The sequence below is a fragment of the Pan paniscus genome, chromosome 2 (assembly GCF_029289425.2).
Source record: "Pan paniscus chromosome 2, NHGRI_mPanPan1-v2.0_pri, whole genome shotgun sequence".
Classification (NCBI taxonomy): domain Eukaryota; kingdom Metazoa; phylum Chordata; class Mammalia; order Primates; family Hominidae; genus Pan; species Pan paniscus.
Window position 1 is genome coordinate 143,381,143 of NC_085926.1, and position 144,179 is coordinate 143,525,321.

Sequence of the window (144,179 nt, forward strand, 5' to 3'; positions counted from 1 at the left end):
ATGGCCTCATAAAATGAGTTAGGGAGGATTCCCTCTTGTTCTATCGTTTGAAATAGTTCAGAAGGGATGGTACCAGCTCCTCTTTGTACCTCTGGTAGAATTTGCTGTGAATTCATATGATCCTGGACTGTTTTTGGTTGGTAGGCTATTAATTACTGCCTCAATTTCAGACCTTGTTATTGGTCTACTCAGGGATTCTACTTCTTCCTGGTTTAGACTTAGGAGGGTGTATATGTCCAGGAATTTGTCCATTTCTTCTAGATTTTCTAGTTTATTTGTGTAGAGGTGTTTATAGTATTCTCTGATGGTAGTTTGTATTTCTGTGGGATCAGGGGTGATAGCCCCTTTATCATTTTTTATTGTGTCTTTTTGATTCTTATCTCTTTTCTTCTTTGTTATTCTGGCTAGTGGTCTATCTTTTGTGTTAGTCTTTTCAAAAAACTATCTCCTGGATTCATTGATTTTTTTGAAGGTTTTTTTCGTGTCTCTACCAAAAAAGAGCCTGCATAGCCAAAACAGTCCTAAGCAAAAAGAACAAAGCTGGAGGCATCACACTAACTGACTTCAAGCTATACTACAAGGCTACAGTAACCAAAATAGCATGGTACTGGTACCAAAACAGATATATAGATCAATGGAAGAGAACAGAGGCCTCAGAAATAACACCACACATCTACAACCATCTGATCTTTCACAATCCTGACAAAAACAAGCAATGGGGAAAGGATTCCCTATTTAATAAATGGTGTTGAGAAAACTGGCTAGCCATATGCAGAAAACTGAAACTGGACCCCTTCCTTACACCTTAAACAAAAATTAACTCAAGATGTATTGAAGACTTAAATGTAAGACCTAAAACTATAAAAACCCTGGAAGAAATCCAGGGCAATATCATTCAGGACACAGGCATGGGCAAATACTTCATGACTAAAACACCAAAAGCAATGGCAACAAAAGCCAAAATTGACAAGTGGGATCTAATTAAACTAAAGAGCTTCTGCACAGCAAAAGAAACTATCAGAGAGTGAACAGGCAACCTACAGAGTGGGAGAAAATTTTTGCCATCTGACAAAGGGCTAACATCCAGAATCTAAACAAATTTACAAGAAAAAATTTAGAACTTAAACAAATTTACAAGACATAACAAACAATCCCATCAAAAAGTGGGTGAAGGATATGAACCGACACTTCTCAAAACAAGACATTTACACAGCCAACAAACATACAGAAAAAAGCTCATCATCACTGGTCATTAGAGAAAGGAAAATCAAAACCACAATGAGATACCATCTCCCACCAGTTAGAATGGCAATCATTAAAAAGTCAGGAAACAACAGATGGAGAGGATGTGGAAAAATAGGAATGCTTTTACACTTTTGGTGGGAGTGTGAATTAGTTCAAGCATTGTGGAAGACAGTGTGGCAATTTCTCAAGGATCTAGAACCAGAAATATCATTTGACCCAGCAATCCCATTACTGGGTATATACCCAAAGGATTATAATTCATTCTACTATAAAGACCCATGCACACATATGTTTAATGTGGCACTGTTCACAATAGCACAGACTTGGAGCCAACCCAAATGCCCATCAATGATAAACTGGATTAAGAAAATGTGGCACATATACACCATGGAATACTATGCAGCCATAAAAAAGTATGAGTTCATGTCCTTTGCAGGGACATGGATAAAGCTGGAAACCATCATTCTCAGCAAATTAACACAAGAACAGAAAATCAAACACTGCACGTTCTCACTCATAAGTGGGAGTTGAACAATGAGAACACATGGACACACGGCAGGAAACATCACACACCAGGGCCTGTCAGGGAGTTGGGGGCTAGGGGAGGGATAGCATTAGAAGAAATACCTATGGTAGATGACTGGCTGATGGGTGCAGCAAACCACCATGGCACGTGTATACCTATATAACAAACTTCCACGTTTTGCACATATACCCCAGAACTTAAAACACAATAAAAAAAGAAGCCAGATGCAAAAGAATACATGCTCTGTAATTTCACTTATATGAAGTTCAAGAACAGACCGAACTAATCTACAAAGACAGATATTCATAACAGTGACTGCCTCAGGTTGGGAGTGGGATTTGGGGATTAACGTGATTGGCAGACAGGGGAACTTTCAGGGGTCCTGGGAATATTCTATATCTTAATTGGGATAGTGATTATGTGTTTATGTATTTACCAAAACACATTGAATTATGCAAATAAAATCTATGTATTTTAATGAAAAAAATAATTTTTCATAGCATAGGTCTTAAATTATTCTTATCTTACTAAGACCATAATATTCTGGTTGTTTGTGGTTGATTTTGTGGGAATTCCCTCCTGTCTCATTTTACTGGCCAAGAATAATGATGACATATTATATAAGTTTATATTTTAGAAAAATATAAACTAAACCTACTGGAAGCTTACTAATTATTAGTAATTCAAAATGAATTAGTGATTCAATAATAAATATGATGGGATGGTGAAATTCTTAGTTGGCTCTAATTTAATCCTCAACTTTCTCATTTTATAGAATGCTGTAAAATTTGAACCTTTAGGCATTTATTGATTAGTTTCTGCCTAATTCAGAATGACGTGGATGTAACTTTAAGCACCTTATTTGTGCCATGTGGCACACTAGAAAGAAGTGTTGGTGTGAAGTCATGGAATGGCCATTACTACTATCAGAAAAGAGGAGTTGATACATTCCTGGCTCTGAAGTCAAGAGAAAAATCAGTAAATTAACAAGGTATAATAAGAAACACAGGCATCATGATTGTTGGTGATACATAAATAGTGAATAGAGATGGTCATACATTTTCTCCAGCCTTAGCTATGTATAACTAAAATCTTTATGTATCTTACTATGAAATACCCCAGTTTTCATATTTTTGGAGTGCTTTCTTTGTAAAGCAATCATGAAAGATTAGACAACTGACCTATTTTAATTTTTCCAACTTCTGTAACAGTGTAAGGAAAATATTGTCCATTATCTTGAATTTCTGTAATACGGTGGATTGATTCAAACTTCTCTAAGAGGATGCCTCAAGATATTGCAGGAATTACTTGAAAAATACCTAAGAGACACATTAGCTTTCCAATTCATTTTACTTAGGGAAAGAGAAGGCTGTGTTTAAAAAGTTTATTTTCTAATTCTACTAATTATGTGACAATGGAGAATAACAATGAACTACCCTTACAGATTTCAAGACAGACAAAGAACTTTATTTCAGCAGCTTCCTCTGTAGTACACAAGCAAAAGACAGATATTGAAGAGTTTATTTGGCTCAGAAAAGTTATCTGCCAAAATGAAGACAGACTAAAACAATTCATGCAATTAGCAAAATTTTGAAAAATATGAATAATTACATCTCAGAGAAGAAAATTTTATGACCAGATTTACATCTTCCTTGACATGGATAGCAGGAATACCAGATGTCTTCCCTGTGGGGGTAAAATTACCCCATCAGTAGCTCTAATTATTCTGTTATTTCAGGACTAAGAAACATGAATAACAGATAGATATTAACCATTTGCATTTGTTTTATGAGATGCCACCTCAGTTTCTTCTTATAAAAATCTTTTTTAATCTACTATGCTATTTTAAGAGCAACTCAAAGACTTTTCTATAGCTTTGGAATAACTAAATAAACCAGAACTTGGAGCAATAGCAAATGTTGCATTTCAGCAGCATGATAAATAATGAATAGGTCATTAAAATACCACCGATCACATCTCTTCATCCGGCTTCGTAATACAAGAGCAAAGGGACACATAATGCTAACGACTTATAGGAAATTTAAAACTCCTAAAAGGAAATAGAGTGTATAAATGAGCACAGTATTATAAATCTTTAGAGCTTACAGCCATGTGGGAAATCAGTGAGACTAGTTGTTCAGAGAGATTTAAAAGGGACTTGCAAGTTCCTTGAGAGCTGCAAGAGTAAATCAACAATTTGAGCAACAGTATCACAAAAAAAGTAATCCCAGTCCTTAAGCTCCAGGTTATCACCTGATAACTGAAAGAGGAAAGAGGGAGGTTGGTATCCCCTAGTCAATTGTAAATGAAAAGAATTAAAGGCGAGAAGACAATGAATTTTTGAAAGCTTCATATTTAATTCAAAACTGAATTTATTGATTTTTTCTTCAGTAAGTACTTTAAAATCTCTAATCTACTCTTCATGGGACCCATGAGACATATTACTTTGACATCAAGTTATTTCTTATAAAATTTGCCTAATCCTTTATTTAAATCCAAAATGCAAAGTAAAATCCTCCAGATATAAACATCTAACATAGAATAGTAGCAAATATTTTGAGGTGGGAAAGAATGATAAAAGAAATTCAGTCTCATGAAGTTTTAGTTTTTGCCTTAAACTTTAATCAACAGAGAGCATGGATTCAAAGACAAAGCATGGTTTTACAAATGTCAATTATAAATGGCTGGAGAAAGGCTGATGTGTGAAAAAAATTCATTTTTTTGAGCAAGATAAAACAATATAATTATCTTTGAAATGTTTGAGAAAACGGTCATAGAATGTATAAGATACATCTAAACTTCATAAATAAGAAAGAAGCATACATATTATATTAAATCATTTTCCATTTAATTCAATAAGATATTATTAGAATACTTTCTTCATATACAATAAATCTATGGAACTACAGTTGCATTTGTAAAATATAATATAGAATCACATACAATAAAATTCATTACAATTATATATTTTCCATTAATCTTAGGGCTTTAAAAAATTATGCAGTTCTAGTTTTTAAAAGTGCTAATCATATTCTTAGATACTGAAAATTTATGAGTTGAAATGTTTATGAAATAAATTTTACCTGGGGAGTTGTGGCTCATGCCTGTAATCCCAACACTAATGAGGAAGGCCAAAGTGGGAGGAACACTTGAGCCCAGGAGTTCGAGACCAGCCTGAGCAACAGTGAGACTCCGTCTCTCCAAAAAATAAAAAACTTAGCCAGGTGTGGTGACATGTGCCTGTGGTCCCAGATACGTGGGAGCCTTATGTGGGAAGATGGCTTGAGCCTGGGCAGTAGAGAGAAACTGCGGTGAGCTGTGATTGTACCACTGCACTCCAGTCTGGGCAGCATAGTGAGACCCTGTCTCAAAAACAAAAAACAAAAACAAAAAAATGAATACATTTTACCTGACTTCCAAAAATATGACTGTCTTCTTCCTATCAGAAATGTGCATGTATTTGTGTGTTTAATTGAAGAGGATTACACATACTCCTATTTCAACAGTGTCCATATTTCCAATATTTTTTCTGCGCTAATACTTATATTGATTTTTATCAAAGTGCTCACTGTCTCCAACCAATGCCACCTTCTCTTGAGGTTGAGGCAATAGTGAGTCAGAGATTTCTTCTGTGGCTCTAAAACTTGTTAGGTGTGACACCAAGCAATAAAACTTACTTTATATGGTTTTGTTGTAAGAGCTAAAGAAATAAACTTATCATAATGTAATTATTTTTGTAAAAAAGCTCTTTTTACCTGCCTACCCGAATAGCTGAAGATCAGATTTAAATTTTCTGTATTTAAAATTCAATTTTTAAAAATCATTTGGTTTTCCTTTATCATAAGAACCTCATCTTTCTTTGCTTTTTTTAAATTTTTGATAACTTTTAAAAACAAATACAAGCTCAAATTCCAACAAAGTTATTGCTAAAGTTAGTGTGTGCTAAATCCTATCTAGGAAATATTTTAAATTTATGTTGGTGTCAACATATGTTTTATTTAACAATTCCCCTATTGAGAGGCATTTTCTTTCTCATAATTGAAAATCATGCAATCAAGCATCATTTTATAGATTATAAATTTCCCCTTCTACATACATATATGTTTTCTTAAAAATAGACTCTCAGCCCGGCAAGGTGGCTCATGCCTGTAATCCTAGCACTTTGGGAGGCCGAGGCAGGCAGATCATGAGGTCAGGAGATCAAGACCAGCCTGACCAACATGGTGAAACCCTGTCTCTACTAAAAATAGAAAAATTAGCTGGGCATGATGATGTGGACCTGTAATCCCAGCTACTCAGGAGACTGAGGAAAGAGAATCGCTTGAACCCGGGAGGCGGAGGTTGCAGTGAGCCAAGATCATGCCACTGCACTCCAGTTTGGGTGACAGAGCAAGACTCTGTCTCAAAAAAAAAAAAAAAATAGACTCTCGAAAGTATCACTTCTGAATCAAACTGTCATAACATTTTTAGTTTACAAGTCATAGAAAAATTGCTTTTCATAGTCATTATACCTATTTACCCTTTAACTCACGAATTCTCCAAAAGTTCTAAGCTTTATGAGTTATTTTTCACTACAACATGTCATGGGAGTTGGAAAATGTAGATGTAGACATTCTGGCAATGAAAATACTTTGTCAGTTATTTGCAAGGAAGGTTTATTTCTTTTCCCAAATTTATTTATGCAAACAGTGTTGTATTTATATCTGTATGAACTCATGGATATTTCTTCCATATTTTGTGTTATTAACCAGTGATACATGACTTATTGTGTTGAATTTTTTCTGCTTTGCTCATGGGGAGCTCTTTCAGCTTGGCCACTATGTTTTTTTCCATGTTCCCATTCTGGTGTTTTTTGAGTACATCTTTACTTCCTGGTACTTCAAAGTGCTTCATGCTTATCTTATGTTTTCCCTTTCCTGAGGATAAAATCAGTGATTTCTCCAAGAAACACTTGGCCGTTTTCTTAGATAATGATATTCGGAAACCAAGATCTTGATGGTTGGGTGTACTTATGGCTCCTGAGGTGTCACTGCTTCTGAGCCTTCTTTATGGGCAGAGTGAGGCAATATATTTATGCATATCAACCTACACATAAACACATTTATGATTGCTTTTGTGTCTAAACATCTGAATATATATTAGGCTACACATAAATTCATACCCATACCTCTGACTCTAATCCTGCCATGTGCTTTTAATTCTTCTCTCTGTTTATTTATATTGAAGGTATATGCATGTGTTTGCACTAAAGTAAGTAAATATTAGAAAGGAATCATGTACAGAATTCATGGATATTTATGTACTGAATACATAGTTATATTTTAACCTACCCCATTTGCTAATTCCTATTTTACTATAATAAAACCAGAGATTGTAGAAAATAGGTGATTAACCATATTAAACATCTATTCAGTGGAAGAACCAAAATGGCACTTGAATTAAGACAGATACATAAAATGCCGTAACAGCAATGTTTTTACATTTTTTTTTTTTCAGTTTGGGGAAAATACACATCTGACATCACCTTTATTTCAAGAGTGTGTGTACGTGGTGACAATGAAGATATAAGAATTGGAAAAGAAATTTGAGAAGTTGAGAGTAATATAAAAGATTATGTTACTTAAAACAATAAATACAAATAAAAGCTGCATTGAATATTTATATCTTAATCTCTTACTAACTAAATGAAGTTAGCATATTAAGTTTAAATATTTCTAAGCAGCATCAATGCCTAAGGAAAGATTTATGGTAATGAAGTGTTGACAGTTTTTTGAAATTGCTTATGTACATGTTAGCTGACATTAACATAAGTAAATTGCTTCTGTCTGGAATTCACCTTGAAGCCATTTTCGAATATAATAATTCCCTATCCTCTAATATGAAAGTCATATTTAAATAAAAAATGAGAAGAAAACTGTCTGTTACCCTTGGGTATTCAGTATGTCCCTGGATTTCTAACTATAGCAGATGATAATAATTGTCGTTACATAACCAGTACATACCAAATTCGACACAATTCAAACTAGAGACTTAGTCTCGTAGTTTCTTTAGTTGCACTGCAGTCTATATTCATATCTGTTCAAATCTAGTCAGTTCCATGTGCCAGTTATTTTTGAAAAATAATATCTAGATCTGCTACATTGCTTTTTAAAATTTATTTATTTATTTTTTTTTACAAAGTACCTTTTTCTTAGATTGCTCTGGAAAGCCTACACCTTTAATATAATTTGTATCCTGAACTTTTAATGCACTGACAGGTAGAATTAGTTGACCTACCATTAGATTGACTTATTTCCTCTGTAGAAAGTTTTATCAGGTGAGAAGTTTTGGTAATAGAACAGGTGGCCACATCCTTAATCTGATCTTTTCTCCAGAAAAGGTAATCAACTATAATATTTGATCTCTTATTGTACTTGGTTTATTTGTATAGATTATTATTTTGGAATTCACCAGCAGAGCACCTTAAAGCCTCCCCTGATACTATCTAAGCTGTTAGTTGTTTCTTCAAGTAAAAATGCTATTCCATGAAAAAAAAGATTACTTCAACCCTCAACTCAAAATGATAGCACATGTGCTTTTGGATAATCATCGTATGTTCATATACAGCTGAAAGACGTTTTACATACTTCTGGTTTCATCATACAGAATATTTTTAAAACACGTAGTAACAATCAAGCTTTCATAAAATTAATAAATTGTACCAATTCCTGAAAGACAAGCTTCAGTGAAACTTTTTTTCCCCTAGGAATACGTGATGGAAAAAAATAACATGACTATCGGTACAGGGTAGTGCCATTGAATTCATGCTAAGGTAACAGAAGTAATAACCGTCAAAGTAAATGACAATACAGTTGTTCCTGATATACCCTGATATTAAAATCTATCATTAAACTCTTTCAATATAATAGCACAATTTGTGTTCATTTCCAAGCATTTCCATAGAAGATTTTCTTTGATGATTAGCTGGTACTGATACCCAATAAAAAAAGCAAAACTGCAAGTCCACATATTATCTGTAGATTCATTCACTTGTAAGACATAGGCATAATTCTACTGATAACACATGGTGTCAATCAATCTTTATGCATACAGCTAAGCATTTCATTTGACAAGTTACCTTCTCATTGTAAAAGAACAGTTCTGTGATTTCTGTTACTTCTCATCAAGCAGGCATTCAGCAATGTCAGCTGCATAAGGCTTTATTAATCATCTAGCTATTGAGTGCCTTTCTCTAACCAAGGTAATACAGTGTGATGATTTACCCTGTTAAGACACTTCAGTGGCTTTTTCATTTGCAGTTTGGAAAATTATAAAATAAAATTAGAACTCCAAAATATCTTATGTCTATATTTGAAATATTTAGATCTGTTTCCTTTAAAAGCTAAGCAATTCATTTCAAAACAATGCTACAATTTAACTGAGAGTATAAGCTTATTTGAAAATCTTTTGTTGTGTAAGACACAAGGGATAAATTATTAACATTTATGAAGCCAAAAATAATAGCATTTTTTTATATCAGTGGTCACTACTTAAACTATTTTTTAAAATTTCTTTTGGAGTAAATTTCTGTACTTCATGGGCCAAAAATCTATTTTACCTTTTTCAGCATTGTTTGACATAGACAATGAATGTGTGAGCTGAAAAAGCAAGTCTTCTGGTTTCTCCCTTTAAACCAATACTCCACTTTGAAACATCAGAAAAATTCCCAACATGTAAATTTCAATAACCACTTATAATCTCATTAAATAACATTTTTTTGCATGCTTGCTATTGCACCAAATTATCTAGCCGTTCTTTTAATCAGACAGGCCTTTTTGGTCTCCTTTGCTTGGTCTCCTTTGCTTGCTCCTGCCTCTAAATGTCAAGAGTGTCTCAGTTGAGGGTCTTGCAAAAGTAGCAATTCCTTCTCTCTTTGGCATGGTCCTCACTATAATCATTCTGATATCAATGAGAAGAAAATTAAGGATAATAAAAATCAAGTGAATTAAAGTGGCATGAAGAGAAATTCTAAGCAGAAAAGGGTGAGTCCCAGGCAAAACTCCACCCTCAAGCTGAAAAGCCTAAAACTCGCCCAAAGTGAGAATTTCTATCCCTGTTTTCTCACTCAAATGTTGCCTTTTCCTAAACCACTCATAGCCCTGCCCCCCCCCCGTGCCTATAAAAATCCCAGACTCAGCTGGTAGATGGGACTGTGACTGGATATCGGAGAGAAGTGGCTTGACTTCAGGGGGACAGCTTAATGGCATAACTTCAGAGAAGAATCTGGCTAGCAATTGCTGTAATTCAGAGGAAGATGAACTGCCTGCCCCATCCTCTTTTCAGCTCCCCTTCCTGCTGATGGCCACTTTCATCAGCAATAAAAATCCCCCACATTTACCATCCTTCAATTCATTTGTGTGATCCCATTTTTCCTGGATGCCAGACAAGAGCTCGGGAGCCACGAGTTTGGATATGAAAGGCTATCATACTGGCACTTTGCCCTTACTGGTGGAGGGCAGCTCCCTCATGCAGAAAGGCAAAGTTAACACTTAAGCCATCTGTGGACAGCAGAGCTAAAAAAGCACTGCAACATGCCCTCTGGGGCTTCAGGAGTAGCAGCCACCCCTGCCTGGATGCTGCCACTGGACGTGCACGGAGTTCCCTCTTGCCCAAAGCACACATGCTGGCTCCCACACCCACTCACCTGTGTACTCCCTGCCATGAGGGGTGAAACACACTGGGTCCAAGTGAGTGGAGTTTGATCCCACTGGCACTGAAGCAGCCGGCCATTTCCAGTGCTCATGCATTCCATTTGCTCATGCACTCCCTCCTGAGAGGAGTTGAGAGCAGTGGGCTGAGTCAATGAGGCACACCTGTCAGGGGTCCTGCGAGGGTGTCAGGGAAATGTCCTGCTTCACTATGATATAAAGTTCTAAGCACTATCCACTCTGGTTTTGGAGCTAAAAAAGTTGAATTATTCAATGTAAAAGTTCTTGTCCTATGACCTGACAGGCTCACTAAGCATTAGCAACTAGTTATTTTTATTTTTATAATTATAAAAGTCAAACAGAGAAATTTTTCTCACAACCTTCCTCCAACCTTCTAGGCAACTAGCCTATGATTTCTTTCCTTGGGGCATAATTTGTGGAATCTATACAAATGTGTTTTACCTTACTTCCAATACAAAGAAAAGTGTTTTCCCCCAGTTTGACTATAGGGACATACTTGCCAAGATAATAAGAAGGCAAGGAGTCTAAACAAAGATTATTGAATCAGGGGAGTTTCAAGTACTGCATGTAATCTAATCTCATTGCAGATCTTGACAGATTCATGATGGCTGAAGAAACTTTAACCCTCCTTTTATTAAAAGGCAAGGTCTGTTTATTTATCCCTTTGAATCTGAGCTGTCCTATGACTTCTTGAACCAGAAAAATAGTCCCATACTGGGCATAGCTTCTTCAGCTTTTTATCACTCTTGGGGAGCTCTAAGATGCCGTGTATTAAATCTAATTATGCTGCTGGCAGCATCATGTGTGGAAGACTCTAGAATGCATAGAGAGGAAGGTGTACAAATGGAAGGTTTCTTCTAGCCACCTTCACCAAGTCACGAGACCAAAAGGCTGTCAACTGAATACTGCCAAGTGACAGCATCGTTGCTACATTGAGCAGAGGAATCCACCAGCCAAGTCTTGTCTGAATCTCTGACTCCTACATTATTAAATATAATTATATTGTTGTTGTTTAAAGGCATCAAGTTTTGAGGTAGCTTGCTAGGCAGCAATAGATAGCCCTAACAGAATTTGGAAACAGATAGTGAAGTTCCACCATGATAAAAGCAAAAATAGTTTTGGTTTTGAAACTAGATAATGGTCGGAATCTGAAAAGATCTTAAGAAGAATTTTAGTGGATGCTGGAAGACCTTTTAAGACAGTACATGGACACCTCAATGGTAAAAAGAAAAACATTATTGGAGGCAAGAGAAAAATGGACACTCTGGATACGCGTTATCTAATTGCAGAAAGTTTGGCAACATTGTCCATGACATAATGGAGAAACTAGCAAGGTACTTAATAGATTTGTGTGTCTGGTTGTTGAATCTTTGATACAAAGTATGAAAATTACTTTTTAAAAATTATGATAAAATAAGAGATAGGTGCATTAAAGAAGAAAATAAGTTTTTAGTAGAATTTACAGGAAATATAAAAGCAGCCAGGATATCCTGTTAACACAAGCATGCGTGCACACATGCACACACACACACATGCGCTCGTGCACATGCACTTCAAAACAAACAAAACAATATGTTTCTCAGTCCATTGTTCTTTTCAGCCATTTCAAGGGCTTTTAAGGAGCTAAAATGTATGTTTTTGTAGCCTTGATCTTTTAAATTATAGTTTCTCTAAGAATCCTAAGGATTTTCTGTTCCAGCAGTCTCATATGCCACCTATCATGACAAAAAGCATGTCTCATAAAAACAGCATATGAATATGTCAAATGGAGTAAACTCTAGTGAAATTCATAGAAAACCCACAAAGTTTTTGATACAATGATAAAAAATAAAAAGAGGCTTTGGATTCCCCCAAATACAATGAGAATGAAGAAGGTAGAAAAGCCTAGTGTCTTGCAAATCTAGGCCATTTCTTATGAAAAACAAGGGATATCACAAAGGGTGGTGTCAAGAACACAAAGCAAGACAATATTCAAGGAGAACAATGGAATGTGGAGCGATAATCAGAACTTGAAAATAATACATCCAAATGAGAGAACTGAAATTGAGATGGGCAGAACCAGTCCAGACTGCAAGAACTGTAAACAATGAACTAAACAGAATAAGTGCATTTTAAGTTGCTGAATTTCAGAGTGGTTTGTTATGAAGCAAAACTTTGCTGACACAGCCATGTTAGATTACACCCTAACTATTACAGAAAACTGGTACAAGAGAGTGAAGGAATGTCATAAAAATGACCTACATTCATAGCAGTTTTATAATACAGCAAGGGTAACGATAGAGCAGGTTTGAAAGGTAATGACACATGCAATTCTATGGCAAAACATCAGTTAAACTGTCACCTGAAATACTTCAGAAGGTAGACTGCCTACCAACACGGCCTATAATTTGGGCATAATTGGTTGCAAATTTGACTTCTTTTAGCATGTGTGCATTTCAGTAATTATGCAAAGCATGTTCTGATAAAATCAGAAAGATCATCTATATACCTTTCGTTAAGGGGAAGGACTTCAATGTTTCCATTATCTTTTCTTATTAAAAAAAAAAAAACCCATCCCCCACATCTTGTTGGTAGTGAAACATAATTATTTCTGCCTCAGTAAAAGTAGAATAAAATTAACCTTCACTGGAGGTAGGAAGTTATGTTTTGGCACTTATAAAGGTGTTCTTGTTTAAAACAAGCTTTGTGGAACCCAGTCTCCAAGATGGCCCCCAGTAGTTCTCACCTCCCATTTTTCATCAGCTTGTCCGATGCCCTCACACACTGAATACAGTAAATTTGTATGATCATTAGGATAACATGGAGGTGGCAGTATGTAATTTCTGGGGCTAGATAATAAAAGGCACTGCCACTTAGGCTTCTGTCTTTTGGATCATTCACATTGGGGAAATGCTGCTATGTTGTGAGAATCCTTAAGCAGCACTGGGGAAAGAACTCCATGGATTGGATGGAGGACTGAGGCCCCCTGTCACCAACCAGCTGACCATGCTAGTGAGTCACTTTGGAAGTGGATCCTTCAGCCCCAGTGAAATCTTTAGCTAACTCTATCCCTGGCTAATGTTTTGACTGAAATCTCATGAGAGACCCCAAACCAGAACTGCTCAGCTAAATTGTTCCCCAATTTCTGGTCTGTACATACTGTGAGAAAAAAAATGTTTCTTGTTATTTTAACTATATTTTCAGGCAATTACTAATCCAGCAATAAATAACTAATAAAACTATAAACAAACCCTAGAAGAAAACCTAGGTAATACCATTCAGGACATAGGCATGGGCAAGGACTTCATGTCTAAAACACCAAAAGCAATGACAACGAAAGCCAAAATTGACAAATGGGACCTAATTAAACTAAAGAGCTTCTGCCCAGCAAAAGAAACTACTATCAGAGTGAACAGGCAACCTAGAGAATGGGAGAAAATTTTTGCAATCTACTCATCTGACAAAGGGCTAATATCCAGAATCTACAATGAACTCAAACAAATTTACAAGAAAAAAACAAACAACCCCATCAACAAGTGGGCGAAGGATATGAACAGACACTTCTCAAAACAAGACATTTAGCAGCCAAAAGACACATGGAAAAATGCTCATCATCACTGGCTGTCAGAGAAATGCAAATCAAAACCACTATCAGATACCATCTCACACCAGTTAGAATGGTGCTCATTAAAAAGTCAGGAAACAACAGGTGCTGGAGAGGATGTGGAGAAATAGGAACACTTTTACACTGTTGGTGGGACTGTAAACTAGTTCAACCATTGTGGAAGTCAGTGTGGCGATTCCTCAGGGATCTAGAACTAGAAATACCATTTGACCCAGCCATCCCATTACTGGTTATATACTCAAAGGATTATAAATCATGCTGCTATAAAGACACATGCACGCATATGTTTATTGTGGCACTATTCACAACAGCAAAGACTTGGAACCAAATGTCCAACAATGATAGACTGGATTAAGAAAATGTGGCACATATACACCATGGAATACTATGCAGCCATAAAAAAGATGAGTTCATGTCCTTTGTAGGGACATGGATGAAGCTGGAAACCACCATTCTCAGCAAACTATCACAAGGACAAAAAACCAAACACCACATGTTCTCACTCACAGGTGGGAACTGAACAATGAGAACACATGGACACAGGAAGGGGAACATCACACACAGGGGCCTGTTGTGGGGTGGGGGGAGGGGGGAGGGGTAGCATTAGTAGATATACCTAATGTTAAATGATGAGTTAATGGGTACAGCACACCAACATGGCACATGTATACATATGTAACTAACCTGCACGTTGTGCACATGTATCCTAAAACTTAAAGTATAATAATAAAAAAATTATAAACAAACATTTTATGTCATAAATTTTACTTGACTGCTGTATTGCTTTTTCTTTAAAAGTACTGTCTTTGGACACAGCACTTGAATTTGCCACTTTGTAAATTTGAGCAAGTTGTTCATTTTCATATGCCCCATTTCTCCAATCTGCAAAGTGGAATAATAATGGTAATCACATGGTTAAGGCTTATGCAATTTACATGAAATAACATACATAAGTGATTAAAAATATACCTGGCACATAGTAAACACCCAACCTCTATCAAAATTAATTTTTGTGGAAAGGTTAATGGGTTAAGGTTGAATATACAGCAAATCACATTTTCCCAGATTCTAATATTTCAGGCTGTTTTTTTACAAAATATGATACTTAATAAAACTGTTATTTTTTTCTCATGAAATATTTCTCAAAGTTCCTTTCATTTCTACTTTTTTTTGTTTCACAATATCATTACGCATTTTGTATTCCTGCTATAATCAAGACAAACTTTATTAAGATACGTAGTGGTTGTTTCTAATAAATGAAATAGTCATCCTAAGGCACAGTATGGAAGATGAATATCACTTCAAAGTCTAGATACAGAGTAGAGACTTCTATTAAGTATGCACTCTCCAATTTTAGACTCATATTCTTTATCTGAGCTTTGCACTCCTTGGGAGACATATCAAATTGTAATTATTGCCCTTTTGATATTTACTACAGCAAATAATTTATTTCCTATGATCCTTTTCATTTTACTTTCATAAATAAAACATTCTTTCACTTATTGTATGTTTTATTTTTATTGAGACCAAATTCTAGGACTAGCATCAGAAATGTATTTCTTCGGTTGGCCATTTTATTGTTCCTTTTGCTACCATTTGTTGGAAATAATTATGCATTACATGCTATGAATATTAGAAGCCATCACTTGTATAACTCGTGTCTGTTTTCTAAGTCGCAAATGACTGATTCTTCCCTAAATAATGCTTTTTTTTTTTCAAGCACAACTATTTCCCATACATATGATGAAAAAGACATGCTCTCAAAATATAACAAGTATAATATTAACTACCCTGGCTCTATGTTGTTTTTGAAACATTATACTTCAATCATTGAGGTTAATTATTGACTCTCTCAAGAAAACAAAATAAAAATGACAACTTAATGTGGCTAACAATGTAATAATTTAATAGAGATACTGACATCTCAATTGGGCTGTGTTTTATTAGTTCAATAGAAATTATAGTTTCAAGTAGGGAAGAAAACGTCAATGAGATTATAAATTGTATTTATCATATAAATTAATATAATAAAGAGTCCATTTTCAATTTATTATATAGGAAGAAATAGGAAAGGCTCTCATGCCATCATTGGTTTTACTTCTGGCTTGGCTAATGCCAGCACTAAAGACACGTTTCATTGTGTGTTTTTTTTTGTGCAGAACAGGAAAGTACACATACAGCATTCTGTGTTCTAGTTACTAGAACACAGCCAGTTAGGTGACATTTGAAAACTGTTACTGCCAAAGCAAGTCAGTTTGCAAAATGTAATATCAAATTTTGAAATATTTGTATGAAATGACTTGTCACATGCTGAGTGTTTGCCATACACAACACAGAGATTTGCTTTACTTTTTTTTTAATCCTCAAAAGAGAATAGGAAAGAAAAGGTCCACTCTGCATTTTCCCCCCATTCCTATCTCTGCTTGAGTAAAACATAGTCTGTGGCTGTGGAAGAAACTCCCAGTCATATCATACAGACACTTGACAGGAGAAGCATTATATATTCAATTAGCCAAAAATATATTAATGAGTGTGTGTGTGTATGTATATATATATATATATATATATATATATGTAAATACATACACACATACTGCATTCCTGCTAGATTGCTTCTCACTCGGTAACTCTACACAGGCTCTGGAGTATGTCCAGAGAAATTGTCTCCACCGTGTGTCTAAACAGTTCATATTTCTCCCTAAATGATCTGAGAAATTTTTTTAATTAAAATTAATTTATTTTTCCAAATCAAAAGACACATTTCCTAAGAATGAACTGGCGCAGAAGTTTTTAACCACAAGTAACCTGGAGCAATATTTACTAGAATGTTTTTCCTAATTTTGCTTGCATATCTTTTTTTGTCATTATAATAGTGCTAGCAAAAATACCAAGGAATAGGTCATACTACCTTAGTCCAGGCCAAAAACAAGAAATGGGTTTTATGCATATCTTATGTACTTAATTACAAATAATAATAAAGCACAACAAAACAGAATGTTATTAAATATAGAAAAGAAAGAGAAAAGGAGAGGGAAGACGGGAGGGAGGGAAGGAAGCAAAGAATGTATGAGGGAGGGATTGAAGGAAGGAAGCAAGCTACTTGGTACTTGGTTTTCCTATGAAACCACCTAATGTACACAAAAGAAAGTATTTCTGCATGTCTTGCGCTTTCTGCCTGAGGAAGAAGAGGAGTGATAATGACCTCTGAGTCTAGAAACTCTCTGCCAGAGACTAGGAGGTAGTGAACATAGAGGAAGAGGATTTGCAGCCAGCGTACAGTGAAATATTATATTAAAAAATATTATTACATAGGAATAACTTACCAACTCCGACAAATGCTGAGATTTAAAATCAAGAAAACTTAATAAAATTAAGTTCAAAGGATGCACTTCAGGAAGAAATATAATTATCCCAGAAGAAAAGTTAAAAGTATCATAAATGTATTGAAAAAACCTGGCATGGGTTGGAAGGTGAAAGAGAAAAAATAACAACTGATTTGTTAATTCACTTAGATTTTGATAAAAATTTTCAAATAATTTAAACACATGGAAGAAAGTAATTAGTTTTAAGAGTGTTACTATTTGGAAATATATCTACTTCAAATCAGACAAAACACATAAAAAATAAAAGATATTTTCAAATATTTATCTGTTCTCATCTTGAGACTTGAAACCATGGTTAGAAAAGGGTTTTCTGGATGAGGGAAGCTGATATGTTGATTATTATGTTTGTCCTTATATGTTTAAACTTTTGCTTCATGATGTCTCTCCTAATACCACAAAAGCAACTCCTAAGTATCTGAATTCACCTCAGCTTAGCTAATTTTCTATTACAGATGACTTATTTTTTACACAAACTAGAAAGTATTTATGGCATTATTGGTGCAACACTATAGCCTTGAAGTAAAAAGTTCTAACCTTAGAAGTCAGACATACACACACACACACACACTGGTTTCTCATTCAGTCTAACAAGGGAGAATGTTCCCGTTTCAATAGTCAATATTGCTGTTTATCAACTTATTGCAAATTGAAAATAGTGACATACTTTTGTTTGAAAAGCGCATACAATGAATTGGGGGAATGGGTGGCAAAAATGTGAAAATCAAATAAAGAGGTTTTTTTCTTGATTGATTAATTTTGTTTTCAATGCAATATTTTAATTAAATAGTACTGCTAAATTTTCTGCCCAGATGACTTCCAATAAAACAATATTCATATCAAAACAAAGGATGTGGGAGATGTTAGTATATATTTGATGCGATTTTCATCTCTGTATATGATATATGTATTTGTATGTATATGGTATATGTATATGTTGTGTATGTAATTTTTGTATCTGTATATGATAGGGGGAAAGGGAAAACTTTTAGACTTTACATTTATTTTTCTAGAGTTTTTAAAGTATTATATAGATTTCTAGTTAGTACATTCAATAAATGTTTTTTATATATAATATGGCAATTCCAGTAGTCTTCGGTAGAAATATGTAGAGTACAAATAGACATTTTCATTTAATAACACATTATTGAATAAAATTGGAAAAATAGCCTCAGTTTCCATGTACATAAAAGCTTTTAAATATCCGTAGAATAAATTCATGTAGATGTAACAACAGAGTACATATTTTTCAGTGAAATTTTCAAATTTATTTACTTGTTGATTCTGAATTATTAAGCAAATAATAATCTTCCCTGTTATCCACCCAGTAATATCAGCTTTCTTGGATGTTTACAGTATTCTATCATTCTAGTGGTAGTGAATCTCTTACTAAAATGTTTCATGAATTTTTTACTAGTCTGCTACTAAAATTGCTTTCTGAATTTTTCTTTCATTCTATTTCCTTTTAAGTTTTTTTTCCATTTACATAATTAAAACATTTTAAATGGGGAAACAGAAACCTTTAGGATTAATGGACAGAGTAATTTGTCTCATAATGTACAAAATTTACTTTTATTCATTCATTTGTATTTTCGTTTATACGTGAACTCAATCCACATTTGCTAATCACTTTCTATTTTTCAGAGATTTATGGTTAGTATATTGGGTACAAAAATAAAGAACTTTCTCTGATTATAATATGGATCAGTATTTTAATTTGTAGATAGATTGTTTTAATAACTCAGGAGTTGTTAAAACATCTCTACTTGGAAAAGAGAGGTTATGACTGAAGAATCTCTTTCAGAGTTCTGGGTCTTCAGCACTAGTGGAAACTTCTGTCAACCAATCATAAGAACAATGGGATATTTCATTCAGAGAGTAGAATTATATGTAAGAAATTTCACTGGTGAGGCAAGTGGAGAGTGAAGAACTCAAAAAAAAATGTCTAGGAAGCAGAATGACTAGAATTAAGGATTCTTTCATCAAGAGATTGATCAATTTTTCCATTCAACAATGTAACATTACTATTGTTTTGTGTATGTGTCTGTGTGTGTGTGTATATGTCTTTATAGCTATGGTTTCAGGGACAAAGCTCAAGCCTTGTCTTGAACTGGCTATGAAATGTTCTGTGCATATTTTCATCTCTTCTCTCTGAATTTGTGATAGTCTCTAACACATATTGAATTTCAGTAAATATTTATTGAATGATTAAAATAAAATGGTTTGTAAGATGAGAAAGGCCATGAAACTAAAAAAAATGTATGTTTTAAAGACTAAGACATTTACCAGTCTGAATAGAGCCCAGTATTCCCCAAAACATTTTGGAATCATTCTATACTATGTAGTGAACTGGAAAAATATTCTCTAAGACTTAAGACTTTTTAAAAAGTCATGAAGTTTGGTTATTGTAGTCTAACATCAATTTGGGGTCACAAGTACTTATAACAAATCAATTCATTTAATTCATTCTGTTTGCTGTTATAATTTCATATGATAATAAAAATTTTTAATATACTTTTGAAATGTTCTAAAATCCCCTGAATTATAATTTCTCCATTGTAACTGACCATATACCAAAATTTTCTTTTTGAAATCAATGTAACTGAGATGCCTATTTCATTTTCTGTTCCCTTATTAAAATAAAAAAATGACTTAGGTTTGTGGCAGATGGCAAATCACTTCAAGATCAAAATAATAATGAAGTAATATAATTAAAAACACATTAGTTAAATGAAAACCTGTCCATATTAAGGCTGGTACAAAATATTCATTACAGCTTTATTCATAAAAGCAAAAATTGATAAACAATCTAAATGTCCATGTAAAAGCAATAAAATGAATCCAACTATTGAATAATAACAGGCAATGAACTACTGATATATACACCATGAAGGAATCCCAAAAGCATTATGCTAAGTAAAAGAAGCAAGATATACATGACTGCACACTGTAGAATTACATTTTTAAGTTCTAAAAATGGCAAAACAATAGTGATGGCAGATATGTGGTTGCCAGGGACTGAGAGTGAGAAAAAGAGATTGACCAGAAAGGAACACAGAAAGCAGGTGGGGTAAAACTGTGGGAAGATACAGAGAAATGAAAAATCAAACACAAACAAAGTAGAGTCTTGTAGAGTTAACTGTCATTTTCCCAGTAGAATCAAAGCTTAGAGTCAACCAATACAAGTGCAGGAATGAGCAGTGTATCTATCAACCCACAGGTCATGGATAAAGCAAAGCAGCATAGAGAGAAGGGACATATGTCTGTAGGTACCACTCAGTGGTAACTTGTAAATCTCCAGACTAAATTCCATCAAAAGCAGTGAGCAAAGAAAATGTGCCAGGAACAGGTTGTGTTACCTGTAGGCATTCTTTACCCCAGCTTACCCACTAAATAACATAGTTCAGTGTTTCTCATTTGAGAACCAGCTGAGGTTTAGGGGACTCCTAAGAAACCCTAAGATCTTTTCAGGCAGTCTATGAGTTCAAAACTGTTTTTATAATAATAGAAACACTTAGTATTACATAATCTTGTCATTCTCATTCTCTCACAATGTATAGTACGATACATCCCAGAGACTATAGTACATGTGATGACATCATTGCTTAATGGCTAATGGAATGTGTGTTTTTATATTTTTGGGTTTTAAACATTTTGGGGTTTTAACTATTGCTATGGCAAGCATCTGAAGAGATAACTCACCCAAATAAAAGCGTAGAAATGAGTCCTAAGATAGGGAAGTTTGAGAATTGCTAGCACGGTTAAATAAATACTGAACCACTGTCAAGATTGGGCCTGGACCCTCTCCTTCCCAGAAGTATAGAAAGCAGCTTTGTTTCAAGCTTTGAGAATTACTTCCTAAACATAGAAAAATATTTGCATGAGGAGATCATATGGTTGAAAAGCAGAATATAGCCAAGTGTCACTACAGACCTGTATAACAAACACATATAAAAATGAAAAAAGTCTAAATGATCTGTTTTTCTATTCAATAATGTAACATTACCCTAATGCATTCCAGTTTAGGCTTCATCCTCATTTCAGTCTGCTGACGACAAACCATGCCTACTTAAAGGAAGTCTCAGCGACAGCTCTCCTGTTCAGAGGAATAAATAGACTAGTACAACTGTAAGGAAAATATACTAATTATCATAGTGCTGCCCTCAAACATAAAAGCACAACAACAGACAAAAATTCTTAACTATAGATTATATTAAAGAAAATCTTTACTATGAACATTGACAACAATTGGTCCAGTGACAAAACTGGATCTATAGATCTGAGGACAAAACCACAATACTATGTAATCAATAGAATAGAATCTAGAGCATCTTCCATTTAGAAAATTTTATGAACTTCTCTAAAAGGGAGGGAATCAGAGAATACGAAGTTATTGTAAATTAAAATGTAATTCCTATAAGTAAAACTTCAATAGAATGTCTGGAAAAGAGGACACACATATAAGTGACCAGTAATTTAAAATTCAAAATTACTCCCAGAATGTTCAGCAACAAGTAAAAGATATAAAAATGTAATAGAGCAGTTCAGAGATACAGAGCACAAAGCTGAATATTCTAACATCCATATAATAGGAGTTCTAACAGGAGAAAGTAAAGAGAATTTAGGGCAATAAATAAATGAAAATATCCCTGACTTGAACTAGTCTTCACATTTAGATGGCCCACCAAATGCCAAAGAAGGAAATCATTTTTAAAAATACATATCTAGACACCAACGTATATTTCACAAAGAATAAAAAGAAATTTTCCATAATAATAATAATAAATTAAAAACCTTACTTCCGGATCCATCAGAATAAAATTGACCTAAGATGTCTCATCAATAACATTTGATGCCAATTAACTGACAAAATAAGGCATTTTTTCCTTCAAAATGTTAACTATCGTGGATCCTATAATTATATGTGACAAAAACACTCAATTGTGACAGTAAAATAAAAATATTTTTACATATAGAAGAACCCCCAAAGCCTATTTTATTCATAGTCTTTCTAAAAAAAACTTCAATTTCCTTATCTGTAAAATGAGTCTTTAAGAGTCTTAATTTCTTAATAAAATCCTAGATGATTTCAAACGGCCATTTCTGCCTGACATTTTGCTAACACAACTAACAAAAAACTATCAGCTATAAAAACAAAAGTAACCCGATGAAATGTACAAGAAAAAGTAAAAGATTATTATCTGAATCTGAAAGATATTATTAAATCTAATCAAGGAGTGGAATTGACAAATGTGTATTAGACCCAGGCAGCAGGCCAAAGAATCTACAGGTCCAAATGGTGAGAACTCCTAGATTCTATGAACTGATATGGTCCCATACAGTTTCACTGCATAATTGATAAGACCTATGCCTCAAATCTTATATTCCATCTTCCAGGGCAGATACGGGAAGCAAGCAAACCTACATCTATCACTCAGGAGAGGCTGTGATATATTAAAACAAGCCCACATCCTCAGTGGCTAAGAAAAACATTAATATTTCACTTATGGTAAATGCCCATCATAGATTCAGCTGGGGATTCTACTCTGACATTCACCCAAGGGCCCAGGGGAAACAGATGCAATCTCTCGGCTTGGGTACTTGCTGAAATCAGAAGAAATACACAGGGTAAACTATGCCCAGGGTCAATGCTGTCAGCCAAAAGTGTACAAAGAACATGTTTTCATCCATGTTTTATTCATTGAAGCACAACTAACTTCTGGGGTAGTAAATTATAATCCTGCATCAAACAAAAGTATCACAATATTTGATAGCATTTATGACTATCATATTTTATGAGAATTATGACCTAATTTTATCTTATCACAACATTATTTTTGACAAATAATGGAAAAATTTATTTCTATAAAAAAGCAGTTATTAATGTACTTACACACACAGGTTTGGGCCTGGATTCTTCTCCATTGTCAAAGACAATGTAGCCTTTATGTCTCCTTGAGTAATTATAGGCAAATCACTCTATCTCTAACAACTTTCATTTCCTCAGGTATACAGTGAATTTCTAAGATCCTCAATTTCCATACTAATAAAATCTTAAATGTTCTTAAAGTGATTTTCTCTTCTTTATTGACATTTTCTTTTACTTTACAGACAAGAAAAATAAGAAATTTTATGCACAGAAAAGACATGTGAGTTAAAGACCATCGTAGTATATTTAGTGATCAACTTGAAATTGATTATATCATTTATTAATCTAACATTTCATGTATTTTATGTCAAACAGACATACGCACATACACACACACACAGCAAATTTCTCAAAACAAAAGCAAAATATAGCAATAATAACCACAGCCACAAAACAGAATCTGTTTTAAGAAGCCCAAATTATCTATTTTCTTTTTCAAATCTCCATTTGCCTACCACCTGCCAAGTTTATAATGGTTAATTATGGTTATAGAATTTTTAAAATATGAAATAAATGTAAAAGTGCCCGGAAAAAATAAGTCACATCATAGTCAAGACAGTATCTAAGATGTATTGCATAAAAGATTTGTCAGTAAAATGCTCTTTAATCTCTGCAAGATTCTCTGCACTTGAAAGACCAGATGTTCATTGTATTTGATGAGCTACGGAAACACTGCCTGCATTGAAAACAACAACTAAGAATGAAGTGACATTGACGTGTAGCAAAAGCAGTCCCACTTTACAGTAAATTTATGTTCAGCTGTTTTAACCTTCAATGAGTATTCTGTGAATCTTACAAATAGTTCTTATAACAAAAAAAATTCATTTTGCTTCATTTTAAATTATGCATTTCCTTAACTCATTTTCCCACAAGATGAGAGACAGTATCTTATAATGTATGCAACATAGATTTTTATTGTCAATGATACAAGTAATACATAATAATTGTATTTTCCTTATAAAAATACAAGATTTGTAACGATAAATTAGTTAAAGAGTAAAATTGTCTTTCATATTTCCCTTTTCCTCCAGGATTCAGTTACTCTTTTCAGTTTTCCACATATCTTCATAGGCAATTATGTATGTTTATATGCCCATCTATACATAAAGTTAAAGTGTGTGAGTGTAAATATGTTGTATTAGTCCATTCTCACACTGCTATAGAGAAATACCCGAGACTGGGTAATTTATACAGGAGAGAGGTTTAATTGACTCACAATTCTGCATGGCTGGGGAGGCCTCAGGAAACTTACAATCATGGTGGAAGGGGAAGCAGGCAGCTGCTTCACAAGGCAGCAGGAGAGACGTGCAAGTAGGGGAAATGGAAGGCACTTACAAAACCATCAGATCTCGACAGAACTCACTCACTAACAAGAGATCAGCATGGGGGAAAACTGGCTCCATGATCCAATCACCTCCTTCTCTCAACACGTGGGTATTGCAGGTCGTTCCTTCAACACGTGGGGATTACAATTCAAGAGGAAATTTAGGTGGGGACACAGAGCCAAACCTATCATATGTGTATGTCTATGTGTGCATATGTGTGTAGTTTAGCATATAAATGGAGTTATAATGTGTCTACTTCTGTGCATATAGCATTATTTCTCAGACATGAAGATCTCTGATCTCTTGAAAGTTCAACACTAAGCTAATATAAAACCATTATTCTCTAACATGACAAGATCAGTTCTTAAAATATGAAAATAATTTCATACTTTTAAAGTAAGTAGCATTTAGCCTAACCCTCCCACTTTCCCCAGCCAACTCAGCCCCTCCTTCAGGAGCTCCAAGATCCAGCAACCAAAAGATCAACACTTGGCATAATAGGCCTCAGAAACTGCTCCAGCACCCTGGGCAGCCGGCAACTCTTCTGAATGACCAAGGCAGTTGTTAAATATTGGAAATGTAGCCCTAGATGTATCAAAATAGAATTTGTCATTTCACTGTTGGTAGCTCTTTCTCCAGTTCTCTTATACTACTTCATTTTGTAATACTTTTCACCTTTTGACAAACCATAAAATTTAATTATAATTACATTAACTTAGTGAGGGCGGGGCTTTTTTGTTTTGTTTATTTACTGCTATATTCCAAGCACCAGGATATGGTAAGTTTGATTACATTTCATTGAATTAATAGCCTCATGCTCTTACCAACATTGAAAATCTTTATAATTTTGCTAATAAAATAAACATATGGTGTTGTTTTGTCAGTTCACATTTAGCATATTACAACTGAATCGAACATCATAATTTTTTAAAAGTTGTTTTATATATACAATTATCCTATAGATACATTTTTTCAATTTTTTTATAGTTAAATGGATTGTTTTCTCTTATATTTATTTTCGATAAATTCATTTAAATCCTTTTGCTTTGCTCATGGCTATTTTGTAGCTGAAACAAGTTATCACTTATTGTTTCCATTCAAGATAAATCTGCATATTTAATTTAATTCCTTCATAAATCCAGGGTACACTTTATAAAATGCTGCTATTTAAAATTTTTGCTTCGTTTCTGTTAATTACCAGTTTTGTTTTGCCCCAGTAAGAAAAACGGGCTTGTATGATTTGTTTTATTTTGGAAATTTATTTTTAATTTTAGTAAAATTGTATTAGGCCTAGTAGGTTTGTACTATGGTACTATACAACTCCAGGTTCTCAGTGACTTAGCATATAAAAATTCTTTTTCACCCTTTGTTTCACATGGGTTGATATAGGGACTCAGTCCGCACAATCATTCAGGGTCTTAAGCTTTTGACATCCCCAAGATATATAGTTGCAAGACAAGTAACATGCAACCTTCAGAAAACAGCAGAAAAAATAATTTCAATGGTTGGCCTGTCAGGAAGCTGCATACATTTCTTTCACACAGAAATAATTGGCCTGAACTAGTCCTACGGCCACAACTCCCTGTAAAAGGGCTGGCAAATGTGAGTAAACATATGGAATATGTGCTAAGTACATCTCTTTACTATTGTATTATTCCGGTCCCACACACTCCTTTACTCCCTTTTTTTCTTTAATAAAACTTAAATCAAATTCTTCTTAAGGGAACAAAACCCAAACCCTGTCCATTCAAAGTTTGGGGTCGCTGGGTGATATGTGGTAGTCACTGCATCATTCTGAAAATGTTTCCTCTTCGTTCAGAGAAACAGGTAAAACAAGTTACTATCCCATCCCCCACACACCCCATCTTGGCCATACACACACACACACACACACACCACACACACACACACACACTTTATACAATGGTAAAGCTAGGATTACTCAATTGCAATACATTTTTCCTGGTGGAAAGACAAAGCATTTGATAGTAATATTTCCAAAATTGTACAAGTTAACATTGTGAGGGCCCTTATCCTGGAAATAAGGAATGTTTTCAAATTAGGCATTGATTTGGCTCTTAGCAGACTCCTTTGTTCATTTTTCACCACAGCTCCAGACTTTGTAGTCAAGGTGTTGTGGACTGAATGTGCCACCCTGCAAATTCAAATGCTGAAGACCTAAACTCCAGTGTGGCTGTTTTGGAGATGGCAACTCTAAGAAAAATAATTCAAATAAGGTCATAAACATGGGGCCCTAATTCAAAAGGATTAGTGTCCTTATAAGAAGAGACACCAGAGAGATAAGTCTCTTTTTCTCTCCCAGTGACCACACACTGAGGAAGATCCATATGAGGACATAGCAAGAAGGCAGCCTTCTACTGGCCAGAAAAGAGGCCTTATAAGAAAATAACTTGGCAGGCAGCTTGACCTGGGATGTCCAGCCTCCAGAACTGTGTGATTTGTTTAAGCCACTCCACGTATGGTATTTTTGTCCTGGCAGCTGGGGCAAACTGATACAGAGGCATTTCCTTTGGTGTCATCCTTAGTGGTTGCTGAGAAATATGCCCAGCTTTCAGGATCGCCTTCCTATTTACAGCAGGTTGGGGATTCAAGCGCTACTTGCTTTCAAATAGTCATGGCCTTTTGAAACTTGATCACATAGTTTCTTTAGTTGCACTGCAGTCTATATTCATATCTGTTCAAATCTAGTCAGTTCCATGTGCCAGTTATTTTTGGAAAATAATATCTAGATCTGCTACATTGTTTTTTTAAATTTTTTAAATTTTTTATTTTTTTTACAAAGTATCTTTTTCTCAGATTGCTCTGGAAAGCCTACACGTTTAATATAATTTGTGTCCTGAACTTTTAATGCACTGACAGGTAGAATTAGTTGACCTACCATTAGACTGACTTATTTCCTCTGTAAGAAGTTTTATCAGGTGAGAAGTTTTGGTAATAGAAAAGGTGGCCACATCCTTAATCTGATTTTTGCTTCAACGCTGATTTTCAAAGGCCTTAGTTGCTCATATGTTTTCTTCATTATATCTCTTGCATGAGTTTGAGCTGACTGCTTCAACTTTAAAGACCCTGAATTTATCGAATTTCCGTATTACATTTATTTTGGCTTGAATCAGTCTAATTATTTTTTGAGCTCATCATTTTTATGTAATACCTGGTCAAATCCAGTCAATAATGACCAATAGTATTACAATTCAATTCCCCAATATCTTCTCTAGGAGCTAAAAGTGCATTAAGTATGTGATCTAATTTCCAAGTTAGGTCTGATGAGCGTTTTACTAAATATGTTACCATTGAGTGACATGTGATATTATTTTTCCCTTCCTAGGAATCAGTTTCTTAACTTACCACCACCTGATCCTTAAAATAATGTCATCTCTTTTAGGCTTCTGTGATGGCAGCCTCACTTCCAATGACAATACCACTATCCCTATTAGTCAAGATAGAACAGGACATATTATGCTATGATAATAACACTAAAATATCATTGACTTAAAACAACATATGTATTTCTAGTTCCAATGTCATGTGTAATATGAACTGGTGGGGGTTTCTGCTCTATCAAGAAGTGGGATCTATTTCTTCACTCTTTGAATTTGAACTTGGTCCAATTTACCAATATGATAGTAGGAAATGTGATACAAACAGAGACTTGAAAACGCCAGTACTTTGAGGTTTGCCCTTGTTTGCTGTAACAAAACAATGAAAGAAACAGATGAATAAGCCCATGATATTCTACTCGATAAAAGCTAAGGCGCTCAATGTCAAAATTTAATAACTTCCCAAGATGTGAGGGAGGCCATCTTATATCATCTCATCAACTTCCCAGCTGTCTATAGACACAAGAGAGAGTGCAACAGAAATTATTTGAGGCCCCTCAGACCAGAAGAACTACTAAAAAATTTATGAAGTGGGTAAAATAATTAGATTTTGAAGCCAAGAACTTTACTAAGTCAGATTTTTTTCTCAGTTTTTAGGCTCTAGGTTTATTTAATATAGAAAAATCTAGTGGAGACATGAACTGTTACCTAGAAATGGGGGGCTGCTATAAGAAAAACTTAAAACATGTCACATTAGTCTTTGGTCTGAGAGTTGAAGTCTGGAAAAGCAGCCAGGAAACACATGATGGAGCTTAGAAAAGTGGCAAAGATACTACTACATCAGTGTGGAAAATGCCAACCTGATGGAAAAATTGTTAAAACTGCTGCTTGTGGTCATGTAGAATATAGAAACGTACCCAAGACCAGGCACAGTGGCTCACACCTGTCATCTCAGCACTTTGGGAGGCCGAGGCATGTGGATCATTTGAAGTCAGGAGTTTGAGACCAGCCTGACCAACATGGTGAAACCCCATCTCTACTAAAATACAAATATTAGCCGAGTGTGGTGGCAGGTGCCTGTAATTTCAGCTACTTGGGAGGCTGAAGCAGGAGAATCACTTGAACCGGGAGGCAGAGGTTGCAGTGAGCGGAGAACGTGCCCCTGCTGCACTCCAGCCTGGGCCACAGAGAAAGAGACTCCCTCTCAAAAAAATGTACCCCAAAAACTTGTAAGGTTGGCCAAAAAGATTTCTAGATATTGAATACAGTAAATTCACAAATATTTATAATGTTGAATCAATAACATTACCCTTTTTCTCTGACACTCCTATTCCCCTCTAGATATAGCCTCTACCCTTCTTTGCAGGAGACTCAACAGTGTGGGCTACATTAGTAGGGTATATTACACCGTGACTTGTATTAAGTTCAAAAATTTAGGAGCACTGGGTGAGAGGGCAGGGAAATTCTTATATTTAATACCATGGCTCCTTTCCTGTGAAGACACAGGTTGATAGCGATTGAGTTCTACTACTAAAGGTCCTAATTCCTATCCCACTTACAGTTACGGCTCTCTCTCCAGTTTCTTTCTCCTGGTTTCTTCTTTTGAGACCTGGCTGGTAACAGCTTTCCACTGTTGTTAGACCAGTAGTGCTTTACACTACTTAATGGATTTCTTTTAAGTCTTCCTGGATTTTTTAATAGCACCCTGAGTTACACATCAATTGAAAGATTATTATCATTAATATTATTATAATTAAGATAACTAGTTAGAAAGCCCTTAAAATTATAGATTACTTTTACAGGTCTTAATTTGGAAGGCTTCTTTGTATTTAATATGATAAAGACAGATTTATGCTGAGTACTATCTACTTTTCTTGTAGCTAAAGAGAAAGAGGAGCTATTTTCTATCCACATGACAATGACTTTTTTAGAAAACTGTTAGAACAACCTGCAATTCTTTAATGCCTAATACTTGAATTTTACTACTTAGTACAGAGGGGGAAAAAAGGCTAGGGGGTGGCCTGAGAAACCTAAAACAAATTGTACAAAAAATAAAGACAGAATAGAATTATTAACAAATGGAGCATGGGGCATGACCTCCTATCCATTTATGTATCATTTGTACAAGTTTCACAATACAATTTAATATAATGTTTAAGAAAACATTTATTTGTGTTATAACAGTAGGAAAAAAATCAGATTAGTTACCCCTATAGGAAGGCAGGGGATGACTTGGAAGTGTCATATGTTTATAAATATAAATGTAATAAACTGTGGCATGTATAAATAAGAAAAAAATAGATGAATGTAATCACGTACTGCAGAGGAATACTGGAAATGATTAAGTATTACTTTACATCAATTTTACAATTTATGTTGAACACATTGAAATGAAGAGTTAGTTGGAATTTACATGAAATAAGTCATTTTAAAGGAAATTTAGGTAAAAATCCATTGCTTAAGTGGTAAAATTATAATCACATATAAATAACGATAATGCTTCACTGTAAAGAAACATCAAAACAGAATTTTCTAAGTAGGCTTGAAAAGCGTATATAAAGAATGAAAAATGTCACAAATATTATCTAGAAAAAAAAATAGTAAAAGGGAGACTATGTATCAGATGATGCCAGCAAATCTTTTTCCTCCTTTATGTGTGGGCCAACAAAATATTTTCTAAACTGGCAATTATGAGAATCTCAACAAAGATAATTAACATAAATACTAAATGCACCAGTCAACATACCATTTACTCGCTAAAATGCATTTACTCTGTTTTCTTACTAAACGTAAATATGTTTATTTAATATAATATTTTCACTTTCTCTTCATTCTTAGCATACATTTTGGACTTATTGCAAATGTTATTTAGCTTTAAATATCATCTATAACCTGGATAATTCAAAATTTATACTCCTGTCACAGAAGTTTCTTGAACTTCAGATGTGCAAATCCAGTTGTCTACTTGAAATCTCTACTCAGATCCCTCACAGATATTAAACTCAACTAGTGCAAAGCTAACCTCTTGATCTGCCCAACTCCCAAGCCTATTGCATGCATAGTCATTAACATAACATTTGATGAAGAACTTATTCTTTCATTTGCTCAGACTAAAAGTTTTGGAGGCATCTTTGATTTTCTTTCTCTCACATGCCACATCCGGTTCATCAGGAAATTCTGTTGCCTATTCCTTCAAAATGCATCCAGGATCTGACCACTTCTTTCCCTATCCATTACCATAATCCTCATCCAAGACACCATGAATTCCAGCCTGGACCACTGCAATATTCTCCCAACTCATTTTTATTTTCATCCCTGCTAAGCAGTATTTTTTAAACATGTATGCCAAATCACAATTTTGTTTCAAAACTCTGCAGTAGCTTCTCATTTTCCTGAGAATAAAAGCCAGAAATGTTTTTTGTTTCTCATTCTGTCCAATCCACAATTGTCATTTTTCTGCTTCTTGATCAGATTACATACACCCCCATCTTAGAACATTTACATTGGCTGAAAAGCTCTCTTCTCAGATATTTACCTTACTAATTCCCTCACTTTTCAAGTTTGCTCAAATTTCACCACCACATTGAGGACTATATAGTCCAAATTATGGCAAGGTCACTGCCTCCTTTCCACCTATTCTTGATCTTCCTTACACTATTCTATCTGTGTGTTTGTATTTATTTATATATTTAACTTTTTCAATGGTAGTTATATATATAGTGTCAGGCACATAATATATGTTAAAAATATTTGTTGACTAAATAGATAAATGAAAAAATGAACATTTATAACTAATGTATTCTAAAATTAGGTAGGACATAAATGCATAAAACACATAATTGGCAAACACGCTAATATAATTTCTATTTTCAGAGGATTAAGTCATTTGAAGCTCATCCATTTTAGTACTACTTAAATTAGTATAATTGCATTTTAGCTTCCCTTTTTTCTCAGGCAAATGCCATCCCACTTATATTTTAAATGTCATTTGATTTTCACAGTTCCTACTAGTATATTTGCAAATAAAGGCAATTTAAATAAAAAAATTACGATCGTAAGATAAACCCATTTAATGAGATGGTTTACACAAATTATATACAATTTAAATATAGATAAGATTTTGTATAAACTGACATCTTGCTATATGTCTCATATTTATGTTGTTTCTTGTTTGTTTATACTCCTCAACAGCTATTTTTTTAAGTTTATATGAAAATATAATTTTGAGGTCTACATGATAGGTAAAATGATTTTATTACTACATATATCACTGCCACAATGGAAACAAAACACTGAATACTACTTAGATTAGAAAGATTTTATTTCATTTCATTAGATATAATGACAATTGTACTTTCATGCAGCATTGAAAGCAGTTTTGATTTTGTTTTCTCAGTTAGGATTTGCTTTGCCCTATTGAGTTTGGAAAGTTGGTACATTTAAAAGTTGTAAAATTAACTTTCCACATTCAACTAAAATGTAACATGATAATATTGTGGTTCTTCTAGAAATTAGTAAAAGAACAAGTTACAGTACTGAGTACAAGATCTGATAACTAAACATAGCATCTCCACCCTGCTCACATAGCTGGAGAATTTTGAGATAAAAGGAAAGTAAATTTTACTTGTAGATTAAGGTCACTTGAGACATAAATACTCTGAAGAGTCACATGGAACTAGGGAGAATGATAGTAAAAAAGAACAAATTTAAATGTGCAGATGTATCCAGAATCAGATTTTATCAGCATAATTTTGCATTCATTGCATCTTTGCTTTGAGCCAACAATAGAAAAGAATGAAATTTAAAATTTTGAAAAATAAATATATAGAAACATTACATTTTTTGCTCTTTTAGAGCACAAATTTTTATATCTTTTTTCCTGAATTTATTGAAATGTACCTTTATTTTTAATAAAAGGAGTTTAGAATGATAAGATTGTGATGGATAATAATTAAAGTATCAATTTTAAGGAGCTATCATATGCATTCAGTTTTTGTCTTAAATTTACTTGAATTTCATCACTCGACAGCTGCAGAAAATTTTTCCAATAATTTCTAAATAATATAGTTTCATAGTGAGAAACTGTCATAGAAATATTGTATTTTATTCATCAACTGGCAGTAAGGCACAGGCTATGATCAATATTGTTCTTATAATAAGTAAGTTGGTAGTATTGGGGCTGAATGAGCATAAATGCATGATACTTTTCCTCATCCATCATAAGGATCACAGTCTACACTTCTTACAACAAGAGACAGGTCAGCAGGAGAAAAGCATAACAAATGTGTTTAATCAAAATTTTAAACAACAAGGCAGTCTTCAGAAATGAAACCCTAAAGACACAGGAAAAACTGTTGTTTTGCTGGCATTAGATGAAAAATGTACAGCCATATAGAAATGCAAATGCACAAAATTATAAACCAGTGGTAGACTGAAGGGGGAACCCAACAAAGTCTGTCTGTTTGTATTCTTCTTGGCCTCTTTGTGGAGCATTCCTTCCCTCTAGCATGGGGCAGGACTTCTCTGGAATGAGAGTTTTAAAGGGAGAAGGGAGGAGGTGAAGCAGTATTTTTCTAGATTTTATGGCTTCTTTTTTAAGGAGAGGAGTGCTAGTTTCTATGACCTGCCTTAGAAAAAAAGAATTCTGACTTCTATGACTTACTGTAGAGGAGAAACTGGGACAGGAGACGGAAGTACTAAAGCTCAGAGAGATGTTACTTCTGAGACTCCTTCAATGTTCTTCAGCTCAAAGCACCTGCATGCCAAAGTGCCGTAATTGGGAATATCATGTTCTGAGCCCTAGCTGGTGTCAGAACACATCATCCCAAAATATGACTGTAGAAAACCAGAATATAGCACCACAAAATATAATTCTTTGGCATATTTTGAGCAGGTTATATTAAGAAATCGCAGCCACAGGAGTACCTCTAAAAACCTTTTTGTAAAGGAAATTTATATCTATGAAGCAAATTTTCATTAGTAAAAGGGATCTGTATCAGAAAGAGAGCTGCTCACAGACAACTTTTATCTTCTGAAATACTTTTATCTGCCTAACAAGGCAACCTTTATTCACCATATATTTCTGCCCTTCATCCTTCCATAATTTGTCTCCACCAGGACCCCTAATCTCTTATTCCTTTATGTAGCTCAAGATGTTATATAAGCTTCAATCATCTGGTCCTTCTTTGAGTTTCACATTTTTGTACGACTCTCATGTGTGAGCATGTAATTAACCCCATCACCCCTGTTTATTCTAGACCTATAACTAAAGTCCCAGTGGGCCCCTAGAGGTGAGGTTGAGCGTGTGACCTGTGAGGAGGTATGGTATGCTCAAAAAGAACCACTTAAGTTTTCTAATTTATATAAGCAGGAATCTGGAGAACAGGCGTGGGAATGGATATTAAGGATGTGGGATAATGGTGGAAGAAACATACGGTTAGATAGGCTGAATTTATTGATTTGGGCCCACTAAGTAAGGATTCTGCATTTAATATTGCAGTTTGGGGAGTTAAAAAGAAGGATCTAATGGTTTATTTGCTTGGTTAGCAGAAATATGGATTAAAAGATGCCCTGTTGTGAGCAAGCTGAAAATGCCTGATCTCCCTTGGTTTAACACAGAAGAAGGGATCCAAAGGCTTAGGAGGACTGGGATGGTAGAGTGCATTTGTAGCTTTAGACCTGCTCATCACAGCTGGGAGAATCCGGAAGATATAAACTTCACTAATGCCTTGCAAAATAGATTTGTGAGGGTAGCACCTGCATCTTTGAAGAGGCCTATAATTGCTCTTTTCTGTATGTCAGATATAACAATGAGAACCACAGTTACTCAACTACAAAATTTAAATACAATGAGAATAATTGGATCCCAAAGTGGAAGGGGCCAAGTGGCAGCACTCAACCATCAAAGGCAAGGTGGACATAGCTACCATAATGGACAGCAGAGGCAAAGAAGCAATCAGAATAGTCTGACTTGTGTAGAGCTTTGGCATTGGCTAATTAGTCACGGTGTTCTTATAAGTGAAATTGATAGGAAGCCTACTGCATTCCTACCGAATTTACATAAACAGAAAATTTCCAGCTTGAATGGACAAAAGATTAATTTGAATTATAAAAAATGAGAATCATGGCCCCTCAGTCAATTTCCAGACTTGAGCCAGTCCCAGAAGCCCTTGAATGAAGGGGAGGCCAGGTCTCAAGGAGAAAGGATCCCACTACACTACCAACAATTTATGGTTTTAATCTTTCTCCCATCCTTTCCCAAGGAGACCTCTGGCCTTTTATCAAGGTAACTGTGCACTGAAGAAAGGGAAATGATCAGACTTTTCAGGGACTACTGGACAGTGGCCGTGAGCTGATATTGATTCCAGGGAACCCAAAACATCATTGTGGTCTTCCAGTTAAATTATGGGCTTATGGAGGGCAGGTAATTAATGGAATTTTAGCTCAGGTCTGACTTACAGTGTGTCCAGTTGGTCCCCGGACTCATCCTGTGGTCATTTCTCCAGTGCCAGAATGCATAATTTGCATAGACATACTTAGCAGCTGGCAGAACCCTCCATATTGGTTCCCTGACTGCTAAGGTGAGGGCTATTATAGTGGGAAAGGCCAAATAGAAGCCATTAGAGCTGCCTCTCCCTAGAAAAATATTAAATCAAAAACAATATTGCCTACCTGGAGAGATTGTGGAGATTAGCGCCACCATCAAAGACTTGAAAGACGCAGGGGTGGTGATTCCCACCACATCCCCATTCAACTCTCCTATTTTCCTGTGCAGAAGACAGATGGATCTTGGAGAATGACAGTGAATTATCATAAGTTTAACCAAGTAGTGACTCCAATTGTACCTGGTATGCAGCCATTGATTTGGCAAATGCCTTTTTCTTCATTCCTGTCCATAAGGCCCACCAGAAGCAATTTACCTTCAGCTGAGAAGGCCAGCAATATATCAATATACCAGGTGTGTTACTCCGACCCATTTATTGAGTAACCTGAAAGACTGCAGGTTTTGAGAAGGGTCCAGAACAGGAGAAGGCTCTGCAAAAGGCCCAGGCTACTGTGCAAGTTGCTCTGCCACTTGGACCATATGACCCAACAGATCCAATCCAATGGTGCTTGAGGTGTCCCTGGCAGAGAAGGATGCTGTTTGGAGCCTTTGGCAGGCCCCAACAGGTAAATCACAGCAAAGACCTTTAGGGTTTTGGAGCAAAGTTGGGCCATCCTCTGCAGATAAATAGTATTCTTTTGAGAGACAGCTCTTGGCCTGTTACTGGGCTTTGGTGGAAATTGAATGTCTGACTATGGGTAATCAATATGGTTTAGCTCTGTATCCCCAACCAAATATCATCTTGTAGCTCCCATAATTCCCACATTTTGTGAGAGGGAGCTGGGGGAATATAATTGAATCAGGGAGGTGGATCTTTCCGGTGCTGTTCTCATGATAGTTAATAAGCCTCATGATATCTGATGGCTTTAAAAACTGGAGTTTAATCTCCTTTGGCAGCACCCTTGCATATAAACTCAGGATCAATACTTTGCATCCTTCAATCCAATCAAGCTGACACTCAGTATTAATCATCATGAGTTCACCCCTTATCAACGTGAACCCATATACATCCCCTGAGATTATACATAATCTTCAAATAAAGAAAATAATAAGGTCATAATTATGCCTAACATAATACAACTACCCTTTGTACAACTGGAAACACACCAATCCCCAACCCAAATGCTATTACATAAGGTTAACAATACTTAAATGCTCATATAAAATCAACAAATCTTATGTCACATGATAAAGGAAAAAGGAAATAAAATGCAAATATTTTCTTAGTACAAGTGTATACATGCACAAACATGTTTTTAACAAAAGTAGGAGGAAATACTCATGACAATTACAGTCCTCTTATCTGCAACTGGTCACGTGGCGATAGCTGGTATTGATGACTACCTTCTTCTACTACCCATTCTGTATTCCCTTTGCCTTCAGCAAGCATTTCAGCAGGTCGTGGTTTTATTCCTGGTGGAGTGACCCAAACCTTCATTCCTTGAAGAGTCTGGGCCATTTGCGGTCCTGCCTGGATTGGGCTGTTGTAGTTTCCCATTGACCTTAATCATAGGGCATGGTAATACTAAGAGACGCTATAATGGATCTTTTGTGTTCCATGTGTACTCTTCCTTACCTCCGTTGTGGAGTAGGACTGATTTCATCTTGATAGTCTGGGTCAATCACCCCAGTCAACACTGTAACTGTCTTCTTAGCCTGTTGACTTAAAGGTATATATGGTACTGTTTCTCCCATAGCCAGGATTCATGGATCCAGGAATCAAGGGGTAGAAGTGGAAGTGGCACCACTCACCATCACCCCTAGTGATCCACTAGTAAAATTTTCGTTGCCTTTTCCTGCGACTTTACGTTCTGCTGGCCTAGAAGTCTTAGCTCCAGAGGGGGAAACACTTCCACCAGGAGACACAATGATGATTCCATTAAACTGGAAGTTAAGATAGTCACCTGGACACATTAGGCTTCAGCTGTCAGTGAGGCCAGGATATAAAGCAGGCAGGAAAATGTAGAAAGGCTAGACTGGCTTAGCCTCCCAGCCTACATCTTTCTCCCTTGCTAGAAGCTTCCTGCCCTCAACTCATATATATATATATGTGTGTGTGTGTGTGTGTGTGTGTGTATGTGTATATATGTATATATATACACACACATATATACATATATATGTGTATATATGTGTATATATATGTGTGTGTATATATCTATACACACACATATATATACACACACACACACACACACACATATATATATATATCCTATTAGTTTTGTCCCTCTAGAGAACCCTGACTAATACATATGTTTATGGCTAAATCAAGTCTAAATTGTGAATTTAAGAAACATATTATTGTATTTCCTAAATTGTCACTAAATAACAGTTGTTATTCAACAGTTTATTTGATTTCTTTTAATATTAATATTTATTTTCAGTTTGTGTTACTTGTGGGAAATGTTTACATTTCAAAAGAGGATTCTGAAGATAAAATGTAGATATAGATAGTCTTGCCTCAGGCAGTATGTAATACTTAGACAATACCACAAAATAGTTATAAACAAGTGCCATAAGGAGGATAAAAATAATCTGCAAACTAGCATTTCAAGAAATGCAGGCTTAATCCACATAGCATTTTAATGGGTTTTTCAGATAGTTCAAAAATATTAATTTTTGATAAGTTGAACCTTGACTTTTTAGTCTTAGTTTAATTTAGAGTTTTCAAAGGCAGTTACAATAACCAGTGTTTTCACATTGCTCCAGAGGCCGAGGTCATAGGTTTGACATATCGGCTGGCTTGTTGGTTTAACCTAAAAACCGTCAACTTCCTGGTGAGGAGTCCAAAGGCCTCTCTCACAAGTGGCCCTCAGTGAAAATGCTAATGTCACAGCAGGAACTCATCACCAATGGAGAGAAAAATACATAGAATGGTGATGTTCTGACACAGACTGTAATATCTTTCTAGTCCAGACCCCACAAGCTAACACTTGCAATTTGACTGAACATCAAGGGATCATTTGAAAAGAGTAATCATAATTAATTTATGTCAGTAAATAATTGCTAGCTATGATCATCTACACACACAAATTTACTCATTTGTCACAATGAACAACTGTGCCAGTTATTGTTTCTTTGTGTGTGTTTACCTCTCTAGAATGAGTTGCTTTTACTTATATGTCACACACACACACACACACACACACACACACACACACATTTCTGTAAGGATTAAAAGAGCTAATAACTGCAGTATATATTTACTTGAAAGTAATGTTGATTTTCTGCCAATGAAATAGTTATAAAGACAGTACTTGATTAAAGAAGCAGGACTTGGTATCCTTGTTGTGTGGAATATTACCTAGATGAAATAGTGGGCATGGACCAGACAGGTTCACAGACCAAATTAAAATGCTCAAATCACATGGTTTATTAAATATACATACTCCACACAGCATGAAGCAAGTTGAAAGAGATGAAGTACATTAAACCATTTAAAATAGAGTGTCAGTGCATTGGAAAGACCATGCTATCTGAATTCATGTTACACAATGTTCAATTGTCCTCCCTCTCTGCCTTCCCAATGATGATTTGGTTACCACAGTGAGAGCTGAGGTTCAATCAGGGGGGCCCGGTGTCAGAAAGTACTCTGGGCAAATGACACCTTAACAAACAACAGAGAAACACACGTATAAATATGTTTGGCAAACAGATATAGCAGCCAATTAACTTGTTGAGCAGCCATAGGTCTTATGTGAGTTTATTGGGCATAGAACTTTCGAGGCAAACATGGCTGTCAACAATGGGTGCCTGAATTAAAACCTCATAAATAATCAGTGCTTCATATGCCTCATATATATTTACCATATCCTATTACTCAATGCCTGCCTGTGGGCCTCATGAATATTTAATGCCTCATGAATAAACTGCACTCTTGGTCCTTCCATCCTTCTCTATGTTTAACCTACACATGCTCTAATTACTAACTTCTTATCTGTACTTAACACAAATTGTGAGTTTCTGTTTTTTTTTTTTTTTGCTAGAATCGGATATTCTCAGACAATACAAGAAATTCACATTGTAATCTCCTCCTCAGCTATCAAACTGAACTGTTTTCAACAACTAATATAATAAGAATTTTCAAAACAGGAAAAAGAGAATATGTGTATGGATACATTTTCATGTGTGTGTTGAGATGTAGGTGTGGGTGTATGTCTGGATGGATATGAGACAGATGATTGACAGGCATTACAGACAGATAATAAAGATAGATATTTAGTTTACTTTTTCACAATTAATTGCATTCACATGTAATTTTGAGAAACTGACTTAAATGTATAACAATTATTTTTGTTTGGAAACATGGGAGTCACAAGGTACATGGTTATTAAAGAAAATTTTTGAACATTAACATAAATTTAATTAATTGATAACAAAGTCAACAACAAAAGTATTTCAAAAGCAGGTGTTTTTTCTGAAGAGCTAATTAGCCATTGAGTTATTTTATAAAATTAAATATATAATAATGTTAAAACTCTTATCCTTTTGTCTCTTTACTTCTGCAAAGTTATTAAATCTGAATATAAAATAATATATATCAAGTTTATATTATTCTATATGCCAACTACCATTACTACTAGGTAAGACGACCTTATCCTGTAGCATTTGTCAGCCTTCGCATGTTCAATCTCCATAATATAATGTCTAGGAAGTTCCATTTGGTAAACTGCATCAGTTTTTCAGTGTAATCCAGTGCGTCGATTTGTGTGTATGTGTATGTTGGGACTAAAAGTAGAAACAATTGTATAAGCTTTCTGTACACGGTATCTGTACACAGATACTACATGGTGATAATGAACTTGCTTGAAAGAAAACAAAAAGGCAGAAAAACAGCCATAATATAGAATGTCAGTTTTAAATTAATCAGAATAATACACGTATGTGGCTTTATGGATTAGATCACATTTACTTTTAAATGTTGTGTGTTTTGTTTTGTTCCTTCTGCAATCAAACTAAAATGAGACCAATTATACACCAATTATACACTGCAAAGAAATGTACATGTTTGTGGAGAGCTGAATATGGGTGCGAAGTGATCAGTTCTAATATTGATCTACATATTTAAATTTTAAATGATATAAAGTGAAATAAATATGAACTTTACGGCAATTGAAGATAAATCTTCACTTCCAATATTTTTTTTTTTTTTGAGACGGAATCTCACTCTGTCACCCAGGCTGGAGTGCAATGGCATGATATCAGTTCACTGCAATCTCTGCCTCCCGGGTTTAAGTGATTCTCCTGCCTCAGCCTCCCAAGTAGCTGGGATTACAGGCACATGCCACCAAGCCCAGCTAATTTTGTGTTTTTATTAGAGATGGAGTTTCACCATGTTTGGGCAGGCTGATCTTGAATTCCTGACCTCAGTGATCCACCTGCCTTGGCTTCCCAAACTGCTGGGATTACAGGCATGAGCCACAGCACCCAGACCACCAATAATTTTAAATGTATTAATTCAAATTGTATATCAAAAGTATCTGAGATCGATCTCAATCAATTTAGGGAGTTTGTTTTGCCACGGTTAAGGACATGCTGGTAAACAGCTGAAGGAGATCCTGAAGACAGGTGCCCAAGGTGGTCAGGTTCCAGCTTGGTTTTAGACATTTTAGAGAGACATGAAACATCCATCAGTACTTGTAAGGTATACATGAGTTCACTCCAGAAAGTCAGGGCAACTAGAAGTTGGGTGGGAGGCATCCAGGTCACAGATCAAGTTAAAGATTTTCTGATTTTCAATTGGTTGAAAGTGTTATTATTAACAGAAAGGAATGTCTGGTTATGATAAGGGGTTGTGGAGAACAAAATTTTGTCATGCACATGAAGCTTCCAAGTCGGAGGCTTCAGAGAGAATAGATTGTACATATTTCTTATCAGACTGAAAGAGTCTGTTCCATCAGTAATTTCAAAAGCGAGGAAGATATAATGAGAAGCATGTCCAGCTCACTCTTCCTATCATGCCTGAATTAGTTTTTCAGGTCAACTTTGGAATGCCCTTGGCCAAGAGTAGGGGTCCATTCATATGGCTGGGGAAACTTTAAACTCGTTTTGGTTAAAAAAAATTACATATTATCACCAACTTTCCAACTCGCAACGAAATTGCTATGGGATCTTTGGGGTGTCAGTTTTCAAGCCAGAAACCTGTGGCTGGTGTTGCCTTTGCCCAAGTTTTGCTCAGGCCCACTGGGCTGATTGTGCCAACTTGGCCTGGCAGTCTGTGCTAAGCTCATGCTACCAGCCAGGGTCCCATGCCTCCAAGGGAGACTGGAGACAGGCATGGAGCAGCAAGGGGTGTGTGAGCTCCTGGCCACTGCGCGGTCAAACACGCCAGCTGTTGCCACAGGGCAGGCAGCTCCAGGTACTGGCATGGCCACCAGCTCTATGAGATGTTGCAGCTAGACCAGGCACACCACAAGCCGCTTCACCAGCTGGGAGCAAGGAATGCTGCAGTGCTTGGAAGCTTGGAGACACCAGGAACCACAGGGCTCCAAAGAGGGAGTCACAGCCCTGGCTTGGGGAGCTCCCAGGTCTGAGACCCCTGAAGGGCCATAGCTCATCTATCCTTTCCTTTACCGGCAACAGGGTGAGCAAGGAGCATGTTTAAGCCCTGTGTGTGTTACAGCAACTCTTTTAGCTTTGCCATTCAGCAGGTTCCAAGTTCTTCTCCTGCAACCAGGAAGAATGAGGTATGTAGACAAGTGGAGGGAGAGCAGATGGAGATGAACTTTATTGAGCAATAGAAGAGCTCAGAGAATACCTACATTGGGCAGCTTTTCTCCATAGCCAGGGTGTCCTTACAAGTGTTCAGCTCCTAGCAGAGAGGGTGGCTCCTCTCTGCAGGCAGGTCATCCCAACAAGTGTTCATTTCTCAGGAGAGAGGGTAGCTCCTCTCTGCAACTGGTCATTCTGACAAGTGTTCAGCTATCATCAGAGAGGGTAGCTCGTCTCTGCAGCTTGTCATCACATTGTCTGCACCTCTTGGCAGACAGGAAGCCCTAGAGTGGATGGCTCCTCTCTGCAGGCAGGCCATCCCATTGTCTGCAGCTATTGGCAGAGAGGGTAGACCATCTCTGCAGATGGTTGTCCCATCGTGTCTCTGTCCTCTGCCCTGCTCTGCCTGAGCCCAGGACTTTTATGGGCTTCAGAGGGGAGGAAGTGTGTGCTGATTAGTCCACGGCAGCCATGGGTGGGTCTGGAAAAGGCAACATAAGTTCCCATGTGGGACTGGCAGCCTGGCCCCCAGCCTTCAGGCTCTCCTGGCCTTAAGGTAGGGCCTCAGCAGGGATCCGACCCTTTCCACCCAGGAACCTGTGTGCCTCCTGTTGCTGCTCATGGTGACTGGGCTCAGTTCTAACTCTGCTCTGAGGTTGGGGCAGTCACTGACAGCAGGGAGAAGCCATGCAGCAGAAGCAGGCACTTCTAAACCTGCAAGGGCAGGGGCGGCCTTCCCAGGCCCTAAAAGTATATAAGTATACACTGTAAGTCTACTTGAGATCCAAAGGATTTGCCTTTGTGGAGTTTGAAGCAAAAACAAAAGAAGCAAAATATACTGAAGTAGTTCAGATCCTAAAAAGAAAAAAAAAAGGCAAAAAATTTAACGAGTATTATAAATAGTAAAGCCTTTTTTGCAATCATTTCGGTTTTTTATCAACCCACCAGAAGCAGCACCAAAGAAAACTGGCATGTTCTCTAAGAGTGAAAACTAAACCTATTTTGCTCCTTAATAACTGTAGTTGAAGGAAAGTGAAATTAATGATAGCATTGTTACAGAAGAAAAGGAAAGGAAAAATAAGAAGAAAGGCTGAATGACGGAAGACAATGGCCAGGCTAAAAAGTTAATATTGACACAGGCAATACAAGCATCTGCAAAAGGAAAAAATTGAGAACTACATCTGGAGGCTCTGAAATAGATACTACTGAACCTCAAAAGCAACCTTTAAAGGTAAAGAAAAATTGGGAAAAACCTGAAATATTCAGCTTTCCTGAAGTCAGAACAGGGAAAAAGAGAAATAGCTCTGAAAATGCAGAATTCCTGGCTTCCAAACCAAAAGCAAATAAAATGTCTCAAAAGACACATTTTAAAATCTTTAAAAGTGTACAAAGAAAACAGAGGTATAGCAACTTTAAGATTATAATTAGATAAACAAGGTTATGTTTTACCCATTTCATAGCCACAAATGTCTTAACTGGGTTTTTAATTGCTCAAGATTTAGAAATCTCTACTGAAGAGGAAAAGGATACTGAAGATATAAAAGATGACGCTCTCTTTAAAATAAGGAAGCATTAAAAAAATAAAAAGAAATATAATATGGGAAAGGTTATCCATTAAGAGTACTATCAAAATAAGTATATGGTAAAAATTCTATTGCCATTGGCAATTGATATTACACTCCATATAATTGTTATAGTTTTGTTTCATGTTCCCATTGTTTGTTATTTACATATAAAAACAAATGATTTTTGTAGATTGGAATTTTTTTGGTAAATTGATTAACTGTAGAATATTTTGTGGATTTTTTTCTATGTAAAAAGTCGGGTTTATAGAATTAAGTCATTTGTCTTCTTTTTGTTTAAACTCTATGCCTTTCGTTACTTTCTGTGTTCTTTTTTAATTATTATTTTTTTTTTTGTAGGAATAAGGTCTCATTAGTTTGCCCTGACTGGTCTGCAACTCCTGCCTCAGGTGATCCTCCCACCTCAGCCTCCCACAGTGCTGGGATTAAAGAAGTAAGCCACTGCGCTCAATCTACTTATGTTATTCAACTGGCTTGGACTTCCAGTATGATGTGTAATGAATTGTGAAAGTGGACTTACATTCTCTTTGGAGAAATATGCTTAATATTTTCACTATTAAATATGTTGTTAGATGAAGATTTTTCATAAATGTTCTTTATAAATTAGAAGCCCCATTCTATTTATAATTCATTGAGTTTTTTCTTAAACAAGTTTATAGATTGTCAACTGTTCTTTTTGCATTGATTGAAATAGTCTTACGACTAAAGAGACCACTTTTTAAAATTTTTGATGTCATTGTGTGAGTTAGAATAATGGATTTTTAAATATTAAACCAACTGTGTAATACTGGCATAAATCTAATTTTTCACTGGGTATTTTCCTTTTTATATTTTGGTGAATTTGATTTTCTAAAATTTTGTTTTGTTTTATTTATAAAACATTTGACTTTGTAATTTTCTTTTATAATTCTTGTGAGATTTTTGGATCAGGGTCTTCCTGGCCTCACAAAAGCAATTGTATATTTTTTTCTGTGTTGTTTTCTAAAACAGTTTTGTTTGTTTAATGTCAGTATGTCTTTTTAAAACATTTGATAGACTTCATCAGTGAAGCCATCTAGGCCAAGAGATTTTTGTGGAAGGGTTTTCCTTTAGGATTTTATTTTTTTAGTAGATATGGGGTATTCAGGTTGTCTTTATTCTTGGGTCAGTTTTTGCGATTTGTGTTACCTAAAGAACTTGTCCATTTCATCTATTGTGTCTAATGGCATAAAATTATTCATAATATCCACTTACCTTTTTAGTGTCTGTAAGATCTTTGTACTATTTTATTTCATTCCTATTATTGTTAATTGATAATTCACCTATTTTTCATTTTCAGTCTTGCCATGCATGCATAAAATATCTTAATATTTTCAAAAAAATCTCATTTTTTTCTTCATTGATTTTTGTTGTTTTTACATTTTCTAGTTCAGTGATTTCTGATCTTTTCTTTATTGTGTCTTTTCTCATACTTATTTAAGTTTATTACTCTTACTTTTCCATCTTCTTGATATGAAAACTTAGATTATTAAGTTTAACATGCTTTAATTTTCTAATGTAAGCCTTTAACACTGTGAGTATCTAAGCACAATCAATATGTTGTATTATTAATGTTTGTTTCAAAATTTTCTAAATTTCTCGTTCTCTTTAGTGTAATGGTTTTTAAATATCTTGCTTGATTTCAAATATTTAGGGCAATATTTAACTTTATGATAGTCACAAATATATTCTGTATAGTGTTACTCCTTAAAATGTCTTGAGAATTGTGTTTTTTCTCTTAAGGATATTGTCTATTCATGTACACTCAAAAGAATTTGTTTTCTATACTTGTTGGATTGGGTGCTTTGAAATGTCTACTAAGCCTAGTTTTCTTAAGTAAGGTACTAAAAGAAGTTGTTAAAGTTTCCAATTATGAGGGTAGATCTATATATATCTCCCATTATTTTGATTAATTTTTGAGTCATATGCTTTGAAGTTCTACTGTTAAATATGTTTCTGTATTTGATGAATTGACTCTTTTATCATTATGAAATGTTTCTCTTTATCTATGGTACTACTCTATTTATGTCTGTTTTGTATGATATTAATGTAGCTATTGCAGCTTTGTTATGATTAATATTTGCATTTATATATGTGTATATATATACATACATATATATATAGTTCTTCTCTTCTAAATAACATATGGTTAGTTCTTGCTTTTTTATTGCGATATTTTACTTTTAATTAGAGTGTTGCATAGAACAATAACAATAATGAGATTGAAGCTATAATAAAAAGTATCCCAACAAAGAAAAGTCCACAACCTGATGGCTTTGCTGTTGGATTCTAGTAAAGATTTAAAGAAGAAATAATACCAATCTTACTCAAGTTATTCTGAAAAATAGAAGAGGAGGCAATACTTCTAAACTCATTCTATGAGGCCAACATTATCCTGATACCAAAACCAGACAAAGACACATCAAAAAAAGAAAACCACAGGTCGCTATCCCTGATGAACATTGGTGCAAAAATCCTCAACAAATAACTAGCAAACTGAATTCAACAACACATTAGAAAGAAAAGATCATTTATCATGAACAAGTAGGATTTATTTCAGGGATGCAAGGATGGTCCAATGTATGCAAATCCATCAGTATCATACATCACATCCACAGAATACAGGACAAAATCCATATGATCATTTTAATTGATGCTAAAACAGTAATTGATAAAATTCGACTTCTTTCATAATAAGAACCCTAAAAGAACTAGGTATAGAATGAACATATCTCAACACAATGAAAACCATCTATGACAGACCCACAGCTGGTATCATATTGAATAGGGAAAAAGTGAAAGCCTTTCCTCTAAGATCTGGAACAAGACAATAATGTCCCCTTTCACCACTGTTATTCAACCCAGTACTGAAAGTCCTCACTAGAGCATTTGGATAAGAGAAAGATATTTAGGCCATGCTGAATGGAAAGGAAGAAGTCAAATGATCCTGTTTGCAGATGATATGAACTTATATTCAGGAAAACCTAACTACTCCACCTGAAAACTATTATAACTGATAAACAATTCAGTAAAGTTGCAGAACACAAAGTCAACATACAAAAATCAGTATCATTTCTATATGCTAAAAGAAAATAATCTGAAAAAATCAAGAAAGTAATCTCATTTACAATAGCTACAAATAAAGTTAAATAACCTTGCATTTAACTTAATCAAATAAGTGAACAATCTCTATAATAAAAACTATAATGATGGAAGAAATGGAACAGGACAAAAAAAAGGAAAGATATACTATGTCAATGGACTAGAAGAATCAATATTGCTAAAATATTCATACTACCCAAAGTAGGTTACAGAGTCAAGGCAATCCCTAGCAAAATAACAATGACATTCTTTGCAGAAATAGAAAAATTAATCCTGAAATTTTTAAAGAACCAGAAAAGACCCGGAATAGTCAATGCTATCCTGAGCAAAAAGTACAAAACTGGGGCCAGGCACAGTGGCTAATGCCTGTGATCCCAGTCCTTTGGGAGTCAAAGGCAGGAGGATTGCTTGAGGCTAGGAGTTCAAGAGCAGCCTAGGCAACAAAGTGATAACCCATCACTACAAAATAAAAAATTAGTGGCAGGGGTGCGTGCCTGTAATGCCAGCTACTTGGGCAGCTAAGGTGGGAGGATTTCTTGAGCTCAGGACTTTGAGGATTACCATGAGCCATAATCATATCATTCCGCTGCACCGCAGGCAACAGAGCAAGATCCTGTCTCAAAAAAAAAATATATATATATGTACATAACTGGAGGGTTCATTAGATAACTTCACATTACACTACAAAGCTTTAGTAACCAAAATAGCATGGTACTACCATAGAAACAGACACATAGACCAATGGGACAGAAAGGAGAACCCTGAAATAAATCCATGTATCTACAGTGAACTCATTTTTTACAAAGGTGCAAAGAATGTAGACTGAGGAAAGGACAGTTTCTTCAATAAACAGTGCTGGGAAACCTGGATATCCATATATAGGAGGATAAAATTTAAACTCTATCTCTCCCCATTTACAAAAATCAAATCATAATGGGTAAGACTTAAATTTGAGACCTCAAGCTATTAAAAACTAAAAGAAAACACTGGGGAAATTCTCGATGACACATGCTGAGAAATGATTTCTTGAGTAATACCCTACGCAAAAATGGACAAATGGGATCACATCAAATTAAAAAGCTTCTGCACCATGCAGAAAACAATCAGCAAGGGGAAAGATAACCCAGAGAATGGGAGAAAAATATTTGCACACTACCCCTCTGACAAGGGATTAATAACCAGAACACATTAGGAGCTTAAACAATCCAATAGGAAAAAAATTTAATAATCTTATTTTAAAATTTATCTAAAGATAGCAATAGACATATCTCAAAATATGACATACAAATGGCAGAGTGTTTGAAGTAGTGCTCAACATCATTGACGATCAAAGAAATGCAAATCAAAACAACAATGAGTTATCATCTCATCCCAGTTAAATGGCTGTTGCCCAAAAAACAGGCAATAACAAGTGCTATCAAGGATGTGGAGAAAAGGGGACCCTCTTACACTGGTAGGGGGAATGGAAATTAGAATAACTATTATGGAAAACACTGGAAATTCTCAAAAAACTAACTATTGAAATACCATATGATTCAGCAATCACAGAGATTAAGTATGTACCTAAAAAAAGGAAATCAGTATGTCAAAGATATATTGGCACTCACATGTTTATTGGAGCGCTATTCACAATAGCCAAGATTTGGAAGCAACCTAAATGTCCGTTGACAGATGAATAGATTATAAAAATGAAGTACATATACACAATGCAGTACTATTGAGCAGTAAAAAAGAATGAGATCTTGTCATTTGCAACAACATAGATGGAACTGGAGACATTCTGTTAAGTGAAATAAGCCAGATACACAAAGGCAAACTTTGCATGTTCTCACTTATTTGTGAATGGTAAAAATTAAAACAGTTGAACACATGGAGATGGAGAGTAGAATGATGGATACCAGAGGCTAGGAAGGGCAGTGGTTTCAGGGAAGTGGGGATGGTTAATGGATGAAAAAATGTAGTTAAATAGAATGAATATGAATTACTATTTGATAGCACAATAGGGTGATTACACTCAACAATAATTTATTGTATGTTTAAAATATCTATATGAGTACAATTGGATTGTTTATAACATAAAATGAATAAATGCTGAGGTGATGTGTACTCAAGTTACACTGATGTGATTATTACACATTGTATGCCTACATCAAAATATTTCACGTATACCACAAATATGTATATATACCTACTATGTAGTCACAAAATTAACCAAAAAAAAAAAAAGAAAGTTTTCAGGACCACAGGCAAAGACATAAAATGTACTACAAATGTAAGAGAATCTGAATACATCAATTTACTTTAAAAATACAAAAAAGAAGGTAACATCATGGATAATTTTCAAGAAACAGGAAATTAAAATAAAAACCAAAAAACTTAAGAAATGCAAACCAACTTGTCCTTGAAGTTTCAAGATTAAAGCAAAACAGTTTTTAATGTATTGGAACTCAGATAATACTTGTAAAATCTTTCCAAGGAGTCTTCTAAAGGATTAGCTTCAACCAACCAAAAAATGACTGACAAAACAATGTAAACAGAGTAATGGGTAAGTATTTTATATATTTATTTCTAAAGCTAAGAGTAAAACAAGGGTAGGTCCATAGATTGAAAAATAGTCAACATTGTTTTGATGAAGAAATAATGCACCTAATAAGATGGAAGCAGGAAAAAAGAGGAAGTAGAAAAATATAAATTGACTATAGTATAGGAGAACAGACTGGATTCAAAGGATACGATTTAAAATTGACGGAAAGTAAAATGTTAAATAAGAAAAAGGGAGTTTAAAGGTCTGCAAAAAGCATTAATACACAAAAATTACCAGAATCGAAAGGCAAACTTTCCTAAAAACCCAAAGAAATTAGAGGCATAAAAACAAAGATAATCAAAGAAAAAGAAACACAGTAAATATAAAATAATATAAACAGTAATTAGAAAATAATATAGCAGAGTTGAGATCAAACATGAGAATAATAACAAATAGAAATGGGCCTATTTAAAAGAAAAGGTTTTAAAATTGGCTCATAAAACGACATCTAATTCTATGCTGTTTTCAAGAGACACATTAAAATACAGTGATTTGTATAGATGAAAAATAAGAAAATCCATAAAGATTTACCAGACGAATGAAACAAAAAGAAAACAGAATTTGCAATTCTGATATCAAAGTAGACTTCAACCTAAAGAGCATTAAATGAAACAGGAAAGGCGTACTTTATAATGTTAAAACCACCTTCTAAAATGCAGATAGCTGTTGAGCCTATCATTAGGCAAACAAATAATAAATAAATATCTATATTAAACAAAAACTAGGGAAGATGCAATAATAATTAAGAACATGCTGATAACGGAAGACAACACTTCATTCTCACATGAGACAGGCAAGTGAACAAAACCAATTTGGGATGCAAAATCTTTAAAAGACATAAAGTATATGTTTTGAATATATATAGAACACTATGCTGTGATAATACAGAATGTACCTGCTTCTAAGCACTCATGGAACTTTCATGAAAATGGATCATGTACTAGACACAAGGAAAATATGAGGAGTTTTCACAGAACAGAAATATTATGAACAATATTCAATTATCACAATAAAAAGATTATAATTAAAAAGTAAACTATCATATTTAATAATACAATATTAATAATTGTTTAATAACTCTATAATTAATATATAAAATACTTACCCATCCATCTATTTACATTGTTCTTTCAGTCACCTTTTGATTGCTTGAAGCTCATCTTTTAGTAGGTACCTTGGAAACAATAGCTTCCTTTATAAATCAATTTGTAATAAATCATCTTCTTTTATTGCTTATCAAGACAATTGGTTTTGATGCACATTAGTATATTTAAAAATATTCTCAGTTACTTCTACACACTTATGTATGAGACAACAAAATAAGAGTAATCATTAAATAATAAAAAATCTAGTAGCAGTAATATGACAAATATTGTGAGATTAATTGACGCATTGGATCAAAATATCATATATTTTTATGAAAATAATATAGAATTGTAAGATATTTATAAGAATTATTCCAATATAATATGTTATGAGGTAAGGACTTTATGGTAAAAAATAACCCTGGTTTAAATCTTAATTATCTCATAACAAACCACATTTGAAATGTGGTTTCAAAATAAGAGACTCATTTTCTACACTCATAGAAGTAAAGTTTCTATCCTGGTCTTTTGCTTAGTACATGGTGTAAATGCCATTGAATACTGTTGTGATAGTTTTCTAAATATAATGAGCTAACATACACCCAAAAATACCATGCTACCAAACCGGTGTAGTCAGAAATAGAACACTTTATGAAGGTGATAGACTGTGGTATGCAGAGTTCTTCAGTGTAGAAAACATAAATAACCCTAGCTAGATTAAGTAGCAGGAACTTATTTCCAGGTATTAGTAACATATGTTTGTAAAGGGTGGTATAAGATTATAACTGGAACTTCTTAGGGATATTCTCAGAATCATTGCAGAACTAACCGGAAAAGCAGCAATTGCTACCACTGACACAAAAGCTACCCTTTACCTTTCCCAAAAAATGGAGCCATCCATTTTCAGCTGCATATGGATGTGTCTTTTTATTGACAAAACCTGTCTGTTTCTGTGTCCTGGCAGCATAAGAATTCTGAGAAGTGTCAGTTTGGGCAACTCCAAACTCACACTTTCCAGAATTCTTATGCTGCCAGGACACAGAAAGGCTTTGTCAAAGTGTGACTTTGGAGTGAGTTTGTGTGAAAGCACGTTGAAAATGTGGTATCTCCACACTGTGGAGCATGATCAGAATATAGAAAAGGTAGTCAAAACTTTTGGGACTGTTACAAATAACAGTAGTCAACTACAGAGGGAAACACTATCATTGCTAGTTGAAATTCTGCCCTAGAGCAATGATGCCCCACATTGCAAGGAAAACATCTGTTCAGTTTGATGGGCATAAATCATATTGTGAAGGCAGTCCAATCAGTTGAATGCCATTACAGTTTTAAATTATATAATTGATTGCTGTGAATTTCTGCAGGCCATGCAGTCATTTAATAATTTGACTTTCCAAATACTTTTCCTTGAGCAAAGAATGTTCATGTCAACTTAAAACTTTCGTGTAACTTACATTATTGATCTAAATCAATATCTTGGTACTTTGGTTTACACACGCCAGTCTTTCGGTTTCTATTAAGTTCAGATAGCATCATTAGTCTCATCAACTCTATGGTCCTGAGAATGTTTCTGGAGTATTAAATCATTAGGAAAATGCTATCCTTTGAGTTACTTCATTAGAAAGTTATTGATCTTGTTTGATGATGAATTGTTACTTCTCTCAAAGTTTGAAAGTCCTACCATCTCAACAAATTAGACTGCTTTTGTTATTTGCATCAGTTAATTAGGCAGTTTTTGTTATTTGCATCAACATTTTGTCTTGGTGCATTTTTTGCATTGTTTAATTTTTCTTTTTTGATTTTATGTATATTATCCATGTTGAATTTTTTAAAAATTACAACAGCAAGACATTTATTTTAGAAACATTATTGATGTCCTATTGCACGAAAAATTCTATAAAACTCATAATGTTACTTAACCAAACTTCCCTAAGTCATTTGTAGAGGTTTGAGTAATTTAAAACTTAGTTAAAAGTAAAAATGCTAATTGTTTTTACAATTTCAGCTTTTATCATAGATTAAAGGGTACACATACAGGTTTGTTACATGGGTATACTGCATGATGCTGAAGCTTGGGCCACCAGGCAGTAAACACCGTACCCAACAGGCGTTCTCAGCCCACACTGCCTTCCATCCTCTCTTATCTAGTGGTCCCCAGTGTCTATGCTTGGGGTCCCAACGATCCCATCACCCGGACAGTAAGCACAGTACCCAATAGGCTGTTCTCAGCCCACACTACCTTCCCATCCTCTCTTATCTAGTGGTCCCCAGGGTCTATTGCTTTCATCTTTACATTAATGTGTATTCAGTGTTTAGCTCCCACTTTAAGTGAGAATATGCTATATTTGGTTATCTGTTCTTGCATTAGTTTACTTAGGATAATGGTCTCCAGACTGCAAAGGGCATGATGAGGTTTCTTATTTAAATTATAATGAATAAATCCAAAGATTTATATAAAAATAATCTAATTCTGGCCTTAATATTTTGAGCCCCCTCATAAGAATGTTATTAAACATTCCTAATCATTCCCTTCATAGTCACTTCATCTTTCTGCCATGGTTTACACTCCAGGAATTGCTGGAATTGCTGCTATTTATATCTTTCCTGACCTTTAGAACCACTACAGTCAAACAAAAATATTGTATCAAAATCATAAATGAGAAGAAAGTCAATACTATTGGCTCCAACTATAGGAAAAATTTCAGTTTGTTCACACGCACACACACACACATACACACATACACACACACATTTATATGCAGATAATGAGCCCTAAGGATAGTTGTACTAAAGCCATTTCATTTAAGACAATTCCGCTTTCCCAGATGATATGCTAATGAACCAAGTAAGCAGTTCTAAGTCATTGATATCACATTATTCAGCACACAATTTCCAAAAACAAGTTAATGAACCAGTTTTTGAAAATCATTTAGAAGAGACACAGTTTGACACATACCAATGAAGCCAGTTCATTTGCTTGCTAAAATAGACTGTATCTTGGGTCCTTTCTAAACTAAAGCTAGCTTGACTTTGGCTGTCATCAGAAATAGTATAAAAATAAAAATGAATAAGTGCATTCCTAGGCCATTGAGAGGACTGTTTTTTTCTGTTAATGTAATAAACTATATTCAAATGACCACTTATATCACCATAAGAACTAAATGCATGATGAAAAAGTTGAAACAAAGCCTGTGTCTCTCATTTACTTAAGTGTCCTGGAAGTAATTCAAAGACCCTCTATAAGAAGAAAATGGCTTTCCTCATTCTGAGGTATTGGTATATCATTTGTTTTTACTGTGTTTGTGTGCATCCTTCCCTGTTTCTGGTGGTTTCTGTTTATGTGGAGACAAAAGAAGCTCGAATATTTTGGTCTATTGTTTCTCATACACATTCTCTAAGGCAAATACTATGTGAATTTTGTTGCGCTTATCGGTGCTTCAATTGAGAGTTTCTACGAAAACACTTTTAGAAAAATCCAGGAGGAAATATTCCCTGCATATATAAAACACTTTTTCTATCGTCCATCATTACATCTCCTCTCTCCTAAACACTTTCATGCTTCCTTACTGTTACTGTCTATAACCATTTTTGGTAATCCAAGAATTTATCACAAAAAAGATTCAATTTCTGAAAACACAAATATTGCAACCTCTAACCAGAAGCTCCTTCCTTTTAATTTTCTCAATGATTTTACTTACATTTTACCCATTGTTAATCTAATCTAGACAAAACCATTTATTGATATCTGCTCCATTGCTGTCACGTAGCTTTCAGTCTATTGAGAGACATTGAATAATAAACAATTCTATTACAATATGATTCAGTGCTGTGATAAGCCAGGATTTTCTCAGGTCTTGTGGTTTTTATTTACTTAATACCTCCCAAATGCATCCACCAATTTTCCCTCTTTGCTATATGTGTTTAAAAGATCACAGCCATCTTTTACCTGGATGATTCTGACGGTTCCTCAGTGAACCTTCTTGACTTATAGATATGTGTTCAATCCATTTCTCATGGAGCTGCCAGAATAATCTATTTAATATAAGCATCTTTTACTCTTTGCTTAAAATATTTCCTTGTGGTCATCCCATTAATACTGAAGTGAGGAACTAATTTTTTTTACATGATTTGCTAGACTCATGGGACATTTCTTTTACTGTCCTATCTCTTTATCCTCACCTTATTTCCTGCCCCCTAGTTGTAATACGTAATCTACAGTCTAGCCATGCTGCATTGTTTTGGATGAACGATGTTTCATACTTAGCAACAATGCACATACCATTTCTCTGATTGAAACACACTTCCCATAATCAGCTTCCCCAACTTCTAGTTAACTTCTCTTTTCTTTGGCCTCAGAATTTTCATGCACTCGTGGGAAGAATAGTGTTTCATTGTGTTTATTGTATTTTTCAGCCAGGTTGGAGTCCAGGATCATACATAAGCTAAATTCTGCATAGATTTATGTCTTTAAATAGAAAGTCCTATGAATTAATAATTAATGTCCATGCCTTTAAATAAAAAGTGCTTGGATGTGGGCTCCCTCTGAAAGAAATACCCCAGCCTTACTTTTTTTTATTTTATTGGATAATAATTACGTTTCTGGCTCTAGCAATATCCAAGATATCTTTCTTTTGAAATCTCTTCAAAAGCAACTAAACCTAGGTTTATTTCTTTTTCTCTTTCACAGCTATTTTCGTTGATTGTTAAGAGACATTAGGTTCACTATCTAAATTTGTAATTTCTGTTGTTTTTACTTCCAGTGTCAAACTAAACTGTACAAACTAAGTTGTGGATTCATGTAGCTAGCCCATGCTAAATATCTGCCATCTACAACATGGGCCTCTATTTATTCTGGATGCCTTAATCACATAAGCATCATCCTTGGATTTAAATTTCAGATTGCTAGACTGTCACTACCATTCATAGAGGTAGAGTTTAATAAAGAAAACATGAGAAAATAACAGGAGTCATAATCATGAAAGGAGCATGCCTTCTCTTTGGATTCAGTAAAGAAAAAAAATGTATTGAAGTTATTACAAACCAAAGACTAAAATAGGAATTTGAAACATGTGTGCACAGTAGAGTCTCTTTCTAGAAATTGGATTTTCTTATGAAGTCAAATAATAATGGAATTTGCTTTAAAAACATGTTTATTTAGTTTTACCTTCAAAATAGGAGCAGTGTGAAGCAGCATGGGCATAAAACAATTGTAAAGCAAAATATGCTGGTTAAACCAGAGGAAGAGAGAGAATTCCTTAGCACAACATTTAAGATCTTAGAGAACAGAGTAGGTAGACATGAAAGAGAAAAATAAATGAACCTGGGTCTAGTTGCTTTTGAAAATATTAAAAAAAAGAGATGTCCTAGGTATTACTAGAGCCAAGAGTGTAATTATTACCCAAAGAAAAATGTAAAAAGTCAGGCTGAAGTGATTCTTTTAGAGGTATCCCAGATCCAAAAAAGCATGTGGAGTCATATTGTTAAGGTTTGTACAGTGAGAGCTATTGGTGAACAAGCTCTTGAAGACTGAGACAGCTTTGCAAAGTGGTTACATAAAAGACAGACTGATTTAAGAGGCAAACAAATGGGAATATCAGAACAAGTGTTAAAATATTTTTTGAAGTGTTTCACATGACACAGTTACTGTGGTTGTTAATACAGATACTGCCTGTGTCCTGAGGAAATGCACAATATAAATTTTGAAAATAGAAATTTAAAGGATGTGATATGTACTAAATACAGGACATAAAATATGCTGAAATTGATCTCGGCAGTACTATGATACATTGAATGCTGTATTAGATTAGTTATTAGTCTAATTGAAAAATGCCCCCTGTATGCTATTGTGCAGCTCAGGGAAGTAAAGAAAGGCAAGATTATCTTTAAACAGCAGATAATTGTTCACTTGCAAGCAAATGAATTCATGCTTATTACTGAGTTCACTCACAAGAAAAAAAATGTAAAGAATATGCCATCAAATAGACGTTTGAGCCTGAAAGCAAAAGCTAAGTTAAAGGAGAGCAGGAAGTGCTGGTACCCAAGCAAGAGGCCAACGTAACCAGGTTACATGGAAAAAATGCAGATGATTGCCTTCTCAAAAGGAATACATCAGAGGAAAATAACACCCAAGTTACATATCTCACAACTGCAGAGGATATAGTGGAAGAATGATTAGCATACTTCTAGTGAAGATGAGCAAGTAACTTGTTTCAAGAATGTTCTTTCTCCCAAAAACATGGCCATGGTATATGAAATACAAAATGATAAAACAAGAAGATATCCAGATCAAAAATGATATACTCCTCTGTAATAGTTTATACTGCCATCAGCAGTAGATTAACCTATTAGTACTAACTTAATTTCTTAAAACAACACAAACTTGTTGCATTAATTTCTGTAGGTTTAAAAATCCAACACAAGTCTCACTGGATTAAAAATCAAGGTGGCAGGAGGGCTATATGTCTTTCTGGATATTCTAGGGAATAATCCATTTCTGAGCCTTTTCCAATTTCTAGAGGCTGGCTGTATTTCTTGGCTCATAATCACCTCTTCTATCTTCAAATCCAGCAACAGTGAGTGCAGTCCTTTTCACAACACATCAATTTGATCTTCTCTTCCTTCTTACACTTTTAGGATTCTTAGGATTACATGGGGCCCACCCAGAAAAGGCAGGATAACTTCCTTATTGTAAAGTCAGCTGATTGGCAACTCTAACTCCCCCTTGACATGTATTATAACATATCAGCAAGTTCTAGGGATTAAGATTTAGACATCTTGGGGGAAGGGTGCTATTTTGTCTTCCAAAGTAGACGCTTCTGTGTAATAGCAGTGGAACAAAGGATAAGCAAGGTTAATATGGGCATGAAGGCAGTGGCAATCAGGGAGTCTGGCTTTTGAGATATATTATATTAGGTGTTATGCTATTCTATTGGACACATTATAAAATATCTGTAATAAAATAATACAATGAGTAGTGCTAGGACATTTGGATTTTGTCCATAAGGAACAAGATAAAATTAGATTCATTCTTTACCATATGCCAGGAAAAATTTTCAAAATTTATAAGTAAAATATAAATCATAGCATATTAAAGAAAAAGATAGATATAGGGCAGACTTTCTAGCCATGATGTAAAATGCACACAGAGAAAATATATTGGTAACTTATAAAAATTAAGGTAAAAGAAATTTTTGTGAACTAGGCCTACAAAAGTGAGAGCAGGGCTTTCCTAATAGATTGCTAATTTCCTCCAGGGGCAATGACTTTCCTGGATAATTAGAGAAGTAAAGGCTAAATCTAATTAGCAAAAGCAAAATAGACACACAAAATAAAAATAAAATAAAAATAAAGGAAATGTTAGAAAATAACTTACATTCCTCTGGTCTCCTTTCAATCAGAGTCATCAGGTAGAGTCACAGTCCCTCTCCTCCTATCCCAGGAAATCTAACATGCCTTGAATCTTGACATTTTAAAATTGGTTGGCACTAACCCATCAAAATACTAAAGGCAAAAATTCTTAATTTATTTCAGCTATATTAGTTACAAATATAATCTCCTAACTGTCTTACAATTTTACAATCCTCAATGTCTCTTTTGGTAAAATGTCTAATTTAAAGCTTATTGTCTCAATCTTTTTCTTTACATTGAATATTTTTGCATATCGCTTAACAAGTCCTTCTCTACTCTTAGGTCATGAGGATATGCTTCTGTGTTTTCTTTTCAAAATTTAATAATGTTGTTTTTCACATTTTGCTTTCAATTCAGTTTGATAAAAAGAAAGTAGAATAAGCACTACCACGAACAGGATTATTCAAATAGCCAACAAACGTACAAAATGGTATTAAACTTCATTACTAATTGGATGGATAAATAAACAAATAGAATTAAAATAATATGCCTAATTTTTTTTTTTTTTGAGACAGAGTCTCACTCTGTTGCCCAGGCTAGAGTGCAGTGGCACAGTCCTGATTCACTGCAACCTCCACCTGCCAAGTTCAAGTGATTCTGGTGACTCAGCCTGTTGAGTAGCTGGGATTACAGGTGTGCAACTCCATGCCTGGCTAACTTGTTTTGGTATTTTTAGTAGAGATGGGGTTTCATTATGTTGGTCATGCTGGTCTCCAACTTCCGGCCTACCTAGGCCTCCCAAAGTGCTGGGATTTTTTATTTTTATTATTGATTGATTGATTTTTTTTTTGAGACAGAATCTCACTCTATTGCCCAGGCTAGAGTGCAGTGGCACAGTCCTGGTTCACTGCAACCTCCACCTACCAGGTTCAAGTTATTCTGGTGACTCAGCCTGTTGAGTAGCTGGGATTACAGATGTGCAGCACCATGCCTGGCTAATTTGTTTTGGTATTTTTAGTAGAGATGGGGTTTCATTATGTTGGCCATGCTGGTCTTGAACTTCCAGCTCACCTAGGCCTAGGGTCACCTACACCTCCCAAAGTGAGTGCTGGGATTACAGGTGTGAGCCACCATGCCCAGCATACCCTGGCTAAAATTTTTAATGTTTGACAATTTCAAATACTGGTGACGACATGAAGCATGAGAAATTTAAGCACCAATATGGGGACTGTCTGTCAGGGATACTTGCACCAGCATGTAACCGGTACAAGCTTTTAGAAAAAACAGCCATTATTTAATAAGTTGAAGATATACAAACATACTTTGTTTTATTGCACTTTGCTTTTTCACACTTTGCAGATAATGCATTTTTCACAAATTGATCATATATGGTGATCCTGCATTCAGCAACTGTATTAGGAACATTTTCCAAAAGCAGGTGCTTACCTTGTGTCTGTGCCACATTTTGCAATTGCTGCAATATTTCAAACTTTACATTATTAATATATCCACATTATTAATTAATGTGTCCACATACATTATTATATTAATATATCCACATACATTATTAATATATCCACAGTGCTTTCTGATTAGTGACCTTCGATATTACTATTGTAATTATTTTGGGATGACACAAGCTGTTACTATATAGGATGGCAAACTTATTCAACAAATGTGTGTATTCAGATGAATCCACTGACCAGACCTTTCTGCAATGTAAAATACATTCTTATTGTCTTTGTGAAAAGTAAATTGACTGTAAATGTCTAGATTTATTTCTGGGTTCTCTAGTTTGTTCTTACCACATTGCATTACTCTGATCTTCTCTTCTGTTCCCTCCTTAAAATGTCCCAATATAGAGAACCCAATTCTATGGGTTCTATTTATATGCTTATATATCTATGTGTCTGTTTATATGCCAGTACCATGTTGTTTTGTTTACTATGGCTTTGTAGTATATTTTGAAGTCAGATAGTATGATGCCATCAGCTTGATTCTTTTTATTCAGGAATGCTTTGGCTATTTACGGTCTTTTGTGGTTCTATACAAATTTTAGATTTTTTTTGTTTATGTGAAGAATGTCATTGTGTTGGTCTTTTGATAGAAATTGAATTGAATTTGTGGGTCACTTTAGGTGGTATTGACATTTTAACAATATTATTTCTTTCAATCCGTGAACTTGAGACATCTTTCCATTTTTTGTCTATCATATTAAATTTTTTTCATCAGTGTTCTGTAGTTTTTATTGTAGAGATATTTAATTCCTTTGGTTAAATTTATTCCTAGGTATTTTACATTTTTGCACCTATTGAAAATGGAAGCGATTTCTTTTTCAGTTTGTTCTCTATTGCAGTATATAAATGTTTGTTGATTTTGCATCCTAAAACTTTACTGAATTTATTGGTTCTAATAGTTTTTTTTTCTGGTTGAGGTTTTAGGCTTTTAATTTTTAAAATACATAAAAAAAATTTTAAATAGAGCTTGGGGTACAAGTAGTTTTTAGTTACGTAGATGAATTATATAGTGGTGAATTCTGAGATTTTAGTGCACCTGTCACCTGAGTAATGTACATTGTACCCAGTGTGTAGTTTTATATCAAGCCCCCTCCCATCATCCCCCTTCTGAGTTTCTGAAGTCCGATATATCACTCTGTATGCCTTTGTGTACTTATAGCTTAGCTCCCACTTATCAGGGAGAATAGACAGAATTTGGCTTTAAATTCCTGAGTTACATCACTTAGAATAGTGGCCTCCAGCTCCATCCAAGTTGCTGCAAAAGACATTGTTTTGTGTTCCTCTTTATGGCTGAGTGGTATTCCATGGTGTACACGTATATGACATTTTCTTTATCCATTCGTTGGTTGATAGGCACTTAGGTTGATTCCATTTCTTTGCAATTGGGAATTGGGCTAAAATAAACATATGTGTGCATGTGTCTTTTTCATATAATGATTTCTTTTCCTTTGGATAGATACCCAGTAGTGAGATTGCTGGATCAAATGGTAGATCTACTTTTAGTTATTTAAGGAATCTCCACACCATTTTCCATAGAGGTTATACTAATTTACATTCCCACCAACAGTATACAAGGGTTCCCTTTTCTCCACATCCATGCTGAAATGTATTGTTTTTTAACTTTTTAATAATGGCCATTTTTGCAGGAGTAAGGTAGCATCTCACTGTAGTTTTAATTCGTATTTATCTGATAATTAGTGCTGTTGAGCATTTTTTTCATATGTTTGTTGGCCTTTTTTTTTTTTTTTTTTTTTTGAGACAGAGTCTCACTCTGTCCCCAGGCTAGAGTGCATTGGCCTGATCTCGGCTCACTGCAAGCTCCGCCTCCTAGGTTCACACCATTCTCCTGCCTCAGCCTCCCGAGTAGCTGGGACTACAGGTGCCCACCACCACATCCGGCTAATTTTTTTGTATTTTTAGTAGAGACGGGGTTTCACCATGTTAGCCAGGATGTTCTTGATCTCCTGACGTCAGGTGATCTGCCTGCCTCGGCCTCTCAAAGTGCTGGGATTACAAGCGTGCGTGAGCCACCATGCCCAGCTGGCCATTTTTATATCTTCTTTTGAGAAATGTCTGTTTATGTTATTTGCCCACTTTTCGATAGTATTGTTTGTTTTTTTCTTGCTGAGTTGTTTGAGTTCCTTGTGGATTCTGAATACAAGTTCTTTGTCAGATGCCTAGTTTGCAAACATTTTCTCCCTTTCCATGGGTTGTTTGTTTACTCTGATAATTATATTTTACTGTACAGGAGCTTTTTAAATTTAACCAGGTTTCATTTATTTATTTTCATTTTTGTTCCATTTGCTTTTGGAGTCTTAGTCATGAATTCCTTGCCTCGGCCAATGTCCAGAAGAGTTTTTCCAAGGTTATCTTCCAGAATTTTTTATGGTTTTAGGTCTTAGGTTTAAGTCTTGGATCATCTTGAGTTAATTTTTGCTTAAGGGATCCAGTTTCATTCTTCTACATGTGGCTAGCCAGTTTTGCTAGCATCATTTATTAAATGGGGTGTCCTTCCCCAGTTTACATTTTTGTGTGCTTGATCAAAGACCAGTTGGTTGTATTTGTCTTTACTTCCAAGTTTTCTGTTCTGTTTTACTGGTCTATGTGACTACTTTTATGACAGTACCAAACTGTTTTAATAACTATTGCCTTGTAGTATAACTTGAAGTCCAGTAAGGTAGTGTGCCCCCAGGTTTGTTCTTTTTGCTTAGAATTGTTTTGGCTATGTGGGCTCCTTTTTGGTCCCATATGGATTTTAGAATTGTTTTTCTAGTTCTGTGAAAAGTGATGTTGTTATTTTGATAGGAAGTACGTTGTATCTATAGATTGCTTTGGGGAGTGTACCTTCCACAAGAACGATTCTTCCAATCCATGAGTGTGGGATGTATTTCCATTTGTTTGTGTCATTTATAATTTCATTCAGCAGTGTTTTGTACTTCTTCTTTTACAGATCCTTCACTTCCATTGTCAAGTATATTCCTAGGTTGTTTTTTGTTTTGTTTTGTTTTGTTTTTTCTGCAGCTGTTTTTAAAGGAATTGAGTTTTTGATTTGATTCTCAGCTTGGTCATTGTCGATGTATAGCAGTGCTACTGATTTGTATACACTGATTTTGTAACCTGAGACTTAACTGAATTCATTTATTAAATCTAGAAATCTTTTGGCAGAGTTCTTAGGATTTTCTAGGTATATGATCCTATCTTTGGTGAACAGCAATAATTTGAATATCTCTTTTCCGATTTGGATACCATTTCTTTCTCTTGTCTGATTACTCTAGCTAGTACTTACATTACTATGTGGAATAGAAGTGGTGAAAGTGAGGACACTTGTCTTATTCAACTTCTTAGGGGAAATGCTTTCAACTTTTCCCTATTCAGTATGATGTTGACTATGGGTTTGTCATATATGGCTTCTATTAGTTTGAGGTAAGTCCCTTTTATGCCTACTTGGTTGAGAGGTTTTTTTTTTTTTTCAGAAAGGGAAGCTGGATTTTATTGAATGCTTCTTGTGCATCTATTGAGATAAATATATAGTTTTTGTTTTTAATTATATGTATGTGATGTATTACATTTATTGACTTGTATATAGTAAATCATCTGATATGGTTTGGATCCCTGTCTACATCCAAATCTCCTGTGGAAATTTAGTCCCCAAGCTGGAGGTAGAACGTGGTGGGATGGGATTCGATCATGGGGGCCATTTCTCATGAATGGTTTAACACCATCTTTCTAGTGCTATTCTCATGATACAGTTCTCACAAGATCCAGTTGTTTAAAAGTGTGTAGCACCACCCACATCTCTTTCTTTCTCCTGCTCTTCCTGCTTATGGTATTAGAGTAATACTGGCTTCATAGGATAACTTAATGAGAATTCCTTCTTTCTCGATCTTTCGGAATAGTTTCAGTAGGATTGGTACCAATTCACCTTTGAATGTCTGGTAGAATTCAGCTATGTAACCATCTGGCCTTGGGCTTCTTTTTTGTTTGTTTTTTTTATTATTACTTATTCAATTTTGCTGCTTATTATTGGTCTCTTTAGGGTTCCTATTTCTTTCTGATTTAATCTAGGAGCATTGTATGTTTCCAGGAATTTATCCATTTCCTCTAGGTTTTCTAGTTTGTGTGCATAGAGGTGATCATAGTAGTCTCAAATTATCTTTTGTATTTCTATGGTGTCAGTGGTAATGTCTCCAGTTTCATTTCTAATTGAGCTTCTTTGAGTCTTCTTTCTTCTTTGCTTGGCTAACCTAGCTAATGATTGATCAATTCATTTATGCTTTCAAAGCCTTTTTTTTCATTGATATTTCAAATATTTTTTGTTTGTTTCAATTTTATTTAGTTCTGCTGTGATATTTGTTATTTCTTTTCTTCCCTTAACTTTGGGTTTAGTTGTTTTTGTTTCTTTAATTCCATGAGGTGTGACATTAGTTTGTCAATTTTTGATTTTTCAGACTTTTGGATGTAGGGATTTAGTGCTATACTCTCAGCATTGCTTTTGCTGTCTCTCAGAGGTTTTTATAACTTGTTTCAATATTATTATTCATTTCAAGACATTTTTAAATTTTTACCTTGATTTCATTTTTAACCCAAAAGTCATTCTGGAGCAGATTGTTTAATTTCTATGTATTTGTATAGTTTTGGGTATTCCTTTGGAGTTGATTTCTAGATTGATTCCACTGTGATCTGAGAAGATATTTGATGTGATTTCCATATTCTTAAATTTATTGAGATTTATTTTGTGGCCTTTCACACAGTATGTGTTGGGGAATGTTACACATGTTGATTAGAAGAATGTATATTCTGCAGTTTTGGGTAGAATAATTTGTAAATACCTGTTAAGTTCATTTGTTCTAGAATGTAGATTAATCCTTTGTTTCTTTGTTGATTTTTTGTCTTGATGATCTGTCTAGTGTTGTCAATGGAGTATTGAAGTGCCCTACTATTAATGTGTTGCTGTCTATCTCATTTCTTATTCTAGTAGTAATTGTTTTATGAATCTGGGACCTAAAGTGTTAGGTGCATATACATTTAGGATTATAATATCTTCTTGGTGGATTGATTCTTTTATCATTATATAATGTCCTTCTTTGTCTTTTTATTTTAACTGTTGTTGCTTTAAAGTCTGTTTTATTTGATATAAAACAGCTACTTCTGCTCACTTTTGGTTTCCATTTGTGTAGAATATCTTCTTCCGCCTCTTTACCTTGAATTGATGTGAATCCTTACATGTTAGGTGAGTCTCTTGAAGAAAGCAGATATTTGGTTTGTGATTTTTTTATCCATTCTGTCAATCTGTGTCTTTTATGTGAAGCATTTAGGCCATTTACATTCAGTGTTAATGTTGAGATGTGAGGTACTGTTCCATTCATCCTGTTGTAGCCTACTTGGTTTTTTTCATTGTGTTATGATTTTATAGGCCCTGAGAAGTTTATGCTTTCAATAGGTTCTATTTCGGTGCATGTTGAGTTTTGTTTCAAGAATTAGAACTCTTTTTAGCATTATCATGTTATCAGTAAACAGGAATAATTTGACTTTTTTTCTTCCTAATTTGGATGCCCTTCATTTTTTTTTCTCTTAATTGCTCTGGCTAAATCTTTCACTAACATGGAATTGTTACTAAAGTGTTACTTTTTAGTTACTACTAAAAAGTGGTAAAAGTGGACATCCTTGTTCCATTTCAAATCTAAAAGAAAATGTTTGTAATTTGTTCCCATTCAGTGTATAATGTGAAATGTGGGTTTGTCACATATGGCTTTTATTGTTTTGAGGTATGTTTCATCTATACAGAGTTTGTTGAGTTTTATCATAAAGAGATGTTGTATTTTGTCAAATGAGTTTTAAGCATCTATTCAAATGATCATATGGTTTGTGTGTTTGATTCTGTTGATGTGCAGTGTGATAATTAAGGAATCAGAGAGACTGAGGGGTTGAGGAGGAATTATTTAATTATTTAGGTGCACTGACCCAGTCGGATTAACATCCAAACGACTGAGCCCTGAACAAAGAGTCAAGCTACCTTTTAAGCATTTTGTGGGTTGGGGGGAGATCTGTGCAGGAGGAAGTGTATTACAGAAGTGAGAAACAAAGACAGTTATTCAGTTAAGACATGCATTACATTATTTCTTACTTTTCAAGGAACAACATGTTTTACAACTTGAGATTATCTTTCTAGTGACTTTGCAGCTGCACAGCTAGAGAAACAGTCTTCACAATGCCTGGGAAAGGGAGAGATAAGGCTCACTAGCCACAGAGAGAAAAACAGGCAGTTAATTTTAAAGGACTCCAGCCCTTTCTCTTCCTCAAGGGGAATTGGGTTTTCTTACATACAACTGAGTTTTTGCTTATGCAGTCTTTAATTTCTTTTAATTCCTGTTCCAGATGGGATGTGTCACATTTATTGATTTGCATATGTTGATTCATCCTTGCATTCCTGATATGAATCCCACTTGAACATGGAGAATAATCTTTTAATGTGTTATATTTGGTTTGCTACTGTTTTCTTGAGGAATTTTGTTTTTATACTCATCACAGATATCGACATGTGATTTTCTTTTTTGTTGTGATTTTGCTGCTTTAGTTTTTGTTTGGTTATTAGGATAATGCTGGCCTCACAGAATGAATTTAAAAGTGTTTCTTCCTCTAAAATTTTCAGAATAGTTTGAGCAAAATTAATATTAGTTCTTTTTAAAATATTTGGTATAATTCCACATCAAAGCCATCAGGTCCTGGGATTTCCTTTGATGGAAAAACTTTTATTACTACTTTCATCTTGTTACTTGTCAGTAGTTTGCTCAGGTTTACTATTTCCACATGGTTCAATCTTGGTTGGTTATATATGTCCAGAAATTTATCAGTTTTTTCTAAGTTTTACAACATGTTGGTGTATATTTGCTCATAATACTTTCTAATGATGCTTTGTATTTCTGTGACATTAGTCATTATGTCTCCTTTTTTGTTTCTGATTTTACTAATTTGGGTCTTCTCTCTTTTCTTCTTAGTCTAGCTAAAGCTTTGTTAATATTACCTTTTTTTAGAAAAGCAACTTTATTTTATTGGCTTTTTAAAATTATATTTTAGTTTCAATTTTATTTATTTTTGCCCTGATACTTATTATTTTTTTCCTTGTATTAATTTGGGTTTTGTTTGTTCTTGACTTTCTAGTTTATTGAGCCACATCATTAGGTTGCTTATTTAAAATATTTCTACTTTTTTGATATAGGATTTATTGCTATCAACTTACCTTTTGTACTGATTTTATGTTTTCTCTGTATTTTTGTATGATCTATTTCATTTGTTTCAAGAAATTTTTTGACGTTCTTCTTAATTTCTTCATGAGCTATTTATTGCTCAGGACCATGTTGTTTAATTTCCATGTGTTTGCATAGTGTTCACAGCTTTTCTTGTTATTGATTTATAGTTTTATTCTATTAGTCTGAAAACATACTTCATATGCTTTTGACACTTCTGAAGTTGCTGAAACTTATTTTGCGACCTAACATATGGTCTATCCTAGAGAATGTTTCATGTACTGATTAGAAGAACATGTGATCTGCAGCAGTTGAATAAAATGTTCTATAATTATCAGTTAGGTCCATTTGATCTAGAGTATAACTCCATGTTTCTTTGACAAATTTCTATTGGGATGATATTTTCATTAATTACAGTGGGATATTGAAGTCCCCTAATATTAAGGTATGTTAGTCTATGTCTTTTTTAGTATTAATGTTTGTTTTATATATTTAATATGACTGGTGTTGGATGCATATATATTCATAACTGTTATATCCTCTTGCTGAATTGATTGCTTTATCATTATATAGTGACCTTTTATTCTCTTTTCACAAGGCTATACTATCTGTTACAAGTACAACCACTTTTAATCTTTCTTGATTTCCATTTGCATGTGATTTTTTTTCCCCATTCCTTTACTTTTAGTCTACATGTGTCTTTATAGCTGAAGTGGATATCTAGTAGACACATACAGTTAGGTCTTGTTATTCCATCCATTTGGCCACTCTGTCTTCTAATTGGAGCTATTAGTTCACTTACATTTGATAATATTATTGATAGGAAACAATTTACTACCACCATTTGTTGCTCGTTCTTTGGTTGTTTTGTAACCCTTTTGTTCCATTCTTCTCTTATTTCTGTCTTCCTTTGTGGTTAAGTGATTTTTCTCTGGCAGTATGTTTAATTTGTTGCTTTTTTATTTTTACTGTGTGTATTACATGATTTTGCTCTGTGGTTACAATGATATTAGAAAAAAGAGTCTTATAGCTATAACAAGTTACTTTGAACAGATGACAAGAGAAATCTGATTAGAAAAAAAGAAAAAAAGGAAAACTAAGAACTTTACATTTTAACCCAATCCTTCCCACATTTTGACTTTTTATTGTCTCAATTACCATCTTCTTATGTTGTTTATTTCTTAACAGATTGTTGTAGTTTACTGTTATTTTTGTTAGATTTGTTTTTTAGTCTTGATACTAGTGATATGAGGGGATTACACACCACAATTACAGTATTAAAGTATTGAGAGTTTGTTGTTATATTCACCATTTTCATTGAATTTTAAAGCCTCAAATGTTTTCTTTTTGAACGTTAGGAATTTTTTTCTTTCAGATTAAAGAACACTCTTCAGTTTTTATGTAGACAAGTCTAGTGGTGATTAAAAACCCTCTATTTTTATTATTCTGGGAAAGAGACTTTACCTCTCCTTCATATTTGAAGAATGATCTGCTGGATACAGTAACCTTGGTTGACAGGTTTTCTTCCTTCAGCATTTTGAATATGTTGCCACACTCTCTCCTGGTCTATATAGTTTCCATTGAGAAGTATTTTGCCCGACAAATCAAAGCCCCTTTATGTGTTATTTGTATTGGCTGATGTGTCAGACCCCGGGCATCAGAAAGTGGTCAATTCGTGGGTTGGTAAACTAACAGTGTAGGTTTGAAAAAGGATAGTTCTATTAGAAAGAAAGAACACTGCAGAAGTGTGCATTGGGCCATCTCAGCAAGAAAGAACTGAGTGTGCCCTGGTGAATTTTTCCTTAGGGGTATTTAAGGACCTTAAAGCAGGAGCTTAAGGGTAATTTGAACCATATTAGCCACATAGGTCAATATAAAAGATTACATTTGTAGAAATTTTCATGACTTAATGTCAGCAAGGGTTGCACAATGAGTTTTGATAAGCATGTATTCCAGAGGTATATAAAATTTTTAGACTGGGCGTGGTGGCTCATGCCTGTAATCCCAGCACTTTGGGAGGCCGAGGCGGGCAGATCAAGAGGTCAGGAGATCGAGACCATCCTGGCTAACACGGTGAAACCCTGTCTCTACTAAAAAATACAAAAAATTAGCCGGGCGTGGTGGCGGGCGCCTGTAGTCCCAGCTACTTGGGAGGCTGAAGCAGGAGAATGGCATGAACCTGGGAGGCGGAGCTTGCAGTGAGCCAAGATCACGTCACTGCACTCCAGCCTGGGCGACAGAGTGAGATTCCATCTCACACACAAAAAAAATTCTAGTTACTTAAAAATTTTGGGAAAGAAACCTGGAACCAGATGCCTGCTTTAGATAATAGCTAAGTCCAATTACTTCTAAATTCCTCAGATTAAGGAGTTTCTCCTCTGGGTGCTCCACTTCATGGTCTTCAGGTGATCTTTACTCTCCTCATTTAGCTTTTTTTTTCCCCTTGCTACTTTTTGGATCCTCTCTTTACCCTTCCTCGTTGAGACTTTGATTGTTATATGCCTTGGAGTAGTCTTATTTGGGTTAAATCTGTTTGGTGATCTCTAATCTCTTGTACCTGGATATTTATATATTTCTCTAGGTTTGGAAAGCTTTCTGTTAATATTTCTTTGAATATTTTCTTGATCTTGCTCAAATCCCTCTTGAATGCCAATAACTTCTAGATTTTCTCTTTTAAGGTTATTCTGTATATCTTGCAGATGATTTTGTTTCTTTCCACATGTTTTTAAATTTGTTTATCTGATTATGTTTTCCAATAGCCTTTGAGCTCACTGATTGTTTCTTCTACTTGATCCATTATGCTGTTCAGAGCCTCCAATACATTTTTCAGCTCAACAAATATCTTTCTCCTTACCAAATTTATGTTTGGTTTTCAAAAGTATTTCAGTTCCTTTGTTAAATTTTTCTAAGTTTTTTAATTGATTTTCTGTGTTTCCTTGGAGTTTGCTGAGTTTTATTAGAATTGCTATTTTTAAATTTTTATTTGAAAGCTTATGCATTCAGTCACTGGCTCTTGCTTTTTTCATTTGGAAAGGTCATGTTTCCCTGATTGCTATTGTTTCTGTTGGATATCCATATATGGCTTCAAATGAAGGATGATTTATTCCAGTCTTCACAGTCTGGCTTGTTTTGGTTGTTTTAGAGTATGTTTGCTTAGAAGTTGTTTTTTTTTTTTTTTTCAGTTGTCTGTGGGTGATAAAAATATCAATCAAAGTAACTGGGAAGGAGTGGGATGTTAAAAGAAGTCAAAGCTGGCAACATCTTGCAGTTGAGGAATGACAGGAGAAATGCTTTGAGTCAGATACAGCATAGTGGTAACCTTGAGCATTCTGTTCAGCTTGAAGTAGGATTCTGCTCATGGCTTGTGTTACATCATAGTATCCATCCTTACAAATAAAATTGTGATGATATGAGTAGAAATATGGGAGAACTAGTATACAAGGAATGAAATAGTGAGATAATTGAATACATGACTTTGACAAATAAAGAAGTGGAAACAGAAAAGACCATGACTTAATATGCAAGTACTTACATGGGGTTAGGCAAATCTACATGTGTGAGGGGTAAAGCAGAAATACTAAGTGCAGGCCCCCGAATGGTGGTGGCAACATTAAGAAACTGATAGAATCTTTTTTTGCAGAGACTAGAAAGTGACCTTAGAATTAAAATTATTGAAAAGAAAGCTTTCATGGGCGTCCGTGTGAAGAGACCACCAAACAGGCTTTGTGTGAGCAACATGGCTGTTTATTTCACCTGGGTGCAGGTGGGCTGAGTCCGAAAAGAGAGTCAGCGAAGGGAGATAGGAGTGGGGCTGTTTTATAGGATTTGGGTAGGGAAAGGAAAATTACAGTCAAAGGGGGGTTGTTCTCTGGCGGGCACAGTTGGGGTCACAAGGTGCTCAGTAGGGGAGCTTTTGAGCCAGGATGAGCCAGGAGAAGGAATTTCACAAGACAATGTCATCAGTTAAGGCAGGAACAGGCCATTTTCACTTCTTTTGTGGTGGAATGTCATCAGTTAAGGCAGGAACCGGCCATCTGGATGTGTACGTGCAGGTCACAGGGGATATGATGGCTTAGCTTGGGCTCAGAGGCTGACATTCCTGTCTTCTTATATTAATAAGAAAAATAAACAAAATAGTGATAAAGTGTTGGGGTGGCGAAAATTTTGGGGGTTGGTATGGAGAGATAATGGGCGATGCTTCTCAGGGCTGCTTCCAGCGGGATTAAGGGCGGCGTGGGAACCTAGAGTGGGAGAGATTAAGCTGAAGGAAGATTTTGTGGTAAGAGGTGATATTGTGGGACTGTTAGAAGAAACATTTGTCATTTAGAATTATTGGTGATGGCCTGGATACAGTTTTGTATGAATTGAAAAACTAAATAGAATAAGAGAAGGAGAAAAACAGATATTAAAGGTCTAAGAATTGGGAGGACTTAGGACATCTAATTAGAGTGCCTAAGGAAATTCAGCATAGTCCTGTCAGCAAAGATTATTTATTTACTTCAAGAGTTAAGAGTGGCAGTTTGGGGATAGCACCAGGAGATATCAGCTGTGATGGCTTGGAGAAACAGTGTAAACCAGCAGTGTAAACAAGAGCGGGGTATGTATGAGTAGTTCAGAACAGTGAATAGGAGTATGGCTAGAAAGAAGATAGTAGGGATGACAAGTTTTTTGAGGCACAGTCTAAGTTAGTCTGGTGTCTGGAATGAGACTGAGGCCTAATAAAAAGGAGCGTCTATACAGGAGCTCAAATGGGCTGTACCCTGTAGCATTCTGAGGACAGGTCTGACTTCTGAGAAGGGAAAGTGGTAAAAGTATTGTCCAGTCCTTTTTAAGTTGGTGGCTGAACTTGGTGAGGTGTGTTTTTAAAAGACCACTAGTCTGTTCTACTTTTCCTGAAGACTGAGGACTGTAAGGGACATAAAGGTTTCACTGAATACTAAGAGCCTGAAAAACTGCTTGGCTGATTTGACTAATAAAGGCTGGTCTGTTATCAGACTGTATAGAGGTGAGAAGGCTAAACTGAGGAATTATGTCTGACAGAAGGGAAGAAATGACTGCGGTGGCCTTCTCAGACCCTTTAGGAAAGGACTCTACTTATCCAGTGAAAGTGTCTACCTAGACTAAGAGGTATTTTAGTTATCTGACTCGGGGCATGTTGAGTAAAGCTAATTTGCCAGTCCTGGGTGGGGCAAATCCTCGAGCTTGATGTGTAGGGAAGGGAGGGGGGCCTCAATAATCTTTGAGGAGTAGTAGAATAGCAGATGGAACACTGAGAAGTTATTTCCTTGAGGATAGATTTCCACAATGGAAAGTAAATGAGAGGTTTTAAGAGGCGGGCTAGTGGCTTGTACTATAGCATAACCTGCCTTTGCTGGTGTGTGGCAATTAGGCCTGGTGGAACCGCCATTAATAAATCAAGCATGATCAGGGTGAGGAACAGGAAAGAAGGAAATATGGGGAAATTGGGTGAATGTCAGGTGGATCAGAGAGATACAGTCATGAGGGTCAGGTGTGGTATCCAGAATAATGTGGGAGGCCAGATTGAAGTCCGGGCCAGGAACAATAGTAATTGTGGGACTTAACAAAAAGTGAGTACAGCTGAAGGAGCCAGGGGGCAGAATGTATATGCATCAGGTATGAGGAAGAAAATAGATTTTGGAAGTTATGAGAACTGTAGAGAGTAAGTTGAGCATAGTTTGTGATTTTGAGGGCCTCTAAAAGTATTAGGGCCGCAGCAGCCGCTGCACGCAGACATGAGGGCTAGGCTAAAACAGTAAGGTCAAGTTGTTTGGACAGAAAGGCTACAGGGTGTGGTCCTGGCTCTTGTGTAAGAATTCTGACCGCACTAACCATGCCTAGGAAGGAAAGGAGTTGTTGTTTTGTAAGGGATTGAGGTTTGGGAGATTAATCGGACACGATCAGCAGGGAAAGCATGTGTGTTTTTATGAGAATTATGCTGAGATAGGTAACAGATGAGGATGAAATTTGGGCTTGACTGAAGTAATGGGGGCTGTCTGTGAAGGCTTGCAGCAGTACAGCCCGGGTAATTTGCTGAGCCTAATGGGTGTCAGGGTCAGTCCAAGTGAAAGCAAAGAGAGGCTGGGATGAGGGGTGTAGGGGAATAGCGAAAAAAGCATCTTTAAGATCAAGAACGGAATAGTGAGTTGTGGAGGAAGGTATTGAGGACAAAAGAGTGTATGAGTTGGGCACCACAGGGGGGATAGGCAAAACAATTTGGTTGATAAGGCACAGATCCTGAACTAATCTGTAAGACTTGTCCAGTTTTTGGACAGGTAAAATGGGGGAATTGTAAGGAGAGTTTATAGGTTTTAGAAGCCCATGCTGTAGCAGGTGAGTGATAACAGGCTTTAATCCTTTTAAAGTGTGCTGTGGGATGGGATATTGGCATTGAGTGGGGTAAGCGTGATTAGGTCTTAATGGGATGGTAATGGGCATGTGATCGGTTGCCAGGGAAGGAGTAAAGATGTCCCATACTTGTGGGTTAAGGTGGGGGGATACGAGAGGAAGATGAGAGGAGGCTTTGGGTTGGGGAGAAGGGCGGCAATGAGATGCGGCTGTAGTCCAGGAACAGTCAGGGAAGCAGATAATTTGGTTAAAATATCTCAGCCTAATAAGGGAACTGGGCAGGTGGGGATAACTAAAAAAGAGTGCATAAAAGAGTGTTGTCCAAGTTGGCACCAGAGTGGGGGAGTTTTCAGGGGTTTAGAAGCCTGGCCGTCAATACCTACAACAATTATGGAGGTAAGGGAAACAGGCCCTTGAAAAGAAGGTAATGTGGAGTGGGTAGCCTCTGTATTGACTAAGGGGACGGACTTACCTTCCACTGTGAGAGTTACCTGAAGCTCGGCATCCGTGATGGTCTACGGGGCTTCCGAGGTGATCGGGCAGCGTCAGTCTTCAGCTGCTAAGCCGAGAAGGAGTCAGTCTGAGAGCCCTGGGACACAGTTCCAGGGGCTCTGGGAGTGGCTACCAGGTGAGTTGAACAGTCCGATTTCCAGTGGGGTCTCTCACAGATGGGACACGGCTTAGGAGGAATCCTGGGCTGCAGGCATTCCTTGGCCTGGTGGTCAGATTTCTGGCACTTGTAGCAAGCTCCTGGGGGAGGAGGTTCTGGAGGAACGCCTGGCCACCGCGGTTCAGGCGTTTGGAAGTTCTTGTGTGCTGGAGGTGTGGCTGGGGTTTGTCTCACAGTGGAGGCAAGAAATTGCAACTTTTTTCTATTATTGTACACCTTGAAGGCAAGGTTAATTAAATCCTGTTGTGGGGTTTGAGGGCTGGAATTTAATTTTTGGAGTTTTATTTAATGTCAGGAGCAGATTGGTTAATAAAATGTGTTTTGAGAATAAGATGGGCTTTTGACCTTTTAGGGTCTAGGGCTGTAAAGTGTCTCAGGGTTGCTGCCAAACGAGTCATGAACTGGGCTGGATTTTTATATTGATGAAAAAGAGCCTAAATGCTATCTGATTTAGGATAAAGAAAAAGGAGCATTAACCTTGACTATGCCTTTAGCTCCAGCCACCTTTTTAAGAGTAAATTGCTGGGCACGTGGGGGAGGGCTAGTCAGGGAACGAAACTGTAAGCCGGACCGGGTGTGAGGAGGGGAGGTGATAAAAGGATTATAGGGTGGAGGAGTGGAGGCTGAGGAAGAATTGGGACCTAGCTCAGCCTGGCGAGGATCAGCCTGGGGAGGAGGGGAGAGGTCAGATGGGTCTGTAGAAAAGGAAGATTAGAAAGACTCAGGGACGCTTGGGGTTGCGACTGAGGGGATAGGCGGGAGGGAAAGAAGGAAGATTTGGGATGAGTTGCACCGGGCACAGAGACTAGGGAGGGACCGATGTGTAAAAGAATGCCTGGACATCAGGCACCTCAGACCGTTTGTCCATTTTGCAACAAGAATTATTTAGATCTTGTAGGATGGAAAAATTGAAAGTGCCATTTTCTGGCTATTTGGAACTACTGTCGAGTTTGTATTGGGGTCAAGTGACATTGCAGAAGAAAATAAGATGCTTAGATTTTAGGTCAGGTGAGAATTGAAGAGGTTTTAAGTTCTTAAGAACACAGGCTAAGGGAGAAGAGGGAGGAATGGAGGGTGGAAGGTTGCCCATAGTGAAGGAGGCAAGTCCAGAGAAAAGAGAGAGTAGAGAAATGGAGGGAAGGGGTTCGGGGGTTCTTACCCTCCAGAAAAGCAGGAAAGGGGTTGGGGCACAGAGATATGAAGTTGGGGCATGGAAATAAGGGATTGGGGCACAGAGATATAAGAGGTTGGGGTGCAGAAATAAGGGATCGGGGCACAGAGATGTAAGGGGTTGGGGTGCAGAAATAAGGGATTGGGGTGCAGAGATATAAGTGGTTGGGGTACTTGCCCCTCCCCTAGAAAAGCAGGACTTGCCACTAAGGGTGAAGGAGAAGGGGTTGGGGGTTTCTTGCCCCCCAGAAAGGTGAAGAAGGGGTAGAGACATGGAGAGAAGGGGTTGGGGTACTTGCCCCTTCCCCAGAAAAGTGGGACTTGCCGCTAAGGGTGAAGGACCAAGGAAGGCGTCCCTGCATGGTCTGACACCTCTGAAATGTTGATGAATAATCAGAGAGGCACCCCTGCAATGATTAAACACCAAGGGAAGGCTGCCTTCCCTAGTCTGTGACCGGTGCTGGAGTTTTGGGTCCACAGATAAAATGTGTCTCCTTTGTCTCTACCAGAAAATGAAAGGAATTGAAATTAAGAGAAGGGAGAGATTGAAGTGTGGCGCCAAGATTGAAAGGAGAAAGAGATTGAGGGATAGTGAGGGAGGTTGGAGAAGAGAATAAAAAGAGGCTGCTTACTGGATTTGAAATTGGTGAGATGTTTCTTGGGCTGGTCGGTCTGAGGACCTGAGGTCGTAGGCGGATCTTTCTCATGGAGCAAAGAGCAGGAGGACAGGGGATTGATCTTCCAAGGGAGTTCCCCCGATCCGAGTCATGGCACCAAATTTCATGCGCGTCTGTGGGAAGAGACCACCAAACAGACTTTGTGTGAGCACCATGGCTGTTTATTTCACCTGCGTGCAGGCAGGCTGAGTCTGAAAAGAGAGTCAGCGAAGGGAGATAGGGGTGGGGCCGTTTTATAGGATTTGGGTAGGTAAAGGAAAATTACAGTCAAAGGGGGGTTGTTCTCTGGCGGGCAGAGTGGGGGTCACAAGGTGCTCAGTAGGGGAGCTTTTGAGCCAGGATGAGCTGGGAGAAGGAATTTCACAAGACAATATCATCAGTTAAGGCAGGAACAGGCCATTTTCACTTCTTTTGTGGTGGAATATCATCAGTTAAGGCAGGAACCGGCCATCTGGATGTGTACGTGCAGGTCACAGGGGATATGATGGCTTAGCTTGGGCTCAGAGGCCTGACAAAAGCTACTATAAAGAAAAGAGAAACAAAATATGCCAAAATTTTGTAAAAGGATTGAGTTTTAGGCAAACAGGTTACCTGGTAGTGAATTAATCTTTAGGAAACTCATGTTTAGAGTAGATATCCTGTCCATAATTATGTAAACTGCAAACTTTTTCTGGTCTTAATATTCTGTGGTTTAGAAATATGAGAAACAGCTAAAATAAATGGGCTTTAACACCCACAAAAATACAGATAGCAAATAAATAGAGAAATCAAAGCTATCTTAAATGCTAGTAATTAATTCTAAAAGTACCTAGCTCTCATTAAATTCTGCTTTATGCTGCATTCTTTAGAAGGATGGGATTGATTTGTGAGCAGCAAATCTGGTACAGCCACATTTTTTTTTCAACATGAGAAAAGAGGGAAATAACTTTTAAGACATTAAGTCTTTCAGAGCCACATTTGTGATTAAATTGAGCAATTTTAGCTCACTGTTTAAAAAAGGACTATATAATGCAAAAATTATGCACAGAGTGAATAATAAAAGATGTGACTAGAGAGATTAAAAGTTAAACAAACCTGCAGAAATCACAGCATGACAGCAAATTCCAGATGGCTGCATTCCCCAGGGTCCTTAAGGAACTTTGAAAGGGTAAGCTGCACGTCATCCAACAGATTTTTATCTCTGAAAGCCTATAAATGAAGGAAGAAATGTTCTTGAAAATCCACCACTTCAAAGAACAGTTGTTTTGAACTCTGTGTGAGGGATTGGCCAAGTTCATGACTCAGTCACCCAAAAAAGCCCATGCCCAAGGGATTACAATTGCTCTAACAAGAACTTGCTCCTATGCCCTGAATGCTATTTGTTTTGCAAATGTATCTGAAGACAACTCAGAAATCGTGTGTTTTCTTTTCTATCTTCATTGAGGTGTAATTGATGAATAGAAATTGTATATATTAAAGGTGTAAGATGTGATGACCTTATATATGTAAACACTTAAATTATTATAGCAATGGAACTAATTAACGCATCCATCACCTCACATAGTTATCTTTTTGTGTGTGGTGAGAACACTTGATATCTACTCTCGATGCAAATTTGAAATATGCAATATAGTATTATGAACTATAGTCACTATACTGTATATTAGATCCCCAGAACTTATTTGTATTGTAACTGAAGCTTTGTACCCTTTGATCATTATCTCCCCTGCCCAACTTTGTCATCCCTCCTACAACCACTTCCCATCCCTAGAAACTGATATTTTACTTACTGTTTCTATGAGTTTGACTTTTTTAGACTCCACATATGAGACCATACAATATTTATCTTTCTATGTCTGGTTTATTTTATGTAGAACATGTCTTCTAGGTATATTCATGTCACAAATGATAGAATTTCCTTTTTTAAGGCTGAATAACAAACATTTAATTATATATATATCTCACATTTTCCTTATCCATTGTTCCAATGACAGACACTTAGATTGCTTTCATATCCTGACAATTGCGAATAATCGTGCTACGAAGATGAGAGTGCCAATATCTCTTTGAGATACTTATATCAATACCTTTGAATGTATACTCAGAAGTGAGATTGCTGGATCATATGAAGTTTACTAATTTTTTAAGGTAACTTCATACTAGTTTTTATAATATCTACACAAATTTACATTCTCACCAAAAGTATATAAAATTTCTCATCTGTATAGCAAACCCCTGTGACATGAATTTTACCTATATAATAAACCTTCACAGCTACTGTTGTCTTTTTTTTTTTTTTTTTGAGATGGAGTCTCGCTCTGTCACCTGGGCTGGAGTGCAGTGGCAGCAATCTTGGCTCACTGCAACCTCTGCCTCCCAGGTTCAAGCAATTCTCCTGCCTCAGCTCCTGAGTAGCTGGGACTACAGGCGTTCGCCACCACACCTGGCTAACTTTTGTATTTTTAGTAGAGATGCGGTTTCACCACATGGGTTGGCCCGGCTCATCTTGAACTCCTGACCTTGTGATCCGCCCGCCTCGGCCTCCCAAAGTGCTGGGATTACAGGCGTGAGCCACTGAGCCCGGCCTATCCTCACTAACATTTCTTATCTCTTGCTTTTCTAATACTAATCATCCTAATATATCAGAAGTGATATCTGATTGTGGTTTTAATGTGCATTTACCTGATTATTAGTAATACTGAACACTTTTTCATATACCTTTTGGCCATTTGTACATCTTCTTCTGAAAAATGTCTATTAAGATCCTTTGCCTTTTTGAAAATTGTGTTATTTTGGGGGATTTTTGCTTCTGAGTTGAATTCTGAATTGAGTTTTAGCCTTTATTAGACACATGGTTTTCAAATATTTTCTCCCATTCCATAGGTTGTATTTTCACTATGTGGGTTGTTTCATTTACTGTGCAGAAGCTTATTAGTTTGAAATAACCCCATTTTATTTTTGCATTTGCTGCCTGTGCTTTTGGTGTCATATCTAATACATCATTTTAAAGACCAATCTCAAGGAGTTTTCCCCTACTTTTTTCTAGTAGTTTTATGGCTTTAAGCCTTCCATTTAAATTTATAATTCATTTAATGTGTGTGTACAGTGAAAGATAAAAGTCCAATTTTATTCTTTTGCATGTGGATATCAAGTTTTCCCTCTACCATTTATTGAAGAGACTATCATTTCTTCATTGTGCATTCTTGGCACCTTTGTCAAAGATTAGTTGACCATATGTGCATAGACTTATTTCTGGGCTAGCAATTCTGGCCCATTGTTCTATATGCTGTTTTTTGTGCTGGTATCATGCTGTTTTGATTACTAGAGTTTTGTAATGTAGTTTGACATCAGGAAGTATGAAGTCTTCTGGCTAAAGATTGCTTTGCTTACTTAGGGTCTTTTGTAGTTCCATATGGATTTTAAGATTTTTTTTTCTTTTTGTTAAAAAATATTGAAATTTTGATAGGGATTGCACTGAATCTGTGGATCACTTTAGGCAGCATGGACATTTTAATAGTATTAATTATTCCAGTTCATGTAAAGAACATATCTTTTTGTTTTTGTGTCTTCTTCAGTTTCTTTCAGTAAGTCTTATAGTTTTTAGCATACAGATCTTTAACTTCCTTGGTTAAATTTATTCCCAAATATTTTATTCTTTAGATGCTTTTGAAAATAAATTTGTTTTTCTAATTTCCTTTTCTGATACTTTGTTATTAGTATATAGAAATACTACTGAATCTTGCTTGTTGATTTCGTGTCTTGCAACTTTACTGAATTTATTTGTTCTTTTTTTTTTTTTTTTTTTGACAGAGTCTTGCTCTGTTGCCCAGGCTAGAGTGCAGTGGCCCGATCTTGACTCACTGCAAGCTCTGCCTCCTGGGTTCATGCCATTCTCCTGCCTCAGCCTCTCAAGTAGCTGGGACTATAGGCACATGCCACCACACCCAGCCTGGCTTTTTTTTTTTTTTTTTTTTTGTATTTTTAGTAGAGATGAGGTTTCACCATGTTAGCCAGGATGGTCTCGATCTCCTGACCTTGTGATCCACCCGCCTCGGCCTCCCAAAGTGCTGGGATTACAGGCGTGAGCCACCGTGCCCGGCCTATTTGTTCTAATAGTTATTTTGTAGGAGCTTTAGGGTTTAAAATATATTCAATTATGTCATCCCTAAACACAGAAAAAAATTACTTCTTCCTTTATAATTTGGATATCTTTCCTTTCTTTTTCTTGTCTAATTGAATTTGGCTGTGACCTCTAGTAGTATGTCGAACAAAAGTGTTAAGTGTGGGCACCCATGTAATATTTTTGGTTTTGGAGGAAAATAGATCATCTTTTCACCAGTAAGTATGACGTTAGCCGTGGGCTTGTCATATATAGCCTTTATTAAGTTAAAGTTAATTCCTTCTATAACTAATTTGTTGAGAGTTTTTTATAAAAAGGGGATGATACATTTTGTCAAATGCTTGTATTGCATCTCTTAATATAAATCATATTATTTTTATCCTTTACTCTGTTAATGTGGTGGGTCACATGTGTCTATTTGCATATGCTGAGTCATTCTTGCATGGAAAGGCATGGAAATCGCATCAAATTCTACTTGATCACGATGTATAGTCCTTTTACCATGGGATTGAATTTCATTTGCTAATATTTAGTTGCGAATTTATGCATTTATGTTCATCATGGATATTGGCCTGCAATTTTCTTTTTTTGTAGTACCATTTTCTGATGTTTGTATCAGGGTAGTTCTAGTCTCATCTAATGAGTTTGGAAGTATTTCCTTTTATTCCTTTTTTTGAAGAATTTGAGAAGAACTAACATTCATTCTTCTTTAAATGCTTGGTAAAATTCACCTGCTAAGCTGGTTGGTGCTTGACTTGTCTTTGTTATGAGGCTTTTGATTACTGCTTCAATTGCTTTACTGTTTATTCGCTCTGCAGGTTTTCTGTTTCTTTGTGATTTCATCTTGGTAAGCTGTATGTTTCTAAGAATTTATTTCTTCTAGTATATTGAATTTTTGGCATATAGTTATACATAGTAGTTTTTATGATTTGTATTTCTTTTACATCAATGATAATGTCTCCTCTTTCACTTATGATTTTATTTGAGTATGTCCACATAAAAATTTATTTTTTTGTATCTTTTCAAAAAAACAACTCTTAGTTTTATTGATTTTTAAAAATTGTATTTGTAGGCCTGTATTTCATTTATTCTGCTATAATATTATTATTTTCTTCTATATTCTTCTATAGTCATTACTTTCTTTCTCCTACTTTGTACTGATTTTTTTTTTTCAATTCCTTAAGGTATAGAGTTAGGTTGTTTATTTGAGGTCTTTTTTATTTCTCAATATAGGCATTTATTGCTAAAATCTTCCCTCTTGGAACTGCTTTTGCTCCATCCCATAAGTTTTACTATGCTTTCTTTCTATTTCTGTTTGTTTCAAGATATATTTAATTTGTTTTCTAATTTTTCTTTGGCATATTGGATTTCTTTGACTCCATATGTACCTTAACAGTAAGTTTTATATTTTCTTGTATATTCATGTTCAGGATAATGCTGTGTAAATTTCATATATTTGTGAATTTTCCAGTTTTCGTCGTGGTATTTATTTCTACTTTTATAACAGTATGATCAAAAAAGAAACTTGATGTTTCTTTTTAAAAGACTTCAATCTTTTAAAATTTATGCAGATTTGTTTTGTGGCCTAACATGTGATCTATCCTTGAGAATGTTCTATGTGAGCTAGAGAAGAATGTGTATTCTGTTGCTGTCATATGTAATATTGTATATATGTCTATAAGGTCTATTCATCTAAAATGTAGTTCTTCTCCAATGTTTCCATCTTGGTTTTCTATCTCCATGATCTGTCCATAGCTAAAAGTGGGGTATTGCTGTCATTTGCTGTTATTTTATTGTTATATATCTCTCCCTTGTACTCTACTAATATTTACTTTATATATTTAAGTTCTCCAATATTAGGTTCTTGCAGATTTACAAGTGTTAAATCCTTTTGATGAATTGAACCCTAATTATTGCAGAATGACTTTCTTTTGTCTGTTTTTACAGTTTTTGAGTTAAGTTTATTTTGTCTTAGCATAACTATCCCTGCTCTCTATTTGTTTCTATTTGCATAAAATATATTTTTTATTTTCTTCACTTTCAGCCTGATGTGTGTCTTTAATGCTAAAAGAAGCCTCTTGTGTGGAGTATATTATTCTATCATGTTTATTATGATTTTTACCTATTCAGAAACTCTGTACCTTTTGATTAAAAATTTATTCAATTTACGTTTTAATTTTTTCTAACTATTTTGTAGTTCTTTGTTCCGTTCTTTTGCTCTTGCTTTCTCTGGTATTTGCTTGCATTTTTGTTGGCATATTTAAGTTATTTTCTATTTATCTTCTGTGTATATACTGGAAGTTTTTTTCTTCATGGTTACTATGAAGCTTACATTAAAAAAATCTTATAGTAATAGTCTATTTTAAGCTGATAACAACTTAAGTTTAATCACATACAAAAACTTCACTTGCACTTCTCTGCCACCACATATATGCTAGTATTGTTAACCTTTATATCTTTTAAAATTATGTATCCATTAACAAATTGTTGTAGCTATAGTTATTTTTAATAAATTTGTCTTTTAACTTTTATACTAGAATTAAAAGTAATTCACTTTCTACCACTATAATAGTTGAGTAATCTGAATTTAACTCTATATTTATCTTTAAGAGCAAGCTTTATATTTTCTTACATGTTCATGTTGATACTTACTACTCTTTTATTTTAACTTGAAGAACTCCCTTTAGCGTTTTTTGGTAAAGCTGACCTAGCTGTAATTAGCTTCCTCAGATTTTGTTTGACTGGGAATTTTTTTTATCTCTTCCTAATTTACAAAAGACAGATTTACTGGGTATAGTAATCTTAGTCAACCATTTTTTTTTTTCCTTTAAGCACATTGAATATGTAATTCCACTCCCTCCTGGCTGGCAAGATTTCTGCTGAGAAGACCACCAGTAGACTTATTGGACAGTAGTTAACTTGTGTGCGACCACACTCTTTTCTCTTGCTGCTTTAAAGTTTGTCTTTCACTTTTAGCAATTTGTTAACAATTTATCCCCTGGTAATGTTTGTATTGATCTTGCCAGAGACCCCTTGAGCTTTGTGAGTCTGGATGTTATATGCCTCCCCAAATTTGGAAAGTTTTAGTCTTTTTTTTTTTTTCTCTTTCTCTCTTCTTCTGTGGAACTCTAATAACATATATACTTGTTTGTATGACGGTATACCATTGGTCCTATATGATTTCTTTACTCTTTAATATTTTTTTCTTCTAACTTGGTAATTCCCAGTGGCCTGTTTTCAAGTTTGCCACTTCTTCCTCTCCATGATTGAGTCTTCTGTCAAAGCTGTTTACTGAATTTTTCAGTTTTGTTATTATATTCTTCAGCTTCAGGATATCTGATTAATCATTTTTACGGTTTCTAAATCTTTATTAAGCTTATTATTTAGCCCATATATTATTTTTGAGGTTTTATTTAGTTGTCTATATGTGTTCTCTTACATCTTCTTCAGCTTCCTTTGGATGATTATTTTTAATTATTTCTCAAGCAACTTATAGATCTCCATTTCTTTGGGATTGTTCATTGATGCCTTATTAATTTCCTTTGGTGATGCCTTGTTTGACCAGTTCTTTATCATCTGTGTAGCCTTGTACTGATGTCTATGCATTAAAAGGAACAATCACCTCTTCCAGTCTTTACAGTCTGGTTTCAGCCGGCAATGACCTCCTGTTGAGTCCCTAGGGGTTGCAGTCAATCAGCATTGAAACCAAGTCATATAGCTGCTCCTAGGTCTGCAATGGGGTCCATGATTCATATGTTGTTACCAGGTGCTTTGGTGACTGTGGATTCTGCTTGGTCTTTAGACAGACAGGAGTGTCTCGTTAATCTCGGTCAGTGGCTCTGGCACTGGGCAAGGGTTCACCTCATGATCTGCAATTAGGTTCACAGATGATGGGGTCTATTACCAAGTCTGTGGGCAAGTGTAGCTTCCAATAGGTCCCTGGAAATCTCCCACTGGGTCAATGGGTGGATTACTGGGCACGTGAGACTACTCCTGTGCTACAGATGCTTGAGGCCAAAACTAAGTCATATGGCCACTTCAGGATCCACAGTCATATTGAGGCTGGTAGCCTACCTTTGATAGCACAAACAGGCATGTCTCCCACTAAGTTGCTGGGCAGGCAGGACTGCCCCTTGACCATGTCTGAGAGGGGCTGGACCTCAGTAACAGGCTCATTTTAGGATCTGTAGCTAGACCAAAGTCAGTTTGACTGTCTTCCTGGGAAAAGGTAGGCATGTGTTTCACCAGTCCCTGGGTGGCCAAGACTGTTCCTGGACTGCAGCTATCAGAGCCTGAGCCAGGTTACAGCCTGCATCAGGGTCCACAGCTCATACTGAGGTCAGTAGGCCTGAGGCATGGGTAGGTGTGGCTCCTTCTTGATCCCTGGATAGATGGTGTTGGTGGCAGGACCAAGGCCAAATGGGACTGTAACCAAGTCCACAGGGGGACATGGCTGTTTCTGGGTCTGTAGTTGGGACCACAGCCAGTAAGCCTGGCACCTAGGCACTGGCCTTACTTCTCAAAACAATTTTATTTGGTCTTGGGCTTCATCAGTGTTTTGCAGCCTCTTATCTCGATACCAAAGCTCTCACAAAGCCACATTTGTCTATGGTTTGCTGCCAAAATACTGTTGTTGGAGGGATACAAGTGGGTAACCTTTTATTCCTACAACTTGCTGATATTATTCCTAAGGTTTTTGTGTTATGTTACCTCTATAATAGAGGTCATAGGAAAACATGGGACTAGGTAATACAGGAAAAACTTTGGGGCCCCCAAGTGAGACCTATGTACTTGATTCATGAGGTACCCTGGGATTTTAGAGAGGCTTGTTTCTGGAAAGCTTTCACTTCTAAAAACCTTTACCTCTTGTTTTTATGGAAAATAATTTTGCTTTGTGAAATAGTTCAGTCTTTGAAAGAAGACAGAGCTGGTTTTGACTGTTGGACTTGCTACTTTCTTGGCAGTATGCTTCTTAATTAACTTCAGTATTTACATTCTTTTTTTAAAAAAGGGGAATAACAATGCTTATTTCAAGAGCTGTGACTATAAATGGAACACACTACTTAAAGTACCCAACACACTGTAAAGCACGCGATAAATTTATCAATGCCAGCTTTTCACCCTTTCTTGTGTCTGTGTGTCGATGTGTGTGTTTCAAATTTCTAAATCACTGATCTCCTCACACGTTTTCTCTAAAATTTTACCCTGATTCAAAATAATCTCCCATGTATAACTTGAATATAATGCAATATGCATACAATGTGCCTGATAACTGAATCCTCTCTGTCCATAAAACACAAAGTGTGCAAATGTGCACACACACAAACACACACACACACACAGAGACAAAAGCGTATAACACAAAATAGTTACATTTTAAATGCTCAATGGCCACATGTAACTATTGGTACATATTGGAATGGCAGTTTTAGAGTTAGAAATATGAATTTAAACTTAGATAGGAATTAGTCAGCTCAGAAAAAAATATTCCTGATATTTTAATAGAAATTTCATTTTATGCCACTAGCAAATTTACTTTCCCCTTTTCCAAACCATGGTTTTCATATTATTTCTTGCTGTGAACTTCTAGTACTACTTGCACCCATTACTCAGCTAATGACCTTGCTTAGAAATTCAAAGAGATCAAATAATATGTTACCTTCTGCATCCTCCTACTACTGATATGCACATACGCATATGTATTCTGCCTCTCTTGAATTAAAAAAGATGAACTGCCTTGCCATTGTTTAAGATAAACTTCATCAATTTTTAATGGGTCATTCTGCCTACTCAATGATTCTACTGTTACATACAATTATCTCCCTTCTTTCCTTCAAATTATATTTGTTTATTGTATTCCTCCCCTACTACACTGAATCTTCATTAAGGAACAGCTTATTTGTTTTGTTTTTGTTTTATCTTTCTATTCCTAACATCTAAGATTATGCTTGGCATCTAATAAGTACTCAATATTACCCTAATTAAATCTGTGTCTCCTCATAGTTAGTCACAAAATGATGTCATATTCAAAAGTAATGTTAAAAGTAATTAATCCTGTAAAGTACTTTAAAACTTTACTTAACATCTCTGGAAGAGGCACCATAGAGGCAGATTTATTTCGTGATAATATTTGTCTCCTGAATCATTATGGTAACTCCAAATATCTTCAATTTCTCTCTCTGTTTGTATCTATCTATCTATCTATCTATCTATCTATCTATCTACGTATCTAATATTTATCTGTTTCTTCCATGTTAAGATTAGCTCTTCAGTTAATGGATAAATTTATTCTTTTCAGGATTATTTAAAACATCTCAATATTCCAAACATTACAAACACTATCTAAAAGGCTTTCAGATAAATACAAAATCATCCTTATTAATTTTGTAGCAGGTGAACATTTAAATACTTATAAATGTTTGTCCATTTTAAAACGAAATGAATGGATGATTGATTGAACCATATTCTACATGTGACTTGATGTATTATAGTGGACAAGCATGTATTTCAAGCCAGTCTGTCATGGCCTCAAACTCCTTCTGTGGCACTTATTAATGGCTAAACATTGATATGCTAATTAACCTCTCAAATTTTGTTTGTTCTGGTCTGTAAAATGGCAGTAAAAATATCTACCATGTGTTCAGGAATGTGAGAGTTATGTGAAATAATACTAAATTACTAGCAGGTGGTTTAGACTTGAAAGTATAGTAGAAGCTCAACAAATATATTATGCTTTTTAAAAATCCACACAGTGTTAAAAGTACAGATGCTCCTCAACTTACTATGGGGTTATGTTCTGATAAACTCATCATAAGGTAAAAATATAAAAGTCAATTTAACACACGTAACCTACTGAACATTATTGTTAACCCAGCCTACCTTAAACATGCTCATAACACTTACATTAGCCTACAGTTGGGCAACATCATCTAACACAAAGTCTATTATATAATAAAGGGTTAAACATCTCATGTAATTTATTGAATACTGTACTGAAAGTGAAAAACAGAATGATTGTGCTCAATGTACAGTTCCTTCTGAATGCTGCTTTTGCATGATTATAAACTTGAAAATAAATAAAAACAAAAACACAAATAACCCCATAAAGATTGTGCTTCTAGCTTTTAGCACTGGCACTATTTCAATTTTTATAATTTTTCATATCAAATACCTCACAGTAGCTTAAGAACACAATCCCTGGATAACTGCATTTTTTTCTTCCTAGAAGGGCTGAGAATCATTAAATATTTGCCATCACTGATCAGAGAGCAGTTAGCATCTTTTTATCAAAAAACAAAAAAAATTATATAAATTTTATAAAATTCCTAAGGAAAATGCATTTTAACTTAACTATGAATTTTTAATATCATCTGGCTTATGAGATACATTCTATAATTTGATTTGAATGGCACTATTATTCTTTTCCTTATTTTTACATTTATTCTTTATTGTCTGCAGAAAAAAATGATATAATGAAATACTTAAGTTGTGTCCATCTTTGAAGTTGAGAACAGTTGGTCTCTCAGAGATGATTAGTACCTCTAGCAGGCTCAACATCACATAATTCAATCTCCTTTGAACCTGAATTGAGTGCCGATAGTGCTATTTATTCTGCATTTGAGATGACAGTTGATGGCTAATATTTTCTGTGGGGAAAAACATAGCCTTAGGAAACAAACTTAGCATGCTTAACAGTGAATTGTGGTACAGCAACATAGAGACCCAACTTATTTTTAAAATTCCAGCAACCAAAACAAATAAAAAGTGATGTTATAATGTATATATTATAATATTTGTTACATTAATAGAAGGTGAACTACCTGTTATTGTAACAGAAAATCCAATTTACTGTCTGTTGCCTTCAATTTTGATTTGACAAATGCACAATCTTACGCTGTGTTTCAAGTCCTGTCATTTATCTTTTGGAGCATGTACTGTAATGTCTCCTTGAGGCAAATAAAACTATCTTTGCATTTCATTTACTAAAAATGCTTAGGTATATTTGAGTTTGTTAGGTGCAAATATGTGAGAAGCTAATTCTGTTGTTAAGACCTTTTTGGCATGTGAAATCCATTATGACTTTAAGTTTGAAACTGCTGATTGCATCCTTATTTGTATGAAAAGAAGAAGGCACATGATGACTATTTCTATTGTCCTCACATATACACCATGTAATTTTGTGATCCATATCAAACTTACTTAAACAACTTCATAAATTGTAAGTATTTAATTATTTCCTTCAAATAGTTTAATTGGATATAAAAGCAAGTTTTCCATAGGCTGAAATTATTTTACAATATGCATTAAAGAAAAACCTTCACACTGTAAAATGTTAGTTCTCTTTATTCATTTACTATTAGACAACTATTCCAGAGAATGCCAAATTGTATGTGAAGGAACATCTTAGAAACAAAATCTCACATTTAAAAAATAATTACAATGACTGTCAGTTCATGTTGTCATATGAAACACATTTTTTGTTGTCACTCCTTCCAAAAATTCCAACAAAAAGACAGTAAATAAATAAGAAGGTACATAGTCTCTAACACATAGAGAATAGAGAGCAAAAGAAAGCAGGTGAAATACATCAACAATACTTTAGAAGATGGAAAGAGTATGCATGACTATACTACCTGATTTGCATAGTGGAAAAAGCTGAATCTAGATGCTGTGTTAAGGATGGCTAATCAAATTTAATTCAATGCATCACAAAAGTAATCAAGAAAAGATTGAAACTGAAGGCAACTAGTACCTCTAGTAGGGTTGCCAGGTAAAAGAGAAGACACGGCTGGGCACGGTGGCTCATGCCTATAATCCCAGCTATTCGGTAGGCTGAGACAGGAGAATGGCTTGAACCTGGGAGGTGGAAGTCACAGTGAGCTGAGATCGAACCATTGCACCCCAGCCCGGGCAACAGAGTGAGACTCTATCTCAAGAAAAAAAAAAAAAAAGACACACAATTACATCTGAAAATGAAAGAACATTTTTTAGAACACTATATCCTAAATATTGCATGAGATATACTTATGCTGAAACAAAATCAGTCTATCTGAAATTCACATATGACTGAGCATCCTCAAATTTTTTATGCTAAGTCTTGCAACCTACTCTGAGGATAGGTTGAGAAGTGGTACTGAAATCTGTGTAAGGATTAGTTGAAAGTGGAAGTAATAAGCAGTGTAATCACTAGATCTCCTCTCTCACCCAACCCGTAGTGAAAACCACCTCACTGCAGCCCAGCAGGCAATGGGGTTTTACCCCCTGAAGAGACTGAACCAGAGACACTGTATTTAGGGAGATGCATTCTGTACAGTACATCAGGATTGAGTCACCATCCTGAAAACACTGGAAGTAAAAGTCTGAATAATGAAAAATAAGACCCTCTAGCATATTGTCCTCACTAAGGCTATAGATTTTAGAAGACAGTATTACCTGCCTCCACTCCCATCAAATCAGAGATTTAGAGATCCCTTTTGAGAACAGGCTCCCCTAACGAAAGTGCACAGATACTTATGTTTGAGGGTCATCAAATGAAGTGGCCCAGGTCTCTCTATTTTGACCACTCCACAGCAAAACTGAGACGTTGGCAGGGTTGTCTCATGCTCATAGGAATTATTTTAGATTTTCAGTATCTCCTTCTGAAATAAGCAAGATTGCCAAATATTCATCCATTTATTAATTCACCAGGTATTTGTTGACCCAAACACTGTTTTAGAAACTGGAGATACCTCAGTAAACAAAAGATCAAGATATACTTGACAACTTCTAATATTAAAGGAAAAAAGTAAAAATTTAAAAAGACAAAGAGATAATAAATCAATAGCAATAAAAATCGATGGTTAGTAGATTCAGAAAAATAAAAATACATCTTGTCCTAATACAATAACAGCTTATTCTTTTTTAAAAATTAAGATAATAAATAGTATTTGGAAATGTAAAAAAAATCATTGAATCAAAATATTTTTTAGAATTGGAGTAAATATCACATAAAGAAAATTAGAAAAAGACTATTAGAGAGTAACAGAAAAATAATAAGAAATTACATAATACAGCTAGGTCAACCAACATAAGTTACAGACAGGGAAAAAAGAGAAAATTAGAGAGTATAATTACATAAAAATAGAATTCCAGAATTAAAGAAAATAAGTTTTTATATAAAAATGTGTCAAATATTCAGAACAATAAGTGAGGAAACACACACAAGCACAAAGAACACACTATGTGTGAGACAGCAAAACAAGAGGGATTTAAAAAAATCCCAAAATATTCCAAATCAAGAGAAAACTAATTCACTTTTGCATATGAAGGACCAGAATGAAAATGACATCAGACTTCTTCATAGCAGCAAAAGTAGCTGGAAGTCTAATGAGTAATGCCTTTAAAAAAAAAATCTAAGAAAAATGTATTTGTGACTGAAAAGTCTAAATCCAGCCACTCTACCAATCAACTGTGAAGACAGAATATTTTGAGAGTTGTTTTCAGATTTTCAAGATTTCAAAAACTTATCTCCAACCATCTTTTTTCAGCAAGAAATTTAAGGGAATTTAACCCTTCAATAGTAGAATACAGTAGGTCATGTATGTAGGGTAAAATAAAGAAATAGCATTGTAAACTTATTTGGTAAAAGCTATGTTCATATCAAAACAGTTAAAGAAATGAAAGTGGTTTCCTCTGCAGTTCGAAATATGACTGTGTACTTTAGCGCAGGATATTGTGTTTTTGTTGCTGTTGTTTGTTTCTTTGTAGCCCAAAAGTATTCTGCCTTTTAAAACTGCATATAAACAATACTTTGGTAAAAATTAAAATTAAAATTAAATCCATGGAGAGCTACATGATTCAATTACCTCTCTGCACAGAATAAGAAACTCAAGTAAATGCTGTATCAATTAGAGCCATAGAATTCCAATTATCTCCTGGAATCAATTTATGCAATTTGGATAAAACACTTGTTGAACTCTGACTTTAATTACTTGAGCACAATAATGTTAACAAATCAATATAAGAAATACCCAAAGATTCATACAATTTCTAAAGCAAAACATCAATAAAAGCATACCTTCAGATGATATACAATTTATTATACTTCCAAAACTTATTGTATAGTCACTTAGTAACATGAATACAATGAAGTGACATGTGTTACTTAATTTTCTTCACAGATCTAAGTTCTTTAACTCCAAACATTACACTCTGGTGATTAAATTTTGTTAATCACAGGCTTAATGATTAAAGTGGAGGTGACTTCTAGTGAAATAATAAAAATGTAATTAATAATAGGTCCTACCAAGGAAAATCAAGCACAAAATTGCTGAGTCTATTTTAAAAATAAGAGCAAGATAAACAGTGATAGTAAAGAACTAAGACAATTTTATGCTGCTCTAGTTACCCCAAAGCAGTAATTATTTGGAAAGTTATATCAATCTAAAGTGGACTCTGATTGACAGGAGAAGCAGATGTTTTCTTTCTCTTTTCAAAAAATTGTTACTTAAATTATCCATATAATAATTTACACAGAGTGTGCTTAGAATGAGCGTATTTATTTATACCAAGTAGTTTTGGTAAATATCAGAAATAATGGTACCTAATGAAAACAAATTCTTGGCCAACTTCTTCAGTAAAGATTTGCTTCCATTTCCCTTTTCTATTTGGCCCTCACACATTTTATTTACCCTGTGGATAACATGGTAACAGTGAGCTTGTTCCTCTAGGACATTGGGAAACTTGGCAAAAAGCTGGTATTCCTATCATGCTTCTTATACTCCACAGCTAAAGTGATAACTTCTGGCAGAAATAGCCTTTTGCCTGGAGGATGTCTATACCCAAACCATAGTAGAGGGAGGATTTTCTGATGCTATCCAAAAGTTAACAAGAGGGAAACTGAGGAGATTGGTCATGGGGAAGTATAGACAACAGATGCAAGAATAAGGATGAGGCTACTCCAGCACAGTGTTAATTCTTCAATTATATTTTTAAAATCATAAATTGCAACTGTTATGCCAACATTCAGCATCTGTATGAGAAACTCTTTACTACCATGAAAATTATTTCTAAATTGTTTGTCAGTTACCCAAAAAATTCATTCAGAAATATTTATTTAAAAAATTTTATAGAGCTTCTACTATGTACCAGGCATTTTTTAAAGTGCTAGGAACAAAACTGTGTACTCACAGACAATTTTTTTGGTCTACTCAAGCTTACATTCTAATGGGGGGAGAGAGAGGTTGACAATAAATTAAATAAATAAGCGAAATAAATAAATAAGTGAAATATTATGCAAGATGAAGTTAAGTGTCTTACTGGTGGTGAATCCATACAGTTCTGCAGCAATGTCAATTATTGCCTCTTCAGAAAAAAGAATTTGACTGAGTGGCATAAGGCAGAAGGAGAGGCCAAGGCAAATTTTAGAGCAGGAGTGAAAGTTTATTAAAAAGCTTCAGAGCAGGAATGAAAAAAGTAAAGTACACTCGGAAGAGGGTCAAGCAAGTTACTTCAGAAATCAAGTTTGCAGTTTGACCTTTTAATGTGGGGTTTTATACACTGGCATGCTTCCAGGGTCTTGTGTTACTTCTCCCATTATTCCGCCCTTGGGGTGGGCTCTCTGCATTCTCAGTAACTTGCCAACACACAGTGCCTTTTGCTTACCAAAATTTTGCACATGCTCACTTGAGGTGTTCTTCTCTTAACAGTCACATTCCTAGGGGAAGATCATATACCGGTTAAACTCTACCATTTTTTCTCTTAGTGTGTAATCTGGAGGCCACTCATCCAATTCCTGAGATCTTATCAGGAAAATGATCACCAGTTTCAGGTTTTCCTGTCTATTGGGAGACTGCCTTTTTCTGGCATTAGCTGCAATCAATTATTGTTTTAGAGGGACAGCTTAACAACTGCTTGACCATCAGCTGATTGTCACCTGACATTTCTGGTGGTTGTGGGGGATGCCCTCTCCTGCCCTGCTTATGCCTGACTATAAGCAGGCATACTATAACATTTTCCCCCTCAAGGGTCAAAGACCCCACTTCTTTGGGGAAAATGGCTGCCTCCTGCTGACAGAGACCTGATTGTAGTTGTACTGTTGGTCTTGGCCTCTTGCTAGCTGTCAGGGCAGGGTTGGCTCCACGGGTTGATGAAAGCTGTAACCAGTCAGGTCCAAGGGAGACAGGGGCAGGACTTCACCTGCCATGTCTCACTGCTGGGCAGTCTAGGGTCCCCTGTAGATGAGTGACTCTTGAATATTGAGAGGTCATATCTCTCACTGAGGATCCTCTAGAGCTTGATGGCCTGAAGGTGATAGGAAACAAATTGGGTTATTTGATTTAGAAGACATGGACCAAAAAGGAGCAAACGTATGAGACTAACAACTTGTCCTAAAAAGGGAAGAACCCAGCAGAACAATTTCCAGCTTCCTTCCCAATTTAACTACCTCTGGGAGGTTTATTTCCATACACTAGAAGTGGCTTGATTTGGGAGCGGTCTGACATTGTCTTCCACTTTTCCTGATTGATTTACCCAAAGGCAACTTTTTTTATCTAGGGAAAAACAAATGCCTCTCTGTGCTTCCATTAACATATCTGGTCCTCGATGATTTTGGAGGACAACACCAGATAAGGAGTCCATTTGTTCTTGCACAATTGTTAAGATTTTAGCCATGGCATCAATGTTTTTGGCTATTTCCTTTGAGAGCTGGCTACAGGCTAAGGAGGGTTTTGTGATTCCAACAATCCTGGTTACCATACCAACTATAATACCAAGTCCCATGAGAAGGAAAATTAATAGGATAGCACTCTTCACCCTGAGCAAGATGGAATGCCCGTGGATTGGTACTGGAAGAGAGAGATTGCCAGGGACTATGAAAATATCCAGGGATACATAGCCTATGGTACAAGTTATAGTCCAGTTAGTGGGGAGGTATTGGGGAACTGATTGGCTACAAATATAGAAGGCTCCTTGGTTTTTAAGACATGTAGATATGTCAAAATGAAATAAGGTGGTGAGGACAGCTCAAAAAAAAAAAAAAATCCCAAGACTGCTGACATGCCCAGGTAGATGGTGGCTATAGTCACACCTGCTAAGACTTGGGTGCATGGGGTTGCTAGCTGATTCCAATATGTGCTCAGATTTAGAATACTGATCCAGATTGTTACATTACTCATCCCTCTTGTTTCTTCTGAGCTGCAGCCAAAGATCACTAATTGGTTCACAGGAATAAGCAACATTAATCTAAATTGCAGATAAAACTTCAAAAACAAATAATAAGTATACAGTCTAATAGCAGGTGTACCATAGTTCTTCAGACATAATTTTTCTCTTGCCAGTCCTCATTTTTATTAAAAAAACATGATAGGACTAATTTGCTTGCAAAATAAGTTTTAGAGTTATTATATTTAGCCTGATTATTTCCATACACCAAAGAAAGAATAATTATTTGTCATATACATTTATTTTTAATTGGTTTTGATGAAACTTCATTTCAAAAGAAATCTCAAATAAGACCTTTTTTAACACCTTAAGCCTAGCCATGAGTTTGCCATCAAATACCTGTATGAGTTGGGTAAATTTCTCTCCTCTCAATGTCCCAGTATAGCTTGGGGCTCCTGGGCCTGTCAGAAAGTGACATCTTTACTTGCCACAAGAACAAACCCTGTAAAGGGACTATGCAGACAAGGTATGAGGCTAGTTTTCCCAAGGGGCTTTTATTAGATCTGTAAGTTGAAGTTGATCTTTTAAAGGAGAGCATGCCATTCAAGTTAAAGTCTTGGTAAAATAACCAGTTTCTTCAATTGTGTACTGTTGAAAAATAAAAAATAAAAAACAAACAGATTCTTATTGCACTTCTGCAAGTAACTTTATTGCCAGAAGTTAGGAATATTCATAAATAGTTTCCAAATTTTTGAGATATCCGGTAGAGAGAAATACGCTCCACATTTTATTTATAGGAGTATTTTTCTAAATCATTAAAAGCTGTAAATGGTTCAAAAGAACAATTTTCTTGGCTTTGGAAAACAAAGTATTAGCAATGTTTTAATAAAAAAGGCATGAAAGGACAATTTTAGTCTTTTACTAGTTCAGTCCATGCAGTTAATGCCTGTTCTGCTTAATATTCATGAACATTTCAGCTCTCCATGAGAGTCTTGAAAGTTTTTCCCTCTATTCTGCCACAGTAAACAGTATCCAAAATTATCAGAAAAACCTGCATTTAAGGGCACTTGTTAGAGTCCTATAACTAATTATAAAACAACCTTTAAAGAGGATCAAAATAAGACAATTGTCCATGGAAGACAAAACATCTTAGATCAGCCAGAGTCAAAAACACAATTGAAAATGAAATTTGTTACCTCTATGGCACTCAATAATTTAACATGGCAATTGTAATTATTATTGATAACACATACTAAGACATATCAGAATTATAGGAGACACAGAATTTCTTTTATAGAATCAATTTTTCACAAACCTTCCACAAATTGTTTAAACATTTATCTTTATCCTAACTTAAAACAATACTTTACAAAAATTAATTCAAGATAGATTAAAGACTTAAATGTTAAGACCTAAAACCATAAAAACCCTAGAAGAAAACCTAGGCAATACCATTCAGGACATAGGCATGGGCAAGGACTTCATGACTAAAACACCAAAAGCAATGGCAACAAAAGCCAAAATTGACAAAAGGGATCTAATTAAACTAAAGAGCTTCTGCACAGCAAAAGAAACTACTATCAGAGTGAACAGGCAACCTACAGAATGGGAGAAAATTTTTGCAATCTACTTATCTGACAAAGGGCTAATATCCAGAATCTACAAAGAACTCAAACAAATTTACAAGAAAAAAACAACCCCATCAACAAGTGGGTGAAGGATATGAACAGACACTACTCAAAAAAAGACATTTATGCAGCCAACAGACACATGAAAAAATGCTCATCATCACTGGCCATCAGAGAAATGCAAATCAAAACCACAATGAGATACCATCTCACACCAGTTAGAATGGCAATCATTAAAAAGTTGGGAAACAACAGGTGCTGGAGAGGATGTGGAGAAATAGGAACACTTTTACACTGTTGGTGGGACTGTAAACTAGTTCAACCATTGTGGAAGTCAGTGTGGCGATTCCTCAGGGATCTAGAACTAGAAATACCATTTGACCCAGCCATCCCATTAGTGGGTATATACCCAAAGGATTATAAATCATGCTGCTATAAAGACACATGCACAGGTATGTTTATTGCGGCACTATTCACAATAGCAAAGACTTGGAACCAACCCAAATGTCCAACAATGATAGACTGGATTAAGAAAATGTGGCACATATACACCATGGAATACTATGCAGCCATAAAAAAGGATGAGTTCATGTCCTTTGTAGGGACATGGATGAAGCTGGAAACCATCATTCTCAGCAAACTATCACAAGGACGAAAAACCAAACACCGCATGTTCTCACTCATAGGTGGAAATTGAACAATGAGAACACTTGGACACAGGGAGGGGAACATCACACACCATGGCCTGGGGCCTGTGGTGGGGTTGGGGGAGTGGGGAGGGATAGCATTAGGAGATATACCTAATGTAAATGACAAGTTAATGGGTGCAGCACACCAACATGGCACATGTATATATATGTAACAAACCTGCACATTGTGCACATGTACGCTAAAACTTAAAGTATTAAAAAAATACTTTAACCTTCTAAACTAGGCAAAAATAATTCACATTCCCATGCAGTCTTATACTCTTTTGCCAAAAGCACATTCTCTTTGGTTACATGCTATTTCTAAACCCCTGTTGTAGGGCTATCCAGGTTAAAGTTATTCATTAAAGATTTGGATAGCTTTCACAGGAGAAATAAGGCTAGAGGGGAAGATGAAATCAGAGGTGGGTAAATATTAAGTAGGCACCCGTCTTGAAGGAGGTGCCATTTTCCCCAATTACTGAATAGTAGTTGAAGGAGAGTTGCTCAGAGAAGGAGACTAGCACAGGATAGACAGCTCTTGAACCCAAGAGGGAAACTTATAATTTTACTTGTCCTTGGCTTTGTCCTTAGGACCACCTGGAGGAAGCTGGAAAGCTTGTAAAGCAAATAGTTGAGCCCGCCTTTTGTCTCTGCATTTTATTTTCTTAGTCCTAGCCTTCTTGTCCTGATCTCAGCTATAAAAGACTAAGGAGTCTAGTTTGATGATTTCCTGTATAACGGCACTAGGTTCTAAGGCCAACTTATATAATTTTCTCCCAGTTCATTTTTAGGCCAAACGGTATTACAAAGAAAAACGAGTGTTTTGTTTTAAGATTTGGAGGAATCAAACATCCCAGTTTTGGGGTACGCATCTGAGGTGCATGTCCTGTGGTATGGACATGTGATTTCCTATCTACAAAGAGAGAACAGAAAAGGAAAAAGGGAAAAGAAGAAGTCCCCTCTTATTCTTCTACTATCCTGAATACAGCACCCCTCATTCATACTTAGAGTTCTGGAATAAACCAGTCTTACCATTTACCCTTAACTTTTTTCTCATCTCATCACAATTACCTACTTGAGAACAAAGGACATACCAGAATGAATAGTGGGCCAACTGTTCACCCTTGGTTTGATGGAATGAGCCGGACTTACCATGTACCATTAACCTTGCCTTCCTCTCTGTAGCCTAAGACCAACCTTCATCTCTCTCCTACGAGTCTCGTGTCTGTGGCTTTGGGCTGGCTTATATCTTTGTCTCCATAACCTTATAGTGACTCTCGCTTGGAGCATTCTAGCAACAAAATGATTATCTCTTTTCTTACATTCTCATTTTCCCTGTTCTTTGAATAGTTGAGAAGCCTGTATTTTAGCTAACTGCTACAAGTGGGGTGGACCTCCCTCCCTTTGAATAAACCTTGAAGATCTTGATGCATATTGAGAAGGGTGTGGAAGTGATTATAGAAATGGAGGCTACAGGAGGAAGTGAGAGGAATAATTCTGGAAAGCCTTCATATGCTCACAACAACAACAGCCCTTGGATTTGAGAGAGCAACGTTTATTTGCCCTCTTGACATAAAGTAGTAACTTCTGGAGGACTTGGGGCTTGGAGTAAGAACTCGCAAATGGCAAAGGGAGAATTTCCCCTCCTCCCAAAAGGGTGTTAATTCAAAAAAAAGCAAGTAGGTGGGATCCTTAAAGGGCCACAGACAGAAGTACAGAAGTAGGCCGTATGCAGGCAGATAAACTGCTTGAAAAGCCACTGGAAAACTCAGCCCTGAGGTATAGCAGGAACAAAAAGTGTATGGTAAGTCTTAAGGAGCTGGCACAGCCAGAGTTCCAATTAGTGCCTTTCCCAGAAGTGTGCCAGCAGACAGGGGAAGGATTGGAGGTCAGCCAAGCTGGTAGGGTAAAAACAAGTATAAATCTTAGGGGATAGCTGCAAGAAAGCCTGTGTCTTTGCTGCCACACAAGCCCAGCAAGAGCCGTAGGCATATGAATAATAGGGATTGTGGGTTTAAGAAGTCATGTGGCATGTAAAGTGAAAGCAAAGAGGCAGACTTGCCCCTGAGGTAGATGGTCCAGCAGGTGCACAAGGCCATTTCAGAATGCACTCAGAACAAACAAGAGAATAGGCCATGCAGGTTCTTGGGAAAGGGCTGATTTTAGTTGAAAAAAAACAGAAGAAACCCCAGACATTGCATGATTTCAGGCTTTAGCCCTACCACTCTTGTGAATCTCCTGTCCGGGAGGGCCATTAGTGCTTCAGTTATACTTGGTGTGGATTCCAAGGTCCTTCCCACCCCCAAAGGCTACCCATCAGGGTGAACAGAGAGACCAACCTGGGGGAGCAGAGTCACTCATGGTCAAGAACAATTGTTCTGGGGTTTGGTTTGCAAGAGAGCAAAAGGGCAGAAGAAAATAGCATATGGGGGTTGAATGCCCCCAGCAGAACAAGGCAAGGCATAGGGGTGTCTTACTACTGGGGATCATACCTGAGTCACACAGCACCAAAGTATGTTAGCAGTGGAACTTATCTGAGACATGTGGGCCAAGCGGGCAACTTACCAACTGTACTGTTTTACCTTTGACTTGGGGTTTTATACATTGGCATACTTCCAGGATTTTGCAACCCTTCTCCTCTGATTCTTCCCTTGGGGTGGGCTGTCTGCATTTGCAGTGGCCTGCTAGGACTTGGGAGGGTAGCATGTACAATGTGTTTACTGGCGCTGTACATGTGCTCACTTGAGGCATTGTTTCCTTAACAGCCTAATGTTTTTAGAAGGTCATATACTAGTTAAACTCTGCCATTACTCCTCTTAAGGTGCAGGCTTGAGTCCACTTGCCCAACTCCTGAGCTCTTAGTGGGGAGTTGCTGATCACCAGTTTTAGGTTTTTTTATCTGTTGGGAGATTGCCTTCCCCTGGTACCAGCTGTGACCAATTATTATTTTAGAGAAACAGCTTAACAACTGCCTATCACCTGATGGTCACCTGACATTCTTAGTGGGGGTACCCCTCTCCTGCCCTGCTCATGGTACTTACTGTAACAAGTGCAAGCACAAGACAAAAAAATACAAGAGGATATTTTAATAATTCAATCAAGATATATTGATGGTTTTGCCCATGTTAGAAGGGTTGTAAGGCACAGTAATAGGGTAACTGGGTGTAAAGATTTTTAAGAAAAATAATTTTCTAAGTTAGATCATAAATTCATTAGTTGTATTCAAGGAAAGTATTTTTAATGATTTGATGTTGATTGTAAACAGTTAGTTTTTAGAATACGTTGATATTAAGGTTAAAGATTTAGCTTGTAGGTCAATATTTCCAAATTTGCCAAATAGTTGGCAACAAATTTAGAAGTGCAGAATCTACCTAACTCCTTCATAAATGGATTTATTAGCCTCTCCCTACTGCCTTTTTTGAAACTAGAGTTTTACAGCTTCTAATTTCCTCTGGGTAAAGCAGTATCTTTAAAACTTGCTTGTTTGTAACAATTACCTGGTTTGCTTATCAATACTGTAGATTCTTAAGCTTTCCTGCAGACTCATGGAATCAGAATCTTTATACATGGGACAAAACAGCAGTTTTAATAAACAGCCTAGGTTATCTACACATACCTGAAAGTTGGACAGCCACTCATATGCTAACATGATAATATAGAAAGAATAAATTCTTAATAATTCTTAATAATTGTTTTACTCTCACATATTTAGAAATCTCAGTACAAGATTAATAATATTCTGTCTTTCCAGCCTTACAATTCTCTGTACATTTATTTATATTCAAGGGGTTACCATAAAGATATTAAACTACACGGCCTCTCATTTCCATGGACCTCTTCCATGGTGTTTTGTTTCACTTTGTGATGATCCCAAACATTGCAGAAACTTATAGTCTCACCTAACATAAGTAATACCTGTTTATTTCAGTCAGAGGTAAGGTGCACAATTATAGAGCCAACATTATAACTCAAGCTCTCTTAATACTAATAGACATCATAAATTTTCCTTCAAATTAATCTAGTCACTTCTTGGTTTAAAGTTATTTGTTAGCATTTTATATTAGATTGTGTTAATGTTTTTAGAGGAAATCAAAATTTCAGTATTTGAAAGGAAAAAAAATCCAATAATGTGAATAAATATTTAAATTTAAGGCTTTTCACTTTCAGCTATTGATTAAATGCTAGTACTATTGCTAGTAATATTACTAGATACACAAATTCACAAAAATCATGTAGTGCACATTATCAAGAAGTCATCTAGTATAGATATTATATAATGTTATGAAAATATACAAGAATAAGTATGCCTGCCTAGAAATAGATGTTGTGATTTGTTTTTAAATACTTAATTTGTCTAATAGCTTTACAATATTTAATAGTTATGCTACATCTTCTGATTGTAAAATAGTTGGTGGTTTTACTTGAACAATGAAAATACTATAAAATTTCTTTTCAAAATCAATGAAGTCCTATACTGAGTTCTGTTATGTAAGTTCACCAGAGACTTAACATCAATTACTAATTTAATCTTTGTTGTCTTGAGACACACACAGACAAGACCTCATCAGGAAGCATATATACACATGCACATACAAAATTGCTGGCAGATTATTGAGAATACAATTTCCTGGCATAAAAGACATGTTTATAGCAAACTAAGAGATTCTTAAAGGCAATCCTAGATGCCTTTGGAAGGAACCCTCATGTACAGCATAGTGACTGCAGCATTGACTTGGCATTTAATGAATATTTGATGATGAATGAATAATTGAATTAATTCAGATCCATGTTCTTGACTGAAAACCAAGGTGACTTCTTTACCATGTGCTCAAATAAAGAGATGTTTAATTACAAACTTGATAATGTTGTTTCATTAGTTTTTAGACACTAAAATACAAAAACCAGACCAATTTATCAACAGACCACTATTCATGATCCAGCATGATTTGTTCAGGATTGAGAACTAATGGCTTCTTCTGTCATAGACCTTCAAATTCAAAAATAATCTATTTACAGGCATCAGGTTGACATCCAATTTCAGTTCCTATAGTAACACATTAGAGAAAATAGTTTTTTTTTAAACAATTGGTTTCCTTGACATGTGTTTCAGTGTGATATTTACACTGCTGTCTGTGCTCATTATAGATTGCATTGATTATATAGCAGGAGTGTTAATGTAACTGAGTGGTTTATTCTTTCATGGGACTGCAGCACAAACAAGGTAGTCTAACTTGTGTCAATGTGTCCTGATAGCCTGAGAAAAATTTTCACAAATAAAATCCCACTAACCTTTCTTTCCCTGATCTAACCACAAATAACCCCCACAAACAAGGGTCATTGCAAAGATTTTGACTAATTAGTTGTGAAATCAAATCTTAGGTAATTATATACTGCCGCTAAAAATGGACTAGCAGAAGATAAAACATATTTGTACAAAATCAGGCAATCCAAAGTTACGCCAGTGCATTTAATCTCTAAATCCCTCCTGGTGTAATACTTAAAGACATTCTTAATTTAATAAGAATGGCAAAACAACAAAACTTTTACAATTTAAGTGAAAGTAATTTTATGAAAAAAAAATTTAAGTGAAGTCAATAGAAAGGAGATCCTAAGGTCAAAGTCTTGTGCATTTGACTTTGTTTTAACATCAAAAGACATAATACAGAAATAGAAAATAAGATCTCAGAGTGGAAAAAGATATTCATATCACATAAAACAAAGATTTTATATTGATTATATATAAGAAGTACTTACAAATCAACAAAAAAATGGGAAAACGACATATTGGTATTTCATAAAAGGGGACAAAAAGAATAGCCACTGGGCAATAAGTACAAGGCCATGAAATATAGAGTAAAATGTAATATCATTAATATCCAAAAAATGGCTACAAAAAGAATTACAAGATGAGGCATAGCAAGAATGTAGAACAAGGGAAGCTCCTTCATATTGCTGGTGGTAGGGGGAATCAATATATTCACTCTGTAGAAATGTTTGGCATTGTCTACTGAAGATGAGCGTACACAGCTAAACAATTTCACACCTAGATATATAATCAACAAAAATGTGTGTGCTTATGCACTGAGAGGCATTTAAAATAATGATCATAGCTCCATTATTTGTAACAATCAAGAGCTGAGAACTGTTATGAGACCCATAAACAGTAAAAACAGATAAAATAATGTATACATATAGGGGAATACACACAAATAAAAGTAAACTATACCATTACACATGGATGAATTCCACAAACATAATGATTATTAGAGAAGCTCAAGTATAAAAGATTATATACTATACAGTCTCAGTTCATTGAGTTTCCTCCAAAACATAATAAAAACTAAGTTTTGTGATTAATATCACAACATGAAATAGTAAAAGAATGAAGAAAAGTTTAGAAAAGTTTATTACCACAGCAATCAATTTATTTGTTTTTCTTAGGTGGTAGAGATGGAGTTTTTGTGGAAAATTTCTTTAATGGCTGGTAATTAATCTTTCCTGACCTGACTCATGTAATGGTTACATATGTGTTCAATTTATAATTTCTTAAATGTTACAGTGGTTTTTACATACTCCTCTATTTGTGTTATTTCATAATAAAAAAGATTAAATATACAGATACCTGATACATATACTTTAAAACTTAGACCTTATTAGTCATCAAATTAATACCATAATATCAATTTTGTATGTTTAATTACTAAAAATTAACTCATACATAATACTGGATGTTGTGTAATGATATCTGTACTATCAAATACTGTTAGTAGATATGCAGATTAAAAAATTAAATAATAGACAGTCAATAGTAAGTGTTTTAATGTAATAAGTGCCAGATGTGCTTTATTTCTAGTAATTCCTATTCCAGAAATATCCTTAAGGAATTAATCTAAAATAAGAGAAGTGTATTTAAAATAGATTAATTATTGTGTAACATATAGAATTAGCATTGAAAGCTAAAGTGTCCAACAATAGAAAATATTTGAATTAAATTGACATTTAGATTATTTCTATATACTTTTATTATTATACATGAAAGACTTGCACATATGGTACAATATAAAATATGCAAAAAAATTCCATATAAGCCTGCCAAAATGTTAACTTTGATTCACTCTCTGCCTTGTAAATATGAAATATTTTTTCTTCATAATTACTGTTTGCTCTTCCATATTTTATGCACTAAATATATTTTATCACATAACCTGAAACAATTAGCAAAAACATACAAACTAGATTTATTAGATAATTCTTCTTTTATCTTTTAATATTTCATTTCCAATCTGACTATACTTTATTCTGTTGATTATCAGTGCTGATTGCACTGGCTGGAACTTGTGTTGCAAAGTTGAACAGGAGTGACAAGAGTAGATAGTCTTGGCTTCTTCTTGATATTAAGGGAAGACATTCAGTCTTTCATTATTAAGTTAGATGTAAGTTTCTCATAGAGTCCTTTATATCAAGTCAGAAAGTTTTCTAGTCCAAGTTTGTTTAGAGTTTTTCTCATAAATGCATGCTAAATGCTATAAAGCACTTTTTCTCTGTATTTAGACTATAGTGATTTTTGACCTTTATTGTATTAACTGGTGTATTAAATAGAATTCAAAGGTTAATCTAAACTTAAATTCCTAGGATAAATCCTACTTGATTATAGTGCATAATTCCCATTACATATTTCTGGATTTAGTAAGCTAATATTTTCTTCATGATTTTTACGTCTATATTCATGAGGGATTTGTATCTATAGTTTTCTTTTCTTGTGTTATCTTGATTTGGCCTTGTTTTCAAGGCAATGTTGACCTTATAGGATGAATTGTAAGTGTTTCTTCTTCCTCTATCTTTCTGGAAACTTTTGTAGTATTTAAAAGCTGAAAATCTTCAGAACAACCATGAGTGGCTATGGTGAAGGCAAGCTGGAAGCAAAAATTATGAGACGAATCTTTCAAGCTAAAACTTCTCTGAACTTATAGGTCAGAAAGCACTAAATGATGTTGGGGTACATCCTCTTGCAATGGCAAGCACTGGGGCAAGGGAGGAGGGCTGAGAAAATACGTAAACCATGACCAGCAAACAGAAGAAAAGGTTCACTTGTCATGGACATCAACAAATTCTAGTGCAACTTCTTAACAGCGTTTAGGCAATATGAAGACATGTGGACCAGAAGCCATTCTAAGTAGGAAGAGGATGTGGGATAAACATCTTTAACAATGCTTTAAATGTAAATTGCTTTATCATATGTCTGGAAACTTTTAAATCAAAAAACATTGTTTAACCTGCAAAACTCATTGTTACCTTCAATTATCAAATACAATTTCTCCTCTAATTTCATCCCTACAAGCAGTAGAAAATAATAGAAGTGCTACATTTTTTTTTCAGTTCTGATGTGTGTAAATTACAAAATTCTCTGGTTTAACTTTCCTTATAGAATATATTACAAAATCTAGATTATATTTAATTTGATTTTATTTTATTGATAGATCAGATTGACACAAATACAGAGAACCAGAATCTAGAGCTCATAGAAATCCTGAAGAGCAGGTGGAAGATGAGAGATTACATTAGAGCACGTCCTACTGGGAAGATGTTGAATTCATAGAGGCAGGGAAAAGTGTAAGGATGTCTCAACTAAGAGGTTTAAATAACTCAACATAACATAAATGTATATTTTCAGATGTATAGTAAGTCAAATTAAGTGTACAATAGAGCATTATTATAGCAGGCAATGCTCACTAGTCTCAACAACAGATTGTCACAAGTCTTAAGATAGGTTATTATATTTTCAAATATTTATAATTGGATTTGAACACAATTTTCTCCCTCAAGTTGACTATTCTGGAAGTATTTTTAAGAAAAACAGATATTATATGAATCTTATTCAGTATGAACAAATAAACACCAAATAATTTTTAATAGAAATCAGTGAATTTGGTTTGATAGGTATGTAGATAGATGTAGATGCATATCAAGAAAAATGGTTTGAAGCAAATATTTTGGATATGCTTTTACAATAAAAATCATACTAATATTTCATTTCTGTATTACTTCATCAACTTCTTCATTGGAAAATCAGAAATATTTATTATTGATAAAATTTATTTTTTGTTTTATGTGAATACAAACTGAGTTATAGTGTTACTCATTATAATTTTAGTTTAGAATATCTAACTTTGAGTTAAAATGTTACTTGAATTCCATTTTAAACTACATTTTCATATAATTCGTTTCTCAGCATAAGTTGATAATATGGCCTAAGTAGTGAAAACATTTAAGAGAACCAAATAATTACATCAAATAATATTTATCGTATTTTCAGCATAGCTTCTACTACACACTAAGCAATTCTCCCCCAGAGGGAACAAGCATTTTCTCTAAGACAGCATAATCCAAATGTGGATCAGCTTCATAATTTTGTTCCATTTTTACCAGAAACATCAGGGTAGAACTATAGCTCTCCATTTCTCGTGTTTCATATGGTATTTACCACATTTTACACAACTGATTAGTAAGAAATTTGACTCAAAGTCTAAAGGGCAGGAGGCAGAGCTAAATGGCTGAATAGAACCTTTTCTTGATTGCCCCCCTGCAGAAACACCAAACTGAACAGCTGCCTACATGAAAAAGCACCTTCATAAGAACGAAAAATAAAATCAGATATGTGTTGTGTACTTGGTTTTAACACAATAACAAAGAAAAAGGCATTGAAGAGGGCAGAAGGACAGTCCTGCATTGCCTGCACCACCCTTCCCACAACCCTAAGCAGTACAACATGGAGAGAATTTATGTGCTTTGGGGATGGAAAGCAAAGTGGGAGTACGGGATTTGCATTGGAACTCAGTGCTTCCTGTCACAGTAAAATACAAAACAGGGCAGAATTCTGGCACAGGTGCCCACGACGGGAGAACTTAGACAAACCCTGGGCCAGAAGGGACTCTTCCACCCTAGCAGAAGAAAACTGAGTCCTGGCCCGCTTTACCACTGACTGACTGACTGACTGAAGTGGCCTGGGTTCCCAGATAAATTTGAGAGGAAGTTAGGCCATAATGACTGTAGTCCTTGGGCAAGCTCAGGTGCTGTGCTGGTCTCATAGGCAATGGATTTGCGTTGCAACCCAGAGTGGCACTCCTGTGGCAGCCACAGGAGTGCCTGCATCACCCCTACCCCAACTCCAGGCAGTGCCACTGAAGGAGAGACTTCTTCTACTTCCGGGAAGGAGACGGAAGAATACAGAGGACTTTATCTGGCAATGTGGCTTCCAGTTTAGCCAGAGTAAAATAAAGCACCAGGCAGATTCCTGAAGCCCCTGATTCCAGGTCTTAGCTGCTGGATGGCATTTCTATACCAAACCTTGGCTACAAGGGAATCCACTGCTCTAAAGGGACAAACCCAGTCCTGGCTGGATTCACCACTTGCTGACTAAATCTGAAAGAAAAAGATATTAGTAAACAATGAAAAATCATCTGAAGGTATAAAACTCAATGATATAAGTAAGACCCAGAAAAATACAGAATACTTTAACACTGCAATTACAGTTTACAATTCACTCATATTTCTAGTAGGAACCCTGCAAGATAAACCCATCAAAAATAACAACTACAACATTTTAAGAGACAAGACAGTACAAAACAATATAAACAGAGACAGCAGAAAGCCTAAAAGTAAGGAAGAAGAAGTTACAGTGGTGAGTTTTTTAGTTGCCTCTTTGCTTATTTTTCTTCTTTGCGATAAGAATTAAATTGTCATCAGTATAAAATAATTGGTTATAATACGCTATTTGCAAGCATTACGATCACAAAAAAAACCCATAAGAGATCCACACACACAAAAAAAATAAAAAGCAAGGAATTAAAATATCTACCAGAGAAAATCATTTTCACACAAAGGAAGACAGACAGGAAGAAAGAGAGGAACAACAAAATAGCCAGAAAACAAACAGCAAAATGACAGTAGTAAGTAGTTACCTGTCAGTAATAACACTGAATGTAAATAGACTAATTCTAAAACAAAAGACATAGAGTAGCTACACAGAAAAAAATAAACAACACAAGACCCAACTATATTCTGCCTATAAGAAATTTACTTCACCTATAAAGACACATATAATCTGAAAATAAAGGGATAGAAGAAGCTATTTTATGCAAATGAAAGCCAAAATATATCAGGAGTATCTATATTTACTTCTCATAAAATAGACTTCAAGACAAAAATTGTAAAAATTTACGAAATTGTTGTTATATAATAATAAAAAGATTAATTAAGCAAGAAAATATAACAATTGTAAATGTATATGCATCAAACACTGGAACACCCAGATATATAGAGCAAGGATTATTATTAAAGAGAGAGACAGACGCCAATACAATAACAGATGTGGACTTTAACAACCCACTTCAAGTATTGGAGAGATCATCTCATTTGACAAAGAAACACTGGACTTAATCTGAAGTATACACTAAATGGACCTAATAGATATTTACAGAACATTTCATCTGAAAACAACATAATGCACATTTTTCTCCTCAAAACATGGAAGATTCTCAAAGATAGACCATATGTTAGGGAACAAAACAAGTCACAAAAATTCAAAAGAATTTAGAATTATATCAATTATGTTTTCTAGCCACAATGGAATAAAACAAAAATAAATAAGAGGAATGTTGGACCGATAAAAACACACCAAAATTAAACAATATGCTCCCAAATGATTATTGAGTCAATGATGAAATTAAGAAAATTTTAAAATTTTTTCAAACAAATAAAAAAAAACACAACATACCAAAATCTATGGAATACTACAAAACCATTAGTAAGAAGAAGGTTTACAGCAGTAAATGTCTACATTTAAAAAATAGAAAAATCTGAATAAACAACCTAAAAGTGTATCTTAAAGAACTAGAAGAGGAAGAAGAAACCAAACCCCAAATTAGTAGAAAGAATGGTATGATAAATATCAGACCAGAAATAAATGAAACTGAAATTGAAAAAAAAAAAACACAAAAGATCAACAAATTAAAAATTTGTTTTTTTTTAAAAGATAAACCCTCAACAAACTATTTAAAAAGTAGCAAGAAGACACAAATTAATAAAATTAGAAATGTAAAAGGAGACATTACAATTGATACCACAGAAATTCAAAAATCACTGGAGACTGTTATGAGCAACTATTATGAGCAAATATATGTCAATACCTTGGAAAACCTAGATGAAATCGATAAATTCCTGGACACATGCAACTTACCAAGATTGAACCATGAGGAAATCTTAAACTTGAATACACCAATAACAAATAACAAGATAAAGGCAGTAATAAAAATTTTCCATCAAAGAAAATCCCAGGGCCTAGCAGCTTCACTGCTAAAAATTCTGTCAACATTTAAAGAAGATGCAATACAAATCCTAGTCAAACTAGTTTTAAAAATTCAAGGTAAAGGGAACACTTCCAAACTCACTATATGAGGCTACTATTATCCTAACAGAAAAATGAGACAAGGACACAACATAAAAAGATAGCTACAAGCTAATATTGCTGAAGAACATAGATGCAAACTCTTCAAGAAAATACTAGCCAACTGAATGTAACACATTAAAAGATCATCATAATCGGGTGCAATTAATCTTGGCGATACAAGTGTGATTTAACATATGAAAATTAATAAATGCATTAATCACATCAACAGAATGTAGAACAAAAACCATATGAACTTTGCAATAGCACACAAAAAAGTTAACATCCCTTCATGATAAAAACTCTGAACAAACTGGGAATAGAAGCAATACCTCAACACAATAAAAGCCTATATGAGAAACCCACTGCCCATATTACTTTAAATGAGGAAAAACTGACAGCCTTCCCTCTGACATGTCCAACAACACAAGAATGCCCACTTTCACTCCTTTTATTCAACACAGTATTTAACATCCTAGCCAGAGCAATTAGAAAAGAGTAAAAATAAAAGCCATCTGAATTGGAAAGGAAAAAGTCAAACTATCCTTGTTTGCAGAAAATCTAATCTTATATTTAGAAAACCTAAAAACTTCATCAGGAAGCCATTAAAACTGATAAAAAATTTCAGTAAAGTTGCAGAATACAAAAATCAACATACAAAAATAACTAGCTTTTCTATATGCCAATAGCAAATTAGAAAAGAAACCAAGAAAGTAATCCTATTTATAATAGCTAAAAATGAAATTCAAAAGCTAGAAATAAATTTTGCCAAAGAAGTGAAAAAGCTCTACATTGAAAACCATAAAACATTGATGCAAGAAATTGATGAAGACCACACAAAAAAACAGAAAGATATTCCATGTTGATGGATTGGAAGAATCAATATTATTAAAATGCCCATATTACCAAAATCAATCTACAAATTCAATACAATCTCTATCAAAATGTCTGTGAGATTCTTCATAGAAATAGAAACAATCTTTCTGAAATTTACATGAAATCGCAAAAGACCAAATAAATCTTGAACAAAAAGAACAAAGCTGGAGACATCTCATTGCATGACTTAAAAATACAATACAAAGGTATAGTAACTCAAACATCATGACCTGGGCATAATAACAGACATATAGACCAATGGAACAGAATAGTAAACCCAGAAATAATTTCATACATCTACAGTGGGCTCACGTTTACAAAGGTATCGAGAACATGCACTGGGGAAAGAGCAATTTCTTCAATAAATGGTTCTGGGAGAACTGGATATTCATTTGCAGAAGAATGAAACTAGTCCCCTATCTCTCACCATATACTAAAGTAAAATAAAAATGTTTTAAATATTTAAGTATGAGATGTCAAATTATGAAACTACTAAAATAAAACTTTGGGGAAACCCTACAGGACATTGGACTGGGCAAAGAGTTCTTGAGTAGTACTCCACCAGCACATGTAACCAAAGAAAACATGGACAAAGGGGATCACATCAAGTTAAAAAGTCACTGCACAGCAAAGAAAACAATCAACAAAGTGAAGAGATGGTCCACAGAATACGAGATGATTTTTGCTAACTACCTATATGACACGGGATTCATAACCACAATAGATAAGGAGCTCAAGCAACTCAATAGGAAACAAAAATAAATCTTATTTTTTTAATGGGCAAAAGACCTGAATAGATACTTTTATCAAAAGAAGACATACAAATGGCCAACAGATAAGTGAAAAAATGCTCAATATCACTAATTATAGAGAAATGTCAATCAAAACTAAAATGAGATATTATTTCACCTCAGGTAAAATGGCTTTCATTTTAAAAAGGCAATAACAAGTGATGGCAGGAATGTGAAGGAAGGGGAACCCTCATACACTGTTTATGGGAATGTAAATTCATACAGCCCCAATGGATAATAGTAGGGAGGCTTCTCAAAAAAAATAAAAATAGAAATACAATAGACCCAGCAATTCCACAGATGGGTATATATATCCAAAGAAAGGAAATCAGCATGGCAAATTTATATCTGTATGCTCATATTTATTGCAGTACTACTCGCAATGTTTAAGTTCATCAAGATATAAATGAACTTATGTGTCCATCGACAAATGGATGGATAATGAAAATATGGTACATATACACAATGGAATATTATTCAGCCATAAAAAGAATGAAATCCTGTCATTTGCAATCACATGGATAGAACTGGCAGATATTATGTTAAGTGACATAAGCCAGGCACAGAAAGACAAATATTATATCCGCTCGCTTACATGTGGGAGCTAAAGAGTTAAAAAATGAAGTCATGGAGATAAGGAGTAGAATGATGGTTACCACAGCCTGGGAAGAGCAGTGGGGGTGGGAAATAAAAATGGGGTGGTTAATGGAAACAAAATTACAGTTAGATAGAAGAACTAAAATTTATTATTCAGGAGAAAAATAGGCCGACTACAGTTTACAATTATACATTATTTCAAAATAATTTTAAAAGGTGAAATCAGAATGTTCCTAACACAAAGAAATGATAAATGCTTGAGATGATGAATATCCCAATTACCCTGATTTGGTCATTACACATTGCAGGCTTGTATCAAAATATCACATGTATTCCATAAGTATATACAACTGTTATGTATCCATAATAAAGGTTTTTAAAAAACAGAAATTTGACTCATGGCTGTCTTTTCTGTACACTTACTTACTTAGCACAACCTATATTCAAAGTGGTCAAATATTTTCAACGCACCACACTTACCTGAAATTTTTTCATGGAAATTTTCTGTGCTAAATAGCAGTTAGATTTATTTTCAATGTAATACAATGCCTCTTTTCAAAACCTACTTTCTGAAGGGTTAATGCTCACACACATACCATGTATATAATGCATATGTACTATGTATAATATTTTATATGTATTTTATGTAAGAATAATTTGGATAATTTCTTTTTCATTTTATTACTACAAATGATCTCCTAAGGCACATCAAGCATATGCTGATGTTTTTTCAGTATGATGTATGAAAACTGTGTGGTGAGGATGTAGCTTATTAATCTTATTCTCCAGAGGTAGTTATTTTATACCCTAGACCACAGATTTAATTATCTATATCTTCACAATGCTTACTTTGCAAACTAGAGGTATTTTTAGCAATTATTTAATCTTACCTTGAATCCAGTCATAGTATTTTGATGTCCTCCTGGAACTGCAAAATCTACAATTTTGTCACATAATGTATTTGGAAAAGGAAAAATATTTATTCTAAATGTGATCTCCGTTTTATCTAGATTAATTAGTCCTGTCAAATTAAACTATTATTTCATGTTATGCCTAAACTTATGCATTTTTCTCCATTATATATAGAGAAAAAACAAAACAAACACAGGCAAAGGAGCTTTAAGCGCTTTAATAATACAAAAGTATATCTTTCTTATCAAGATGAAGGAAGCTGTGAATGCAAACTTTGAAACAGCACTAACTCTTTCATCTTTTTCCTACTACATTCTGCTATTTTAAGAAAAGTCCTAATTAAACATATGCTAGTTATTTATATAAAATTGTTTTTATTTTTAGTCTCACTTTTTGGTAAAAGAAAATTCCATTTCAAAGTCAATGATATAAATTTTTGAAGAATATTTGAACAGACTGCCTTCAACAAATTGGAGGAGGCTCAATCTAAAAACTAATTTTTAAAAATAGTAAGAGCATAATTATTGCTTTTATTAAAAAGTGAATATAGGAAGAAACAAAATGAGAATTAAACATTGAATATTATTTGGAAATTAATGAATGAAAATAATTCCTCTTTCTGTTGTTTAGTAGCATGTTATAATAACATATTACTATCAGATATTCACTATCTGATATCTGATAGTGAATAACATATTCACTATCAGATATTTAATGTTTTTGAATTAACAGTGTATCAAGATTAAATTCTGCCGGTGCCAGACAGATTATGTGAACATAAATAATTATATTTTATAGAAAAATGTGTGGACAGGTACTGTTTTAAGCACTTTACACATATTCTTAATACTACATGTAACTCTTTCAAAAAGCTATTTTAATTCACTAATTTACTATTGAAACAACTAAGAAATAAAAAAACAGATAAATTTATCATGGTTATAAGACCTAAAAAAATTTACTTTGACATCTTTTAGTAATAATTTGGGCAGCCTGACTTCAGAATCCACAATCCACACTCATAAGCCCATGAAGGGATCTTTGCCTCCTACTATTATAAAGCTTCAAGTTTATGAGTTCACAATTCCATGGTTCATGATATTGATTTCTACTCATCCTTCTGGGTATTCACATCTTAGATCTGTACATATTTCAAGAAGTCGGGGAAAACTCTACTGAAAATGTAATACTGTTATTTTGAAAGTACAAAACTTCAAAGTTTATTAACTGGTATATCATTTAAGAATATTTTAGATATGACTAGATAATTTTTAATTTCAGAATGTTTGCTTGTCCAATGTGGAAATAATGTTTTTAGTATGCGGTTTTAATTTTGTCTTCGACAAAACAGAATAATTTAATTATTAAATTTGGTTTAAACTTTTACTTTTAATTAGAAATAGAAAAAATTTTACAGCTCACAAAAATATAAATCTAGTAATTCAGACTAAATAATATAACTAAATCTAAAATAATTATTTATTAACATGATTAGCAAATATTAATTTATGTCAAAATTATCTCTAATACCTGGAAACCAAAAATAGTATTTATATCACATTATAATACAATAACCAAAATCAAAGTTTTATTAAAATTAATTTAAAATTGTGATCTTTAATTACAGAAATATTAGTTAGAAATATTAGAAAATTAATTAGAAATTAGAAAAATTTCCCCTTAAACTTACATTTTTCTTAAAAACTAACTGTGGGGTGCAGCATACAGGAATCCTGAATGTAGCCACTCCAACCTAACAAGTACAAAGTTTAAAAAATATAGAGAAAGTAACAACTTCTTAGGTCCACAAGAGAAGTGAGGTCATAGGCAAATTGCTACCCACAAAATTGAAGAGACTGTCAAACGAATAGAGAGTCATCATTTACAATAGGAGAAACTCATGAGTAGCAACCTCCATGGGAACTAATGCTGAGTACATTATGTTTGACTATTAAAAAAAAATTAGAAGACATACTAAATGACAAAAAACACTGTATGAATATACAAAGCAGGCATCAGAACCAGACTAAGATGTGGCAAAGATGTTGGAATTATTAGACAAATAATTTAAAGCAAGTATGGTTTATATGCCAAAAATACTAATGGATAAAGTCCACAATACGTAAGTAAGAACAGATAGGCAATGCAAGTAGAGGTGAAAATTCTATAAAGAAGCAAATAGAAATTCTAGAAATCCAAAAACCATAGGAGAAATTAGGAAGGCCTATGAAAACTCATTAGTTGACTGAATACAACTGATAAAATAATCTCTGAGCTTGAGGATATCTCAATAGAACCTCCTAAAACTAAAAGAGGAAAAGACTGAAAAGAATTCAGAAAAGAATATTCAAGAACTATGTGACAATTATAAAATGTGTAAACACATATAATGAGAATACCTAAGGAGAAGAGAGAAAGAAAGAAACAGATGAAATATTGGAACAATAATGATCAAACATTTCCTTTAAATTCATAGGCACCAAACCACAGATTTCAGAAGCTGAAGAGAACACCAAGTAGGATAAGTGCCAGAAGATCTACACTCAGGCATATTATTTTCAAAGCACAGAAAATCAAAGAAAAAAAGATAGAATATGGAATCATATAAAATGTTCATTTAAAACAACAAAAGACAGAAAAAGAATGGAAGACAAAAAGAGGAACAAAGAGCAAAGACAAATAGAAAACATTAAAAATATAATAGATATTAATCTAACTATATAAGTATTCATTTTGAATTTTAATGTTCTACATAAATCAATTAAAATATACATTTTCAGAGTGGATCCAAAGACAAGACCTAATTACATGTTGTCTAAAATAAACTGATTTTCAACATAAAGACAAATATAGATTAAAAGGAAATGGATGGGGAAAAATATACTATACTAATATTAATCAAAGGAAAGCAGAAGTAGCTATATTAATTTTAGACAGAAGCATTAAACAAAATTAAAAGTTCAATTATTAATGTGTACACAGTTAACAACAGAAAATTAAAATATGTAAGTAAAGATTAATAGAACTTTAAGGAGAAATATATAAACTCACTGTTATAGTTAGAGATTGCAACAGCTTCCTTTCAGAAAGAGGCAGACCCAAAAGGTAGAAAATCAGTAAATATTAGTAGAACCCAACAACATTATCAATTAAATGGATATACTAGGTGTATGTGTCCTACTTTATCCAATAACAGCAGAATACATGTTATTCTCATGCTTACATGTAATTTTCACTGACACAGAGCACATTCTGGGACATAAAACACACCTTAAAAAGTTTAAAAGAATGGAAATCATACAATGTCTGCTTTCTGACCACAGTGGAATTAAACTAGAAATTAATAACAGAAATATAGCTGGTAAAAATTTAAAATACTTGGAGATTATCTAATGGGCTTCTTAATAGCACATGGGTGAAAAAAGAAATCTCAAGAGAATTTAAAAATATTTTGAATGAAATTACACTGAAAACACAATTTATCAAAATGTGTGGGATGCAACAAAAGCAGTGCTTAGAGGGAAATTTATAGCAAGACTAAGCTTCCAGCCTAGGAGACTAGAAAAATAAGAGCTAATTAATTCAAAGTAAGCAGATGAAAAGAAATACTAAAAATTTAATCAGAAATCAATAAAATTGAAAACAAGAAATCAGTAGAGATAATCAAGGAAACAAAAATCTGATTGTTTGAAAACATCAGTAAGGTTGATAAGTCTCCAGCCAGGCTAATTAGAGAGAGAGAAAGAGAGAACACAAATTCCTGATAAAAAAATAAAAGAAAGACCATCACTACATATTAATGGACCTTAAAAGGATAATAAAGAAATACTACGAACATGTCTCCATTCACAAATTTGATATCCTAGATGAATGAATGAATAAATTCCTCGAAAAATAGAATCTACCAAAACTCATAAAAGAAAATCTGAATAGGCCTGTATCAATTTAAGAAATTTAATTAAGTATTAATTACCTTCTCAAACAGAAAGCACAAGCCCTAGATGGGTTTACCAGTGAATTTAAGAAAGCAATTATACCAATTCTCTAGAACCCCTTTCAGAACACATAAGTAAAGGGCATACTCCCTATCTCAGTCTCTGAGGCTAGCGTTACTATTATATCAAAACTAGAAAGAGAAATTTCAAGGAAAGAAAACTTCAGGCCAATATTACTCATGAACAGAGATGCAAAATTCCTCAACCAAATATCGTTAAATTGAATCCAGCAATATGTAAAAAGAACTCTACACCTTGACCAAGTAGGATTTATTCCAGATAGGCAAGTCTGATTCATCATGCAAATATCAGTTAATGTAGTCTATCATATCAACAGGCTAAGCAAGAAAAATCACATGATCATATAGATGCAGAAAGATCAATTTACAAAATCCAACTTTTAGTAAACTGTGAATAAAAGGAAACTTCCTCAACTTGATAAAACTTAACTACAAAAACTCTACAGCTAACATCATACCTAAAAGTGTTTCGATTTTTAATCCACTCATCCACTTTTTATCTTTTGATTTGTAAGTCTAATTCATTTAATCTTAAAATAATTATTGATAGGGAAATATGTACTATTGCCACTTTGTTAACTGTTTTCTGTTTGTCTTATAGTTCTTTTGTCCCTATTTTTCTCGCTTTAAATCTTCCTTTATATTTCATTGTTGTTGTTGTTGTTGTTGTTGTTGTTTTGGTACTGATCGACTTCGTTCTTCTCTCTCTCTCTCTCTTAGCTTTTATTTTTGATTCGGGAATACATGTGAAGGTTTGTTACATAGGTAAATTCATGTCTCAGGAATTTGTTCTTCCAGATTACTTTATCAGTCAGAAATTAAGCCCAGTACCCAATAGTTATCTTTTCTGCTCCTCTCCCTCCTCTCATCCTCTACCCTCAAGAAGACCCTGGTGTCTGTTGTTTCCTTCTTTGTGTCCATAAGTGCTCATCATTTAGCTCCCACTTAGAAGTGAGAACATGCAGTATTTTGTTTTCTGTTCCTGTGTTAGTTTGCTGAGGATAATATCCTCTAGCTCCATCCATGTTCCTGCAAAAGACATGATCTTGTTCTTCTTTATGGCTGCCTAGTATTTCAAATCTCAGGACTCATTTTCTCTTTTTATTTTGTGTAACTTCCATGGGTGTTTTCTTTGTGATTGCCATGTAGCTTACATAAAATATCTATAGTTTTAACAGTCTCTTTTAAACTCACTTCACTTGCATAGCAAAACTGTACAATTTTACCTCTCCTCTCTTAACATTATATGCTATTGATGTCACAATTTACATTTTTATATTGTGTATTCATTAAAATTATTTATTTATAGTTAGTTCTGACATTTTAATCTTTTAACTTATATTTAAAAGCAATTTATCCATTATTATAGTAATACAGGATTCTGTTTTTGTCTATATAATTACCTTTACCAACAAGTTTTATAGTGTCTTATGCTTTTGTGTTGCTGTTTATTGTCCTTTTGTTTCAACTTGAAAAACTTCCTTTAGCATTTCTTGTAAGGTAAGTCTAATGGTGATGAATGAACTCCCTCACCTTTTGTTTATCTGAAAAAGTTTTCATCTCCCTCTTCATTTTTGAAAGATAGGTTTGCTGGGTATAAATAATATTGTTTTTAAAATATGATAAAGAGAGAATTTGTGCAACACATTGAGTTTGACTAACAACTATTGGTAATGCAAAATTCTTAAAGACAGCAATATTGAATAATAAAATAGTAATCATTTCTTTGCATCATTCATCTAGAATCATTTCATGAATGAGTTTCCATCTTTCCAATATCCTTTGACACTACATTAATTATTGCAAACTACATTTGCTTAGATATGGTTGTCATTTCATTCTAAAGGAGCAGATTATAGTTTTCATTTCTACACTAGAACTAAACTCTCCTTACTTTGCAAAGGCATTACATATAATTAATTCTCAATATGTAGCCCACATGAAAGACTATATACAAAAATATTTCTTTATGTGTTTCTGTGTCTTACAAATTTGAATACTCAACTAAAAATTAGAATTTTAAAGGGAAAATTATTTTAAGGAAAAGTACGGCTAAATTTTCACAGGAATGATAATATCACATTTTAATTATATTCTCTTCAGCTTTTAAATCATTTAAAGTCTTAATTTGTGATAATACTTTTAAATCATTAAAGTCTTAATTTGTGATAATACTTTCTGGTAATAGGCAAATTACCAATGCCTATTAAAATCTAATATTTAATAATATGCATTCACCTTAGTCTAGCCAACTCACCTATGATTTTAATTAAAAAGGATTATAAATTTTAAATATCTATTTATGCTATCTGTATTTTCTATTTTCCTTAATTAATTTATGCTTTTAAACAAACATTTGAAATTATGTTTGTATAGTATTTATTTTGAACTTTGAAATTATGTTTGTATAGTATTTTCATATTTTGAAATTATTTGTATAGTATTTTCATATTTTGAAATTATTTGTATAGTATTTTCATATTTTGAAATTATGTTTGTATAGTATTTACTTTGAACTTCACTTAACATAATCACAAGAAGTAGAGATTTAGAAAAAGCAGTTTATTCTGTATATCCTGGACATCAGTTTTTTCTACATTTGCAAGCCCACTGTAAAGTTAGAGGCAATAGTTACAATCACCATTAGGTAATAAGTTTTAGGAGAACAGAAACTTCAGAGATAGCAAGATTAATTCTTAAAGGCTAATACTCTTCTTGATATATAGTATTATGGGTACTCAATAAATAGTTCTTAAAAAGCTTAGTGACTGATTTGATGAATGTGTATCACAGTGCTCCAATGAACTTTCCCTGCACTTTCTATTATAAATTTACTCTTGTAGTTATGTATCAGGTTTTATTTTTTAGACAGAGTCTCATTCTGTCACCCAGGCTAGAGTGCAGTGGAGCGATCTCAGCTCACTGCAACCTCCACCTCCCAGGTTCAAGTGATTCTTCTGCCTCAGCCTCCCAAGTAGCTGGGACTACAGGCATGCACCACCATGCCCAGGTAATTTTTGTATTTTTAGTTGAGATGAGTTTTCACCATGTTGACTAGGCTGGTCTTGAACTCCTGACCTTAAGTGATCCACCCGCCTTGGCCTCCTAAATTGCTGGGATTACAGGCATGAGCCACTGCACCCGGCCTGTATCAGGTATTTTTAATTACTAACAAATTAAATTATCATAACTCTTGTCCATATTTTTAGAAAATGTAACCTTATCATCAATTAACCATGAATCCCCAATCTAAGCATGTCTTAGCCTTCTTATGTACAATGACCTTTTTCCTTTTCTTATCTGTAATATGTTGTCATAGTTAAATCTTGAACTTGTCATCACCAGAAAAGGTAAACCTTAAAACCTTAATATCAAAGGTCATCTTGTCCTCCTATCCCATTTATTCAAGGACAATACCAATTTATTCTGATTGCCAATACTAGACCATTTATTCAATGATTATGTCAGTATCTTGTCAGCTTTCTCCTAGATCCACATTGTTAAAGTCTGGATTCTAGTCTGACTCATTAATATCCCTTTGTAAAACTAATTTCTTTTTGCCTTTCTTGCTCCTAAATTCTTCATTTCTATTCTCTAGCAAACTCTTATCTTCATATATAACCTGACTATTTAATTATCTATGCCAGTGGCTTAGTAGTTAAATATGGGAAGAAGAAGAAGGAGGAGGAGGAGAAGGAGGAAGAGGAGGAGAAGGAGAAGGAGGGGGAGGGGGAGGGGTGCACAACAAATGTGATTGGTATCACTATGATTTATCACTACAGGTTTACATTCTAATTTCCTAGATGACTACTTTATAATATCCTTTTTGCTCAAACTTCCATGTACCTTCACAACTCTAGTTTCAGCCAATGACTTCCAACATCCTGTATTTTAAAAACTGAAAAATTGTAGCTATTTGATGCAAACTCCATTATCTTTCCACCACATATATTACAGCTTACCTGAACCTTCACTCACTTTCTCCTTCTACACTTTGCTTTCAATGAAGGAACTGTCCCTGCTCCTGTTCAAGCGCTCCACTTTCCCCTTCAAACTAATTAGTTCCATCTCCTTTGCCATCACTTTATTATTCCATATAGATCATTCTCATAGTCTTTCAAATGTGTCCTTAAAAAGCAAACAAATCAAACTCTTTCCTGGGAGCCAAGGCACCTCCAGCTACCACCACACTTCTCTGCATGCTACTCTTCAGTCAATTATAATAATGGGTTCATTGTCTCATGTTTTATTTGCTCAGAGAAGATTATATTTCATAACATTTATCTTGAAATATTTACTTTTACAAGTTACAACAGAGCAAAATATTACAGAAAAACTTTCTCACTACCAGCTCATCTCTCTAGTTCTACTCTTTTCCTCGAAGGTCAACAGAGTTTTCTTTTAAATATATATTCTTCAATAATGTTTGTGTATAGATTACTTATTTATTTACATATTACACCCTTGATCTTATTTTATAGGTTTAAAAAGTTAAATGAGATCATATGATACATATTTTATGCTATTTTGTTTCCTTTTAAAATTCTCTTGGGCATTAGTTCATGCCAAAGCATAGTAATCTTCATGTTTATTAGTAACTGCATAATTTTATATTTTATGGACACACTATTATTTGATCACTTCCATGTAGACAAATAGTTTCCAAATTACTCTAGTATAAATAGAATGGCATTACAATACCTTTATGTGTCTCTTTGTATATGAACAATTTCATTGAAATAGTTGACTGAAAAATAACAGTCGAACTGTATGCATATGTTATAATTTTATTATAAACATATTTTTCCAAAGGTATCTAGATATCTGTAGTAAGCTAAATGGTGTCCCCTAAAAAGATATGTATAAATCTGATCTCCTAGCACCTGTGAATGTGATCTTAGAGAAAATAAGTTCTTTGCAGATGTAATTAAGTTAAGGATCTTGAAATTAGATTATCCTGAATTTAAGATGAGCTTTATGTCCATGAAACGTGTCCCTATAAACTAAAAAAAAAAAAAAAGTGAGATTTGATATACAGAGACACACAAGGAGAAGTCCATGTGAAGATGCAGGTAGAAGTTGGAGTCATTCAGCTATAAGCCAAGAAATGCCTGGAGCTTCAAAAGCAGAAAAAGAAAAAGAAGGATTCTTTTCTAGATCTTAGGAAGGCATGTGATCTCGACATCTTGGTAGTGGACTTCTGTATCTCCACAACTGTAAAATAATAAATTTCTTTTAATTCACCATGTGATATTTTTTTCTTTGTTTCTTTTTTTCTTTTTTTGAGATGGAGCCTCGCTCTTGTAGCCCAGGTTGGAGCGCAGTGGCGCAATCTTGGCTCACTGCAACCTCCACCTCCAGGGTTCAAGCTATTCTTCTGCCTCAGCCTCCTGAATAGCTGGGATTACAGGTGCCCACCACCACGCCCAGCTAATTTTGGTACTTTTAGTAGAGACTGAGTTTCGCCATGTTGACCAGGCTGGTCTTGAACTCCTGACCTCAGATGAATCACCTGCCTCAGCCTCCCAAAGTGCTGGGATTACTGGTGTGAGCCACCACACCTGGCTGTTTGTGATAATTTTTATATCAACTCCAGGAAGTTAAATAGTATTATATTTTACACATATTATTCAATTATAATAGATAATGCATTTTCTAAATTTTTTAAAATTATCAGATTAAGAATACACAGAGTGTAAATATTATTTTATTTTTCAACATCTTTATATAGAAACATATTAAATCTACTCAAAACGTTTAAGGGACAGTACAATAAATCACATACACTCCTTATCTAGATTCCCCAATTGTCACCATTTTGCCACATTGTTTTATCTCTCTTTCATTTTTTTCACTGAATCTTAGGAAACTGGTCTGCACATACAGTGAAACTTCACCTTCAGATACTTCATTGTGTTTCCTAAAAATAATGACACTGGCATTTAGGAAGAGTACAGGAGAATTGTTATGTAGAATTAGATTTCTCTCAACTTGGGATTGTCTGATTATTTATCCTTATTAAATAGAAGTTATGAGGCTTTACTAGAATAATAAGTAAATAATATTTAAGATGTCTCTGATGACTTTGATTATTAGAATAATGTGTAAATAATATTTAAGGTATCCCTGATGATATTGAGGAAGTTACAAGGCATGCCAAGAGTAGAGTATAAGTCAGTAAGCTGTCTTTGGGACTGGGGAGTGCCTGTTCTTCTGGTTAAAAGTCTCACTTAGGTTCTACCATGTCATTCTATCTGACTGAAGAAGATTCCACTCTCTTTCTCTGTGACAAGTACCTCTGTTTCCTATAGTTCAATTTGACAAAAGGAAAGGCATGAGGAGAGTGAGGAGTACAGGTGCAGTTGAGGTGTGGGGATGTGAAGTGGGTTATCACTTAGAATACAAGCTGATTACTCTTTCACAACTAATCACCAGTTTTATTGTTTTTGAACACTGTCCAACTCTTTGTTTTATTTGAATTTAAAGCATTGTGGAAACCTTATCTAGCATTTCATAAAAGCCTTTCCTGTTGCTTTGGATGAAGGTTTTTAATGTAAGGACAACCCCATCTTTTAGGGGTTCCTCAACTCCTCAGCACATTTTCTCTCTCTCTCTCTCTCTCTCTATATATATATATAGCTATATATATGTATAGCTATCTTTTATATAGATTTATAAATAGCTGTATATATCTTTATATATCTGTCTATGTGTTTTATATATATATATCTTTTTATTGTAATACATAATACATGTATGTAAAAATACATTCCTAAATGTATATTAATTCAATAATAAAGTTTACATTGAATCGTGTAAATTTGATTTCCCTATCAGGAAATCTACCAACACATACTGTACTTGGAAAAACATTCAATTGTCTTACTAGCCCCACAGAGCCATGTAAGACTGACCTTTGTCTACTCCTCCAACCTCATCTCACACTGCACCTGTCTCCCTGCCCCCATCTGTGCTCCAGCCATACTGTTATTTTTTATCTTTCTTACTTTCCCAAAAAGCTTTTTCCTATATTAGGGTTTTTGCTATTCCTGAAATAATCCTACTACTCAAAAATTTTTATAACTAGTTATCCCTTATGTTTTAGATTTTAGCTTAAATATCTTTTCTGAGGAAAATTATCTGATGATTCCATCTCAAATATTACAAAGACACACACACACGCACACACACTGTGTTTTGTACTTTATGTTATCTACTACTATCTAAAAAAACTGTTTGTTTTACGTGTTGGTGTTCAATCACCCTCATGAGTTTGTAAGCTCCCTGAGTTTAGAATGTCTTTATCATGTTCAGATGGTTTTATCCATTATGTTAATCTGTGTTGATTCAGTTTTGCTTAAAATAATAGATTTAAATAGATAGTAAATACACAAATCAACCTACATCAGGACTATATAAGCAATGTTCACTTGAACCTGAATATAATTTTAGTCAAGAATCCACGTATACAATTTTGTAAATTGTTGGTCAAACAGAGAAAAGACAGCTGTGGCCGTAAGAATAAATACTTTTAATCTCTTTAATGCTTCTCAAAATGAGAGAGCCACAAGGCTAACAAAAGGTACAACTCCTGGATGATAGTTCCAACAAATATCGATCAAATTGTATTGTTAAAAACCTCAATAGACAAATAGGAGAAAATGAAAAATAAAAGAGTTCATAAAACAGCAGCTGTGCAATTTCTTGCAAGTACTTACCCTAAAAGAAAATAAACTAATTGGATAGTGAAATCAATTGGCATATCTCTGGTTAACAATCAAGAGTAAAAGACGATTTCAAAGGCTTTTGTTTTACAGGCAAATAACTGAAAGAATGAAATATGAAAGCTTGAAGGTACAGGCCTTCTGCTTTCAGAAATACTTCACAAAAGAACCACTCACTGAGGAGTAACTGCTGAACATAGTACATGAAATGATTGAGACAGGAATTCTGGTGGCACAGGAGAAATATAGCTCCTGTGTTTTTTGGAGTTTATGAACAGAGATGTCCTGGATATCTTAGTTGAGAAGAGGAAGAATTAGAACCATGGAGCTGGACTACCCCATCTCCTAAAGGATTGCTGTTTATTTCTATTTTAATATATTACAAAGAAAATGGGATAGTAAGTATCTAAGAAACATAGTTAAAGAAAATAAAGACACATCAGAAAAAAATGGCCAAAAATTGTGGAACACTATACTGTAATATTTAATGAATGAGCTGAAGGAAATCAAGATAATGCTAGAGTCTAGACTAGAGCAACAAAAACTAGAATTGTAAAAGCTCATGAGTTGTTTAGACAAAAGAGATACAATAGAAAGAGATCCTTCAGTTCTCAGAAAATACACAGAAATAATATTTTTAAAAAATAAAAATAGGAAGATTAAACTAAAAAGACAATAAGAGCAATGGACACCCAGAAAACATTGTGATATAATGTCTTCTTAAGAATGTTTTGAGTAAAGATGTTTGTTTTCAGCAACATCTACCAAAGCAATTAAAAATATATGCAAATTATCATGCCAAGCAAAGCAAAATATTTCATCTAATAAAATGCACCATTTTACTGATAATAGCTGATAAATGAAGGTCCTATAATCAAGCCACAGCTTGATGACAAATAATTTTTTGAGATAACTTCGTAAGAACAATGTAATGAATGTTTCAGGACTGCCAATCCAGAGTGTGATAGAGGAAACATTACAGTCAAATAATCAAAGACCCAGAAATTATTCTTTTTGCCAGTGAATTCTTTCTTTCCTTCGAGCAGGAAACATAAGATTCCAGACAAGGCAATGCTGGATGTAGCAATTTCACTGCAATAATCCAGTCTGTTCTTAGCAATATGTTCTAATAAAGAGCTTTCACTTTTGCAAAGAATCTACTAAGACATTAGTGTCAAGTTATATGGAAATTCATCAGAACCAGACTAAGGTAAATTATTTCTGTTTTCAATGTTCCAAGCCCCCAAAATAGTAATATAAACTCATAAAATCCCTAATATATATTGATAATTCATCATACACCTTTCTGCAATGCATGTTCTTGGCACTTTTGTTGAAAATATGTTCACTGTAGGTGTATGGATTAATTTCTGAGATTTCTATTCTGTTCCATTGGTCTCTGTATCTATTTTTATGCTAGTAACACTCTATTTTGGTTCCTATAGCTCTGTTGTATAATTTGAAGTCAGGTAATGTTATTCCTTTGTTTTGTTCTTTTTGCTTAATATGTCTTTCGATATTCTGGGTCTTTTGTGGTTCCATATAAATTTTAGGATTTTTTTTTCTATTTTTGTGAAGAAAGTCATTGATTGGTATTTTGATAGGGGTTGCATTGAGTCTGTAGATTGCTTTGGATACTATGGACATTTTAACAATATCGATGTTTTAAATTCATCAACACAGAATAGTGTTCTTTTTTGGGGTCCTCTTCAATTTCTTGCATCAATGATTTATACTTTGTAGAGATTTTTCACTTTTTTAAGTTTATTTCTAGATATTTTATTTTATTTGTAGCTATAGTAAATTGGATTACTTTCTTGGTTTCTTTTTTGTTTCTGGTTTGCATAGAGAAATGCTACTGATTTTTTGTGTGTTGGCTTTGTATCAGCAACTTTACTGAATTTATCAGTTCAGTAGTTTTTTCAGTGGAGTCTTTAGGCCTTTCCAAATATAGATCATATCACCTGCAAGCAAGGATAATTTGAGTTCTTCCTTTCCAACTTGGATGCCATGTATGTCTTTCTCTTGTCTTATTGCTCTAGCTAGAACTCCCAGTACTACATTGAGTAACAATGGTAAAAGTGGTAATCCTTGTCTTGTTACAAATCTTATAGGAAAGGCTTTCAGGTTTTTCCCATTCAGTATGCTATTAGCTCTGAGTCTGCCATAAATGCTTTTATTGTGTTGCTATAAGCTCCTTATATACCCAGTTTTTTAAACGTTCTTATTGTGAAAGGATATTGAATTTTATCAAGTGCTTTTCAGCATCAATAGAAATGATCATATGATTCTTGTCCTTCATTCTGTTGATATAATGTATCATGTTTATTGATTTACTTATGTTGAACCATCCTTACATCCTTGAGATAAATACTACTTAGTCATAAGGAATTATCTTATGTTTTTCTTCTTTTTGAGACAGGGTCTTGCTTTGTTATCGAGGCTGTAGTGCTGCAATGGCAAGATCACAGCTCTCAGGCCCAAGCAATACTCCCACCTCAGCTTCCTGAGTAGCTGTGACTACAAGCAGGCACCAACATCCCTAGCTATTTTTTTTTCAATTTTAGAGAAATGGTGTCTCCCTACTTTTCCCAGGCTGGTCTCAAACTCCTCAGTTCAAGTAATCCTTCTGCCTCAACCTCCCTAAGTGCTGGAATTTCGGAAGTGAGCTACTGAACCCGGCCTTGAATGATATTTTTATTGTGTTGTTGAATTTGGTTTGCTATTATTTTGTTGAGAATTTGGCATCAATGTTCATCAGGAATATTGGCTTGTAGTTTTCTTTTTTAAATATGTCTTTGTCTGGTTTTGGTATCAATATAATACTACCCTTATAAATGAGTTTGAAAGTATTCTCTCTTCCTCAAATATTTTGAGTAAGAGTGGTATTAGCTCTTCTTTAAGTATTTGGTATAATTCAGCAATAAAGCCATCAGGTCCTGGGCTTTCCTTTGCTGGGAGACTTTTTATTACAGCTTTGATCTCATTGATTGTTATTGGTCTATTCAGGTTTTGAACTTCTTCATGGTTTAATGCTATTCCTATCAGCCTAGCAATGACATGTCTCTCAGAATTTGAAAAATATTCTCAAATTCATGTTTAACAAAAATAGCTCAAATAGCCAAAGCAATCTAAGCAAAAAGAACAAAGTTGAAGGCATGACACTACCCAACTTCAAACTATATTGCAAGGCTACAATTACCAAAATAGCATGGTATTGGTGTAAAAAGGGATACCCCAATGGAACAAGTTAGAGAACCCAGAAAGAAAGCTGTGTACCTACAACAATCTGACCCTCAAGAAAGCCAATAAAAACAAGCTGTGAGAAAATGACTTCCTAGTCAATAAATGGTGCTGGTATAACTGGCTAGTTTTATGCAGAAGATTAAAACTGGGTTCTTTCTTTTCACTATAGAGAAAAATGAACTCAAGATGAATTATAAACTTTAATGTAAAAGCTAAAACTGTAAAAACTCTAGTAGAAAACATAGGAAATACCATCCAGAATGTAGGGCTTTGCAAAAATTTCATAATAAAGTCTCCAAAAAGCAATTGCAACCACAACAAAAATCACTGAGTGGGACCTAAAGAGCTTCTTCACAACAAAAGAAACTATCAACTGTGTAAACAGACAACCTATGAAATGGAAGAAAACATTTGCAAACTATGCATCTGACAAAGGTATAGTATCTATACCCCATTAGGAACTTAAAAAAATTAACAAGCCATAAATAAACTATCCTATTAAGAAATGAACAAAACCCATGAGCAGACACTATTTTAAAGAATACATACACATAGCAAAGAAGCATATAAAAAAAGATCAAAATCACTAATTGTTAGGTGCAAATCAAAACCACAGTAAGATACCATCTCACAACAGAGTGGCTATTATTAAAAACTCAAAAAAATAACAGATGTTGGCAAGGTTACAGAGAAAAGGAAATGCTTATATGCTGCTGGTGTGAATGTAAATTAGTTCAGTCCCTGAGGAAAGTAGTTTGGAGCTTTCTCAAAGAACTTAAAATAGAACTAGAACTACCATTTGATCCAACAATCCAATTACTAAGTGTATAATGAAAGAAATAGAAATTATTCTACCATGAAGACACATGCATGCACATTTTCATTATAGCACTATTTATAATAACAAAAGCATGGAATCAACATAGCTGCCCATCAGTGGTTGACTGGATAAATAAAATGTGGTACAAATACATCATGGAATACTATGCAGCCATAAAAAAGAACAAAATTATGTCATTTGCAGCAACGTGGTCAGAGCTGGAGAGGCCATTATCCTAAGTGAATTAATGTAGGAATAGGAAACCAAATATCACATGTTCTCACTTATAAGTGGGAGCTAAACACTGAGTATACATGTACACAAAGACAGGAATAATAGACCCCAGATCCTACTTGGGGATGGAGGGTAAGAAGGGTGTAAGAATTGAAAAACTAACTATCGGGTACTGGGCTCATTACTTGGGTGATAAAATAATCCGTATACAAAACCCCTGCAACATGCACTTTATCCATATAATAAATCTGCACATGTACCCTGCTGTACCTAAAATAAAAGTTGGAAAGAAAAAAAAATAGTGGAGGTAAAAAAAGAAATGATTTTGCTCTTTCACATATGTTGTCATATTTTGTTTTTCCATTTTCATTTGTCTTAAGAAATTTGTTTAATTTTCCTTTTAATTTTTTCATTGACATACTGGTTTTTCAGGAGCATGTTTAATTTCCATGTATTTGCAAATTTTCTGAATGTATCCTGTTATTGACATCTAATTTTATCTCATTATTATCAGAAAATATACTTGATACAATTTTAATCTTCTTAAATTTGTTAAGAGTTTTTCTGTGGGCTAACATATGCCCTGTCCTGGAGAATGTTCCATGTGTCAATGAGAAAAATGTGTATTCTACAGCTGTGGATAGAATATTCTGTATATCTCTGTTAGGAACATTTAGTATAAAATGTACTTTAAGCCTAACTTGTTTTGTTTTGTTTTGTTTTGTTTTCTGTTTCAAGGAACTGTCCATTGCTAAAAGTGGGGATGTTAAAGTTTCATATTGATATTGTCTCATATTCTATTCTTCCCTTCAAATGTATTAATATTTACTTTATATATTTAAGTACTCCAATGTTGGATGCATATATATTTACAATTGTTACATCAGCTTGCTGAATTGATTACTTTTTCATTCTATAATGACTTTTTTCTTTTTTTACAGTTTTTAACTTAAAGTCTATTTTATTTAATATAAGTATGGCTATTCCTGGATTATTTTGTTTTCCATTTATGTGTGATATCTTTTTTCATCCTTTCATTTTCAATTTATCTGTTTCCTTACAAGTGAAATCAGTATCTTGTAGACAGTATATATCTGGGTCTTTTTTTTTTTTGTATATCTGTGTCTTTTCATTGGGTAATTTTAATCCATTTACATTCCAGGTAATTATTGATGGGTAAGCACTTACTACTATCGTTTTGTAAATTGTTTTTTAGTTGTTGTTTTAATATCTTCTGTTCCTTTTTTCCTGTCTTGCTGTCTTCCTTTAAAGCTAAGTGATATTCTCTTTTGCGATGTTTTGATTCCTTGCTTTTATTTTTTGAGTTGCTACTGTAGATTTTTGCTTTGTGTTGATTATGAAATGTATTAAATAAATCTTATAGTTATAATAGGTTATTTTAAGCTGATGACAACTTAACTTTGATTGAAAAAAAGAAACTAAAACAAAGCAAGAACAAAAATATACTCTACAAATTTTCTCTACTTCCCTTCTCACATTCAAAATTTTTAGTGTCATAATTTCTTTTGTATTGCATATTCCTCAACAAATAATTTTAGCTATTAGTATTTTAGTAGCTTTGTCTTTTAAACTTTATACCAATATATCATAATTTACACACCTTTATCACTTTGTTAGCATATTGTAAATTTGATTGTGCACTTAGTTTTACCAGTAAATTTTATACAGACGTTGTTGTGTTACTCATTAGTGTCATTTTCTTTCAGCCTGAAGAACTCCCTTTAACACTTCTTATATGATACATCTGGTGGTGATAATTTTTTAGCTTGTCTTTGTCTAGGAAAGTTTTTATCTCTTCTTTAGCTCTGAAGGACTATTTTTCTAGGAACAGTATTCTTGGTTGACAGGTATGTGTGCGTGTGTGTGTGTGTGTGTGTGTGTGTGTGTTTGCCTCCAGCCCTTTGAATATATCTTCCCACTCTCTCCTGGAGTATAAGGTTTCTGCTGAAAGGTCTGCTACTAGCCATATTGAAACTCTCTTATATATTATTTGTTTATTTTCTCTTGCTGCTTTCAAGATTCCCCTTTGTTTTTGATCTTTTAAAATCTGATTATATGGGTTAAATACCCTTAATTCAAAAATCTAAAATGCAAAATTTTTAAAAATTTAAAACTTGTTGTGTGCTGAGATGTTGCTCAAAGAAAATGCTCATCAGAGCATTTTAGATTTTGGATTTTTAGGTTATCAATGCTCAACCAGTATGTTATCTACAAATATTTCTGAAAAATGAGAAATGCAAAACATTTCTGGCCCCAATTATTTTGAACAAAGAATATGCAACCTGTAATATGTGTAGAGCTAATCCCCCTTGAAGTGAATTAGATTGGATACCACTGACCTTCATCTACCTCTATATTTAGATCTTCAGGTTTGGAAAATTTTCTGCTACTATTTTCAAACAAGTTTCTTCTTCTTTACCTCTTTTCCTTCTTTAACTCTTGTAAGAAAAATATTTGCTCCTTTGATGCTGTCCCATGAGTCCTATAAGCTTTTTTCACTTTTGACATTCTTTTGTTCTTTATTCTCCTCTGACTACATTTTAAGATAAATTTTCTTCGGGTTCACAGATTCTTTCTTCTGTCTGATCAATTCTGCCATTGATGCTCCTTGTTGCAGTTATATTTTTTACTGTATTTTTTTAGCTATAGTATTCCTATTTGATTTTTGATTTTTATAATTTTTATTTCAATCTCTCTATTAATTTTTTATTAGCCTTCACAGACTGGCTTTCTCTGGGAAAGTCCAGCAGTCAGTGTGGCACCAGGGTGCACCAGAAGCCCAGTGCAGCTCCAGCCAGCATCAGAAACCTGAAGGTGCTATGGCAGGTGAAATGCTGAGATTAGCCAGAGTCCTAGGACTGCTGAAGACTGCTGATGACTTCCTGATATTGAGGGCTTTCTGGAGCCCAGGGTCATTGATATTGGTCTAGTGATGGTGCAGGCTGGAGATCAAGTTCACCATATAAGCCTGAAACCTAGGGCTTTGTGGGCTAACCTGGTGCCAGGGAAGGTCCATAGTCTCAGTCCATGAATACTGGCCTGGAATGCAGGATCATGAGGATCTGCCTGGCACTGGGTTTTACTGTGGCTGGCCCAGTGTTGGGGTCCTAGGCAAAGTCCTGTTCTCACTTTCCTCTCTTTCTCCTAAATGGATAATAACTCTCTCCATGATGTCCTGCCTGGGTAGGGGTAGGGGTGATACGAATAATGTAAAACTGTTCTTTCTACCCTCTTAAATCCATATCTTCTTATTATTGTGCTACAACCAGGCACTGTGATAGCTCCTGTGGTTTTTTTTCTGCTCTTATGAATATATTTCCACATGTGAATAGTTATTCAAATTGACTCTTCTGCAGGGTGATAATTACTGTAGAATTTAATTCACCATCCCTCACCTCTCCTCTATCTGACATATCTTTAAGGGCATGCTAATGTGAAAAAGTCAAAGTTGAGATTATGATTTAATGTTTTATGATTTAGCATTATATATTGAATAAAATCATTACATTTTGTATAAAAATTATTAAAACATATGCTACGCTGAGTTTTATTTATTATTGTAAGTTCAATCAGATGTCTAGAATCTATAATCAAGCACCACCTTCTTTTAGGGAACAGAATTAGCAGATTTTGAAGAACATAAGAAAATTAAATGTCTCACAAAAAGGAAGACCCTTGAATACCTTAGCTGATGCAAATCTTTAAAAATCTATGAAACAATTGCTGATAAATTTTTGTGTTGTTTTCACTAAATTATTTATTTAATTAAACTTGTAATATAAAATGAATGGAATTCAGGTTTAGCCGATTCACATTTGAATGTAAATTTTTGCTACTTTCTGGATTATCTCTGTCAAGTTATTTAAACACTGCAATATTTATGTAACTCTTTTTTTTCCTCATAATGTCAGGAATGGAGAAAAATCAAAAATGAAAACAAAAGAGAAAACAAAACAAAAGTGCCTCCTCTGAGTAGCTCAATTTTAGAAGATGATGTAGAAGCAACAACATTGTTTTGAACTACTTTACCGATCTGTAACTATGCCCAGTTCTGAGAAGAGCCATCATCTAATAAAATTATGCATGATGAAATTTGATACACAATGCACTCATAAAAATATTAAGAGAGATTGAGGCTCCAATTTAGCGATAAAAATGTAAACCATCTTACTATAATTTAGTATATTTTATTTGAGAAATAAGCATGTAGTGGGGCACATGTAACTACTTGGAAAAACTGTCCCACTGGTCAGAATTTACCATGAAATTTTATGTTGCCAATTATGTTAGTATGTATGAATTACATTGCGGACAGGGAAGAAAGACAAAGGAAAACCATTATGATGGTTAACATTGAAAGTCAACTCGATTGGATTGAAGGATGCAAAGCATTATTGCTGGGTGTGTCTGTAAGGGTGTTGCTAAAGGAGATTAACATTTGAGTCAGTGGACTGGGAAAGGCAGACCCATTCTCAATCTGGGTGGGCACAATCTAATCAGCTGCCAGCATGGCCAGAATAAAAGCAGGCAGAAGAACATGGAAACACTAGATTGCTTTAGTCTTCTGGCCTACATCTTTCTCCCATGCTGAATGCTTCCTGCCTTTGAATATCAGACTCCAAGTTCTTCAGCTTTGGGACTGACACTGGCTTCCTTGCTCCTCAGCTTGCAGACAGCCTGCTGTGGGACTTCACCTTGTGATCATGTGAGTCAATACTCCTTAATAAACACCCCCTTATATATACATCTATCCTATTAGTTCTGTCACTCTAGAAAACCTAGACTGATACAACCACTGTGTGTGCCTTAAAAAGAAGCCCAAAGGAGGACATGTTAAAATAGTAGTTTGTTGCTTTTTTAAAAATTGCAGGAATATGATGCTTTTTATTATTTTTGTCCCTATTTTCCTCAACTCTTTAGTGAGCATCAATTAGTTTTTAATAAAACTCATTAATGAATACAAAGTGGAGATTATATATATAAATGTATTTATAATAAATTACACAAATTATTACAAAGAATTTATAATTTGATATAGTATTTAATTACAGACATAAATATTTACCAGAGCTGCTCTTCTTTTTCTTATTACCTCATAATTGATTGCACGCATATATAATTTTAATCAGTGAAAAATAATATAGAGTTTTCTGTATTTTTATTATTTTTTCTAAAAAAACCAGATACATGTGCAGAATGCACAGGTTTCTTACATAGGTGTGCCATGGTGGTTTGCTGCACCTATTGACCGATCCTGTAAGTTCCCTACCTTCATCTCCCACCCCCCAACAGGCCCTGTTGTGTGTCATTCCCCTCTCTGTGTCCATGTGTTCTCATCACTTAACTCCCACTTATGAGTGAGAACATGTGGTGTTTGATTTTCTGTTCCCGTGTTAGTTTGCTGGGAATGATGACTTCCAGCTTCATCCATGTCCCTGCAAAGGACATGATCTCATTCCTTTTATGGCAGCTTAGTATTCCATGGTGTATATATACCACATTTTCTTTATCCATTCTGTTATTGATGGGCATTTGTGTTGACTCCATGTCTTTGCTCTTGTAAATAGTGCTGAAATAAACATACATGTGCATGTGTCTTCATAGTAAAATGATTTATATTCCTTTGCGTATATAACCAGTAATGGGATTGCTGGGTCAAATTGTATCTCTGGTTCTAGACCCTTGAGGAATTCCATACTGTCTTCCACAATGGTTGAACTAATTTACATTCCCACAAACTGTAAATGTATTCCCATTTCTCTACAGTCTCACTAACATCTATTGTTTCCTGACATTCTTTAATAATAGCCATTCTGACTGGCGATGGTATCTCATTGTGGTTTTGATTTGCATTTCTCTGATGATCAGTGATGTTGAGCTTTTTTCATGTTTGTTGGCTATGTAAATGTCTTCTTTTGAGAACTGTATCTTCATATCCCTTACCCAGTTTTTGATGGGGCTGTTTGTTTGCTTTGTAAATTTGTTTAAGTTTCTTGTTAATTCTGGATATTAGATCTTTGTCAGATGGGTAGATTGCAAAAATTTTCTCCCATTGTGTAGGTTAATGATAGTTTCTTTTGCTGTGCAGAAGCTCTTTAGTTTAATTAGATCTCATTTGTCAATTTTGGCTCTTGTTGCTATTGCTTTTAGTGTTTTTGTCATGAAGTCTTTGCCTATGCCTATGTCCTCAATGGTATTGCCCAGGTTTTCTTCCAGAGTTTTTATAATTGGGGGTTTTACATTTAAGTCTTTAATCCATCTTGAGTTAATTTTTGTATAAGGTGTAAGGAAGGGGTCCAGTTTCAGCTTTTGCTTATGGCTAGCCAATTTTCCCAGCACCATTTACTGAACAGGAGATCCTTTCCCCACTGCTTGTTTTGGTTGGTTTGTTGAAGATTAGATGGTCGTAGATGTGTGGTGTTATTTCTGAAGTCTCTGTTGTGCTCCATTCGTCTATATGTCTGTTTTGGTACCAGTACCATGCTGTTTTGGTTACTGTAGCCTTGTATTATAGTTTGAAGTCAGGTAGCCTGATGTCTCTAGCTCCATTCTTTTTGCTTAGGATTGTCTTGGTTATATGGGGTCTTCTTAAATTCCATATGAAATTTAAAATAATTTTTTTCTAATTCTGTGAAGAATGTCAATGGTAGTTTGATGGAAATAACATTGAATCTATAAATTACTTTGGGCAGTATGCCCATTTGCACAATATTGTTTTTTCCTATCCATGAGGATGGAGTGCTTTTCCATTTGTTTGTGTCCTCTCATTTTGTTGAGCAGTGGTTTGTAGTTCTCCTTGAAGAGGTCCTTCACATTCCTTGTTATCTGTATTCCTAGGTATTTTATTATCTTTGTAGTGATTGTGAATGGGAGTTCACTCATGACTTGGCTCTCTGCTTGTCTGTTGTTGGTGTAAAGAAATGCTTGTGATTTTTGCACATTAATTCTGTAGCCTGAGACTTTGCAGAAAGTTGCTTACCAGTTTAAGGAGTTTTGGGCCTGAGATGGGTCTTGACTCTTTATCTAATTTGCCAGTCTGTGTCTTTCAATTGGGGCATTAAACCCATTTGCATTTAAGGTTAGTATTGCTATATGTGAATTTGATCCTGCCATCATGCTACTATTTGGTTATTTTGCACACTAGTTGATGCAGTTTCTTCATAGTGTCATTGGTCTTTCTATTTTGGTGTGTTTTTGCAGTTATTGGGACTGGTTTTTCCTTTCCATATTTAGTGCTTCTTTCAGGAGCTCTTGAAAGGCAAGTCTGGTGGTAACAAAATCCCTCGGCATTTGCTTGTTTGAAAAAGATTTTATTTCTTCTTCGCTTATGAAGCTTAGTTTGGCTGGATATGAGTTTCTGGGTTGAAAATTCTTTTCTTTAAAAATGTTGAATATGGGTTCTCAATCTCTTCTGGCTTGTAGAGTTTCTTCTGAGAGGTCCACTGTTAGTCCAATGGACTTCCCTTTGTAGGTGACCTGGCCTTTCTCTCTGGCTGCCCTTAACAGTTTTTCCTTCATTTCGACCTTGGAGAATCTGATGATTATGTGTCTTGGGGTTGATCTTCTTGTGGAGTATCTTAATGGTGTTCTCTGTATTTCCTGAATTTGTGTGTTGGCCTGTCTTGCTGATTGGGGAAGTTCTCCTGGATAATATCCTGAAGCGTGTTTTCCAGCTTGCTTCCACTCTCCCCGTATCCCTCTGGTACTCCAATCTATTGTAGGTTGTGTCTTTTTATGAAGTCCCATATTTCTTGGAAGTTTGTCCATTTCTTTTTATTCTTTTTTCTCTATTCTAGTCTGCATGGATTATTTGAACAAAGTGGTCTTCAAATTCTGATATCCTTGCTTCCGATTGGTTGACTTGGTTGTTAATACTTGTGTATGCTTCACAAACTTCTCATCCTGTGTTTTTCAGTTCCATCAGGTCATTTATGTTCCTCTCTAAACTGGTTATTCTAGTTAGCAATTCCTATAACCTTTTATCAAGATTCTTAGCTTCTTTGCATTGGGTTAGAACATGCTCCTTTAGCTCAGCATAGTTTTTTATTATGCATCTTCTGAAGCCTACTTCTGTGAATTTGTCCATCTGATCATCCATCCAGTCCTCTGCCCTTGATGGACAGATATTGTGATCATTTGGAAGAGAAGAGGCACTCTGGCCTTTTGGGTTTTCAGGATTTTTTCATTTTCTTATCTTTCTGAGTTTGTCTAGCTTTGGTATTTGAGTCTGCTGACCCTTGGATGAGGTTTTTGTGGGGACTTTGTTGTTGTTGTTGATGCTGTTGTTGCTTTCTGCTTGTTTGTTTTTCTTTCAATGGCCAGGTCCCTCTTCAGTAGGGCTGCTGCAGTTTGCTGGGGCTTCCCTTCAGGCCCTATTCATCTGATTCGCTCCTATGCCTAGAGATGTCATTCATGGGAGTCCAGAGAATAGCAAAGATGGGTGCCTGCTTCTTCTTCTGGGACCTCTGACCTCGAGGTGCACCAAGCTGATGCCAGTAGGATCACTCCTGTATAGGGTGTCTGACAACCCCTGTTGGAGGGTCTCACCCAGTTGGGTAGCACGGGGAACAAGACCCATTTAACAAGACTTTGTTACTTGGTGTAGGGGCTGTGCCTCACTGTGGGGAAACCCACTTTTCTGGGCTGCCTGGATTTCTCAGAACTACCGGAGGAAAAGGCTATGTCTGCTGGTCAAGAGAGACTACGGCCACCCCTTTCCCTAGGAGCTCAGGCCCAGAGACATCGAGGTTCTGTCTCTGAGCCTCTGGCTGGAGTTATTGGAGTTCTTGCAGGGAAGCACCTACCAATGAGGAAGGATGGGTCAGGGTCAGGCCTGAAGAAGCACTCTGGCCACAGACTGCCACAGATGGTGTGTTGGGCTGTGGGGAACAAGTCTTGGGCCCAAGCCATCCAGCCTCCCTGGCTCCAGCAGGGGAAAAGCTCAGCCTGGAGCAATAGAGATAGATGCCGCCCTTTCCCCACCCAGAGAGCTTAGCATATTAGGCAGTTCCGAGTTCCAGTGCTGGCTGCTGCCCTCCCCCAGGGAGCTCAAATAAATGGCTTAGACAGCAGGCAGCTGCAGCTGCGGTGCTGGTTGCCGCTCGCCGCAGTTCAGTAGCCTTAAGCAGATTCCAGCTGAGAGGCTGTTGCAAATCTGCATGTTCCGGGGTTCTAGGGTTGGGACACTAGGTCCTGGTGGTGTGGGTTCACATCTATGGGTTGCATAGTTCCGTGGAAAAAGCACGCTTTCCCTGGCTGGGTAGCATGCTCACTCACTGCCTCCCTTGGCTGGGGAAAGGGGGCTTCTCTGCCCAGTGTGACTCTCAGGTGGGCCGCCGCACCACACTGTTCTTCCTTCTCTCTGTGGATCACACTAGACTCCTAGTCAGTTTTGATGAGAGAACCTGGATACCTTGGTTGCCAGTGAAGGATTCACAGTCTTATTATGGTTTTTTTGGATGGGAGCCTCCGAAGGCCGCTGTTTCTAGTCGGCCATCTTGGCCCCACCCACTGACATTTTCTGTATTTTCAAGCACAAAATATCTCAACCCTCTGCTTCTAATCTTATCCACATTGCCAATTTGTGCATTTAATCTTGATCCACATACATTCAGTTTTTTTTTAGAAAAGTTGTTTCTCACTCAGTTGAATGGATTCTTCGTATAATTTATTTGTCAACCATACTTTCAAAGTGAATGATTAGGCAAATCCATCACGTATACTAAAATGAATTAGATAGATATTTATGAAGGCATCGTAGTTTACACTTGGTAATATCAGCTAAATGACTGAATGGTTTCATTTTACTCTGGTTCACTAAGCAAGGATTTATCATTTTTTCCTTGTTTCTCCTTGTCATTGACAGGCAAAGAACCAAGAGATTAAGTTTATTTTCAAAACATTTTTTAAAAGTAACTGCAAGGAAATAAAATAATAAATAAACTTTAAAGTATTGGCTTCACTCTAGTTTGTTATATAGACTAATTTTTAATTGTAGAAGAGACCTGGAAATTGGAAAGCTTAAAAGTCTAGCTAGCCAGCTCAAATATGCTCCTTCTACTGAGACACTATTAGTTTCTTATTAAGTAATATAGTAGTATTAAATAATATAAAGTATGCCACATTATTGCAAAACCCATTTATATCCCACTTTTAAGTTGTCACATTACACCATTGTATTATATAGCCTACTACACAGAAGTATGCATATTTTATCCCACCTCAATTCCTTGAGTTAATAATACTTTTCAATTTGAGTACATAAAATTAACAGTGCTATGCATAGAATAAGAATTGTGAGGAATTCATAAACTATAGAATTCCAAAAGAATAGAATTGATAAGAAAATGATAACATTTTAATAGTAAACCAAAGCTGAAAATATGCAAAGGAGAGAATTGTTTTTTTTAGGCAGAAGCAAACCTTTTTCTCAGCCAAAAGTGGATGAATAACAAAAGGAAGAGGCTGGGCACGGTGGCTCATGCCTGTAATCCCAGCACTTTGGGAGGCTGAGGCGGTTGGATCACCTAAGGTCCAGAGTTTGAGACCAGCCTGGCCAACATGGTGAAACCTGGTCTCTACTTAAAAATACCAAAATTAGCCGGGCGTGGTGGCGCGTGCCTGTAATCCCAGCTAACTTGGAAGGCTGAGGCAGGAGAACAGCTTGACCCGGGAGACGGAGGTTGCAGTGAGCCAAGATTGCACCATTGCACTCCAGCTTCGGTGACAAGAGCAAAATGCCATCTCAAAAAAAATAAATAAATAAAAGGACCCTAGGGCAGCCATCACTGGGACTGTACATTCCAGAATCTGAGCCATGGAGCCTATACCATGTCATCGTTAGATAGAAGGTAACAATGACATTTACCTCCAAGATAAAGCAGTGAATGTGGCCAAGAGACCTGGAAAGATAGGTTCTTCCTCCAAGTAGCTAGACACTGTGGAGTACTGCAAGTAAGGCTACCAAAAAGTTGAGCTACCAGGAACCCTCACCAATTATGCCACACTCTCCTTCCACGATTCCTGGTAACAAACTCCAAGCTCCTGTCACCAAACCAGCATCTTCTGATAGTCCAAAGGGAACTCAGCAAAGATAAGTCAACAAACATTCAGTAAAATAACTATAATCTTGAGTGTGCCAGTAAATATTTAACAACTAGGCCTTAATAAAACAAACAAGCAAACAAACAACAAAAAACCTTGGTTTGTGGCATTTGCTGATTTCTGTGGTGTAAATATTTTCATCATAACCTACTTCATGCCAACAAAGTGAAGCTTCTGAATGAAGATTCAGGGAGAGATGCACAGGATTGGCTCCCTGAGCCATAATAAGCTTGTTCCAGCATACCATTGACTGTTATGCAGCTGTTATTAATTTTCATTCACTTAGCAATTGTTGATTGACCTCTTCCTATACCAGGTGTAGTTAGAGGTAATAAAGATATGTGGTGAACATAGTAGAAATGGTCTCTGTTTTATGAGGTTTAGGTTCTAGTTGGGGTAGCCAGAAAAAGAATGTTTAAAAGCTGGATAAAATGATTTCAGCTTCTTGTTAAGTGTTTTGAATATAAAAAAATAGTGTGACTGAAGTGTGGTGGGATGGATTTGGAGCAATCGGGGAAGACCTCATATTCGAGCAGATGCCTGCATGATATGAAGGGGAGAGGGAAAGTCTGAGTTGAGCGTTTTAGGCAGAGAGAATAAAGCCCCTACAGCAGGAGCCAGTCTGGTGTGTCAGGCACAGAAAGAACACATGGTGGGTGGAAGCACAGAGTGAACAAGTGGGAGGAGATGTGACCGGAAACATGACAGAAGTCAGGTTACATAAAGCCTTGTGGAGAATGGTGAGGAAGTTGAATTGTATTCTAAGGACAAAGTGAAAACTTTTGAGACTCTTAAGCTGGACATTGACCTGAAATTGATATTTTGAGAGTTAATGAAAAAAAAAAAAAGAATAAAGCAGGTAGATCACTTAAGATTCTACTCAAGTATAGACTGGTAGAAAATATTTGTTCCTTTTATTTCAGAAAAAAAGACTCCTGTCAGGAAGCCAAAAAATCTCACACAACTCAATTTAAAAATAGAAAAATATTTGAAGAGACATATCACAAAAGCAGATCTGTGATATAAATGTGAATAATAAATAAATAAAATAAATGTGAATGACAAATGAGCTCATGAAAAGGTGCTCAACATGGTAGTCTATGCACTACACACATTATGATGGCTAAAGCTGCTTATCAAATGCTGAAAAGGAGGATGTGAAGGAAAATTAAGCTCTCATATACTGCATTCTACTCCTATGCACTTAGCAAAGAGAAAAGAAGACATATCTCCACACAAACACTTCTACACAAATATTCATGGCAGCTCTAATTGTAACAGTCAAAATAATAGAAACATGTCTATCAACAAGTGAGTAGGTAAACAAATTTTAGTATATTCATATAATAAAATGTTTATAATGAAGAAATTGATGAATCTCAAAACTAATAGTGACATAAGGTAGAGCCATGCTTGCCTAGGGATGGAGAGGAGGGAGAGATGGTTATAAAGAGATATGGGAAAACTTTGGAAGGTGATGAAAATGTTCATCATTCTTATTGTGGTTATGGTTTCATAATTGTGTACATGTGTCCAAATTGATCAAATTATGCACTTTAAATTCATTGTACTTCAAATATGGTTCAATACAAAAAAAAGGGGGAGAAAAGGCATTGTTTGCCAGTGTAAGCAATAAATTATAATGACTTGGTATGCAATAGTACCAGTTTCAGATGAAGGTATGTGTGAGATTTAAATTGAAGGCAACTTTTGGTGTCTCAAAGGAGGAGAGTTGGGACAGTTAGAAATGCGTGCTGATTTCAAGGGATATCTACCAGGATATCTGTTTTCTTTGGAATTGTTTATCTCTTCTTTATCCTTTGTATCTATTGGGAGAGAGATGACTTTACCATTCATTAATTACAAAATACTTGTTGTTCATCTTCACTGCATTTGTCTCTGTTAAATTAAGAGCTAGCTTCTGAAAAAAACATTAAAAATAACTTATTCAATCAGATTCATCTTCTGATTTGTATTGCAATTTATTGTCCTTGCATTATAGTTACATAGGATTCTGAAATTTCTGAAACAATTAAGTATTTGGCTATAAGGAATATTAGAAAGAGTCAAGTAAGAGAAGAAAAGTTAATCATATCAAAAATATATAGATTGATGCAGAAACATCAAAAATGGTAACCCTTTTGTAAAGTCCCTCAACATTAATCTACTAGATTATATCATACTTTAAAAATAACTAGGCCAGGTGCGGTGGCTCACACTTGTAATCTCAACACTTTGAGAGGTCAAGGTAGGTGGATCACAAGGTCGGGAGATCAAAACCATCCTGGCTAACATAGTGAAACCCCGTCTTTACTAAAAATACAAAAAATTAGGCAGGCATGGTTGCACGCGCCTGTACTCTCAGCTACTCAGGAGGCTGAGGCAGGAGAATCACTTGAACCCGGGAGGCAGAGGTTGCAGTGAGCCGAGATCATGCCACTGCACTCCAGCCTGGAAAACAGAGAGAGACTCCGTTTCAAAATAAATAAATAAATAAATAAGTAAATAAAATAAGTGAAACGTTTAATATTTTTAATATTTGTTAGCATTAAAACTGTTTCACAAATAAGATGGTTGGATCTTGAAGAGTTTAACATCCACAAGTAGTCATAAAATGAGCATTTTATAATGTTAGATTAAAGTTGAATCATTCAATTCTTTCTATATCAAATCATCTTTTTTTCTGATATATTTATTGTAATGTCATAAAATCATTTAAAAATATTTCTATAATACTTTATTTCAGGATATTTTCATTTTCTGTACTCCAGCATTAACTTTAATTTTCTTGCATTAAAAAACTATCAGAGATTAAACTATCAGAATTAAGCTAGATTATATTGTCTTTATCTTAATGACCAAAAAATGACAGAAATAGTGTCTCCTTCCTCTAAACCCATCTTACTAGGAGAGCAGTACCTTGTCATTGTTTTTAACCTCAAAGCTATATCAATTCTCTGGTTCTGAGTCCACCTTTCACCTCTTCATTCCACAGGAGAGAGGAATAGTGTTTGCTAATCTTCTGTATTTTGAAGGCAAAATATACTATATGTGGATGCAATGGTTTTGCACATTTATAGAAGCTTTGATTGACTTCCAGCATTAAGTAGAGGTCAGAGCAAAACCAGATGCAAGAGATTGTGCTCTTTGATGTTTATAAACCAATGTATCTAATTTTACTACAAATATCTATAAAGGACGAAGGTATTGTATGAGGCCTGCAGAACTTACAGAGATGAGAATAAGAGTGGAGGCCCTCAGGATTTTGGAACAAATCCAAGGCCTTTTCAACAAAAACAAGTTACCTTTTGAGGAACAAACTGTGTCTCATTGCTGTGCCATGGTAGAGATCAAACATTTGACCTTGGAATAACAGATAATCAGCAGCCAGGTGCAGTGGCTCACACCTGTAATCCCAGCACTTTGGGAGGCCAAGGTGGGTGGATCATGAGGTCAAGACATCGAGACCACCCTTGCCAACATGGTGAAACCCCATCTCTACTAAAAATATAAAAATTACATGGGTGTGGTGGCACGCGCCTGTAGTCCCAGCTACTTGGGAGACTAAGGCAGGAGAATTGCTTGAACCCGGGAGGCAGAGGTTGTAGTGAGCCAGGATTGCACCACTGCACTCCAGCCTGGGTGACAGAGCAAGCCACCATGTCAAAAAAAAAAAAAAAAAAAAAAAAAAAAAAAAAAAAAAAAAAAAAACATAATCAGCAAGTTCAGCCCTTTATCATGAAACTTATGCCACCATATCTACCAATTCACAAAGTTAATCATGTTCAGCATTTCATCATCAAATAGAAATTTCCAGCAAGGCCCAAAGGCACAAGTAATTTGTCTCAAATCCCCAGCATGCATATTTTTTTTCTACATTCCTTTCTCAACTAACTCCAATGGCCTCACAGGATATTAACTGAAAAATTTTGTCTGATTTAGAGTTAGCTTTGTGTCATATTCTGGAGACATTGTACACCAATGTATATAGCCAGGAGAACACTATTTGCCCTTCAGTGGTACTCCTGAATGATACTTGAGAAGGAAAATATTCACAGTAGCTATAAACTCCCAAAGAACATGCAATTGTTTGTACTGACTCATGGGCAATAACTCATAGTTTGGCAATATGTTTATTGTTTTGAAAGGAACTGGTTTGCTAGAGTGCTGACAGAATTGTATAGAAATTTATGTAGATGCATCTCTCAGAAAGGACCCAGCAAATGATAATGCTTTCTCCCATGTGAATGTTCAACAATATTTTTCCTAATATAGGGGCAGCTCTCAACAGTCAAGTAACCGAAATGGTCCAGTGTGAATGTAAGTCTTCTTCCTCAGCAGAGCAGTGCTTAGCCAATGGGTTCATAGACACAATGGCCATGATAGCAGAAATGAGTTTATACATGGGCTCAAAAATTAGGATATGCTCTAACTGAGGCTTGTCTGGCTATTACTGTTGACCACTGACCAACTTGCCAGTCTTAATGACATACTCTGTTAACTTGATATGAGAACATATTTCAGGGTACCAGCCAACCATTTGGCATGACTAATTACATTTGACTTCTAGATATCTGTTTTTCTGATTTCATACTGATTTGGACTTGGATTTACATTCTCTGCCTGCTTTGCTTTTGCCAACAAGAGCATCTAAGGACTTACTGAGTATCTCATTCACCATCACAGAATACCTTATATTTCCCCCCAAAAATTATTTTACAGTAAATTATGGTATAACTCAATGGTCCTTATTCATGGAATTCACTTATTAACATGAGCTTCTGTTATCCAAAAGTGCTAGGTGCATAAAATTGTGGGCTTATCTATTAAAGTATAACTTACATGACCAGCTTAGAGGCATTATCTGTATTGTGAAATTGACTTGGAACTAATGAACAATGTAATTAATACTTTTCCTTTACAGTCAGAATATGTGAATCCAGGAGCAAAGGCTTGGAAATCCGAATGTCACTTTTCTGACACATTTGAAACTATATTTTATCTTTATGTTTTTGAATTCGCCTGGGTTAGAAGTCTTAACACCATAAAAAGTAATGTTATGGTAGTTTATACTGTGGTAAAAAATAAATTCTTAAATCTCTTTGGCA